Genomic DNA, 144,179 nt, shown 5'->3' on the forward strand with positions numbered 1-144,179 from the left:
CAGCTTCCATCACACAATTCCTAAGGAACTATGCCTTTGCCACAGTGTTCTCAAGCTCTAACCTATGCATCTGAATATTTCTCAAAACTTTCCTCTTAAAATTTGGCTCTCAAGTAGAAAAAAGAGAATGGAGCTTTGGATTTGAAATTACTTTATCTAATGTACCTTAAGAAAGCGAGACTTACGACATAAACATCATAGGCAGATGGAATATATTCTCTGAAATATGGAAGGAAAACTATGGGTGGAGTCTATTAGGCTTTATTTCTTCATATACTAAAAACTTTTGGATAACAACATAGGACTAGAAAAGCTTAGATAGATATCTAGAAAATTTTTTCAGAAAAATCCTCTTTTGAACATTATTAACTGAATGTGGTATTAACACTTTTATTTCCTTTTCATTCCTGCTGCATCAACTGCTACCCTCGGTGGAAAAACCCAAAGGGATGCCTTGCTTCTAGCTGACTATCAAGACTAATATAAACACATTACTAAAAAATAAAAAGACACATTAATAGATGCTGAGATATTGGTTGCATTACAGTTAAGCAAGAAAGTTTGGAATTAGAATGAAATCAATTTGAACTTGATATTTGTTACCCAAGACTGGGTAATTTATAAAGGAAAGAGGTTTAATTGACTCACAGTTCAGCATGTCTGAGGAGACCTGAGGAAACTTACGGTCATGGCAGAAGGAGAAGCAAACACGTCCTTCTTCATATTGGCAGCAGGAGAGAAAAGGAGAAATGCAGAGCAAAGGGAGAAGCCCCTTATAAAACCATAGATCTCGAGAGAACTCACTCACTATCACAAGAACAACATAGGGGAAACTATCACCTTGATTCAGTTATCTCTACCTGGTTTCACCCTTGACATGTGGGGATTACGGGAACTACAATTCAAGATGAGATTTGAGTAGGGACACATCAAAACCGTATCAGTTATCTACTTATTTATTCTAGAATTTCCACTAACTTATTTTGAACTAAGAGACTCAGACAAGCAATGGCTCACATGTTATCATTGTCCTATTATCCATGTATTCTGTAGACCACATCTGGAATTGACTCTTTTATGTAACATTAGCTACTCTTAAGAGCATGTAACTCTGGGATGGATGATTCACTAACTGTGATGAAAAAATAAAATGTTAACCCTCAGTTTTATTGAGTGGTGTGGTAAAATTCTGTTATTGCCTGTGCTCTTGAATTCTCTTCCTTTCTTTTGTTACTCTCCACACATTTGACTCCTTTAGTCTCCTGTGCGTATCTATCTCCTTTATTGTCCATCATTTTCACCCTAAATTAGGCACTTCTAACTTAAACTAGTCATACGTTTTTCTGCCTAAGTACTTTTTCTGTATTAGTTATCAAAAGTAGTGTAAAAAAATTACCCCAAAATGTGCTGCTTAAAACAGAAACATTTATTATTGCAACACTTCTGTATAGCAAGAATTAGGGAGTAGTCCATTGAGTGGTTCTAGGTCAGAGTTACTCATGAGATTGTAATCAATATTTCAGCCTGGAACCTTGTAATCTGAAGGCTTGGCTGGAGCTGGAAGATCCATTGCCATGCTCACTCGCATGGCTTTTTGCAAGAAGTCTCAGTTCCTCACTGGTTGTTTGTCAGTGGTCTTGATTCCTCACCATATGAGCTTCTCCATATGTCCCATAAGACATATACAATGCCCTTATAGCAGTACGAGAAAGAAAACATAGAGAAGCTGCATGCTTTGTATGACCTAGTCTCAGAATTGTCACTGACTGTAACTTTCTTTACTGTATTCTGTGTCAGAGGCAAGTTACTAAGTCAAAGCTCATACTTAGCTGGCATGGAATTAAGCTATACCTCTTGAAGGAAGTACTATCAAAGAATTTGTGGATATATTTTAAAACTACAAGAGCTTTCCACAGGGAACTAATTTTCTGCTAAAATAATGCTAATTATTTTTATAGTGGTCTCCCAGACTCATGGGTTAGCACGTAATCAGACCAGGTCAGTGACTTCCAACCACTGGACAACAATGGTCCATTCCAGAGTCCATCATTAAGATCTCTCTTCAACCCAAAAGATATACCCACTCTTATCTGTCTTAATGCTCTTACTGATACATTATGTTCTCACCCACCAATACTGACATTTGATGCACTCTGTGGTCCCCCAAATCCACATCCTTAATAGATTATCTATGCCTACAATATACGTCTAAATAATTTTCTTATCTTACTACTTCTTGCCAACCTCTGTGTATAAAAGTCCTGATACATCTCTGAGATCTAACTCAAATATTCCCACCTGTTAAGGTTTTCTGTATTAAGAATAGTTTGTCCCTCTTCCCCTGTACCCTCACATGCTCTTAGTCCACCTTTTACTTCAGCCATTGCCATGGTAACTAGCTTCACACAGATGGAACCTGATAGCACCTCCCTTAGCTGTACCAGCTGTCTTATACTTTCTGTCCAAGCTTTTTTGACACAGGACACGTGCAGGAACCAATTTGGTCACTTACTCATGTGCAACCTGAAAGTACAAAGGAGTTAATGCACCAGTAGGCAATGATTGATTAGTGAAAAAGAGTTCTTATTAAGTTCTGATTTATTTTGTCCTCAAACTGGCAGTTCTGGGGACAGTCTTCATGACTCCACAAAGTTCCAGGCAGAATCAAGCCAACTTGCCATCTGTAGTGATCATTTCAAGAATGTATTCTGGAATTGGCTTTCCCTCCTTCTCTGTTTCCCTCTGACTTGTCTGGCACTCCTCTTCCCTGAGAATATTTCTGAAAATAAACTACCTTGCCTATTAGAAATTATTGTCTCAGAATTTATTTCAAGGTGGAAACCTTGACTATGACATTCTCCCTGATGATCTCAATGGAAAGCAATCACTTCTTTCTTATCTATTATATACAGTAGGTATTTTATGTTATTCTTATTATGCCTCTTTGTACTTGGCCATTAACTTTTTTAAAGTAGAAATTGTGTGCTATTCATTTTTATAACCATGATATTATCACAATGAATTTCATATTATAGATTTTCAATGATTTTCTGTGTTCAAGCAATTCTCCTGCCTTGGCCTCCCTGCTAGCTGGGATTACAGGCTTGCACTACCAAACCCAGCAAATTTCTGTATTTGTAGTAGCGATGGTTTTTTGCCATTTTGGTTAGACTAGTCTTAAACTCCTCATCTCAAGTGATTCACTTACAAGGTGAGTCATCACCCACCCCCCATGCTTTTCTTCATTCTCCATTAGTCGAGTGATTTGCCTACTCAGTCCCAATGCAAGAATCTGAAACTACATAATTCTTTCCCAAACAGTCTGGCTCCAGAGTCTGGACTCATAACTTTTCACCACGCCCCATCCACTGGATGTACTCTTTTGCCTCATGAATTGTTTTCCTAAACTGCTGTCCACAGTGTCCCCAGTGTCTGCCAGGAAGTCACCACAGTTGCTGCTATTTTCTTCAGAAGTTTGTCTAGCTTCAGTTCATAGGGTTTTAAAAAAGCACATCTTCGTCTTACTTTTTAGTAATTTCAAATCAGGATCAATGGGGAAAAATAAATAAAAGAAGGAAAAAATTAAACTGTAGAAAATAATAAAAATTTTAAAAAGTTACACAAGACTAAAGTCTAATAACGGGTGTACTGTAGTTTATTTTGAAATATAACGCTTCTCTCTCCAATCCCTGCTTTCATTAACCACAAATCATAGGACAAAGTTACAGGTAAAATAAATGTTAGTCTTATTATATTTGGCCTGAATATTTGCATAGAATCAGCAAGAATAATTATTTGCTATGTAGGCTCTTTAAAAAAAATGGTTTTGCTGGAATTTTACTTAATATAAGAAATCTCAGATTAGACTTCAATGCCTTGAGCCCAGCCTGTGCCTGCGAATACCTACATTAATTGGGTGAATTCCTCACCTCTAAGTCTTAAAATGTCTTGGGAGTGTAGAGTGGTCAGAAAGTGATATTCTTCATTTACCAAAGGTCAGTAACCTGTACAGGGGTGTGCAGAAAAGGTATGAGTCCAGCCTTCCCAAGTGGCTTTTATTGGCTCTATAAATCAACTCAGATCCCACAAAGAAATCTGTTCATACCTGAAAGTATGCCATTGAAATCAAAGTCCTTCAGGGTACTATGAGGTCAATAAGAAAACAGATTCTTATTGAACTTATGCAAATAACTATACTGCAATAAACTATACTGCAAATAACTATACTGCAGATAGTTTTCAGACTTTGAAGAAATCAGGTGGAGAGAAATATTCTTCAGACTTGTGCATAGGACTTTAGTTTACCCAATTGTTAAAAGCTGTAAATAACTCAAAGACAAAGGGTTTTCTGGACTCTGAAATAAAAGAATTAGCAATATTTCAAACAAAGTCATAAAGCGATTATTTCAATCTTCCATTAGTTTTAGTCTATGTAATTAACTCCTGTTTTGCTTCATGTTTATGATCACATTAGCTCTCTATGGGAGTCTTGGAAGTTTTTCCTCTATTATCATGTCACAATCTCCAAAGTTATCAGAAACCTGCATTCGAGAGCACCTGTTAGAGTCCCATAGCTGATTATAAAAACATTTATTTGTAAAGATAAAAGTAAAACAACTGTGGATAACAAGAGTCTTAGAACAGTCTTGGTTAAAAACACAATTCACAAGGAAATTTGGTTACTTCTGGGGCATGCAACAATTTTACATAGTAATCATAATTACTACTAAACTACGTAATTGTCACATAATTACTAGGTTTTTAGTAGTAGTAGTAGACATTCTAATACGTCTTAGCATATTAGAATCACAGGAATTTCATGGGTTTGTGGAACACATACTAATAACAAATTTATATGAATATAATCCTAATAAGGTTGAATCCTATTATATATTTGACAATACTGTTAGCCTGAAGTTCAAAAGAGACATATTCAGCCTTGTTATAATAAAATGATTTTATTTGACAATGATTTTATTATATCAAACAAGCCAAATATGTCTCCTTTGGACTTCCAATGTACCTAATATCAAAAATTAATGAGGACCAAAGTTAAATTTTGCAATGTTTGACAAATATAAAAAGTATAAAACACTTGATATCACACAATAGAGTCACAGGTTATTGTAAAATAAGTCATTCATTTAGCCAAAGTGATAACTTGAAGATTTTTTAAAAAGGCAAAATTATTTTTTCTTTGAGAGAAGACTTAATTTCCCAAACAATAAAGCCCTAACAATAAAGACAGCATGAGGCCAATTAAATGTATCTCAAAATTTTATAAACAGAATCTATTAAATTTTAATTATCTTGGTAATAAGATATAATTTCCATAAATCTTTTTATAACCTTTATAATTATTTATTAAGGAGAGGGTTAATGCCCCCCAAAAACCTAGTTATTCTGACTCAAGGGCCCAAATGTTGGTTTTGCATCAGTGTGCCTTTGAAACTGAAAGTTAATTTATTTAATAACTGAACTAATTTTATGTCTCAAAATTGGCCCTTACAATCTCACATGCACCTATTCCATGACAGTTCCTGGGCCTTGAGGATTTGAATAATTTCAAATTCTGACCCTGTGTCTCACAAGCAGTTTATTTTGATTGGTATCTTGTATTGGGTCTAAAGATGAGGATTGAACTGCTGGCAGTGTTTAAGATTTACTAGGGTTTCTTGTCCTTTTTAAAGCCAAGAGACAAAGCCCTATAACTTAATGGCACAGGACTTTAAAAGCAAATACATAAAATTGTATGGATATAATAACTGTAATTAATTTTTAAATCTCAGATTTTTAAACAAATCAAAACTTCATAACAATGACATAGGAATTATTCTGATAAATGGTTAGGCCAGTTACCAAAAGGTAAAAGAAAGGACATGTAGGTATTACTGTTCTCCATGGGGAATCCATTTATTTAATCTGCAAATCAAAACTAAGCAAAAGAGTGTTTGAGTTAACATAGGAGGAATGTTTCCTGGGTCATAAGTGAAAATTTTCAGATTCATAGAACAATTTAAAACCAAGAGCACAGAATGTTATGTTGGAACAAAACATTTCCTTTAGACCTTTAGGATAAAACATTTTTAGCATCAGACCACAACAACAGTTAGAACCTAAGGAAGAAAGGAAAAAAATTACAGAAACTAAAAATGAGTTGAAGATGATAGTTATTATTTCAGGCCTTTTTAAAGGCAAGAGAAATCTGAAAACAGCAAGACATAATAAAAGTTAAACATTTCTTTAAAAAATATAATATCTTGTAATTTTTTGACGATAGGTTGCAACTGTGAGAGCAGAGCACCACATATAGAATTAGAGAAAATAACAAGATTGATTAATACTTCCATATATAATTCCACTGTGTGTTATGTTAATACTGAGAGCCCAGTGATTGGTTGACACATAGTAAGAGTTCAACAAACTTACGTTACTACCTAATCACAATTACCCTTATGATAACACAGGATTTTTTTTTAATTTGAAAGTTCAGAAAAGATTATAAATAACAGCTCCTGACTAGAGATGCACCAAAAAAGAGAAATTGATTGACCATTTGAGACAGCAATCAACAATAAAGAGACTAAAAAAAAGAGTGAAACAAGGGTTTTGAAGGAAAGGAGGCAGAATATTTCTGAATGCATTCTTTAAGTGTCTTTTATTTTCTTACCAAATATCAGTGCCTTGATCTCAGATCCAGAAAAAGCAGATTCAGTTTTGCTCAGGAACCCAACTATACTTTGCTAAATGTCAATGGAATGTTATTCAATGCACAGTCAAAAAGGCAACTTAACTTGACTGTGAGTATCAGTCTCTCCAGAACCTGGAGCTGACACTGGATGTCTTAGATGGTGCCAAGTCAAGGATTTACTGCAGGAACCAGGTAGGAAGCCTGTAACATGTTTTTGTTTCTGTTTTGCTTTTCAGCCCAAGTGATTTTCAAGTCAATTCTGGGTAAATCAAATTTTAAAAAGAGAAGGAAAATTCCCTTACACTATTAAGTAATGGTAATCAACCAGACAAATAACTAGCTAAAAGATTGACACTCCCAATTGTGTGGTCAATCAATTTTGGAAGTTATGTTTTATTTGTTAAGCCTTCCTTGGGTCAGTTTTACACGTTATGTCTGTAAACTAGAGTTGTACATTTTATTAAAACAAATTATCAAGCCCACACATTTTCCTTTAATTTCCATAAAACTCTAGGATAGTCTGTGAGGTTATCTTTAGGCTAAAGTGACTTGATCATATTTTAAAATTTGTTTTCAATAAACGTGTATTTTTGCACTGAACCTCAGCTCGATTTTTACATAACAGTCTATTGCATATGATTTACATGTTAATTATTATGTTATTATTCACTTTGCTATAATTAAAGTTAGCATTTTATTATAAAACACTATTACCTAAGTTTGATAGTATGACAGTAAATATTCCCTGAAGCTAATAACTTATATAATTTGCATTTTTTATATATATTGAAATAAAAATGTGTTTCTGTGTATTTTCTCCAAGTATGAGAATGGCAAGAAGTTTAGAATGTTTCATATTTTTGTTTTATTTTAACTTCTTAGTTTTAAGTTAAAGTTCACTCCGGTTTTATCATTATTGAACATTTTCATTAACAGCTGCTTTATCTTTACAAAAATTAGTTTGGGTCTTGTATATTTGAAGTAGCATTTTCTATATCAAAACCACCTTTATCATCTTATGATTTGTGCAGGCTCTGAATAATCCAACTAGCTCTGAGTAGTCTTCTTGTAATAGAAATAGAACTTTTCAAGTCCTAGAGGGAAGTCTGTCCGAGAAAAAATCTCTTGACTTCTGTAAAATTCAGTTCATGGTATAAAGGTTTTGATGAGATAATTTCTTGTCTTGTTTTATTTTAAAATTTAGATTCTTTAGTTTAATTAGATCCCATTTGTCAATTCTGAGAGTTAAAATTTCAATGTCAAAAAACCTGTGTCTAAATCCCAAATATATTATGATTAACTCTTTTAGGTGGACAATTAACCTTCCTGAGGTTAGATTTCTCATCTATGAAACAAGATATTGATGGTAGCAGCCGTGTGTCTGGAGTGGCACTGCCATCACACCAACTGCAGCAGGCAGGCATGGGGAGTGGCAACAGGAGTGGCTGCAGGAGCAGCAGTGGTGACAGTGAGACCCCTGTGCCCTGCATCCCCAAGGCAGGTGACTTCACCACCCCTAATCTCGCATGGTTGGGCAGGACCCAATCCCGGGCCCAGAGCCTCTGCCACTCTGAACCCTGGCCTGGCAGCACACCTCTCACCTGTTGTGTGCTGTGGGGTAAACATGGAGAGGAGGTGGGCATTCCCCAAAGCCTGGCTCTAAGAGCCAGTGCATTGCTCTTGGTAGGAAAGCCATGTGGTTGGACATGGAGAAGCAGGCAGACAGGACCTCAGTGAGGACCTGGAGCCCCCACCTTCAGCTAGCGGGAGGCACACCTGGGGCTGTGCACTCCATAGAGCTGGCAGGGGCCAGGGACAAGTGAGAGCCCTGTCCCTTTTAAGTTGGCAGGGTGGGAGCTCCCCAGGTGCAGTGGCGGCCTATGTGCCACCACTGTGGACCCAGGTATCTCTGCAGTCTCAGGGACCGAGGGAGGCCCCCTGCCCTACAGAGGCTCAGAGGTATCTGCTTTTACTGCCTGGCTTCTCCCTGCTGCTGGCGTCTGCTCTGATCCCAGAGCAAGTATGGGGCTGGGTGCTGTCACAGCCAGGCTGGCTGTGTGCATGTTTGGGGCAGTGTTGTCACACCAGCCCCCTGCCTCCTTAGCCTACTCCAGACTTTGGGCACCAATAGGCATGGGAGGGAGGCTGAGGTGGGAAGGACTGAGTACAGCCTGATGCTGGACTGCAGGCACCCTGGGTGAACAGCCTGGGTGCCATGAAGAGTGGCAGGAGGCAAACTCCTGCACAGAAGTGGGTGGGTCCTCAGTGAAGCCCTACCTTTAACCCAAGGAGGGCCTGAAGCCTTGGGGCAAGGTGGCCAGTCCCCTGGACTGGAATGGCAAAGTGTAGTGCTTTACCTGGTCCCACACATGGCCTCTCATGGACCACTCAGGACACTCTTCCTCCCTCTGAGGCCCATAAAGCCCTGGACTCAGCCCGACTTGAAGAAAAGGCAGAGAGACAATAGGGAGATGACTGGCCAACCAGCTGCAGAGGGGAGCTGCCCACCCCAGGTTCTCCTGTCTGCTGATAGCTGAGAAGACAACAGTACAACTAACTTCAGAGAGGAGCTACCCTCTCTGGTGAAAACTGAACATTTGTCAGGTAATCTGCCATCCCATAGTTGACCACTTGTCGGGAAACCTTGGCTATGGAGAGGAGCTGTCCACTGTGGGTCTCCTGTGACTGTTCTATTGCTCAGTAAAGCTCCTCTTTGTCTTGCTCAACCCCCACTTGTCTGTGTACCTCATTCTTCCTGGATGTTAGACAAGGACTCAGGACCTGTTGAATGGCAAGGCTAAGAGGGCTGTAACACAAACAAGGATGAAATATCTCCCTTGCTTGCTACATTGCAGGATAACATTGGAAACCAAAAACCAATCAATTTTTTTCCACAAAATGCTGCAGAAGTTCAGTCAAAATTTCAATCAACAGAAAGCATACAGGAATTGGTGAAAACATGGAGAGTGAAAGCTAAATAATATTCCATAATAAGAGTAAACTAATAATGCCTAAAACTGATAAAATTAGCAAGTGGCAATATTAGCATAGTACTTAAAGATATAGAATTAAATTCAAAGAGAATAAACTAAAAGATTTAAAAGTGGTTGTGTATAATGCAAAAGAAATTGGGTAGAAAGTGAATACAGTTTTTACATAAAACGATATATAGAACTATTTAATTCTTTAAATCATATGTATGTTTAACTTAAAATAAAACTCAGTTAAAAAAAAAAAAAAGGTGACAGTTACCAAAACGATTTGGAAGGATGAGGGGGAAATTTAGGGTGGAGGAATCCAAATGGGAAAGAAGAGGAAGAAAAAAAAAGGAAAGAAAGAGGAAGAAAAAGGGAAGAAGGAAAAAGACTAGGGCTATTATCTAGACAACTAATGTAATATCCTGCACCAAAGTTTGACCAACCAGCGTCCCGAGGTGGGAGCAGGGGATGAAAAACCAAACTTTTAAAGTTCTTGACCAGTTCTAGAAGTTATTTCAAATCTTTCTTTAACATGAAGAAATCAACAGTCAAAATGAGGAAGGTGAATTTCAGGATTAAGGAATGTTCACAGAAAATCCTGAAACAATACTTTATAATGTATTTTTATCAAAAACCTATTTGGCTTATGTTTATTTGAATTCATGGCCTCAACTTTCTGCTTAATTTTACCACCAGAATTCTGGCTGCAGTGACATGAATATGCTAATTAATATTTTTCTTTTTCGCCTGTTTTGGGATTTATAGAGAAGAAAGCCCCAAACAACTCTCTCATATCTATCTAAACCTCTGAAAGATCTGCAGGGGTGGTCCCTGAGGCTAGCACACATCTGTATTGGTGGGGCCACTGATTTACTCATTGTCATTCACAAAGCATTTTGATGAGGGAAGGGGATATGTTGAAGGTGTGAAGTCAGCAAGGACTGTGGCAGATCTGTCAGAGAAAACAGTACAGTAACTCAATGGCAAGAAGAGATGAAGGAGTGCATCAGTCCATTTTCACATTTCTGATAAAGACATACATGAGACTGTGCAATTTACAAAAGAAAGAGGTTTAATAGATTTACACTTCCATGTGGCTGGGGAAGCCTCACAATCATGGTGGTAGGAAAGGAGTAGCAAGTCACACCTTACATGGATTGCTGCAGGCCAAAAGAGAGATTGTGCAGGAAAATTCATGTATTTAAAACCAACAGATCTTATGGACTTATTCGCTATCATAAGAACAATGCAGTAAAGATCTGCCCCCATAATTCAATTGCCTTCCACCAGGTTCCTTCCATAACATATGGGAATTGTGGGAGTTACAATTCAAGATGAGATTTGGCTGGGAACACAGCCAAATCATTCTGCCCCTGGGCCCTCCCAAACTTCATGTCTTCACATTTCCAAACCAATCATGCCTTCCCAACAGTCCCCTAAACTCTTAATTCAGCATTAGCTCAAAAATCCACAGTCCAGTTCTTATCTGAGATAAGGCAAGACCCTTCTGCCTATGAGCCTGTAAAATTAAAAGCAAATTAGTTACTTCCTAGATATAATGGGGGTACAAGTATTGGATAAAACAGCCATTCCAAATGGGAGAAATTGGCCGAAACCAAGTGGCTACATGGCCCATGCACGTCTGAAATCCAGTGGGACAGTCAAATCTTAAAGCTCCAAAATGATCTCCTTTGACTCCATGTCTGACATCCAGGTCACACTGATGCAAGAGGTGGGTTCCCATGTTCTTGGGCAGCTCTGTCTTGTCTTTGCAGGGTATAGCCTACCTCCAAGCTGATTTCATGGGCTGATGTTGAGTGTATGTGGCTTTTCTAGGTGCACAGTGTAAGCTGTAGGTGTTTCTACCATTTTGCAGGCTGGATGGTGGTGTTCGTCTTCTCACAGTTCCAGTAGGCAGAACCCCAGCAGGGACTCTGTGTTGGGGCTCTGACCTCGCATTTCCCTTCTGCACTGCCCTAGCAGAGGTTATCCATGAAAACCCTGCTCATGTAGCAAAATTCTGCCTGGACATCCAGGCATTTCTAAGTGTCTTCTGAAATCTAGGTGGAAGTTCCCAAACTTCAATTCTTGACTTCTGTGCACCCACAGGCTCAACACCACATGGAAGCTGCCAAGGCTTGGGGCTTGCATTCTCTGAAGCCACAGCCTGAGCTTTTGGCCCCTTTTAGTCATAGCTTGCTCAGCTTGGATGTAGGGCACCAAATCCCTAGACTGCACACAGCACAGGGACCCTGGGCCTTACCCACGAAGCCATATTTTTCTCCTAGGCCTCCAGGCATGGGAGGGGCTGCCATGAAAGCCTCTGACATGCCCTGGAGACATTTTCCCTGTTGTCTTAGGGATTAATATTTGGCTCCTTGTTACTTATGCAAATTGTTGCAGCTGGCTTGAATTTCTACTCAGAAAATGGGATTTTCTTTTCTATTGAGTTGTCAGGCTACAAATTTCTGAACTTTTATGCTGTTTCTCCTTTAAAAACAGAATGCCTTTAACAGCACCCATGTCACGTCTTGAATGCTTTGTTGCTTAGAAATTTATTCTGCCAGGTACCCTAAGTCATCTCTCTCAAGTCCAAAGTTTTACAAATCTCTAGGACAGGGGCAAAATGCTCCCAGTCTCTTTGTTAAAACATAACAAGAATCACATTTGCTCCAGTTCCCAACAAGTTCCTCATCTCCATCTAAGACCACTTTAGCCAGGGCTTTGTTGTCTATATTGCTATCAGAAATTTGGGCAAAGCCATTCCGCAAGTCTCTAGGAAGTTCCAAATTTTCCTACATTTTCTTGTCTTCTTCTGAGCCCTCCAAATTGTTCCAACCCCTGCCTGTTTCCCAGTTCCAAATTTGCTCCACAGTTTTGGGTATCTACAGCAGGATCCCACTCTACTGTACCAATTTATCGTATTAGTCCATTTTTACACTGCTGATAAAAACATACCTGAGATTGGGCAATTTATGAAAGAAAGACATTTAATGGACTGACAGTTCCACATGGCTGGAAGGCTTCACAATCCTGGCAGAAGGCAAGGAGGAACAAATCATTCCTTACATGGATAACAGTAGGCAAAAAGAACCTATAGAGGGAAACTCCCATTTTTTAAAACCGTCAGATCTCATAAACTCATCCACTACAGAAAGACCCACTCCCATAATTCAGTCACTTCCCACTGGGTTCTTCCCATGACACATGTGACTTGTGGAAGTTACAATTCAAGAGGAGATTTGGGCAGGGACAGAGCCAAACCATATCAGGGAGAGACTCATTTTATGGTCTGACACCCTAACAGGAAGAATCTAGCTGTGCTCCTGAAAAAAAATCCAAATGTACAGAATGTCAAACCAATCATACGCTTTTTCTTTACTTGAAACAGCCCTGCGTTTGAGTTTTCCTGTGGTATTATCCAAAAAGAGTGAGGTCCTAGGCTCAGCTTAACACTTGCCAACCTTCCTTCAACACAGGGTTCCTGCTCATTGTATGAGATCTGCAGGGTGCAGTACCCACATCTGTGTTTACTGTGGCAATGCCCATTTTTCACATTTTAAGCCCAGTGTTTGGCCAGGCCCAGAAAACTTTGGAGGATTGTGGAGATTCTGCTATGTGAATAGGTTTGAGAGCAGTGGAAGAAGCAGGGGACGGCTATTCTAACATATTCTCTGAAAAAGGAAATCAGTATGCTTTCCGTGTTCTTTTCCTTACCACTGCTTTTTCATTGGTATGCAGGAGGCTAACTCTTCCTTCTTAAAACACCAATTTTTAATTGATGGCTTTTACCTCATATTTTTAGATGTAGACAGTCTGTTTAACTGTATAGTTTGGCCTTGATGGTTCTTCCTCTTCCGGCATTCCCTCCTTATTTCACAGAGGTGGAAGAGATAGTCACACTACAATGAAGGGTATTTCATCAACTGCAAGTGAGAGTTTGAGAAGCTGACAGTTGAGAAGCCATCCTGTGTTTCCATGGAAACTATTTGCAGTTATAAGAACAACTCTTAGTGCCAGATTTTAATCTCAAATGCACAAAGTACAGAACTGCACTTTCTAAATGTGGGAAGAGGAATGGGGTAATGGGAAAAATGCTAATTTGAAGCCATAGAGTAATTGGTCTTTGCAAATTTAAAGCCTAGTTCTAAAGTTATGTGTACTGTTTTATGTAAATAGTTTACAAATAGTGTGTGCAAGTTTGATTTTATCAGATGTCTAGGCATATTGAAAGTGAAATATGGCTGGCGCCATTGTTCAGGCCTGTAATGCCAGCACTTTGCTAGGCCAAGGTAAGCAGGTCACCTGAGGTCAGGAGTTCAGGACCAGCCTGACCAACATGGTGAAACCCCATCTCTACCAAAAATACAAAAAAGCTTAGTTGGGCGTAGTGGCACATGCCTGTAATCCCAACTACTTGGGAGGCTGAGGCAGGAGAATCGCTTGAACCTAGGAGGCGGAGGTTGCAGTGAGCAGATCCAGCCACTGCCCTCCAGCATGGGTGAAACAGTGAGACTTCCACTCAAAAAGAAAAAAAAAAAAAAAAAGAAAAAGAAATATGTTTCAATAAGAGACTCTCATCTTCATTTTTAGAGGGAACTCAAGAAAGCCACTTAAAGGTAAAAGCATTACAAAGGGCAATTTTGTGTTTATATTATGCACTGGGGAGCTGTGAAAGCATGGCATAGACTCATCTTTGTGGAAGCATAGCACCATTTCTGGGCACTAAGTGACAAACTGGTTGTGTGTTAAAAGCTTTCTATGAGGATACTAGGTATGTGTGAAGTATGTCAAACAAACGAAGACTCAGAAAAAGTGAGTAGGATTCTTTTGTAACATATAAATAATGGGAAATCAAATTAATGAAACAGAAAACCTTTGTGATATTCTCAAAAACATTCTTGGGTAATTTGGCACATTTAAAGAGTAAGTTAGAAGGAGGTAGGAGATATTGCCAGCTAGGGCAAAACAAAGTTCTTTAAACTGTGTTCAAAAATCATTTTAATGTTTTCTTGTCATCTGGAAACGATCATAACTAATTAGAGAATTACTGACTAGGCAATAAATTTTACAAAGTTTCCTATCGAATTATTTTTCCTCAGTGAAAGGCCTAGAGCATAAAAAGATCAACTGATGAGATTTTTTTTTCTTTTTCCTTCCAATCTCAATTTTTTTTCTAATTTTAGTTTTTCTCAGTAAATACTTTTTTTTTCCAACTTTTTGGTTCAGAGGGTACATATGCAAGTTTATTACATGGGTGGATTGTGTGTTGTGGGTGCTCAGTGTACAGATTATTTTGTCACCCAAGTAGTGAACACAGTGTCCCTTAGGTAGTTTTTCAATCCTTCCCTCCTTCCATCCTGCACCCTCAAGTAGACCTCAGTGTCTGTTGTTTCCTTTTTTGTGTCCATGTGAACTCAATATTTACCTCCCACTTTTAAGTGAGAACATGTGGTATATGGACTACATTAGTTTGTTAGTTTGCTTAGGATAATGGCCTCCAACTACATTCACCTTGCTGCAAAGGACATGATCCAATTTTTGTTATAACTGCATAGTATTCCATGGTATACATAAATTATATTTTCTTTATCTAGTCCACTGTTCATGGCCATCTAGGTTGATTTCATTTCCTTGTTATTGTGAATGCACATACACATGCATATGTCTTTATGGTAGAATGATTTATATTTCTTGGGGCATATGCCCAGTAATGGGATTGCTGGGTCAAATGATAGTTCTAAGTTCTTTGAGAAATCTCCAGACTACTTTCTACAATGGCTGAATTAATTTACATTCCCACTAGCAGTGTGTAAGTGTTCCCTTTACTCTGCAACCTCACCAGCAGCTGTTATTTTTTTACTTTAAAACAGTAGCTCTTCTGACTGGTGTTAAAGTGTATCTCATTGTGGTTTGGCATTGCAATTCTCTAACTATTAGTGATGTGGAGTACTTTTTCATATGTTTGATGGGACATATGTATGTCTTCTTTTGAGAAGTGCCTATTAATGTCTTTTGCCCATTTTGAATGGGATTTTTTTGCATGTTTGGTTGTTTATGTTCCTTATAGATTCTGGCTATTAGACCTTCATCAGATGCGTAGTTTGGAAATATTTTCTCCCATTCTGTAGGTTGTGTGTGTGTGTGTGTGTGTGAGTGTGCATGCACTGGGCAGATATCTTTACTTAGTACCAATTGTCAATTTTTTGTTTTTCTTGCAATTGCTGTTCAAGTCTTTGTCATGAATTCTTTGCCAGGTCTTATGTCCAGAATGGTATTTCCTTCCTTATCTTCCAAAATTTTTATAGTTTTAGATTTTATATGTAAGTGTTTAATCTGCCTTGAGTTGATTTTTGTATACAGTGAAAGGAATGAGTCTAGTTTTAATTCTCTTCATATAGCTAGCCAGTTATCCCAGCACCATTTATGGAATAGGAAGCCCTTTCCCCATTACTTGATATGGTTAACTTTGTTGAAGATCAGGTATTTGTAGTTGTGTGACTTTATTTCTGCATTCTCTAACATGTTCAATTGGTCTGTGTCTGTTTTTGTACCAGTAGCATGATGTTTTAATTTCTCTAGCCTTGTAGTATAGGTTGAAGTTGTATAGTGTGATTCCTCCAGGTTTGTTCTTTTCTGCTTTGGCTATTTGGGGCTCTTTTTTGGTGCTGTATACATTTTAAAATAGCTTTTTTTTTTCCCCTAATTCTGTGCAAAATGTATTTGGGTAGGTTGATAGAAATAGAGTAAATTGCTTTGGGCAGTATGGCCATTTTAACAATATTGATCCTTTCCATCCATGAATATGGAATGTTTTTCAATTTATTTGTGTCATCTTTGATTTCATTCAGCAGCATTTTGTAATTCTCTTTGTACAGATATTTTACCTCCCTGGTTAGCTGTATCCCTAGGTATTCTATTTTGGGGGGCCTTTGTAAATGGGACTGAAGTTTTATTGGGTTCTCAGCTTGAATATTATCAGCTTATAGAAGTGCTATTGATTTTTGTACATTGATTTTGTATCCTAAAACTTTGCCGAGGTTGTTGTTTATCAAATCTAGAAGCCTTTGGGCAGAGACTACAGAGTTTTCTAGGTACAGAAAACTAATGAGAATATTTTTAACAACCCTGTTATATAGTGATTTGACAGTTTGCTAAGTTATAAGAAGGGTTATTTTAAGTTTGCTAAGTTATAAGAGGGGTTATTTTAAGTTATTTTAAGTGGCCAAGGACAACGAGAATGGAGACAAAGTCTCCTAGCTTCCAGAAGAAAAAAAAGAAGAAACAAAAACAAAAACAAAACCAGAACTATCAGCAACGTGATGAGATCATTTAAATCACATAAACAGCTATAAATAAATTATGACACTTAGGTAATGCATCTTTTACACAGCAGCAAATTCTTCATCAAGCTATAGAAATTTTAAAGGAAACCTATTTTTTCTATAATTCACCAAATGATGGTAGTTTGGTATTTCCATTTTTATGATTTGCATCTATTCTCATGCTTCACCCACTCACTTGAAGTCGTCTGCATTGCAATACATCAGTGAGCAAACAAAGGACCCAGCAGGACATGGAGCTAATATGCCACAAGAGGTGACAAACTCTAAAAACATTGCTATATAACATGGCCTTTGGGGGGAAAAACCCCTCAAAGAAAATTGAAGTAATGTGAGGAAATAGAAACTAGACTACTACTTTACATTGTATACTTAAGGAGAAATCTTTAAGACGTTGGGGCAGAGACCTAAATGGAATAATGGAGCAGAGAGCTTTGTGATTTTTTTCAGGGACAATCATTCTGGGAAAGGGAAACATCAAGGAGAAAGGAAGCAGGAACCTGAAGAGCATACCTGCATAGGAATGTTCTAGGGTTAGCAAAGAGGTCTACATGGCTGCAGTGGAGTGAGGAAGGGGAGAATGAAGGGAAAATGGTCAGGACAGAAGCATAATTCCATTTCTAGGCACTAAGTGACAAACCAGCTATGTGTTAAAAACTCATTTGGACTTTATAAGCTAATGTAAATACTTTGAATATTTTTTCTAGTGTTGAGGGGAGTCATAGGATGGTTTTGAGAAATGAAATACCATAATGAAACTTAAGATTTGCAAAGGATTACACAACTGCTAAGAGCAAAGTTCGGATTTAGAACATATTCTAAAAGTAGAAGTGGAAGGTTCTGAACAAAGGAGTGGATAAGAACTGTGAAATAAAAAGGGGAATCGAGATTCATTCCAAGGATTTTGTCATGAGGGACAGAAAGTATGGTGATGCCACTTTTTGGGAAAGCAAATGTTTATGGGATGGGAAAAATTATGAGTTCAATTTTTTAAAATTAAATTTGACTTGTCTATTAAAAATCCAACTGCAGATTAGATGTATGAACCTGGAGATCAGAAGAAAAGTCAGGGCTACATATACAGTTTTGGATGTTATATGCATATCTATGATTGTTAAAGTCATGGAATTAGAAAAGACCATCTGGGAAAGGAACGTGGATGGTGAAGAGAAGATACACAAGAACAGAGTTCTGAAGCATTGCGAGCTCTGATGGTTAAGAAAGGCAGGAGGGACCAGACATGGTAGGGATTTAACTCCTATAATCCTAGCACTTTGGGAAGCCAAGGCAGAAGGATCACTTGAGCCCAAGAGTGTGGATGATGTCACCAAAACTAAGGGAAGAAAGTGCTTCACGGAGAAGGAAGGGATTAATTGTGTCCTGGCTATGAGTTTCAATAAGATGTAGACTGTGGATTACCTTTTGAATTTGTCAATTTGGAAGTCATCAGGGACCTTAACAGAGTCTTTTTAGTGGAATGGTAGGAAAATAAAAATTAACTGGATCCAAAAGAGACTGGCAGGAGAAATACATAAGAGAGTAAAATCATTATTCTGAGAAATTTGCTGTAAAAAGGAGCAGATGGATGTATCTGGAGGGAGATGAGGTCAAGAAAAAGTTTTGTATTTTTAGTAGAGACGGGGTTTCACCATGTTGACCAGGATGGTCTCGATCTCTTGACCTCGTAATCCACCCGCCTCGGCCTCCCAAATTAGCTGGGCATGGTGGTGCGTGCCTGTAATGGCTACTCAGGAGGCTGAGGCAGGAGAATTGCCTGAACCCAGGAGGCGGAGGTTGTGGTGAGCCGAGATCGCGCCATTGCACTCTGGCCTGGGTAACATGAGTGAAACTCCGTCTCAAAAAAAAAAAAAAAAAAAAAGTTTTGTTGTTGTTTTATGATGGCACTATTACATATGCTTCTACATGAATGAAAAATATTCCATAGGGAAAAAAATGTGATAGTGAGGATGATGGTGAGAGAAAAAATAATTATACAATCAAAGCCGTTAAGAAGCAGTGAGATAATGGGATCAAACATACAGTTCAAATCATGGTCTTAGGAACATGGAAAGTTCATGCACTATAAGAGAGAAAAACGCACTAACCCAATTCCATGATTCAGTTACCTCCCACTAGACCCTTCCATGACACATGGGGATTACATGAGCTACAATCCGAGATGAGATTTGGGTGGGGACACAGCCAAGCTATATGAGTTAGTATTTGAATAAAATGAATGACTATTTTGTAAGAGGAATATTTATAGGACAAAAAGTTAAAGAAGCTAGAGCACATAGAATAAAACTTTATTAACTGGTGTTAGATGTTACAAGATTTTTTTTTTTTTTGAGCAAATAAAAGAAACCTGAAGTTCTCTCAAAACTGACAGGTTTTTATAGGTATATTCATGCATCTTCGAAAACATTTGCCACTTTCCTTAAGGAATTTAGCATACTATTCTGTTAAAATAAGGCAGGGTGTGGTGGCTCACACCTGTAATCCAAGCACTTTGGGAGGCTGGGGCAGGAGGATCACTTGAACTCAGGAGTTTGAGAACAGCTAAGGCAACATAGTGAGACCCCCATCTCCACAAAAAGAAATTTTTAAAAAAGTATCCAGGTGTGGTGGCACATGCCTAATCCTAGCTACTTTACTCAGGAGGTTGAGACTGAAGGATAACTTGAGCCCTAGAGTTCAAAGCTGCAGTGAGCCATGATCATACTACTGCACTAATAAAAAACATTGCCTTAAAGTTTCTTAAAATTTTTCTTCTTTGCTTCACTAAGTTGCACTCCTAGAAACAATACCCACTAACCCATCAAAGCAGGTGTTGTCAGCATTACCTAGTTAAATATGTCAGCCACACTAGAGGAAATGCTTGATTCTCATAAGGAATTGTACACAATTGTTCATGCTCTTCAACAACTGCTCCAGTCGGGGATCAGAAGCACACATGTAGCAAACTGATCATTAAATGACAGTAATATTTCTCTTCTTAACTATGCAACATGTCTATTTTCTCATTTGGTCTTCAGCATTTTCTTCACCTTAATTAAACCAAAGTTAGATGGTTTCAGACCATTCAAATTATTCCTCTTATAAGATATTCCAATTGATAATAAAGATTGTGTGTACCAGTTTAATGAGTTATCAGAACAAAACGACAAACATTTTAAAATTACAAATTATAAAATTTGTTTTCTTGAAAATGGCATCCTATGGAATTCAGTGGATAACAGTTTAATTCTCAGGTATAAATTTGGACAAGTTTACTTACCTGCTTTCTCCCTCAGTTAACAAACTGGTAAGAAGTAATGTGATGTATTCCATGATGTATGTAACATACTTGAAACAGTGCCTGGCACACAGTAAGAATGGAATAATTTAATAAGGTTGTTCCTATGTTTGTCCATACATTCTTATTGAGACTTTAAAACTTAGGGGTGACTTCTCTGTATTACTTTGGCATTTCAAAAAGTATTGACTCTTCCTTATGCATCCACCATATCTACCTCTATTTTGAGACTTATAACACTATATAAGATTTTATTAATAAGGACTCTTCCAGTTCATGACACAAAATCAACTTAAATTAGCTTCATCAAAAAGGAAAAAATGATCAGCTAAAGGAATGGAGAAGCTAAAGGCAGACATAATCCAAGGCAGAATTTGAAGGTTCAAAATATGTCATCAAGCTGTCTCTTTGCCCACCTCTTGCTTTTGCTTTCCTCTGTATTGGTTTTGTTCAGAGAAGCTTTCCATGTGGCACAAAAATCTAACTGTTGAGTGCTACAAGCCTACATTGTTAAAGTTCATTGGGGCTTGGTTCACATGCCTAGCCCTGGACAGTCACTGTAGGAAAGTGAATAGATAATTTGCCAGTTTATATCATATGACCAACCTAAAGGTCCAGGGATTAATGACCCCACTGAGACCACATAGAGTGAGGAAGAGTGGTTCCTCAAATGCAAAGGAGAGAATTTTTTTTCATCAGAAAGTGTTAAAAAAAAAAAAAAACTTGGCAGAACAAACAATTAAAAAACAAAAACGAGATATCTTTCAAGAAAATTATTATTTTGCTTTAAAACTCTGAACTCCTTGGGAATGGAGAATTATGTTCATTTTATTTCCTCAACATAGAAAAGTAAGCACACTGTGTATGTTTATTAAATAAGGAGTGTAATCTTAAATAAAATAGAGTGTTAAAGAAAGCCTTGCTGGGAAAATAATATTAAGACCTGAAGAAAGTGGGGTCAATCGTGGTATATTAAGAAACTAACATTGGTTACCTCATACTTTATTCAGATTTCAGCAGTTCTTCCCTAATGTCCATTTACTGTTCCAGGATCCAGTTTTGGATATATTTCATTTACTTGTTATATCTTTTTAATCTCCTCTAATCTATGATAGTTTCTCTATCTTTCTTTGTTTCATAATCCTGCGCTTTATGGACTACTGGTCAGATATTTTGCAGCATGACCCTCAATTTGGGTTTGTCAGATGTTTTTTGCGTATGTCTAGACTGGGGTTATTTTCTTTGAAAGAATACCAGAGGGCACATGGTTTTTGAATTTGGAAGAAAACAGATTCTATTTGTGAACTATTTACCAGAAAAGAGAAGGGGTAAATTAATAAGGTAAGGAGTGAGAGAGGACCATTGTCATAGAGATGCCTTTGAGCAGACAGGAGGAAATAGGATTTAGAACCAAAAGAAAGATTGGTTTTGATAAAGAAAAGACAGTTTATTCACAGTGAAAAGAAGGGCTGCAGAACATAGAACAGACATAAGCAAGAGGGTACTTTGGTGGTAGAGACATATAGATATTATTTGATTGCATATTAAGTATCTAAGGCCCTGTAACAAATTATCACAAATTTAGTAGCTTGAAACAACATTTTATTATGTCAGTTTCTATGAGTCAGTATTTCAGGAATGACTAGGCTGCCTGCTCAGGGTCTCACACAGCTACAATTAAGGTGTCCACCAGCACTGAGGACTCCTGTAAACTCAGGGTACTCTTCCAAGCTGACATTTTTTTGTGGGGGGGAGGGGCAGAATTTCTTTCCTTGAAGTTGTAGACTCATGGGGGCTTGCTTCTTAAAGGCCAAGAGGAGAGTGCCTCTAATTTCTTCTGTCTCTAACCTCTAAATCTGTTTTATAAGGCTCATCTGACTAGGTCAGCCCATCCAGCAATATCTACCTGTTGATAAACGTAAACTGATTAAAGCTCTCAATTACATCCTCAAAAGCATCTATCTTTGCTGTATTCTGTTACAAGTAAATTACAGATTTTGTTCAAACTCAAAAGAAGGTAATTATATAAAGGATGGCTTGTTAGGTGCTATCTTCAATTGCTTGTATTTTCTCAGTTAAAATTATCAATTCTAAGTAAAGATAGAGGAGAAAGTATTGATGGTTTGAAGAAACAGGGAAATGAATGAAATATGTATAAGAATGAGTCTATTTTTGACTCTAAACAATGTCTTCAAAGTTTGCAGAGCTTCTCCATGTGGCTTCCTAGGATAATTGATTATCCAACCCAATTCTCATACTTAGGTCAATTACTAAATATTCTGGGTAGTGTTTTTAGGACTTGGTCTTAAACAGAAAGAATTGGTTTTTCTCTCCTTTTAAAGAATTATTTGTATATTAGGAATCATGATTAATGAATAAATGAGGTTAATATTCAACATATGGTTTTCTAAATTGTAATACTGACTGAAAAGCATGTCAATATTTACTTTTTAATAATATCTAGTGCATGTTCTGTTTTAATAGCAACGTTAATTTTAGCAAAACATTTAGTGGAAAGAGCACAGGGATTAAGCAAATAGGTTGGAAGCTATGAGTGTCTCAAACGTTATACTCTTAAAGTAAATGACTGATTGAAAGTTGGTTTAAATGGGTCACTTCCAGAATTTCAGCCACTAATATATTAAATCAACACAGTAGCTTTATTTATGTAAGCAATTCTTATTTTATGTTTTTGATTGTTCTTATATTACCTTTCTGAAATTGACTTTGTAAAAATAGCTCATTTGTTTAAAAAAAAACCCTAAGTATAACTACAATTTTATTATTAATGTTTTATTTAAAGAAAATAAAGGGAAATTATATATGCCAGTATAGTATTATTTGGCTATAACTATCAAATCATGGAACACATGGAATCTTCTTGCTGAATAAAATAGAATTGCAATTGATAAGCAATATTCATGAACAGAAACTTCTATATAGCACATTGTTTTGTATATGCAAAGCTTCATGTGATTTTTTTTTTTTTCCAATTCAGCATGCACTAAATTTGCACCTACTTTTGTCAAACATTGGAATATAAAGGCAGAGGAAAGACAGAGGTTGGATTCTCCTACCTGCAGCTCTCCCAGGCTGTTTCTGCAAGCTGGTATCACTATAGTTCTTGGGTCCTAGGTATGACCCTACTCCCAGGGCTCCACTAGGCATTGCCATTCTCTCTCACTTTTGTTCTCTTCCCAGTAGGAATAAACTAGTGGAAATGGCATTATCACTTTCTGTGGTGGCAGAGAAAAACCTCATGCTTCTGCGTAGCAGTGCCCTGGTAGGGGCTTTCTGTGATGGTCTGCTTCCACTCTTGTGACAAGTCCCTTCCTGGGCCCTCAGGCTGTCCAAGACATCCTTTGAAATCTAGGTGGAGGAAGCCATGCCACCACCACTTACATTCTATACATCTGCCATGGCTTATGGCTTGTACCTCTGGAGTGGCAGGTTGAGCTACACCCAGGACCACTTGAGCCATGACTAGAGCAGCCGAGGAAAATTGCATTTAAGTGTGGGGGGCAGAGATCCAAGATGGGAATACCATACACTGGGTAATTTATAAAGAAAAGAAGTTTATTAGTTTTAAGGCTCTGGAAGTTGGGATTTCCCAGCTCGAGGAACCACATCTGGTAAGGGCCGTCAGATGCCTCCCTCATCTGTACTGAAAGGCAGAAAGGCAGCAAAGCGAGAAAGGGACAGAAAGAGAAAGGCCAAACTCACCTTTATAATAAATCCACGCTTGCAATAATAAACCCACTCCCATGATAATGGCTTTAATCCATTGATGAAAGCAGAGCCCTCCTGACCTATTCACCTCTCAGCACTTTGGAATTAGGGATTGTTTCCAACACATGAGCATTGGGGCATACACTGAAATCACAGCACTGTTTTCTTTTATACTGATGACATTTAATATTCTTAAAATGAAACCAAAAATATGCCTGACCCTCAGGGGGCTTGTAGAAGAGACGAAGGTGCTCTGGTATGAAGCTTATCTCAATAGAATGTAGTAAATGCTGGAATAGAGGTGCCTAACATCTCTGAGAGTAGGGCGAGGGTTGAGTGTAGGGAAATATTTCTGGATGAGCTGAAGTAGAAGGACAATTTGTTATAGAAGAAGGACAATTTGCCCAGATTCATCTCTTTTCAGATGTGAGACATTGGCAAGTTACAACATATATTTTCCTAAACCATAAAACAAACAAAACTTAGAATGCTGAATGAGTATTGTATTAGATAAACCACACAACACCTAATTAGGTGTTTGACACACATTAGGTGCTTACTACAAACGTTTATCTCCTTTCTTCTATTGCCTTCTCTCCCACTCTTGTCCTGTTTCCAGTAGGAGTAAACTAGTGAGGAGCAATGGAAAAGAGACCACACACACAAAAGTGATCTTCATGAGGTCATTAAATGACAAGTTGTGTTGTTTATCTAGCTGAAGTAAAATATTAATGTAACAGACACCAGGAGATGAGATCGTGGTTGTGGACATAGAATAGTAACATTTTATATACCTTTTGAAGAAGTTTGTGTGTCATTCTGCAGGCAATGTGAAATCACTGAAAGATTTGTAGCAAGAGAATTACCTAGACTCTTACTCTGGATATTAATTTAAATTAAGCAATATCATAGATAAAAACAAATAAGTTTAACTATAATAAGCCAGGTGAATGATGATCATGTCCTGGATTTGGTCAGAGATAATGCAGATGGAGAATAGGGTAACACTTAATAAATATTTTTGGGAAAAAAGGAAGGTCATATTTAGTGCTATATGGGATTTAGGGCATGACAAAGTGTGATAAGGCAAAGAATGACCCCAGGTTTCTGGTTATGTGACATGAATGAGAATGTCATCTATTGATATACAGAACAGACAAGGAGGAGCGAAGAGAAGACATTCTACTCTAGTGGGAGCTAAATTGTTGGTCATGGTAAAAATATGCTTAATTTTAAAAGAAACCACCAAGCAGTTTTTGAAAGTGAGTGAAATGTTACCTGAAAGGCAAAGATTAAAGTAACAAAATCCAGGATGGATGACAAATGTGAATTTTATTATTTATTTATTTACTTATTTTGAGATGGAGTCTTGCTCTGCTGCCAGGCTGGAATGCAGGGGCTCCATCTCGGCTCACTGCAATCTCTGCCTCCCGGTTTCAAGCGATTCTCCAGCCTTAGCCTCCCAAGTAGCTGAGATTACAGGCACGCACCACCATACCCAGGTAATTTTTGTATTTTTAGCAGAGATAAGGTTTCCCCATGTTGGCCAGGATGATCTCGATGTCCTGACCTTGTGATCCACCTCCTCAGCCCCCCAAAGTGCTGGGATTACAGGCATGCGTCACTGTACCCGGCCGACAAATGTGAATTTAAGATTTGTAATTTTATATAATTTACTCCCTCCCTCCAAACAGTTTTATAGCTGTTTTAGAGAAATGCAAACTTTTTTTATTTCCAGTTTTGATGAGAATGATATGATTAACCTTAAAATGATGTTAATATTAAATAGCAATCTCAGCAGGCATCCAGTTCAATGACTTGATTTTAAAGATATGGAAACAGGGAAGATCAGTCATTAGGAAACATTTTTGCTTATTTTTTTTGATTTATGAGAAAGGAATAACTAATTAGACTCAAGGAATCAATAAATGTAAATCTACATGTACAAAAACGAAGTGCCTTAACAGTTAAAAACTGTCAGCACCATGGAAGCAGGAAGCTAGTGTCTGGCAGAAATCCGAGAAATATTTCATCAATGAATATTGAAAAAAATGCTTGAAGGTACATGGGCGTCTCACAGGTATGCATGCGTGCGCGTGCACGCGCGTACGCACACACACACACACACACGCACACACACACCTTTTCCAAAATAATTACTTTTAGTGAACTGTGCTTTGGTGTGATATCGTAATCACACACTGTAAAGATATTTATAGGAAATAATCTTATGAAATTTGGCTTTGTCCAAATGTGCTGATCAAGATAGTGTACACTATATTTACAGTATCTTCTTTATGAGAACCCTTAGAATTCCCCTTTAATACCAAGGCAGTTATACTTTCCTTGAGAAATTTATTTGTATCTTATACTATGAACATTGCATACTGTGTAGATGACTAGATGTCCTTTTCCATACTGGCTTTCAAAGTCTTAAATTTGTGACCACCAGTATAGCAATGCATGTTATAATATTGTTTTCATTTAATATTGTGCTCAATGTGGACTCAATAGGTATGTTCCTATTCTTGCTCTACTTTTGACTGAAACTATATTGTCATATGCTATGCAGTTAATAAATCACATCCTTTCCGAAACAAAGCAGATAAGAAAGAAAGGCAGGTAAGCTGGGAATGAGAAAGAAAGGTCGAATGGTGGGCAGGGAGGCAAAAGCAGGCAGCAAAAGGGCAAAAAGTAGATTGCAAAAGTGGAGGCTGAAACTAAACCCAGATACTAATAGTTTTCTTCTATTCACTTGGCAGGCATAAAAAAATGAATCCATAACTAATAAGCAACATAGAATAAATGCGTTCCAGGTCCTTCTCAGTGAATATAAATTAATTCAAATCAGCTACTTAAAAGCCAATTTAGAAAGAATAATAGAAAAGATTAGGTCGGAGATATTCATTTAGCTCACTTCTTTAGATGCTTTAATCTATGATTTTGCATCAGACAACAGCTGAATAAAACTATCCCCAAAACAGAGCCCCTCATGGATTCACTTTCACTGACTTGTCTTTTATTGTTATATGCTTAGAATTTATTAAAGACACCATACAATGACTCATCATAAGAAATTCCCTTATCAATGTCACTAAATGTTGAGGCCATTTTTCATAAGTTTTACATTCTTTGTATCACAGGTCACAAATTAGTGACTTATTAGTGATCCATTAGCTGATCCACCAGTGAACATTTAAAAATATTTTATAATATTTGACGAACATTTAAAAATATTTTATAACATTTGACCATATTATAATCAGAAAAATTTACAGAGACAAACAGGAAGATATACTTCCTCATTTTAGGGACCCATAGCAACAAAGGGCAATGTTGACAGGAGATGCTAAGCACTCCTTTTAGGTGAGAGTTGTCCACAGTCCCTGGGACTATCTAAGGTCTTAAACCTGATGAATTCACTTGCTTTTCTGGCAGGTTCCCATAGCTATTTGCATTTTTGACCCTAGGTATAATTTATACTTGAGAAATTTATGTTAAAATGTACTGAAAAGGTAAAGTTTGCCTCCAATGGAAAAGGAGGTGCTTCTTTTTTGGCAAGAACAGCCATAGAGCCTCTTGCACTACCTATCAGGAAGCTCAACTACAAACACGTACTCAACCATATATACCACCAGTACTATATATAGACATTCTCTTAAAAAAAAATTCATCCATCATTATTTATTAATTTTGTAATATTTACTTTTTGTAGAAAAATACTTCAAATGCTTTTTGCAAAGACAGTGCATATATTCTAATAACAAGGAAACTTTATGTAAACTCTTAAGAATAAATCAAGGAAAAAAATGAGAAAATAGTGTTGTATTACCAGTGTTGCATTATTTTACACATAATACTAATATGTAAAAAAAATAGAATTTGAGCTTAGGTACTGTTCATATGATTGTCACTATTTTTCTTATAAGATACCAAGAGCAATTTTTAATAATGTACTTTAAATATTACAGCAAAGCAAATTTTAAAGAATTTACCAAACAATCATAATTGCAGTTAATTTTTTACATAAAATCAGAGATTAGACTGTTTTATTTTAATATTAATGACTGAATATTCTGCCATGTGGCTAATATTTAAGTCTGGGTAATTAAAAATAATATACAGAATAGCAGCTTTCAATAAATATAAATTTAGTATATGCAAAAAATATTTTTGATCTAAACTTCCTTTTGATTTTAAACTTCATAAGGGAACTTTGTGAGGTTTTATAACTGATTTCTCTATAAGATTGTACGTAACACTTGCTAACTACTCTATTTGTACATTTTGAATTTCATAGATAAAAATTATTTCATTCACTAATTCATTCCTGCTTTACTGCAGTGGCTAGGACCTCCAATACAATGTTAGGTAGCATTCATAATGGGCAGTCTTGCTTGGTTCCCTGTCTCAAAGAGAAAAATTGCAAGGTTTACCACTAATTATAATACTTGCCGGTAGAGTTTTTGGTAGATATCCTTTTTCAGATTAAAAATGTTCCTCTGTTTCTAATTTGCCAAGTTAACATGAACAAATACAGAATTTTATCAATTCTTCACCACAACACTTTACCTTTAGTCTGTTGTTAATGTAATTAATGGCTTTTCTAATGTTAAAGCACTCCTTTAAATCTAGGATTGACATTGACTGGATCATGGCAGGCTTTCTTTACATGGTGGTATTTGGTTTGCTCATACTAGAATTTTGCTATCTGTGTGAATAAATGACATGGCTCTATGATTTTATTTTGGCTTCATGCTATACCAGCTGCATGAGGAATATTCCCTTATTATTTTGTTATGGCAGATGCATTCTTAATATCAGAGTACTTGTTAATAAATATGTTATTTGTTCAGTTTCTAATTTCAACATTTAATGGTTCTTTTCTCTGGTTAATGAAATTTTTATTTTCTGTATCTCCCAAGATAGAAATAACTTAAATAGCATTTTTTATCCTTTATACTGTTTTCATGTATATACAAATAAATGGACCATACTGCCACTTCTTGAAATTGTGTTCCCATTTGTTTTCTGACCTTAAAAAACAATTCATTTTTCAACAAAAAGAGTAATATTTCAAGAGGCTTTCTCTGGAAACACTTTTTAATGTACGTACAAACTATTTAATTCTATCTATTTATCTATCTATCTATAATTGGTATTTTCTTAATGTTTCAGTTCTACAAGATTAAGGGTTTAATTAATATATTTTCTAATCCCTAAGAGATGCATAGTATTTTAACAGAGTGGAAAAAGTAAATATCTTGCCTAATACACTCTTTTTTAAAAAAAATTGTTACATGCTACTCTTTTAAGTGACTGTGTCCAAACATAAAAATTTCTAAAGCTTACTACATGCATTTCAGCTGAATTTCTTCCAAACAGATTTCTTTTTCTTTTTTTTTTTTTTCATTTGTTATTTTCAAGGCAATTTCAGGGCAAAATTTGTATTACATTAGACTCATCAAATTAACACAACAATAAAGTGTTTTGATAATGGCTTTTGGTAAAACTTACTCAAAAGCACTTTTATACAAGAACATAATTGTAATCAACTATTTTAAATATAATGAGTAACTCATGATTTTCACTGTGCTGCTTACAATAAACTTTGTTCAGATTTTTAACCTATTCTTTTCAAAAAACAAATACACAAAAGCATGTAATACAATCATATACCATAAGTTGAATTGCAAGCAGTTTTATCTTACTACATAGAGCATCATTCTTTTCTTTCATATTGATATGGGTTTGGCTTCTAAAGATCTTTTTGACTTTATGGTTAAATTTATTGGTAATTTCATGTAATCTGAGAAGCCTAAAATTCACTACCTTTTAAATGAAATATAGAACATCCAATATAAAAGTGCCACTGTTTTAATTTCAACAAATTTTGGATATTTGACTATTTTTGTTCATTAGTCCTTATCCTTTGATAAGTAGTAATTATATAACAACTAAAAAAGGCTATCAACTTTGAAAAATGTTCCTCCCCTAATTGATAGTTGGAATATAATATTGCTACTAATAAGTTCTTTGATTTGACTAAGGATGTATGAGTCTCTACAAGGTAATTAAGCCAAAATAGTACCTAAATTCTCAAGGATAATAATCTGGCAACAATCCCATAATAACGTTTAGCGTTTATGTGGATATAAAACAACATAGTATAACATTTAATTTGGAGTACACTTTTTGAAAAGACAAACATTTTTAGTATAATTTTTAAATTTTATTATTTTAATATTTAAAATGTAATGCTTTGAGCCATAAAGCCTTTTTGCTTGTGGTTCATCAAGCTTTCATTTAGAAATTATAAACATTTGCAAAAATAACTGAAATTTTGCTTTTCTTCACTATGGGATGTAAAAGTGTAATTCAAAATTTAAACATAGATTTTTAAAGACTGTTTCTGTAAGCAATGTAGAGTTTAGCAGCAGCCATGTTTAAATTGGCTAACTGTGGCCAGTTTGAAAAAGTGCATGAACTTGGTAGGTTCTCTACTGGTTTGTTACTTTGCTGGTTTAGGAGAAGATTAATTTCCTAATGGATGTCAGAGCTAATATATGATTATACCCAAAGAAGAAAAAAAAAATAGAAAAACGGCTCCCAAATTAAAAAAAAATTATGTGTGCATGTTATGTGTGTATGTTTAACACAACTTTATAGATTTAAAAAGTATATACAGTTAAAGATACCACTTTGTAAGTGCTGCATATCTAAAAAGAAAATACATATAAAGAATGATGACTGGGTACTCCTTCTCATTTGTTAATTGGAAATCAAATAAGACATTTCATAAAGAGAAATGATAGACTTTAACATCTAAAATACAATGTATTTCATATATGTTTTTATTAGGTAAAATTTAACCATTCCATATAACAAAATAGTAATTTTTAATTAGTCTTAAAATCAAACAGAAAAAAAGTTAAACAACTCAAGTAAACATTAATAACAGCAGTTTTTGACAACATTAGTCCTTAAAAGAAACGGTAAAATATTTGGTTTCTATACAGTCAAAATAATTAGACTGATTAAACCATAAAAATTAATAACCTATAAAAGAATCCATTATGATTCATGCATTGTATAACTACACCAGTTTGTGTTTTAACAGTTATTTTACTATACTGAATTCAAACACATAGTTTTTTTGAATTCAATAAATTCTTTGCTCTTATTTACTTGTGATCATAGCAATTTAAACTGTTACAAATAAAAAGGTAAAGGCAGAGATAATGAATACTTAAGGAAGATTTTAAAAGCTTTCCTCTCTAAGAATTAACAGAATTATTAGAGATAATTCCTAATGCAGTTGGCTCACCATATTTGTGGGTTCTACATCCATGGCCAAGAAATTGCCTACTGAAAATATTTGAAAAAAAAAAAAAAAAAAAAAAAAAAAAAAAAAAAAAAAAAAAAAAAACAAAAAACAAAAAACAATGTCTGCACTGAAAATATACAGACCTTTTCTTCGTGTCATTGTTCACTAACCAATATAGTATAACAATTATTTACATAGCATTTATATCGTATTAAGTGTTGTAAGTACTCCAGAGATGATTTAATGTACACAGGAGGATGTGCATAGGTTATATGCAACTACTATACCAGTTTGTATCAGGGATTTGAGCAACTGCAGACTTTGGTATCTATAGGGGTAATTGGAATCCAATCCTCCATAGACACTGAGGGATGACTGTAATTATTTTATTAAAAATGGAGAAAAAACATATATTAATATAAACTGGTAAGTAATTATGAGATGAGATGCCATTCTTCCACTGAGAATAACTTTTTGCAATGAAGACAGGATCTGCTTTAGATTACTTTGAAATCTGTTACTGCTGGCTGGTTAAGGTAATGTGTTGAGGAATCACAACAAAGCTTAGAGGTGAAGCATGTTGTGTGGATTCGCCATGTCTATAATGGGAACAAGACAAAAAGTGGTGGTATCCGTGTTGAGAATTTGCTGACCTTGTTTTTATAGACTTTCCCTTAATCTCACAACTATTTCCAAAAATTTATTTTCTGTCGTGGTGGGTTCAAATACACAACATAAACAATGACAAAAATTTCTCTGTGGTAGATACTTCGCTAACAAAACTTTAATGAAATATGGTATATTATAAAAGAGTATTAGGTATGACACTTATAAATTATCCCTAAAATAATATATTCTAGTTAAATGGATATAAGAAAAAATCCACAGGTTACATCTATATAGTTATTACTATATAGGTGCTTGGTTATATCAAAATATCAGTATAGTGATTTATTATTTTATTTTCCCCTAGAAAATAATGATTACTACTGCTGTATTAATTTCCTAATGCCTGGTCATTCTCTGATAAATGACAAATTCATAAATTATAAACAAATTTAACATTAAATTGCCTCTCTTCAATAACATAATTTATTTCAAAACTGCTGTTTAAAAATAAAATTTTGTCTTCTGATGAGTTATTTTATAATAAATTTAGTGCTAATTTATGTTTCTGAATGGATGACTTAATACTCTGAAGATTTATAGGCATTAGTTTTTAGCATTATCCTATTGCTCCTCTTAACACCTAAGAAATAACATTTATGTAACACAATATACATTACTTTTTTTACTATAGTTATAAACATTAATTGTAAGAATAGAGTGCATTTTATTTAGTTTTTAAAGATATTTATCTTTAGTACACAAGTGATCAACTTGTCATAATGTGACAAGTTACTGATCACAAGTATTTTAACCTATAGGTATAAAAGTCTTAACATCTATAAAATGGGGATATTACTACATAAAAATTTGAAAGTATTAGCTTTTAAGTAAAATATTAGTTTCTTCATTATTATACAGTGTTAAACTTAATGTAAAGCCCAACTTCAGGACTTACCCTAGATATAAAATAATTTTCATTTCCATGTCTCTAAAATCTAAAATACTAAGTAAATTTTCCCTATTACTTTTGGTCAAAATAACTTAAAATATCAAAAGACAATCTAATGACAGTAATAACATTTTTATTTCCTAGAAAATATTTGGTCTCTGATTTAAAGACATGAATAATAGAATGGTAACAACTTAAAAATGGACAAGATATACTAAAAATGACATTTTGGGCATCATATCTACATAGTAATTGTGACACAATTGTTTACCTAATAACTGACAAGCAATCATTAGGTTTCATAAAGGGACTTTCCAAAGCTTCTAAAATACAGAATCTAGCACTGTAAAGCAGAAACACTAAACATGCCAAAAACCTAGCAAGCTATGGGTAACCACAAATCTGCAAGTGAATCATTGTGTTGTAGATAGCAGGCCTTCCTAATACAATTTGATCGTAGTAAGGCTTAATTTATATAATTAAATTTAAAAAAACTATTAATTTAAAGCCGTTTCAGGTTCACAGCAAAACTGAAAAGAACTTACAATGATTTTGTTATTCTTATGAATATCATCATTACTAAAGAGTTATCCAGAATCTGAATACTAACACAGTAAAAGTTGATTAAATTATTTTAAAAATACCAAATAAAACATGTACATTATCTTTCAGGGTTTTTTTTTTTCTTTAATAGATATCCCAAATATACACACAATCCTATTTCTTTGGGACTAGGATATAAATATAATTTAACTTGTGCTAAGTGCTTTGGGTAACACAAGCATTTATTCATTGTAAAATAAAAATTCAATTGTCATTAAATCAGAATTTTGATTTCAGTCAGAAATGCAGTAAATTATGCCATAAGGAATAATTTGCACAAATTTTGTCTCAGACATTTTCTCAATGTGGTATTGTGAAGGCTGGCAATATTATCTGTAAAGAATTTAAAAAATATTTTTTAAAGATAATAATGTATACTGATTTTGAGTTTTCTTTCCATAACTCAAAACAAAAGCTACTTTTAAAAATTAGGTGATCCTGATAACTATTAAACTTTAATCAATGCATTATGAAACAGGTAGCTGGTGATCTAATGCATAAGTTACTCTTTCCTTACTGTATTTTTCAGACCACTTGCGAGTCAGTTCTAGGTAAAGACCCGGTTTATGAGGACGGTAATCTAGGTACACTGTATTACTGGTTCTTTTGGGAACAGCTTTTTCAATCTGAGTTCCTTCATGCCACTCATTAAAAGAGGTGATAGAAATTAAACTGGGGCGTGCCTGAAGTGCTGCATTCAGAGCAATTTCATAATACTTCCCATTGATTCGGTTCCGAGTGTTTTGCGTGTTCCATGGACGGATGCTGGTATCTATGTATCCTGGGCCTACACTTGGGATAAATATCAAGTTGTATTTATCACAAAATAATTTTAGGCTAGCCCAATTTTGATGTGATGAGCCATAAGTGAAACCATTTGTGGCAAAATATGTGTAAATTCCATCGAAACCACTTTGAAGAATATCATGCTTATGTTTTTCTTCTACTAGAAGTGCAATAAACAATCCATCATAAGGAGAATTGCGAATACTCTGAGACCCTGAGGTGGTTAACAGATTGGCCCATTTTTCAGGCTTGGTGATATAGGAATCATAGATATAGAACATAGGAAGAGCATTGCCAGTCCTCGTCTTGTACCTGTAAAAGGCCGGATGATTTCCATATCTAGAATATAAGCATATATAAAAGTGAAATGAATATTCGCAACTAATTTGCCACATATAAATACTGTTTATGTACTGAAAATGAAGGAATCAGTACAGTTTGAGCACATTGCTCCATTTCTTGGGGGAATCAGTTATGTAAGTGTAATAATTAAAAATGTATTTTTAATTTTACACATTAGAAAATGAGATACTGGATGCATTATCAAACAAGTGATTATCACATACTGAAGTTTAGAAATAATGACTCATGCAGTAAAAAGCCTATTATTTTCTACATTAATACATAAATTGCCTTTTTATGTATCAGTAATGTTTTACTGTTGCTGACAAGTTTCTTTATAAGACTATGGCATCTGTCACAGACTATTAGCAGTAAATTTTTTTCAAAAAATGAAACCTGCATTAATAAATTATTTCCTTTTGATCAGACTAGATATAAATGAAAATATCAGCTCTAGGTCACTGCAATAAAAGCAGCAGTTTACTTTTAATAATCGGAACCTTTTTTCAAACAAGATAAAGCCCTATATTCCTATGGTTTAGAAAATAATGTCAACTTAGAATAACAAAATTACAGAAATCATACATAGCCTATAAACCTGTAAAATAGTGAAAATAGCAATCTTTCAAAAAGAAAGTGAATTGCAAGGAACTTTAGCAATGTTCCTTGAAATGATAGTGACATTTATTCACTAACAATTTAATTTTATTAAAAATGACAGATCATAAACATTCAAATCTCAAATATAATTTAATGCACTATTCTTAAAACAATAATTGTCACTGGATAACAAAACAATATTTATAAATATTGAAGAAACTCACTTGTCTATAATATACTTGACATTATTGTACATGTTTTGATCATCTCGATCGCTGTATGGTTCTATGTGAAAAGTAACCTAGAACAAACAAAAGAATCAATTAGGGGATAAATTATCTAAAATGTAAAAATAGAAGTATATTTCATATATTTAATAAAGTAACTGATATAATCACCTTAATTTAAGATGAATATTTATTGAATACAGAAACTACGAAATAATTTTTACTAATAAAATTTACTGCTAAATAACATGCTAAACATCTTATACTTATTATCTTGGTTAATCTTCACAACTCCCTAAGGTATTTCTGTTTTCTTAGTGAGGTAATCAAAGATAGGCAGAATCTTAAGACAGGTTTAGTAAGTTGCTCAGGGTCACCCAGTTTGCTGGAGGTAATACTGATAATCTGAATTGTGAGTTCAAATGCTTAACCACTGTGCAATGCTTCTTTTTATGTTTACTCCGTATAAAAATATGTATCTTAAATATTTAAATAACCTACATAAGATATATAGGAAATACTCTATATTCAGAAATATGTTTCTTTTAGGAAAAAGACCAAAAAAAACATGGTCCAGAACTATCTCGATTCTTTTCAGGTATGTGACCATTAAGCTTAAATTTAAATAAAGTCATTAGAAAATTTCTTTACATGATAAATTCTTCCATATCATTAAAACAACATTTTATAAAATAATCTACATTTAATTCTATTAAATAATTTATCATAAAATCATAAAATATCTACTAGTGTTATAAAGGGCAATAATTTTCATAATGCCTAGGTTATTGTTATGGTTTAGATATCCCTTAGACGTATATATATACACACACATATATACATAGATACATTATATATATATGTCGATATATAGACAGCAGTACCTACAAATACTTTTAAAATACTGTGCACAGACTAAAATCTTTTAACTTAAGGATGGCTATACATAAATGAAGACAAACTAATTATGGCAAGTAAAGCCTTTCTGTATGCCACTTCTAACTAGTAAGTTAAAAAATACAGAAGATACTTCTCTTGTGACAATCTATTACAGATTAATAAAACAAAGAACGAGGATGTTCACCTTTATTCCCAGTTTTACAGACTTACCAACATTAATTAAAAATCTTTATGGCAGTCTAAATAAATTTATTGATACTGTTTTAATTTCAGGTTTTGGCTGTATGAGGTATTTATGAAACCAGAGACTTCTTTTGTTTGTTTTTGAGACGGAGTCTTGCTCCATCACCTGGCTGGAGTGCAGTGGCATGATCTCGGCTCACTGTACCTCCACCTCCTGGGTTCAAGTGATTCTCCTGCCTCAGCATTCTGAGTAGGTGGGATTCCAGGTGCACATCATCACGTCCAGCTAATTTTTGTATTTTTAGTAGACGGGGTTTCACCATGTTGGCCAGGATGGTCTCAATCTCTTGACCTCATGATCTGTCTGCCTCAACCTCCCAAAGTGCTGAGATTACAGGCATGAGCCACCAGACCTGGCTGAAACTAGACTTCTATTGTGATATGAAGCTCCTCTATTTTCAATTACCTAATTAAAAAAAATGTATTTTACATTAATCAGTGCTACATGTTTTCACAGAATCAATTTTAAGGTTAAGTAGTATTTAATAAAAATATACTTTTCTACTTTAAACAAAATGAGATTGGAGTAATATTACAAAAAGAAGTTTGTCATAAAAAACTAAGGTCTAATTCATTTTCACAGAATATTGTTAGTATTGCTAGGGCAGAAACTGCTAGGGCAGTTAGATTTCTCAGTACTTTTGGTATTTGCTTTTTAAATTCAGTTGAAAGCAAACTGTCAAGTGTGTAGGTATTTTCATACTATTATATGATGTTACCTCGGGTAATTCTTCCTTCCAATACATCACTGTGTTTTCTAAATTTCCATTTTACACATAAAGGATACCATATTTAAGCAGTATCCAACTTGAATTATCTTATATCAAAATGAATTTGCTTTTACAGTTGCAAACAACAAATAGTATGCTATTTTTGTAAAGAGCAGATATATATATATATATATATATTTATATATTTGCAGTAAATGCAAAAAGCTATTACTGATAAATATAAAATATTTAAAAATTTCCCTAATGTATTTCTAATTTCTTAATTATAATAAAATTACTTTGCAGTTTTAATTAATGATGTGATCTAGTCTCCATCTCTCTCTTCCATTTGGAAAAACTGATTAGATCAATTCTAAAATAAATTTTAAAATGACAGAATACTATACATAAAATGAAATATCTGTTATCTTTAGATAATAAGAATACCAACATTTCCTCATCTCATGCTTTTAATTTTGATCTTTCCCATCTCTTCCCTACCCTGCATTTTAATAACCTTTAATAAATAAATTTTAATAAATAAACTTTCTTAAATGAAGATCTGGTTTTCTCCTTCTCAAACTCCATTCCCTACTTTTACCCCTGTACACCCCCCATTCCCTGCCACAACCAATATGAGGTAGTTCTTCCTACTCCTATGTGGTGCCATAATACCTCATACATTTCTCTTACTGAAATTTACTTGTATTTGTGTCTGACCTCCAGAAGATTACAAAATATTTTAGAGACAGAGTTAATACTTTATTATTATTAATACTGTAGGCATTTGGGACTGTATCTGGCACGTGGCAGGCACTAAATGAATGAATGCAAGCATAAATAAATGGGCTAATGATTTGCATGCAAAAATGAACAACAGTTAAACTCTTAGTCTGCCATTTATACTGTACTTAGGTAAGATTCACAAGTTTTTAGGTAAGATTTAGGTAAGATTCAAAGGTTTTGCCATGGATTCACAATATTCATTTAACAACAAGGAAAAAGAAAAAGGAGAGGCCATGACTAATATAACATGTTTCAAATGGAGGTGAAAATCATTTTCAAAAGAATCACAGACATATGCACATTTCACATGGTCGAAATCTGCAAAAGCCTGAAAAGCAGATAAAATGACTCTAGAGCCATATAGGAAGAAACAATGGATGCTGATAAACCTAATACAAGAAATGTGATTTCTGCATAAAGTAGAAAGAAAATGTGCTACTTTAAAATAACATACTAAATTTATTAAAATGCAAGAAGGCTATCAGGGCTAAGTTGGTTCTTTCCCCTAAAATACTGAGCAAAAAAAATCACCGAATCTGCCTAATTTTCTTTTACTTAGATGAATGATTTAATTTAGTCAAGTTTTGATTAGAAGATGACATGTAACAAACAACTCCACAAATCTCAGTGGCTCTAAAAGACAAACATAATCTATGAACTGGCTTATGATGTCTCTCAAATCAGCTCCACGTGTCTGTCATTCTGAGTCCTAGGCAGAAGGGAGCATGCTGTTCTCATAAAAGAATAGGAGCACAATCATGCAAGCACATAGTAAACATTACCTTTTCTCACACCTCACAGCAAAAGCAAGCCATAAGGCAAAACCAACAAGAATGTACTCTTTGCATGGAAGGGAAGGAAAAACAGAATATTTGCTAAACAATGACAAATATACCAAACATCTCTATCATGTCTCAATCAAAAAACTGTTCCATTGCTGTGTTCTTAATGGTGCAGGAGAGAAGAGACAGAGAAAGGGATCCAGCTCTGATTTTTTAAAAAAATATATTTTATTGCACTTTAGGTTCTGGGGTACATGTGAAGAACATGAAGGACTGTTGCATAGGTACATACATGGCAATTTGGTTTGCTGCCTCCATCCCCATCACCTATATCTGGCATTTCTTCCCATGTTATCCCTCCCCAACTCCCTACTCCCCTGCAGTCCCTTCCTTAGTCTCCCCCCAACAGACCCCAGTGTGGGATGCTCCCCTCCCTGTGTCCATGAGTTCTCATTGTTCAACACCCATCAATGAGTGAGAACATGCGGTGTTTGATTTTCTGTTCTTGTGTCAGTTTGCTGAGAATGATGGTTTCCAGGTTCACCCATGTCCCTACAAAGGACACAAACTCATGGTTTTAACAGCTGCATAGTATTCCATGGTGTGTATGTGCCATATTTTCCCTGTCCAGCCTATCACTGATGGGCATTTGGGTTGGTTCCAGGTCTTTGCTATTGTAAACAGTGCCGCAATGAACATACGTGTGCATGTGTCTTTGTGATGGAACGATTTATAATCCTTTGGATATATACTCAGTAATGGGATTGCTGGGTCAAATGGAATTTCTATTTCTAGGTCCTTGAGGAAGTGCCACACTGTCTTCCACAATGGTTGAACTAGTTTACACTCACACCAACAGTGTAAAAGTGTTCCTACTTCTCCACATCCTCTCCAGCGTCTGTTGTCTCCATATTTTTTAATGATTGCCATTCTAACTGGCGTGAGATGGTAACTCAATGTGGTTTTGATTTGCATTTCTCTAATGACCAATGATGATGAGCATTTTTTCATATGTTTGTTGGCCTCATATATGTCTTCTTTTGAAAACTGTCTGTTCATATCCTTCACCCACTTTTGAATGGGTTTGCTTGTTTTTTTCTTGTAAATCTGTTTTAGTTCTTTGTAGATTCTGGATATTAGCCGTTTGTTAGATGGGTAGATTGCAAAAATGTTTTCTCATTCTGTTAGTTGCCAGTTCACTCTAATAATTGTTTTTTTGCTTTGCAGAAGCTCTGGAGTTTACTTATGACCCTCTTCACAGACTGGAAAAAAACATCTTAAACTTCATATGGAACCAAAAAGAGCCCACATAGCCAAGTCAATTCTAAGCAAAAAGAACAAAACCAGAGGCATCATGTTACCTGACTTCAAACTATACTACAAGGCTACAGTAATCAAAATAGCATGGTACTCGTACAAAAACAGAGATATAGACCAATGGGAAAGAACAGAGGCCTTGGAGGCATCACCACACATCTACAACCATCTTGATCTTTGACAAACCTCACAAAAACAAGCAATGGGGAAAGGAATCCCTGTTTAATAAATGGTGGGAAAACTGGCTAGCCATGTGCAGAAAGCAGAAACTGGACCCCTTCCTGATACCTTACACTAAAAGTAACTCCAGATGGATTAAAGACTTAAACACAAGATCTAACACCATAAAATCCCTAGAAGAAAACCTAGGCAAAACCATTCATGACATAGGCACAGGCAAGGACTTAATGACTAAAACACCAAAAGCGATGGCAACAAAAGCTAAAATAGACAAATGGGATCTAATTAAAATCCAGCTCTGATTTTTATACTCTCTGCAAAACCAGCCTACTCAATGACAGTTATAAGTGCAACAGCCTTTTCTCTAGCAAACATGCAGAGAAGTATATTTTAAAAGTATTGCTTTGAAAAAATCATGATTAAAATTTTAGTTTCACTCACACTTCAAAAAAAAACCCTAGTCACATTTGCTAAAGATAATGAAAAATAACTAAAGCATGAATCATTTGCTCTTCTTGTAGGTTTGTTTAGAATTTAAAAGGCATTTACCTAAAATGACTCTTGGTTGAAGTTAACAAATCAAAATTACAATCACAAAATATTTAATGACTAATATGAGTAAAAACATTATGTAATCAAAATGAATGAGCTATATAACAAAAGCTTAACTGTGAGACACATACATTCCCTAAAAATACTCCATCCCTAAACTAAAAGGAATAAAAATAAAGAAAAATTATTTTTACCTCCAAAAGTAGAAAGAGCAAAAATAAAAAAAAACAAAAAACAAAAAACAAAAACTAATTAAAGGAGAAACACATCAATAAAGATTAAAGGAGAATGAATACATTAAAACCCTTAGAATATTTTTAGAATAAAATTAACAAATGGAAGGGTTTTTTGGGGGAGGGCAGTAATCTAATTAATATTAATCAACATGTTGGAAAAAGGGAAGAGTATTTCCACGCTTTGAAGATTAGACAGAAAAAAGAGATGTTACTAATGAACATTTTACACCTAAAGATTTAGACATGGTCAGTTATATGCATTGGAGGCTCCAATTTGTCAGCACACAACCTATAACTTCATTAATCTTTTCCTATCATATTGCCTCAGCATATTAAGTAATACTAGTAAGGTACTGTCATTTGTTAAACAAATCAAAATTTCCTTATATTAGCAAGAAGAAGGAAAGTTTGCCATTCTTTAAAAAAAAATGGAATTTACTACATTTTATTGAATTAGGAAAAATACCTGTTCCACAACAACAGAAATCATAGACAAATCCAATAATAAAACTATCTTATGACTTCATTGTCATTGTACGAATGAAGGGGATAAGCCAAGAAGGTCAAGGAACTAATATAAGACTTCAGTGCTACTCAGTTGGAACAAGCTCTAGTCTCATGATTCCAGGTCTATTCTTTGTCTATATATAGCTCCTCACCAGACATGAGGCCAAGAAACTGTTCTAAAATTTTTTGAAAACATTGGTCTATGATGTTCCAAGTTTTTCTGATCATTAGATATAAACTCGGTAGCACAGAGAGATCAAGTATGTTCGTAATATTAAATAGGCAATTAGTGGTTGAGCTCATCACACTCTCCTTCTACACAGACACTTTAAACAGGAGAAAAAGCCAACCAATCCTCGTATATCATAACATTTTCACTTTCTCTTTAAAAACTTCCTGAAAGCACTAAATAATAGCCAGTTTCTTGAGTTCCCATCTCCCAGGATTTTGGCAGGGCCCTGACAGAAGAGCAGTCCTGGACTTCTTTTGTGGAAGATAAATCAATCACTTACTCAATCTTAGACTGGGTGCCAGAACCTGGAGGCTTGCCTATTTTCAGATTTCAAATGCCAATAAGAACTCACTGAAAGGTACCAAGGGACGTGGTAGGTGACAGCTCTTGGCCAGTTAGCTAATTTGAGAGATGCTGTCTTAACAGTTTCAGGATAGTAAATTAGAAAGAAGAGGCAGCTTTACGGTCAAGAATAAAAAAATGCTTGCCTATTTAGCTCTTTCTCACTCCCTAGAGTTCCATTTCTATTCTCCAGTAACTACTCAGTTTCTAGATTGCAAAAGGAAAATTAATATAAAACTAATGTTTAATATTTTTTATTTGAAATGCAACATTTCAACATATCTTACAGGGCTCAATTACCAGTATTGGACAAACCAGACTATCCTCCATTAGAATATAACTGCAAGAAGTTACAGAGCAAATAAAAAGCTTCAGCAAATTTTATGAGTGGTAGCAATCTTGAGATCAGGGTAAACGGTCGCCAGTTAAAAGACACTAAATCACTTTTTTTTTTTTTTTTTTTTGAGATAGATTCTCACTTTGTTGCCCAGACTGGAGTGCAGTGGCACAATCTCAGCTCATTGCAACTTCTGCTTCCCAGGTTCAAGTGATTCTCAAGCCTCAGCCTTTCAAGAAGTAGCTGGGACTACAGGTGTGCACTGTTATGCCCAGCTAATTTTTGTATTTTAGTTGAAATAGGGTTTCAACATGTTGGCCAGGCTGGTCTCGAACTCCTGGCATCAAGAGATCCACCCACCTTTGGCCTACCAAAGTGCTGGGATTACAGGCGTGAGCTACTGTGCCCAACCTCACATTTTCATTAAGATTTGCAAACACAATTCATTGAACAAGAAGAATAAACTCTAAGAAACATGAGCAAGCAGAGAGTAAGAGTTACCTGATGTCCAAGGACACAGAATATAGAGGATAATACCAAAACAAAAAAAATAAAATAAAGCAGTTTCATGAGGACAAGATAATGAATAAATATTATTTCTACACCTGATTTTTTGAATTACATATTATATTTCCATATTAAGTGCCAGGACTCTATCCATCTCTTTCCCCATACTGAGGCTAATGTTATACTCTTTAATTTCCACCAATTTATAGTGTATATTGTTATCTGGGAAGACAAATTTTCCCTTCATTTTTTAAAAATTCTACTTTTAGAATTTTAAATTCTTACTTGATTCTAACATATTTATAAACTTTGGAATTAGTCTGTTAAATTCTGTGTTTAAAATCTCATTAGAATTTCTAACTACAACTGCATTAAATTTATAAATGTTATTAAAAGAAATAGAAATGTTTGCAAGATTGACTCCTTCTGCAATTTGAATCTTCTCATCAAAGTCACAGAATGTCATATATGCAGGTCTTTCATATCTTTTGATAAAATGCTAAAGATTTCTTTGCATACATACTTGATGTTATTTTCAATGTACTCTTTGCTGTTTTGTGCTGTAATATAGAAATCTTACTGAATTGTACATAGTTTCATTCCAGGCACCTTACAAACTCATTATTTCTAATAGTTTTTAGACAATTTTCAGGGGTTTTGTAGGTATTTGCCATTTGCAAAGAAAACAAAATCATTTTATTTAGAACGATTTCTTTTTGCATTTTTTAGTTAAACTGCTTTTAGAATCTCCTTAACAGTACTAAATCATAATATTGTGCTGATCTTGGTTGAATGAGCATGACACTACTTTTTCTCCATCAGATATACTGTTTGAAATAAGATACTAAGAAACACCCTTTATCAAACTAAATAAATTTGGTTACTAAGGACTTTATTAACAATGAATTTTTATTTACTAAAATTTCCAGTATCTGTTAAGATGATCATGTTTTACTTTCTTTAAATAACCAGTGAAGTTTTATTTACTTAGTGCTTACTCTGTGCCAGACAGGAATCTATGTTTTATATCTATTATCTCATATATGCTTTATAAGCACTCTGTATGTAAGGAAGGTTTTCTTGCTATTTCCATTTTAGAAATGAAGAAACTGAGACATGAGTCATTTATATAGCTACAAAGTGGTTGAGCCAGATTGAATGTAGGCCTGAATTTAGATTCAGATTTCATATGCCTAGAACCATTCTTAAATCCTTGCTAATAAACACTTCTTATCAAAATCTCCTTTAAGAATTTTCAATCTATCTTTACTGGTGAGATCAGTCTATAAGTTTCTTTCTTGTTCTATCCTTTTTTAAATAAAAATTGTGCTACTGTAGAATGAATTCAGAATTCTTCTGTGGTTGCGATTCTTTAGGATGGTCTCCCTGATATCCACCTCCTAGTATTCACAACTTTGCAGTTCCCTCCCACATTGTGCCAATGGGACAGAAATGATAACATGTCACTGCAAAGATTTATGTCAACAAACAAACAAACAAACAAACAAAAACAATTCTGCAGCCCCCATATTAGATTCTCTCTCAGATCAATTTTACTCTAGTGAAGGCAGAGGCCCACACGTAGAAGTACAGAGTCTCCCAGTACATCTACTGCAAGGAACTGAGGCCTGTCAACCATCACTGAGAAAGTTGCTAGTGGATCCTCCAGTTTCAGAAGACTGCTGCTCCAGCTAATAGCTTGCCTATAACCTCCTTGAGAGACTCTGAACCAGACATTCCCAACTAAGCCCCACTTCCAGATGCTTGACCCTTAGAAATTGTGTGAGGTAACAAATGTTTATTGTTTTAAGCTACCAAGTTTTGGAATAATTTGTTATGCAACAATAGATAATGAGTATAGTTGACACTGTATTTCAATTATCATAAAAATCAACTATTCTGAATACAACTGATAGGTAAACCTGGTACTTTGGGGAAGACATTTGTTCAATCACCTTTAATATATTTTTTCTAGGATAGTCAATTTAGATTCTTTAAATTTCTTTCTGGTTATAATTTTTGTGAATTTATTAGAATTAATGTTGCTATCTAATACATGACCAATTTTTAAAAAGTATTTTTGGATATTAAAAACAGTGCTTATTTACTTGCTATTTAGTAGAAAATTTTCCTTTGTAGTGCTATTTAATTCCTTTTAACCATCACTCCTGTTTGTTTCCATGATTCATTTATGAAAGAAATAAAATCTTAGACTATGGGAAATGTTCCCTCATTTGTCACACACCTTAATATCTGCATCAAATATGCTTGATTTTCCACTATCTTCTGTATTCTATATGTACACAGGTGTGTATTTGTATGTTTGTGCATTTTAAATAAGGTTTAAATGAAAATTGGATTTTGAAAAATATTTGACTAAGTTTATTTTTTAACTACTTTATAAATATGTAAAGTTATATGGCAATACTACTAGATTTTAGTAGATGTTTGGCATCTCAGACATTTAGACACATAAATCTTCACTACTGTATTATCTTCACAAAAGAACCTTTCAATTTCTCTTTTCTACAATAAAATAAAAAATATAAAAACATGATTAGAAACACAGTAAAGAATCTAAAATATAATTAAGATTGAAATTCCTATTAATTATAGAAATTTTCTGTATGAAATATAGTATTTAAAAGATTCTAAGTCCTTATCATTTTTAATTAAAATAACTATTTCAAAAACTGTTATTACAATCCTCTTGTCCAAAAGAATTAACTTATGTATAGCGTGAAAATAAAATAAAATACCTTCAGGTTATATTTATGAGCTTTATCCAAAACAGTGGGTACCAAGTCGTCAGTAGGTTCTCCATTTTCATCATTTGCATTAGGTGGGTACCAAGAGAGGGCTAGTACACCTAATAGAAAAGACCAAAAACAAAGGGAAAAGACAGGAACATGAATGCAGACATTCTTAAAAGGGCATAGTAAGTACCAAATAGTTAACAATAAAAGAACATATTTACACAAGGTGGTTTTGTTAAGTTCCTTCAGAATACACGGAGTAATTTGATTTCTTTGTCAATATTTAAGACCTCTTTAGGTCATAAAAAGGCATTAATATGCTTTTGTAAAAGTTAACAGACTTTATTTTAGAGTAAGTTTTAAGTTTACATAAAAATAGCAACGTATGGAGTTCTCATGCAGTCTTCTTCCTACCTGCCCCCACCCTCCACATGGTTTTCCCTATTACTAACATCTTTCATTGGTGTGGTATATATGCTACAATTGATGACCCAATGTTGAAAGATTTTTATTAACTGAAGTCCATAGTTTACATTATGGTTCACGCTTTGTGTTGTATGGTTCTACAGGTTTTGACAATTCCATTATACCATATGCCCTCCATTACAATAGCAGACAAACTAGCTTTACATGCTCTATAAACCCACTGTGAAATACTGATTCAGCCCTGTTCCCTCTCCCCCTCACCCCTAGCAATAACTGAGCTTTTTACTGCCTATAATTTTGCCTTTTCCAGAATGTCATGTAGTTGCAATCATAAAGTATGTAGCTTTTCAGAACTGGCTTCATTTATTTAGCAACTTGTATTTTAGATTCCTTCATATCTTTTTATAACTTGACAGTTCATTTCTTACTGCTGCATAATATGCCACTGTATGTATATTTATACATTCACCTAATGAAGGACATCTTGGTTGCTTCTGATTTTTGGCAATTATGATTAAAACTGCTATAAACATTTTGTATGCTGTTTTTGTGTAGATCAATATCTTTTAACAGAAGATTTGAACATAATAAAATAATTACTGCTCCTCTCTGTAGTGCCTGCCTACTTATTTTTAAACTGATATATTACATGTTAGAAACATAAATTACATGGAAATCACAAACTAGAGACAGAATATTTAAGATCAATTAATTCAAAGCCTTGTTATATATATAAAGAAATGGACAGTCATTAGAAAGATGGCACTGATTTCTAGATAAATCAATAGACTCTTTAAGGTAGGGAAATAAATAACAATGGTACCAAAAGGAAGCATGTGGAAATCAAGAAACTGAAGGAAAGAAACTGCCAGAAAACTACATTTTAAGACCTAAGTTTTGTGCTAGCCATGCCATGTACAAATAAGTACCATCTAGGGCAACAAAATCAAAGTTAACAGAAAAATAATGCCTATGTCCCCAATCTACTCTGAAAAGAAGTATGGCAACTAGAACAAAAGATGGAAAAAACAACCTATTACACATGAGGCTTCAGGGAAACTCTGGCTAGCCAGAGGGAGGCAGAGCCTAGAGGGGAATGCTGGTGAGAAAAATGTCTGGAGACAATTAATCCAACATTTTATAAGCAATCACTTACACTCTTGTAAGATTACTAGCCCAGCTTATAAGAAGAATATCACCAATGAAAATAAGAAAGACAACAAAAGTTGTATCAACATGAGACCAGCAAAAAATTGTTTTATGTGAAAAAGAAAAAAATTATAAAAAATAAATATTAAACAACAGAAAGATTATGCCATGAATCACATGAAAATTATAAGCAATGTATTCTTCCATAAAAGTAAAAATAAAATAAGACTCTTGTTTCTAATAATAGTGGACTAGTTTAAAATAACAGTTGTTCTAATAGTAGACCAAGCACTCTCCATGAAAATAAGCATTATTATTACATAAAACATGGGGAGAAAATGTCTTAAAGTCAAAGAGCTGAAAAGTATAACAAACTTCCTGGCCAAATTGAAGGAAAAATGTGAACCCAGAACGATAAGTGAGCAAGGATCTGTTTCCCCCAAGCAAAATTAACAGAAGTAAACCAACTCTCAAAACAGTGAATTAAATTGCAGGTTCACAATGCTTGTACAGTCCTCTAGCTTTAAACCTAATTTAAGGTAATCCAGAAATGGTATTCCAAACAGTCACCAGGCAAAAGCAAAAGAAAATCCTTTCTGCACAAAGGCATCTTCTTCTTGGGCCTCAAATTATTTACAAAAAGTATTTTTTTAAAAAACAATAATTAGTATATAATCAAAGATAAGGAAGAACACAAAGAAATACACCATGCACAAGAATCAGCAGAAACAAGACAACAGAAACAACCTGTGAAAACTTTAGATATTGCCATTACACATACTTTTAAAAATTATCTTCATGGTTTAAAAAGAAAAGATAAACAGCACTTACCTTGGAAAATTCAGAAAATTGTTATTTTTGTCCTTTTCCTAATTCATCTACTATTTTTCATTTCTTTTTGTGAGAGGCAGGGCAGTATAGTAGATATGCAGGGGCTTCAAACATGTATTTAAATATCTCACCACTTTTCAGCTACATGAACTAAGGGCAAGTTAACTTCTTGCTTCTGTGGCCTCACCATCAAAACACAGATAATTCTTACCTTTCATGATATATTTTAGGTATACAAATAAAATCCATTTAAGAGACTATAGTATTCAATAAATATTGGTCCAACTACAATGTTCTGTTTTTTTCTCACATTTTTCCCTCCCTCTTCAACCATACCCCTGTGCTAGTATGCACAAACACATGTACACACACGATCTTTTGCAATTTTTTTTTTTTCCTTTTTTGAGATGGTATTCTTGCTCAGTCACCAGGCTGAAGTTCAGTGGTGTGATCTTGGCTCACTGCAACCTTTGCCTCCCAGGTTCAAACAATTCTCCTGCCTCAGCTCCCCAGTAGCTGGGATTACATGAGTGTACCACCACGCCCAGCTAATGTTTGTATTTTTAGCAGAGACAGGGTTTCACCATGTTGGCCAGGATGGTCTCAATGATCCACCCACCTGATCTCATAATCCGCCCACCTCGGCCTCATAAAGTGCTGGGATTACAGGCATGAGCCACTGTGCCATTAGATCTTTTGCAACTTAATACTATGATCTCCATTGCACCATTTCTTTACTCTTTCCTCCGGCTTGATTACATTCTAGTCTTATGCTATCCAAAATAATGCCCAGATCTACCATATAAATTAAAATTTAAAAGAATTTAGTTTTCTTGAAGAAACAACTAGCTACATTTCAAGTGTTCAATAGCCACATATGACCATGTATCTACTGTATTCGACAGCACACATATAGAACATTTTCATCATCACAGAAAATTCTACTGGACAGCACTGCCAGATTATTCTAATTCTCCTAATAAACTAACCACCTCATTCTTGGTCTAGTAATTTCTCTTCCCCTTTTACCCTCTTTGCAAGTATTCTCTATGGCTTGGGAGGAATGTTCTTTCTTCTCTCTTACAATGTTATGTTTCAGCTTCTCTATTGCATCAATTATGACTTCCAGGTATCTAATTCTATCCCTATACTGTGATCCATAGTTCAATTAATCATTATACAGTGATCTACAGCACTGAATAAATACTAGCGTAGGAATCATGGCAGTGATTGTCTTATGTCTGAGGAGTGTTGGCAATTTACAATGGCCATGAATCCTTGATACAGTAACCAGAGAAGTATCTACAAAATAAGCCAACTGAGTATCACTTATAAGTAAGATCTACTACTCTGTATTTGTGTCATCTTAATTACTTAGCAAATTCTAGGATGCTCTTTGAAGTCCAATCATAAAATATCAGGAAACTAATTACAAACAATCATGTCATGTTGCTCACGTCATCCTTCCATATGCCTTATTACAGGACCTTCAATATAACTGATAGTCAAATTTTTGTTGTTGTTAGTAAAGTGATACATTCAAGTAACAGTTAAGCATATAGGGTAAAAAAAATCAGATAGGCCTAGAGAATTGAGTCCTTATTCTGTTACTTGATAGATATATATCTTTAGATAAATTATTTTACTTAAGCTTCCACATCTGTAAAATGAAGGATACGTTCACTTGATAATCCAAAGGTTTGTTTTAAAAAGCACAAATGAGAGAATGCATCACACGAAGTAAAAACACCTAAAAAGTGATTACAAATAACATTTAATAACAAGGAGACAGTATAATTATAGATAAACTTGGATACCTCGAGCCCCTAAAAATGTGTTATATGTTCATAGGAAACTTAGTGCCTCTTTTAAACATCTCAAACACTCTTTCAAACTAAAACTTTAGGAGAAAAAAAGGCAAGATCATTTTCAGACATAAATACAACTATCACTGTCCTACTCAGGTGACACACCTTTAAAAACCATTAAAAGGTACAGAAAAAAGCAAGAAAAAACAATTTACTGCCAAGAGACAAAGCAATCAATAGAACCAGACTCACATATGAGACAGATGTTGGAATCATCAGAGAGAGAATTTACAATAATTGTAATAAATATCTTAAAGGATCTAATGGGAAAAGTGCCTAACACACAATTTTGGTAAGAAAGTTCAGAAGAGACGTGGGAACTATAAGAACAAACAGAAATAGATCAATGGAACAGAACAGAGGCCTCGGAGGAAATGCCACACCTCTACAACCATCTGATCTTTGACAAACCTCACAAAAACAAGCGATGGGGAAAGGAATCCCTGTTTAATAAATGATGTTGAGAAAACTGGTTAGCCATGTGCAGAAAGCTGAAACTGGACCCCTTCCTAACACCTTATACAAATTAACTACAGATGGATTAAAGATTTGAACATAAGACCCAAAACCATAAAAACTCTAGAAGAAAATCTAGGCAATACCATTCAGGACATAGGCATAGGCAAGGACTTCATGACTAAAACACAAAAAGCAATGGCAACAAAAGCCAAAATAGACAAATGGGACCTAATTAAACTCCAGAGCTTCTGCACAGCGAAAGAAACTATCATTAGAGTGAACCGGCAACCAACAGAATGGGAAAAATTTTTTGCAATCTACCCATATGTCAAAGGGCTAATATCCAGAATCTACAAAGAACTAAAACAAATTTACAATAAAAAAACAACCCCATCAAAAAGTGGGAAAAGGGTATGAACAAACACTTTTCAAAAGAAGACATTTATGAGGCAAAGAAACATGAAAAAATGCTCATAATCACCAGTCATTAGAGAAATGCAAATCAAAACCACACTGAGATACCAGTTCGAATGGCGATCATTTGTGACTGGCTTATTTTGCTTAACATCATCAAGTTTCATTCATGTTGTAGTATGAGTCACGATTTCTTTCCTTTTAAAGGCTCAATAATATTCTATCATATAATATATATCAAATTTTTCTTTATCCATTCATTCATCCATGAACACTTAATTGGCTGCCAACTCTTGATATTGTGAGTAATACCGATATAAACTTGAGTGTAAAAATATCTCCTTGAGCTCCTGATTTAAATTATTTGGGGTATATATCTAGAATTAGAAGTACTGAATCACATGGTAATTCTATTAATATGAATGTTTTATACTGTTATTAGTGGAATTTTCTCTGCATCATATTTTGTAATTGGTCTTTGGTGGCATAAAGAAAAATATATTAAACTTTGTATATTTCCTATGTTTTTTTATCAGTGGTTCTCAAGCTTGGATGCATATTAAAGGCATCTGGGAGCTTTAAAAAAAATTTTTTTTAAGAAAAGGAGAAATACTTAATGTAGATGACACAGGGATGGATGCAGTAAGCCACCACGGCATTCATATACCTATGTAACAATCCTGCACGATCTGCACATTTACCCCAGAACTTAAAGTATAATCATAATAATAAAAAGAAATAGAGAAAGAAAAACTTTAAAATGAAGAAAACAAACAAAAAAAGGAACAAATAAAACAGGCTGGGTGCGGTGGCTCACACCTGTAATCTCAGCACTTTGGGAGGCTGAGGTGGGTAGATCATGAGGTCAGGAGTTCAAGATCAGCCTGGCCAAGATGGTAAAATGACATCTCAACTAAAAATACGAAAATTAGCCAGGTGTGGTGGTGGGCACCTGAAATCCTAGATACTTGGTAAGCTGAGGCAGATAATTGCTTGCACCCAGAAGGAGCCACTGTACTCCAGCCTGACAGGGTAAGACCCAGTCTCAATAAAACAGCAACAAAAAAGAACAAATAAAACAGAAATGCCAGGGATGAAAAACTATTTAAAAAGATGAATTAGTGCCTTTAATAAGCTCACTGACAGAGCGGAGGAGATAATCAGGAAACTTCAAGACAAGTCAAAAGAAATTACCTTACCCAAATTACCATAATGAGAAAAACGACTGGGGAAAAGAATAGAACAATGTATCTAGTAGTTGTGAAATAAATATCAAAGTTCTACTACACATGGAAACCCAGAAGAGGTAGAAGTTTCACCTGAAAAAAATAATCGGGCCGGGCGCTGTGGCTCAGACCTGTAATCCCAGCACTTTGGGAGGCCGAGGCAGATGGATCATAAGGTCAGGGGCTCGAGACCATCCTGGCCAACATGGTGAAACCCTGTCTCTACTAAAAGCACAAAAACTAGTTGGGAGTGGTGATGCGCACCTGTAGTCCCAGCTACTTGGGAGGCTGAGGCAGGAGAATAGCTTGAACCCAGGAGGCAGAGGTTGCAGTGAGCCGAGATCGCACCACTGCACTCCAGCCTGGCGACAGAGCAAGACTCCTTCTCAAAAAAAGAAAAAAATAATCACTAAGAGTTTTGCAAAATTAATGAAAGACACAAAGCAACAGATTAAAAAATTCAGAGAATACCAAGAAGGATAAATACCAAAGGCAACAGGAATAACAACTAACCATATCATTTTCAGACTACTAAAAATCAAAATATAAAAAAAGAAAAAACGAAAAAAATTAAATGCAGTCAGAAAACAACAACAACAAACATATCCATACAGGAAAATGAGGATATAATAAGATTCTTTTAAATTACAGCACACTAATCATCAGAAACCATGAAAGACAGAAGACAGAAGAAAAAGAAGAAAAAAAGAAATGGAGTAAATTTTCAAAATTTCAATAGAAAACAATTCCCAAAAACCTGCCCATTTAGAATTCCACAGCAGATGAAACATCTTTCAAAATAAAGAATACAAACAAAATTTGAAAGTATTCATTGCAAGGAGACCAGTAAAACAAGAAAAGTTAAAAGAAATTTTTAAGAGAGAAAGAATATGATACCAGACATTCACTTAGATCTACATTAAAATATAGAGGGGAAAACTGGAAATGAAATCAATGTAAAAAACATTCTTACTTTCAATAACCATAAAAAACAACTGATTATCAAAAGCAGTGATCAGCAAACTATGACCCACTGGCCAAATCTTGCCTTTTGCAGGCCAATTCATCTATATGTTCGTTTATCTATTGATTATGGCCATTTCACACGATAAGGAGAGAGCCGAGTGTGGTATGCAAAGAGAGTGAGGGACTCACAAAATCAAAAATATGTATTCGGTGGTCCTTTATAGAAAGTGCTTTCCAACCTCTGGTCTACAGCAATGAGAGTAAAATATCATGTCTTATCTGACAGAATTATGACAATAGCAAAGTATGGAAGGGACACACTGGGAATATCAGTGATGAAGACCTTACATTATACATGAAGCATGTATCATTTGCGAGTAGAAAGTGATTATATAAAGATATATTTGGAGAATTCTGAGTTAATGACAAAAAAGAAAAAAGTTATAAATGATAAGTAAATACTGCAGACTAAATGTTAACATAAAAATTGTTCAACTAGTGGAAAAGAAAACAGAAAAAAAAAAAAGGAAACAAAGAATAAAACATGAAGCTGTCAACAAGATGGTAGATTTAATCAATCCAACCATATTAATAATCATATTAGGTACAAATAGTATAATGGCACCAAGTTAAAATATAATTTCATGTTGTATTAAATAAAGGAGAACCCAACCATATGCAATGTACAAGAAAACCACTTCAAAGACATAGATAAAATAAAAGAATGAAAAAAGATATACCTAGCAAACACTGATCAAGGAAAATTAGACAATTATATTAATGTCAAAGCAGACTTAAGAACAAATAAAATTACCAGAAATAAATGGGAATATTATATAGTAAGAAAGTATTCAATTATCCACAAATCATAACAATCCTAAATGTTTAATGCACGTAACAAAAGATCTTTGCAACATATGAAGAAAAAACTGACAGATCTGAAGAGAGACATAGACATATTCACAAATTTGTTTGGACTCTTCAACATTCCTTTATCAGTAGACAGTAAACAAGTAGACAGAAAATCTTCAAGGATAGAGAAGGCCTTAGCATGCTAGGAAGAACCTGAACCAATTCAAACGTATAAAGTACTTCATTCAACAACAGCAGAGTATACACGCTTTTCTAGGGAAAATCAATGAAACCAAAGGCTGGGCATCTATAGCAATATGAAAGCTTTATGGAATATCACCACTCCACAGTCACAAATGTAAACTTTAAACTTAATGCAAATAGTTATTATAAAAGGAAAATTTATGATAACATATTTGACGTTATTAAGTACATTTAAACATTATGCATCTAATTCATCTCACTGTAACTTCTTTTATGTACACATTTTTTTAAGGCAGAAAATTCAGCAATAAGAATTGTATCCTTACTAAAACAAATATTTCATACTTTCAGGAAATATTCTAATGTTTACAACCATCTGGTGTTTGTGAAACAAGAATTAAGAAAACAAAGGAAGAACTTGCTCATCTTTATGTCCCCAGAATCTAGCACAAACTTGGAAGATCATGGAAACTCAAACCGTATTTAGTGCTAAACTGAAAGAAAGGGAAGGTAATTTTAAAGTCATAGAGTACACTATGTTTTGCTAAATGTAGCAGTCCTCTATTTTGCCATAACAAATTAATACAAATTTAGTTGCTTAAAACAATGTAAATTTATTATCTTACAGTTTTGCATTTCAGAAGTGATGATATGTGTCTTAATATGCCAAGATCAAGGCCAGGTGTTGGACTGGATACCATCCCTTTCTGGAGGCTCTAGGAAAGAATCCCTTTTTTTGACATTCAAGCTTGTAGAGGCTACCACATTCTTTGGCTCACAAACTTCTTGTTCTGTCTTCAAAGACAGCAACAATGAGTCAAGTCTCTCATTGCATCTCTTTGACTCTCTCTTCCCTCTTCTATTTTTAAGGACTTATGTGACTAGATCATCTGTACCCAAATAATAAAGGATAATACCATCTCAAGGTCAGATGATTAGCAACTTTTTGCACCTGCAACCCTAATTCTCTTTTGCCACATAATATATTCACAGATTGTGGGAATTAGGATGTGGACACCTTGGAGGCCATTTTCTGACTAGTCTACTGAGGTTTTAGAAAACTGTATAAAATAAGAAGGTATTCATCTGGTATTTTTAGATTTGTAATATAGCAATACGACAGAATACATGATACGCAATATTTTACTTAAAAGACTTGAAAAGGATACAAATCTATCACATGCTATTATAATGTATCTGATACATTATAATGATAATCGGATTTTAAACATAACATCACTAGTTTATCATTCTTTTCAATGAAGGGTTGAGCCATTAGGATTTATGCACATCACATTTCTAATTGTAAAAGCAGAAAATCAACCAACTTGTACTCTGTGATACAACAGTATAGTTACTTCATACAATAATTCAATTTAAGATAAAAAGGAGGCCATTTATATCAAAGGAAAAATATGAATGTTAAATATGTAGTCAAAGCATAGTCAACCAAATAACAACTTAAATAGCCTTTATTTGCTAACTTCTTCAATTCAAAGAATGCCAGAGTCAGCATGCCAGCTCCCTGGATTAAAGTAGGGTTCTCAATTAGTATTCCAACAAATTATTTTTTGCCTGCTAACAATGAGTATAATTCAATATTTAACTCGTTAAGAAAGTATTTATTTATAAATTGATTATGTCACTTTTATTATCAAGGTTTCTTTTTAATTTTGTCTAGGAGAAAAATCATTAAAAAGTAAAATATTTCTATCAGTAGTGAAGCTGTCAACATTTAAAATCAAAATGACTGTATTATTGTAAATGTTTAGAATTAATGTTCATAAATATGATATAATGGTAAAATATTACACAGGGGAAAAGGTCTTTATAAATATGAGATCAGAACAAACATATTAACTGAAAATTTTCTTGACTACAAACTATCCCAAACATAGTATAACAGAAATATTATTTATATATAAAATTTATATTTACTATAAATATGATTTATATATGTTTATATATTATAAATAGGTATTCATATAATAGTTATATTTATATTGGAGGGGAAAAAACCCTCATTGTATACTATTCAATTTGCAAATGAAAATTAAAACTTTAAACCACAACGATTTTCTCTGTCAATCTAGCATAGTTTTTTAGCCATATCAAGGCAGTCTTGAAATAATAATAAAGATTTAAATGTTACACAAATATTTTGTTAAAAACAGAAAAATATCATTTGGAAAGATTCTTCCAAATAGAAAATAGAGACAGACACACACATACATACTGACCACATAGAAGTCAATGTTATCTTAACCGCCCAAGCCTATTTTATGTCATAACACAGATAGAACATAGAAACTAAAGTTCTTAGTATACTAGAAAGTTAAATTTTATAACTCCTGGAAAAAAGTTAGTCCATACAAGGAAAACAAGATATCTTGCACATATGTGATATAGATTTACAGAATTCTACAGTGTTCTGTTTACCAAAGATTCTTGTGTTTCTCTATATATATAGCAGCTCTAAAGTGAATTTATGCCTTTATGTAGAGCTAGAAAAATTCAGAACACCCAATTTCTTCTTCTAGCTCTACTGGTAGGGGCACTAACAAGATAAATAAAGCAGAAACTGGAAGGTTTTACAAAGAGTATATATTAACAAACAAGAATTTTGAGGCACCAACTTATGTTTTTTCTATAATTCACCTGTGAGACAATATAACTCTATCTAAATATATATATATATATATAATTGGAGTGCCAGAAGGAAAGGGAAGAAGGGAAAGGTTAGAAGAGGTGGGAACAACAATAAGAATCAGTTAAGTTACAGGGGTATATTGTAAAAAGCTACACAGTTATAAAATAAATAAAATGAATGAATAAACATAAGCCAGAAGAAAATATAAAATTGAATAATACACATATATAATGTAAGAGAAGGAAGAAAGAGGAAAAAAAGAAACATAGGTGGAACGGAAAATAAACAGAAAAATAGCAGATTTAAAATCATATCATTATTACATTAAACACAAATGAAAATAGACATTAAGAAAGAAGAGACTGTAGGAATAATTTTAAACAGAAAAGCAACACCAAATTATGTGCTACGTGCCTAAAATTTGAAACAGCCCCGATATCTAACAACGGGTGAATGTAAAAGCAAATTTGTCAAAATCATATAATAGAATACTACTCATTAATAAAAACGACAAAGCTATTGATAGTTAAGTACATTTCAAAATATTGTGCTGAGCAAAAGACAGATCCATTTCTGGATCTCATAGAAATCAGATCTGACAGAGGTCAGACCCAGCTGGTATGTATACGATTTTCAGCAGTGGGGTAGAAGGTGGGCCTGAATAAAGGAATCATGATGAAACTTTTTGGGCTACAGAAATATTTTACTTCTTGATTGGGGTGATATTCATACAGGTATATACCTTTGAGAAACATCAATGAGCTATAAACTTAAAGTGAGAAATTCACTGTATTTAATGTACATCATAATTCAATAAAATTGAGAAAGTGAATTAAATTAAAAATCAACAATATAGCCAGAAATGGTCCAAAATTTAAAAATTAAACAATATACAGTAAGGCATTAAGGACAGTGTTAAAAGGTGGTTGCCTGGATGTTTAAGGTAATATATATAGTTTAATTTGGAGGTTTGAGCTTAACACTACAATTAATAATAATTTGAAAACTGATTAGCAATTTAAAGTTACACAAAAAAATTTATATGCATATATACAGACATACACACACACACACACATACACACACACACACAATTACCAATTGAAGCTGAGCGCATTTGCCTCATATGAGTTTCTATGACAGAAGGATCCCGAGAGCTGTAAATTCCCAATTCAGGATAAAAGCTGGAGCCAATGTCATCTGGAGGGTTGTGTCTCCCTTGCGGATAATGCTTGGCTATTCTAGGGTCCCAGTGCTCCAACACTGGATGATTCCAATGTATATATTTACCGTCAAATTGTGGATTTCCATACCAACTATAATAAAATACATGTAGATAGTAATTCAGAGGTGGTAGTTCTTCCAAGTTAAGTTCAGGGGCTTTGGAAGGCTTCATAGTGATTTCAACACTTTTTAAATTCTTGCTATTTGTTTCACTGTTGATTTTGTCACTCTTTTGGAAGTCAAAATTTTTCCCCAAATGAATAGTTCGTTGATGAAGTTCTGGAAGAAGATCAAGTCCAAAAGGAGCTCCAAATGTAGCTGTATTTGGTCTCAGCATTTTTAAACCCATCATCAGAGAGAAAATAAATAGAATAAAAAATGCCAAAATGATGCAAGTCCTTCTCCGAAACTTTGCCATGATGACATACTTTAAACTCCAAAATAGTGTTTTGCTGCAATTTATTGAAAAAAGATAATTAGTGTTATCAACAATATTTTCTAATATATTCAACATTAAAAGTAAAATCCATAAATTTTATTATGTTGAATAATTAAAACAGATTTCATAATATATTGGTAAAATTAAGGAAGTACAGTGTGATATTAATTATATCATCATATATCAATGTCTACAAAAAGAGTCTATGGCTAGAATAAATGACAACATTCATTTGGATATATCACTATGTGTATGCCAACTACATTTAGTCAGACGAACCCTTAGGAAATTGTATTTAAGATATTAAAATATGGTTTTCATTACTTGAACAGATTACATGTCTACTGAATGTAGAAAGGGAATATTTTATGTATATTAACTAAAATTTTCTTTTAAAAAATCATTTTTTTTTTTTTTTTATTGTAGAGGCGGGGTCTCTCTATGTTGACCAGGCTGGTCTTGAAGTCTTGGGCTCAAGGGGTCCTCCTGTCTCAGCCTCTCACATTACTGGGATTACAGGTATGAGTCACTACATCCCTGGCCTGAACTAAAATTTTCTAAATCTAAGTGTAAAATTTACAAATCACAGTTAATAAAAAGAATATACTTATGAGTGTATAAAAATCCCAGATGTTAAACAGATTTTCCAAAATTATTTTAACTAGGATAACAATTTCATAAAAGGGAAAATTACTCATTTTAAATAACATTTTGAAGTAAAATAGAATCAGACAAAATTTTTTAAATGACAGTAGGGAAAAAAGAAAACCATCAGTTAGATATTCCCAATTTTTTAAACAAAATTCATTAGGCTGGGGATGGTGGCTCATGCCTGTAATCCTAGCACTTTGGGAGGCCCCAGCCCTATTTTTTTTTTTTTTTAATTAGCTGAGCATGGTGGTATGTGCCTGTGTTACCCAGCTACTCATGAGGCTGAGAGGGAAGGATTTCTTCAATCTAGGAGGTCAAGGCTGCAGTAAGCCATGACTGTGCCACTGCACTGCAGCCTGGGTGATAGAGCAAGAAAACATCTCAAAACATAAAAAATTAATTTATGACTCTGAAAATCTTACTGAACAGAGATTACAAACAGTAACTTATAACTTCTAAAATGGTATTATATGTGTTTTTGTTTTAGTAAGTATGTTTATGGACACATATTAGTGCAGTGCTTCTTGGCTGATTAAGAAAAGGCATTATTGGTGTACATATATATATATGTAAGTATATTATATAAGTACATATACATCTTATGAATGAAATATTCAAAGATTTTATATACAAATTTCTTATTAGAAAGGTATTTGGCACAATGCTGACATTAACTGATTTATAAAATATGAGTTTCTATGATATATCATGTGCTGTTACTCTAGAGAATTAAGTTAAAACATACCTCTAATAAAAAAGTCAGACAAGCAAAACTTCCTACAAACTGCTGCTTCTATTATATGTGTATTTCAGAAACACTAACCAAGCATATGTCTTTTACAGTTAAAATTGTAAGAATTATTTTTAAGGTCAATCTTGTTTAATTATGAATAGTGAATAATATAAATATAAATAATAATATAAAGGATAGTATAAAAGACATGTCTAATTTAAAACATATAAACATTCAAAAAGAAATCTGCCAGCTTAAAAGCTCCTTTCCACTTCTTGCATTCCCACTGAATCACCAGTCCCGCTCTTCTCCCTGCCTAAGGGCAACTGCTTGACTTTCGTGTTTACCATTATGCCTCATCTTTCTTTCTAGTTTTCCCACCACACAAGCATATCTAACTAAAGTTAATTGTGTTTTGTCTGTTTCAAACTTTAAGTAAATATGGTGTGCATATATATATATATATAAATATACACACACACAATTATGAACACGTATGTATATGTATTACGTATACACACAATATGTATACTGTGCATATATATCAATGCATGTAGGCACATATACATGTGTATATGTACACATGCACATACATATGTATTTACATATTAAGCATTTTGTTATATATGGATACACATGTCATACATATATTTACATATAATATAAATATCTATGATTATATATACATAATTACATGTATTTAAAATTTATAAAACTCTTAAGAAACAATATTGATTACTAAACCTTTTCTGACACTTTACCTCATATCCTAACTCTTCCCCATCCCTGCACTCTAACACATCAGTTCCCTTCCTCTCTAATAAAAAGCTATGTAAATGAACTTTTAGTAAAGGAATAGGTAGACAGGTCTGGAGATTTTTTTTTTAATAACTATATACATATTGGCAAAATGTTCCTCCAGAAGATATCTAATTAATTAAAAATGGGGACATAACAACAGTGGAAAAGCTACCAAAATACCAATTTATAGTGATCAAAACTGACTTTATTAGTTAATTTTGGGCAAATAAGTATGACCATTAGTCTCCAGAGAAGTTGTACTGAGAAAAACACAGAATCACTGCTATGGTATTCCTGTTAAAAATTAATCCAGAACTAATCATGAGGAAGCATCAGACAATATATTAAAAGAGGATACACACACACATACACACACATAAATACACACACATTCATACATACATGCACACCACATACATACACTATATATATGCTTACATACAATGCAACATATAATAGGTAAGGGTGTGTGTGTGTATAATGGTAAGCAAAGGTAGTAAAATATTACCATTTGGTGAGTGTGCAGGAAAAATATAAAGAAAATATTTGTGCTATTTATCCCAGCAGTAAATTGAAGGATATGAGCTGTTACATACCTCCTTATTTCTGGAAAGCGCCAAATCATAAAGTCTTTCAGACCCTGCACTGCATGACTCTAGGAAATGAAATTCTACATTTGAGTTGTGGCAGTCCTGTTGCACTGATACAAAATAGTGATACAACCATTTTGGCACGCAACTTTAATTTGTTTCCTGAAATTTTCAAATTATTGACATCACAATAAATACTTCCCTTTTCTTAAAGAAAGGGAGATTTTTGATGAGATATGTAGCAAAAATAGTATTTTGGATGTAATATCATATCAACTATATTAAAGATACACACAGAAGGAAATAAACATAAAATTAAAAAAAATAGTTACGTCTGGGTGAGACAGTGATATTTTCTTACTCTGTTGTCTAAAACTAGAACATAATACTTCATAAGGAAGAAGTTTAGGTAGGTATTCTATAAGCAAAAAATCAATGGTAATCAATGTCGCAAGAGTTACAGAGAAAGGAGAAACAACTAACAGATTTAGAAATGAATAAGGCATTGATTTTTGAAATGTTGACTTCAGCTGTATGGTGAGATGCATGAAAGATCAAGATATATAATAAAAAGAATATTGGTCTTGAAATCTGAAGATGTAAATTCAAATCAGTCATGCTGACTTAGTTGTGTGATCCCGGAAGGTCACTTAGCCTTTTCTTAAAAAAGAGGATATTTGTTTTGCCTAACGACAAAACTGTTCTGTGAATCATGCAAGACAAATTGAAAGAGTAATGTTTTAATTAAACAGTAAATACTAATGAATTTATAAATAAATGAAAAGTGAAGAAACACAGGAAACAATGGAAACTTTAAACATTTTCTTAGGTTCATTTTCTGGATCTACACATGAATACAAAGCACAAAATGTCCATTTATGGAAGCTGTTTTTTTTCTCTCTCTCTCTTACCTATAAATGTAATTTCTTAAGCTGATCCCTCTATCTTCTCATTTTACATTACTTCATTGATTCAGTTAAAATGTGTGTTTACCACATTATTATAGATGACACACAAGCTCAATTTTGCGAGAGGATCTACTGGCTCTGGCTTATCCTCTGTATCCAAATTAAGCCATCTCAACCTAAATAAACACAGACGGACACGGAGATTAAAAATATGATCTCTATAGGTCAAATGACTGAGTCCAAATTCCAGGTGTGCCATTTTTTAGTTATCTGACCTACAAAACTGACCTAATCTTTCTGAGTTCCTTTCCTCACCTATAAAATGAGTTATAACTTCACTCATATTTTGTGAGGATGAAATTAGTTAATATTGTAAAACTCTCAGAAACATGTGGCTTGCTAAATAAATGTGAGCAATTGTCTAGGATGATGATTAAATATGGTTGTCTGGCAAGCAATTAAAATGTAACACATTTTATTCTAAGTGCCTATTTTCTCTATATGACCAACTATTGAAATACCAGTCACCTTCAAGTCAAAGTTGAAATGCTGCCTCTTCTTGATACCTCTTGATTCCACAGTGAAAAGTACTTACTCCTCATATATGTTATTGTTAAGAGTATTTACTTTTTAAATTGTCATTTCTTATGGGTTATATCATGCTATGCATTTATATCCCCTACTAGATTGCTCCTAACAAGTTTCAGAAATGGAGTCTTTATCTTCCCATTCTAGTACAGTATAACATCTCTTCCACATAGTGTTCATTAAATGTTCAGCTGAAAAAAGTGAATTTCTGGCTCTTTGGTGTTTGATTGGTTTTTGGGCAGTATATATATATGTGTATGTGTATATATGTATATATTTTTGTGTGAGTATACACACACATATATATAGAGAGAGAAAGATTACTGAGAGTAAACACACTTGATAAGTTTACAGTGTATACTGAACATATTATATAGAATCATAAAGATCCAATAATTTTAAAAATCCAATTTAATAGAAAAAATCATCCATCTTCAACACTGCAAAACCACAATGACCCTTGAGATCCCTGAAATATCTGATATTGCAGGAAAGGGGTAGAGGAACTAATTTAGCTTCAAAAAAAGAAAAGTTTTATAAGTCACTATAAGGAAAAAATTGCAAGTTAATTGCAGATGTATGTTTCCAAAACAGGAACCTACTCAAAGTATTGGCTACTGAAAACCTGTTTTCTCCTCAAAAGCCTTTTTACATTACTCATACACAACAGGTTCTTTTGAAGCTATAGCTTGTATTTTGTGAGTTTTGTGCATTTAATCCTTTGAAATCCTGATCTGAAGTTTAGTGAATTTTAATAAAAAATTATTGGACATATCCGGCTAGCTACGAGACTCCAAGAGATTCAGAGGCAGGGTGGTATGAGTTAGTACTTCAAAAATTATTTGCTGTTATCATGTAACTCAGAAAAGCCAAAAATACTTCCCCTTTTAATTACTATTAACTAAATTAAATCACACAAGCTTCTGGTGCCTTTTTTTTTTAATTTCTTCTAAATTTATTCTATATGAAGCCACCAGAGATAAACAGAACCCAATACTAGAAGACACATCTGTAACTTTCAAAATCAGTTTCTGTACCAAGGCTTCCTTGCCCAGATTAGTTTTACTATAAATACTTGTACCCTCTGGTTAACAGAAATTCAGTTAGATATAGTTTCATCTTCCATTCTAATCTTCACAACAACCTATGAAGTAGAATTTTTAATCCCATTATACAGATGACAAAACTGAGCAGCTGGTAACTTTTTCAAAATCTCTGGGCCGGCAAATGGCCAAGCAACCAAGCTGAGGTTAATCACTTAGCAAAGAGCAGATCAAGTCTGGCTCAAGAACTCAAGTTCTTGGCCTGATACTATTCTACTTTCCTTTAAGGTATTAGACAAGTCAAATTTAAAGGATACATCACGGTTATTTTTGTGACATAAGATGAAAGCTGCTGCTATATGGTTTTTTCAATTAAAGATTATGTACTTAATAAACAGTGATTGTTACCTACTTCATAAACTGTAGCCCAATCGTAATCTAAAGGCAGCTTATTCTATTTTTCTGATCATACATTCACTATTTATCACACGAATAACAGCAACAGCTTTGGAAATGGTATTTTAATTGCTTTGTTTTACTGCTTGTTTGTTTTAGAGGGTGTTTTTCCGCATTGAGCCTGAAAGTCCACAAATTCACAGCACTCTGGTTTTTTCAGGTGGGATACAAAGATGTGTTGTCATGAAAGTGATTTGCAAACAGTGTGACACAGTAACACCAATATCTGTTTTACTTTATATATATTTTTCAAACTACTGCCTGAATACTTTAAGGCGAAGAGCCTATTCCAGTCCCATTTTTCTTATTTTCAAGTTCATAATCAACAGTATCCCTCACCCCTTGTTTTTTTTTTTTTTTTTTTGAGACGGAGTTTCGCTCTTGTTGCCCAGGCTGGAGTGCAATGGCGCGATCTCGGCTCACTGCAACCTCCGCCTCCTGGGTTCAGGCAATTCTCCTCCCTCAGCCTCCTGAGTCGCTGGGATTACAGGCACGCGCCACCATGCCCAGCTAATTATTTGTATTTTTAGTAGAGATGGAGTTTCACCATGTTGACCAGGATGGTCCCGATTTCTTGACCTTGTGATCCACCCGCCTTGGCCTCCCAAAGTGCTGGGATTACAGGCGTGAGCCACCGCGCCCGGCCCCCTTGTTGTTTTATAGCACTTCCACCCTTCCCCTGACACTTATCCGTTGGGTCTTGCAACAATAAAACGAAATAGTTATAACTGACTGTACTTCAAGTTGCTTCTTTGGAAAAAGGAACAAAAAAAACCACTAATCCAGCACTGTTGCATACCGAGACTTTACTAGTAAAGGGTAAGAGTCTAAGATGACAGTGCCAAACACGTTAACAGATGAACGGAAAAAGCATCTCCAGCGGCCTCGCCATCCAACAGTCTCCTCCCGATGCCCAGAGGCGCTGAGACAGGCGCCAGCTACCTTTCCTCTGCACCCTCAGCCCAGCAGGCCTCCGTCCTTCCACTCTCTCGGTCTGCTCAAGGCCCCGAGGCAGTCTGCGGGCACAAGGAGAAGGTGCTGAAAAAGGATTCCATCCGTCCCGAAATTTCCAACTTGCCGGGGAGACAAGGAAAAACCGAGGCGACAGGAGGTTCCGTCCCAAAGAGGAGGCAGCAAGGGGGCCGGTGGGATGGGTGATAAAGCAGTGTAAAAAGCAGTAAAACTAAAGAACGCAGACTAACACAAGGGTAAGAGTGACAGCGTTGGCTCATCTGAGGTCTCTAGGCTCGCCGCGCGGCGCCTGCAGCTGCCTGCCAGAGGGACGCCGGGTCAAAGGGCACTAGCAGGAAAGCAGCCACCAGATTGGCTGCCGGGAGAGCGCGCAGGCGCCTGCGGTGGACCTCGTGCCTGCCACAACCGCCTCCGCGGGGCCTAATCCTGCAGCTACTCACCTGGGTCGGGGAATTGGCTTCCTGCAGGGATTCGGCCAGCGGAGAGGTTAAGACTCAGAACACCGAGCCGACCGCAGCCTCGCGGCGAGCCCAGCCAGCCCCGCCTCCCGAAGGCGCGCGCAGGGCGTTCCGGGACCCCCTCCGGGGCGGGACGGGCGGGGGCGGGGCCACGGGGCGGGCGGGGCTCGGCGTCTCCCGGCGCCTCCCGTTGCGCGTCTGGGACGCCGAGGGCGGGAGGAGCGCGGATGAAAGACAGAATTGCGTTTGAGGCGTTCTGAGTACGGAAAGACGTGAATTGGAGTTAAACTGCGCTCCCGTCCTATTTCTGCAAGTAGAACTTACTGCCCTTAAAAAAGGTCTGTTGGGAGGCTCTAAGTTACAGAGGACGTATTTTTGTTTGTTTTTATGTGAAGCGTTCAAAAGTTGCTTTTAACCGAGTACACTGGTTTTCAAATTTTTTAAGATGAGGAACTGTTTTGATTCTAAGAATAGAAATTTACTTGGAAACCCAAGGTAGGCACATGCAGATGGCGTTTTTTATTTGAATGTATTCTGTAAAATTACATCAGTACTGAAATACTAGAAATAATTGAGGAGAAGTCAGATGTGAAGAGCAAGAACTTTTGAAATAGGATTACAACTGAAGGTTTCCATCTTACATTAGTTTCAGAAAACAAGAAAATACTATATTTTGTTTGGTTCCAATAGTAACAGGAAATCCTTATTCGAGCTAGAACATGCTGATGTGAACAGTTTTGTAAGAGCTCTCCTTAAAAGTTCCCTGGAATTTTTACACCAATTTTAATTAGGAAGTATACATATGAGTATATCTCATGTGTATATCTTAAAGAAGAAAAATGAAAACTGCCCAGGGACCTACTACAGAGCTTAAGAAAACACACAAAAAACCTGTTTTTGAAGCCTTCTAGAAAGGCCTCTCTAAAAACATCTTCTTTTTTCCCTTCACCATTATGCTGAATTTTATGTTACTCATTCCCTTGCATTTCTGAAAATAGTTATATATGTACAATTCCGTAAAAATACAATTTTCCTGGTTTTATATGTGAATCATTGTTTCCCTTTTTTTTCACTATCCTTTTAGGTTTTGAGAGGTTTTGTGATTCGTCTATATGCAAGTCCATTTCCCATTAACTAGACTGGTACATCATTATCCTTAACATGTGCTATTGTCAGAGTTTTAAGATTTTGCTGGCAAGAGCATCTGATTGCTCTTTTAATTTGCGTTTTTCCCTTTGCTAAAAGCCTGTTCTTAATTTTGTCTCCTTTTTTATTGCTTGCTTTTGAAAATTTGTATTTATTTTTTTCTAGTTTAATTCTCTCTTGTAAATTACATATGTTATGAATGCCTTCTCTTAGTTTATGGACTGTCTTTCCAGTTTTTATGATGTTTCTTGATGGTCAAAAGCTTTATACTTCAGTATACAGCTTTTTGAATTTAATAATGTTTTACATCATAATTTTATGCTTTTTGCTTTCTTGCTTGCAAGATTCTTCCCAACATAAGATGATAAACTGTTCTCTTTCTTCTGCAAGTTTAAAAGTTCAATTGTAAAAATTTTAGACACAGAAAAGGACAAATAATAACGTAATAAACACTCATGCACTCAGCTCTATGTATTGCAACATTTTGCGACCCCTCCTCCTAATGGTTCTTCTCTAAAATTACCTTAACTATACTTGGCTCCTCACTCTTTCATTTAAATTTTAGGATGAGCCAGCAAAGATCCATTAAAATAATTGGATTTTAATTGGGCATTATATGGAACTTGAAAATTGAATTTAGAGATTATTTTAGTGAAATGTCTTCTTATCTATGAACATGGTATTGTTATTTTATTCAGGTACTTTATGTGCTATTATGCTTTGTAATTTATTGACTATATTTCATTGTATTCCCTCCTAGTTTTATTACTAAAATGTCAGATTTCTCTCTTTAAACTATGTTTTCTAATTGTTTAGAAATACTGTATTAAGAGAGCATCAATTTCTATATGTCGGTACCATCTCCAGAAGTTTTGCTGAATTTTTTTGATTGTTTGCTTTATTTCCTTGTTACATCTTTGGATGCCCTACATAGGTAATCATACTACTTGTGAATAAGAAGAATTCTTTCTTTCTTTTTCTCTTTTCAAACTACTTATTCAGTTTTTTCTTTTATTTTTTAAGAGCTCATCCAATACAATGTTTAATGGAGGTAGTAATGGCATTCTTGTCCCATTTCTCACGTTACTGCAATACTGCTAAAGTTTTATAAGGAAGTACGATGTTTGCTGTGGGTTTTTGGTAAATACGTTACCAAGATTATTACGTGTTCTGTTTTCAGTTCATAACTTTTGTTGTTTGCTTTTTTTAACCATGAGTGACAGTATAATTTATTAAATGCTTTTTCTGCATCTACTGAGATAATCATTGTTTCCTATTCTAATATATTTATGGGAATGATTAATACATTTTCTGATGTTGAAGGAGAGGGAGAGAATTTTATTTTATATATGTTAATGGATGCTCACTTGCTTAAAAACTGGGTACTTTATGATTGCCAGTGTAAATAAATTAGGACAAGTAGATTCTCGTTGCATCACCCTCTGTATATGTCAGAGTCATTGCACAATGGTGTTTATAAACTGGATTAGAACTGCTAGTGCCTCATCTAGTAACTCTTACTGCTTACCTGTCCCCTGCTATTGTCAGAGAATGTTGAGATGGCAGTAATAGAAATAATGTTGTTAATATTCTCTTTTTTCCACATCACTTTTTTTCACAAAATGTTTTTATGTAGATTATGTTTTTTTTTTTTTCCTCAACATCACTGGAAAGTAAAGAAACAATGTTTTATTGTAATTATCACATAGGTAATGTTTTTACATTCTGAATCTTGATTTTATTTTCAAATATGGGATGGCCTTAGTAACTGCCACATCCAATTTTTTATCTCTCATATATACATATATTTTTAATTAGTTCAATAATTTTCTGAATGTAAACAATGTAGAATTTAGTAAATTAATAAGTACTGATGGGAAAGGTCCCCAAGATAAATGATCAAGGGATTAGTATGTTAATACTTACAGGAGAAGTTCATATTAATATAAATTTTAAATATATATGTGCATGTATGATATATAAAAACATCTGAAAGGATATATGCATTGTTACCTATAGTGATATAAGGGAAGGAGAATGAAGGAACATTTTCTTTTTACTCTCTGTAGTGCTATTTTTTTTTAATATAAGCCCATATTTATGTATTTTTAATTAAAAATACAGCACCGGAAGAATATGCCATTCATCTAATAGATGGTTTCTTGGAAAGAAAAAGGGCTGCATATAAATTCATTTGTATAGTAAATAGACATTTTAAATGTGTTGCATCAGGGGTAATCAGTCACTGAGAGTCCAAAGACAAAAATGATCCAAAGAAGGAAGAATAGATAAAAAAAAATCCATGATTCTTTTTTCTTTTTTGTCAAATTCTTGTCAGGAAGGATTCTAACACAAACTAATGGTAGACTTTAGTTTCTCCTAATTAGCATTTATTAAAATCATAGTCCCCATCCCCTAAAATCTTTGAGGTTAATCCTATCTTGCTGCTAGAAAACCAGCAGCCATTTATCTTACCTTTTAGGATCAGCATGAAGAGTCTTCTTTGTGTTTCTGAGACTTAGGCCAACAGTTATACCTTCAAACATCTTTTTCTTGCCTCTATTTTAGTGGGCCCTATTGTTTGTCTCCTGATTATTTCATGTCTAATTTTCCTCTGTCCTATAAGTTTCCCCTGTCCTATAGCATTTCCTAGCCATATGCCATTTTGTACCTTTCCTCATTACTCCTCTCATCTAAGATGAGAAATCAATTTCTGTCCTTATACTCTCTACTTAAATTAAGCAGAGTTATTTTTTATAAGCAATAGAAATTGAATCTGGCAAACCTAAAAACAGACTGCAAAAAGTTATAGAGTTTAGCATGAAGATGAAGGCTAGTATATTAGGTAATGGCAATGGATAGGAACCAAGAGGGGCTAGGAAATTGGGAACACAGCCTCATATAACAGTACAGATTAGGGCACTGCTGCTTTCAGGGCTTCGCTGAACTCAATGCTGCTGAAACCACTGTGAGTGACTTCTCAACTCTGCCTGTGTTATCTGCCTCATTACTTCAAGGTTCAAATTCTGGATTGAGATCATTGGATTAACTTACCCTAGGCTGTATGTCTGTTTCTCCATAGTCTCCTTGAAGTAGAGCCCAGAAATTTTGGCTTTTTTAATGGGAAATTGGGCACAAAACACACAATATGTTATTTTTCCAAAACCTGAAGGATTTTTAGATTCTAAGAAGTAACAAAATAAAGTAAAATAAATTCCCAAACAATAGTCCAATTTCACTGTCCATATAAAGTCTACTTTCTCCCTTGTTATTCTATATTTACTGATTGTTTTATTCTTTTAATCCTTGTTACATTTATAAGAAGTGAAATGAAACAACAATAATTTATTTATTAACTAAATTGTTCTGTTCTTTTTTATCTTATCTTGCATCTATGAATGTGTAACTAGGGTATCCCTTGATGCAGTTTGGGATGCAAAGAATGTAACCCCAAGAAGTGCCATGAGTAAAACACAAGCTTCCACCAGTTTATAGCAGCAGATAATTCAGAGAGCCAAACTTTCATTGTTCCTCCTAAGGCTGTGATCCTTTCACTATACCTACCAGCATCCTGATAGCAAGGAATCCATTCTAACTCTATCCCACATAAATTCACGAACTGTGATCAGACCAAAGAAAAAACTTGCCTTGGCTGGTCAGGATTAAAATTCACTGGCCTCAGAGTGGTCACAGGTTTTAGGGTGACTTCTGAATCGACTGGATAAGGCTTTTATAAGAATTGATCTATATAACCCAGAATTAAACTCAGTGCTGGTAGTTTCTAACTAAACAGGCTAAGCCCCTTTGGTGAAAGTTTTTCTCATTCTCTCATCTGGGTACTTTCCCAGGTCAGGGCCCTGAGTGACAGAGATGGGAGACGGTTCTATCTTCCCAAATAAAGAAGGCAGAAAGTTCACCTCAGGTTGATTGGTGCTGTTAGATGCTAATTTACTAGATATGGGGCATTTCTCCTGAAGGAAACCCTATCCCGAAGGAAGCCCTGTTCTACACACAGGTGTAGTAGCAGCTAAGGGAGTTGCTTGTCTTTAGTGGAAACCAGAGCAAGAAGGAAGATGTAGCACTTCCTGAGTTGGAAAATGACTCCATGGTTTGATATAGGGCCTCTCAGTGTGTTGGAAGAAGTCCCATGTATTACGATTTAGTATTAGCATCATACCACTATCAGCCACTCCCCAAATGTTGCATCACTCAAACTCCAGGTTTTACAGAGAATTTCCTGAGGTATTCAGTTTGGGTTTCTTCCTTCCTAGGATTCCGTGGGTTCTTTAACCAAATCAACCTAATCTTTCTCCTGCCATGAAAAAGAAGGAGTTTGCAAAAGTCAGTAAAAGAAAAAAAAAAAATGTCTTGTTCTTTCTCAAAATGGATGAGCTCACTTGTGTTCTATTTATATAAGAGAGACCATAGTAATTCTTCTCAACAGTATCAGCTACAGGGTGATTTTCTGTGCCTGCTTATTATAAGAAGTAGCTGACAATTTCTCTTGTTAAGGGAGAAAAAGAAAAAGTGTACATTTACTCTGTGACAAACACTTTTCTGTTACAGAACCCAATTAAATAGGCCTGTGTTGTGCACATCTTTGGTACTCCCTGTAACGTCAGGTTCCATGAATGTAGTTCAAGAGATTATCTAGTTCAGAACTAGGGTTTGAACTGCCAACACATAGTAGGTGCTTATATTAGGATGCAAATAATTCCCAAAGATATATAGAGGTCCTAATCCTCTGAACCAATTAATGATAATTCAAATGGCAAAAGGGACTTTGCAGATGTGAGGAAGGATCTTGAGATGAGAGTTACCTGGATGGGCCCTAAATATAATCACAATTGTCTTTATAACAGGGAGGCAAAGCGAGATTTGACAAAGAAGAAGGCAGTGGGACTACTTAAACAATATGCTGACTTTGAAGATTAGACTAGGGGCCAAAAGTAAAGGAATGCAAGTGTTTCATTCAAGCTCTAGAAGCCAGAAAAGGCAAGAAAAACCTTCAGAAGGGTGAGTAACCGTGATAATACCTCAGTTTCAGCCCAGCGAAACAGACCTCACACTTTGGACCTCCTGAAGCCTAGGAGAATAAATGTATGCTTTTTAAGCTACCACGTTTGTGGTAATTTTTTCTAGCAGCCGCAGGAAACTAATACAGTTTCCAACATATATGTGTTGAATAAAAGAATCAATAAACAGTAGGGATTCAGTAAATATTATATTAATTATAAGATACCCAGATTGGTTCTGTGAATGTGAGAGAAACATCATTCTTTAAATATATCTGCAGAGTAAAAGTTGATTGCATTAATATAAACTGAACTCTTATTTACCAATTTTTATTCTGGTTGTTTAGGTTAATTTTGGTTTGTTGAGAAGGGCAAATATGTTAGTTTCGTAATAATTGGTTTTATTTGATTATGCATTTATTCACAATCTTGAGGGGTGCCTACTTTCAGAATACATACATTCATGGCAAATCTCTACCTCCTAGGAGTTTGCCATCTGCCATAAATTACAGAAATATACACTGTGTGATTTATATTGATTACCTACTTACCACTGTCTGGGTTACTTTAATTATTTTTGTACATGTCTATATCTCAAAAGAGTTTTTGCACCTGCAAGGAAGTCTTTTCTGCATCCATCTATTTTACAGCATCTAGCACAGTATTTTCCACATCGTAAGGCTTCAGAAATATTTAATTGAATGTATCTAGTGGCCAGAAATTCATGCTTTATTGACTGAATAAGGAATGAAGGAAACACAGTGTAAGAGTGTGTGTGTGTTTGTGTGTGTGTGTGTGTGTGTGTGTGTGTGTGTTTATACATATGTATAATAATTTGGTAGTAACATCTTCCTGTTCTTGCTTCTTTCAAAATAAATTCCCTGAGTATGATGTCTACTCATCTTTTAAAGTAAAAATATGCAACAATAAAAGCAAAGCTTATCAAGTTACCATTTATAATTTTACAGCAAAGATTTTTATATATAAATATAGGTATATATCTATATAAACTATTTGTATATGTGTAGTTATATAATCTATATGTATTAATATATGATTTTATATATGTATTCATATGTAATTTTATATATATATAAATTTATGTGTATTCTATATATGTCCTGTCTCTAATATGATTCATAGAAATAGATAATGTGCTCCCAAAAATATGTGCTAAAAGTACATACATACAAATTTCATGCATACTTTTGCTCTGCCTTTATGAGTATAGAATTTGTTACGAGATACAACATATCTTTATTCCACAACATTGACTTTTTTATAATTTATATAACTTGATCAGGAAAAGTATAGGAATGAAGATCAAAAGAATGTGAAAGTACTGACTATAAAAATATTTTTCAAGTGAATGTCAACGATATTATTTCATTAAAAACACAAGATAAGGAAATTTAATTCTGGGTTTATTTACCAAGGAACAAAATTATTGGTTTCTCTTAATTTTTTCTCCTTCAATTGTGATTTCCTTCTCCATATGTTTAAGCTCCCCAGATAACTCTCATCTTCCTACTTGTCCCTGTGGCGTCCGGACCTGAGATTCATTTTCCCTCAAGCTCCTACTGTGGACAGCTCAGTGGTATTCCCTACCTATACTAACCTGTATCTCCAAAAACACTTACTGCCCAGCGGTACCTGGCTTAGGCTATATATTAACTTCCTGTCTAATTACTGCAGTCTTACATCTGCTGGAACTTTGTTGGCTTTATGGCAACTCATAGAATTTCAGATTATTAAGAGACATTAAATTTGAGCTGAACAGTGTTTGTTTTACTTAGTAGAACAATCCCTTCTACAACACTCCGAACAGGTAGTAGCTATATATTTATCAGCCAAGAATAGGTGACCGATTCACACAAAGGACAAATTACTGCAAAGGTTTTATCAAAATAAGTCTAAATTAGTTTCCCTGTTCCTTCCATGCAGGTTCTCTAGCTCTCTTTATGGAGCTGTACAAAATACTATAATACCTTTTCTGAAACAACAAAAGCCCTACAAACAAATGAATATGTTTCTACTCGTCTTTCAAAACATTTTTGACCCCTTCAAAAATTCTCTGCAACTTTGCAAAACATCTTGCTAATATCTTTAAGTGTGACAGCCAGAATAGAATAAAGAAATGAGTTGCAAGTACAGAATACAATCTATTTGAGAAAATATTCTCAATGCAACCTGATATACCCAGTCAGGAGGAAAGAAGAGACACTGATTCTTCATATCAACTCTAAATTTCAAGGGAAAGCTTCTGGTGAACGCAATCCCAGGTGAACTAACTAATGTGGCTATTCAATCTCTCTCCCACACAAAGAAATGCTAAATCAGGTGTAATTTAAAAATATTTGGTTTTAATGTGTAACAAAGGTGAGAGAGAGAGAGAGAGAGAGAAAGAAAGAAAGAAAAAAATTCTAAATGTCAAGAACAAGTAGAGAATTTGAAGCCAGTTGCTTGGTGTAGAAGATGTGGATGAAAGACTCCTTCCTAATTTCTGAAGCTGTAACATTCACCCAAGGAAATGAGGCAACTTATTCTTGTATCGTAAGAATCTTTTTTAAAAACTTGACAGAAATACAAAGAGAATTTGCAGATTAATAATCATATTGAGATTTGTAACATGCTTCTACCAGAAATAATTGGTAAAGTATAAAAATATTAGAATATAGATTATTTCAACGGAGCACTTAAGGGAATTTATTTATTGTACATACATAGCATCCTGTACCTGAAAATTAATTCACTTTATTTGAAGAAAACATTAATATGTACGAAACCTTAGCACATTCTTGGCCACAAAGAAATTGTTTCAGGAAATACCAAATAATAACATATAAACTGTATTCTTTGACAAATATTCAATGAAATTAAAAAACAGTAGCAAAACAGTAGCAATTCATCAGGTATGGAAATTAAATGGCACAGATCAATGATTCATGGATTGAAAAAGAACTGAAAGTAGAGATTATATTTAGAATAAAATTATTTTAAAAGGGCTTCATGTTAAAATATGAACATTAATATAAACCCAAAAAGTCAAAGAAAGGGAAAAATAGTGATAACAGAAGAAAGTAATAAAATAGAAAATAAAGATACCAGAGTCAAAAAAAAAAAATCTGTTAAATAGACTTCCAACAGAAATGAGGAAGGGCAAGAAGAGAAAGGAACAAATAATATCAGGAATGGAAAAGGAGTGTTAAAAGTACCATAAACTTTTAAAACGTCATTAGAGAATGCTAAGAATAACTTACTGCCAGAACATTTGAAAACTTATATAATTTTTTAAATGTATAAATGATAAATGCACACTCAATAGGAAACCTGGCCAGGTGCAGTGGCTCACGCCTGTAATCCTAACAATTTAGGAGGCCAAGGCAGGTAAATCATGAGATCAGGAGTTTGAGACCAGCCTGGCCAACCCCTTCTCTACTAAAAACAAAAAAAAATTAGCTTTGTTTGGTGGTGGGTGTTTGTAATCCCAGCTACTTGGGAGGCTGAGGCAGGAGAATCACTTGAACCTGGGAGGCGGAGGTTGCAGTGAGCTGAGGTGGTGCCACTGCACTCCAGCCTGGGTGACACTTGAGACTCCATATCAAAAAAGAAGGAGAAGGAGAAAAATAATAGGAAACCTGAAGACTTGAAGAGACAAATAAATATTAAAGAATGGGTCATTAATCAAACATATACTCACACTAATCAAAATAATAATAATAGCATCAACTGCAGAGGCAATAATATAATAATAGCAAGAACCCATTAGGCATACAAAGTTTTACAAGTGGTAACTAAAAAATATTCAGGGAAACAAAATAACCTTATATCTCAGGCAAATAGGTCTATATTTTACCTTAGTGGTGGATACATACCTTTTATAGTTTTAGCAAATTTAAAATATTTTGTAATTTAAAAACTAAAGGAAGATCTAGGAGGAATTTAGGAACACTTGATAAGCAAGAATAATTTTAAGTATATTCTCCCTGAATGACTTTTCTAAGTCAGACTTGATTGGAAACTTAACCTTAATTTAGTGCATATTAACTATTAGGTGTTCATAAATTATCCCAAGACACCTCTCTGTTTTCATTTAGGTCGCTTAGAAACTAGTACTCTTAGAACGTACAGTGGAAAGGGTGATCATGGTAGCAACAGACTGAGGAGTGAATTTACACTTGAGACAAGTGTTAGTAACTTCATCTACTGTGGTACAGGAAGTGTCCAGTTGAACTGCAGAGTTAGCTGCCTAGTCAGTTGAGTTTAAGCACAATCTTTGAGACCGAGGAGTATGGACCTTTTTATTAAAATTGTCGTTAAATGTTTTCTGAAGTTATAACTTTTATATGGCCAATTCATCTAAGACTAAGAAAATCTGCTAGAACAAGAGGACATTCTTATAAAATCCTGTGTGGATCTCTAATGTGTCTCATTAGAATACATGTGAGAGCCATAAAAAGAAGAAATAATGGTACTCAATAAGTGTAAAAGTAATTTTGAGTCCTGGAAAGGGCAAAGGCCATGACATTAAGATGACTGATAATATCCAGTTGTAGCCAGAATATGGGATATGTATACTCTCACATTTTATTGGTAGGAGTATTAATTGGTAGAACCTTCTTGAAGGGAAATTTGGCTGCACTACTCTTTGACTGTTCTATTTAGCTATTTTTTCTACAAAACTATACCACTAATGAGAAAAAACTGCACACTGAGTTTTCTTTGTAAATGATATGAAAAGGTGTCCATGTATAACTTTTAAAAAGAATGAATTTGCAAAATTATGTAGGTAGTTGTATAAAGACATTTATGTCTGTATCAATTTTATATGGTTGGCATAATAAATTACCACAAGTTAAAGTGGTTTAAGCCACATGAATTTGTTATCTCACAGTTCTGTAGTCAGAATTCAGACACGGGTCTCTGTGCTAAAATCACGACTTCCTTGCTTACTGGAAGTTCTTGGGGATATTGTTTCCTTGCTTATTCAATTTTTTTGGCAGAATTCAGTTGTATAACTGAGGTCTATGTTTTCTTGCTGGCTATAAATTGAAGGCAGTTTCCAGTTCCTAAAGGTCTCCATATTATCTGGCTCATGGCCCTCTGCCTCCATTGTCAAAACCAGCAGTGGCAGATCCAGTTCTTCTCATATCACATTTATCCAACCCACTCATCTGCTTTCCTATTTCGTGTTTAAGGATATCAGATTATATTGTGTCCAACTGAATAATCCAGGATAACCACCCCATCTCAAAATCTTTAATGTTAATTGCATGTGCAGATGTCCTTTGTCACATAAAATAACATAGTCTCAGGTTTTGGGCAATAGGGTGTGTATGTCTTTGGGAGCCCATTATTCTACCTACCCCAGTATCTGTATGTACATTTAGTATAAGTTATATTATATAAATATATATTATATATATAATACGTTATATAAATATAACTATAAGTTATATAAATATAATATAACTACATATAAATATGCAGGCATATACACATATGTTTACATACAGGGATAAAGAGAGAGAGACCATCAAGAACAAAAAACAAATGTGCGTGCGCATGTGTGTGTGTGTGTGTGTGTGTGTGTGTGTGTGTGTGTAATAAATTTTTAGAAATAAACATACCAAACACTTTAACAGTGTTTCTTATAGAAAGTGCGTTTTCAGTTTTTATGTATACGTTTAAGAATGGTTTGTATTTGTACAACAAGCACACATTAATATTGTACTTTAAAAGGTAAAAAAACATTGATTGATCAATTAGGCTCAGGCACTCAATCAAATTCACTTGCTGTGTTTTCTGGTATAAACACCTAGGGAAAGAAACAGTCTCTGAGTAAAATATATATTCCATGAATTATTCATCAAAATAAATGGCAGACTTCACTGTAGGTATCATGCTCTAAATCGAAGAAATTAACCTTGAAAGTTGTGATTGGCTGAATTGCTGCATGTCTAAATAGAGTGGCAATTCTCAGTACATAATAATCATAACAGTACTTACTACTACTAACTCCTGTGACCATAGTAAAGATATAAAAAGTTTGTTTTCTATTTTATCACTTTCTAAAACATTTTCAATTACACTACTTTCATAAATTCTGAAAACATTCTTGAATATTCAGTAGGCAGCATAGAAAATTGTCACTTTTTGGAAGAAAAAATATTTAGAGGACCTGGATAATACTTGCTCAAGGTCCAACAGGCCAAAATTGTGCAGAACCAAAATATGTACTTAGATGTTCTGTTTTAGGAAATATGTACAATATAAAAATAAATAAGATTTCTTCCCTCATGATATTAACAGTCTATGAAAGGGGATAAGACATGCATATGGATAGCTACACTCAAAGCAAAAAGTCTTAAGTGTTATTAAAAAGGGTTCCGACAAAGTGTTGTAAGAGTTCAGAGAAAGTAGACTGCTTAGGTATGAAATTACTGGGGGGGCGGTTACTCAATTAAGCACTATTTATACTGGGTATTAAATAATAGCTAACTATGGTATGATTTTCCATAAACAGGAATGGAGTAGGAGTGTGAGAGTATCAATGCAGGATTGAACAGGAGTGGCTCTTTTAGAGCCACTTTTAGAGGCAAAGAGAAGCCAGAGAGAACCAAGAGTCATTGTGCAATTAGAATGAGCAGCAGAAGACAAATGAGAAAAAAGAATCAAAGATGACTGTATTTTTCATCCTAGATACATAGACTCACAGAGTTGCTGGCAAAGCATAGGAAATATTTTCTCACCTTTTCTGACTTCTCAAACCTACTGTACACTTGTTACTGCCCCCAACACTCCTCAGGAATTGCTTTTCACAAGGTCTCCAGTGATTTTCTTGTGCTAAATGCAGTAAATACATTTCAGTTTATACCATATTTGATATCTTGGCTATATTCAGCTCTATACTCAGCTCCATCCATCTTGAACACTTTCTTCCTCAAGTTGCCTTGACCTCACATTCTCCAATTTGACATTAGGCATCCATGTAAAGTGCTTACTGCACTCAATCCTCTGTGTACACCCACATGTTCTAAACATGTTATATTGTTGTAATATTATTTCTCCTACTTTTCTTGGATCCTACAATTCCTCCGTAGACTTCTTTTCTGTGTTCTAGACCTTAAATAGACTGTCTTCTGTCTGGGCGCTCTCTCATATTATACATACTGACTATTGGAAGTCTCTTCATTTTCATGACCTCAATAAATATCAGCGTCTTGAGGATTACTAAAGCAAAATACCAGTTCAAATATTTCTCCTAACCTTCAGACCATTAACTTTCTATTAAACATATATGCTTATAAATACCACAGGATATTTATAAGCATGTTGCATATACCATGCTGCATACTCACATATAATATGTTCAAGACTGAACTCAAGTTTTCCTCTTTAACCTGGTCCATATCTCAGTGGAAAGTATTCCTCCCTAACCTTGTTCTCTTCTTCTGGTCTATATCTCAGTGGAAAGTGTCCTTATACATCTCAATGATCAAGTCATAATTTTTGGCCTCTGTTTCCTCCTCAGGCCTTAAACAGAGAAATTACCAAATTTTTCAAAATATGTATTACTTTAACCTTTCTCTATTTCTAATATCCCCACTCCAATGAAATATTTTATTATCTTTCATCTAAGGCCTCTCATTTTGATTGATCTTTCACCTGCCTTTACCTTGTGATACAACCGCCACACTGCAGTCAGAATGATCTTTCTAAATTTCAATTGATCATGTGATTCCTGTCCTTATAATCTTCCAATACTTCCCCTGTCTCTCAGGATAAAGTCCAAATTCTAAAACACAACATAAAGAACGCTTATGGATTTGGCTAGTGATTACCCTTTCACTCTCAAAACTCACTACTCCATACTCCCTTCACGTTAGTTCTTTTTCTAGACTTGCTTGTGTGCCATGTTTGTTCTTATATCCACACTACTGTTCTCTCCTTCTCACCTTTGCATGGCTAATTACTATTCAAGCTTTAGTGCTCAATTTAGACATTGCTCCTTTTAAAAGTTTTTCTGACACCCAAGGTAAGATTAGGTTTCCCATTTTGTTCTTTCGTCCAATCCCAAACTCATTATATCTTGGCCTTATTATATTGCATCATGTTTGTATTCTTATATGCATGTGTGTCTCTTAATTGTGTGCAAATTTCCTCAGGAGCATTACCTAATCTACCTCTTTCACTGATTACCCCCAGCAAAAGGACCTGCTGCAAAGGAGGTATTTGCTAAATACAACAATGAATAAGTGAACCAATGAACATCTGAATGAACAGTTAGAGACATTTGGGAAGGTAGATGATGATGATCTCAATATTGGGCATATTGCTTTGACTAAAGTCATTACCAGAATATTCAAGCAGGAGCAGGAAATCATCTGCATGGGTAAACCAGAGCTTACGGAAAGTACAAAAGTAGAGAGTGTTATCTGAGAGTCATCCACAAAGTAGATATAGTTGAAGCCATAAGACTAGATGAAATTGGCTATAGAAAATATAGGTTAAAAAAGAAAATGGGAAATGATGAAACATTTGGAAATACTTATATCAGTTTTTAGGTGAAAGCACATTACACCTGAAATCAAGTGAGTAAAAACTCGAGCCCAAAAAACAAAGGACTCCAAGCAGTTAAAAATTAGTAAGAATTAATGTGTGGGAAGGAGAAGCTGTTGACAATGACTTCCAGAAAAGTAAATGTATTAAACATGGGTATAACTAAACACTTTGGCTACCTAGTGCTCTTAATTACCTGGTAATTAAATGCTAAAATGTCTAAAAGAACCTGAAAATAGTGAGCCTACGTGGTGTAGGAACCATGGCTAATCAGTTTACTTTGAACTTGAAGTAATTTACTTCAGAACAAATCAAGGAAAGATGCATTGCTTTTTCCTAAGAGTAGTATGACATTAAAGAAAGCAAATACAGGAAATTCTGGCACTTCATAATTTTCAGTAGGGAGGAATGAAGGCAATGGCAAACACAGCATCGAGCAAGCCAGACCCTTGCTTTCTATGATAAGCAGCTTTTGTAATTATCTGCACTGGTAGACATACAAGAAAGTAAGCTACTCAAAAAGAAAATCAGCATATGGTAATTTTTCTCTGATCTATTGATTCTTCCTAATAGCTTGGGCACTGATCTTGAAAAGGTAATTGGATACCATGATATTCCTAGACTGAAGGCTGGGCCCAATGGAAAAGGAGACACAGAGAACTGGTCCCTAGAACAGCAACCTTATAAATGGTAGAGAGGAAATCATACACAGATTAAATTGTTCCACTAGATCTGCTCATGCCCTACCTTCCTTTTGATTCTTTTTAGAATGCTCTATTATTAAAACTTACACTAATTGCCTTCCAGTTTAAAACTTTAAAGAAATGTTCCAAAAAATATATTTGGAGTATTGTGTGTGTGTGTGTGTGTGTGTGTGTGTGTGTGTGTGTGTGTGAAATATAGTTCAGGTGTGCAATGAAGACATCAAAAAGGTATTCTCCCATGTGCTATTTGGGCACATACAAGGCCATAAATGACCTCTTTTCATTCAAGAAGGAGAAACAAAGATGAAAATACAAAATGAATTGATTTTTCTAATAATAGTAGTAGAACACAACTCTAAAGATTGTTACCAAAAAAAAAAAAAAACCTTCCTTGAGAAACAAACAAAAATTTTTTTAAATGTCCCTGTCTTATGCTGTCAAAAAAGTTCACAAGGACTCTTGCAGCAAAAGATATAAGATGAAGTGATGAACAAAATACTAAGTTCAAATTCCACACACACTCTTTAATATTACTTAATTTTATGCAATTTGGGCTGAAGATGTGTATTGTAGTGAGACTTCATTCCCCACCTCCTGTCAAAGCAAAAAGACTATGGATATCAGACTGAATGAGTGGCTAGACAGGAAACTGCCCATAGGAATATACTTTGTTATGCTTCTCTGGTCTGGTGGTTGGCTAACAGTAGGGGCTTTTATAATATAAAGGGACATGTAAAACTTGGATATAAGGATGCACCAAAATTGCTTAGACCAAAATCCGTAAATGAAGACCTACTGGTAAAAAGGTACAAGTACAGAGAAAATAGGCAGTCATGCAACAAAGAAAATATCAGCATCATGCTATTATTATTATCATTTTTGTCTCTTCACCAATGTGGCAAATTTTCCATAATATGGGAGAATAATTCATATTGCAAGTTCTTGCAACAACTGGTAAATGTAGTATCTAATGAAGTACTTTAAAAAATAAAAATTTTGTTGCTTGATAGACTGAAATAGTAGGTCATACTCTCCTTAGGCAGCTAAACAACTAAGCAGATGATAAAACACTATACTTTTCTAGCCCCTTCAACTGAGTTCTACGTGAATGATAAAATGAAGCACAATACATAGAAGACATAGAAGAATTCTACAATATTCTTATAGCACATAAGTTATTTTCTTTTTTTTTTAAATATATTTTACTGCATTTTAAGGTACATGTGAAGAACATGCAGGATTGTTGCATAGGTACATATGTGGCAATGTGGTTTGCTGCCTTCCTCCCCATCACCTATATCTGGCATTTCTCCCCATGTTATCCCTCCCCAACCTTCCACCTCCCGCTGTCTCTTCCCTACTTACCCCTACAGACCTCAGTGTGCAATGCTCCCCTCCCTGTGTCCATGTGTTCCCATTGTTCAATACCCACCTATGAGTGAGAACATGCAGTGTTTGATTTTCTGTTCTTGTGTCAGTTTGCTGAGAATGATGGCTTCCAGGTTCATCCATGTCCTAACAAAGGGCATGAACTCATCATTTTTTATGGCTGCATAGTATTCTATGGTGTATATGTGCCACATTTTCCCTGTCCAGTCTATCATATGGGCATTTGGGTTGGTTCCAAGTCTTTCCTATTATAAACAGTGCCTCAATGAACATTCGTGTGCATGTGCCCTTATAATAGAACAATTTATAATCCTTTGGATATATACCCAGTAATAAGATTGCTGGGTCAAATGGAATTTCTATTTCTAGGTCCTTGAGGAAGCACCACACTGTCTTCCACAATGGCTGAACTAATTTACACTCCCACCAACAGTGTACTAGTGTTCATATTTCTTCACATCCTCTCCGGCATCTGTTGTCTCTAGATTTTTTAATGATCACCATTCTAACTGGCATGAGATGGTATCTCAATGTAGTTTTGATTTGTATTTCTCTAATGACCAGTGATGATGAGCATTTTTTCATGTGTTTGTTGGCCTCATATATGTCTTCTTTTGTAAAGTCTCTGTTCATATCCTTTGCCCACTTTTGAATGGGCTTGTTTGTTTTTTTCTTGTAAATCTGTTTTAGTTCCTTATAGATTCTGGATATTAGCCATTTGTCAGATGGGTAGATTGCAAAAATGTTTTCCCATTCTGTTGGTTGCTAGTTCATTCTAATGATTATTTCTTTTGCTCTGCAGAAGCTCTGGAGTTTAATTAGGTCCCATTTTTCTATTTTGGCTTTTGTTGCCATTGCTTTGGGTGTTTTAGTCATGAAGTCCTTGCCTATGCCTATGTCCTGAACGGTTTTGCCTAGATTTTCTTCTAGAGTTTTTATGGTGTTAGGTCTTATGTTTAAGTCTTTAATCCATCTAGAGTTAATTTTAGTGTAAAGTGTCAGGAAGGGGTCCAGTTTCTGCTTTCTGCACATGGCTAGCCAGTTTTCCTAACACCATTTATTAAACAGGGAATCCTTTCCCCATTGCTTGTCTTTGTGAGTTTTGTCAAAGATCAGATGGTTGTAGATGTGTGGCGTTGCCTCCAAGGCCTCTGTTCTGTTCCATTGGTCTATATCTCTGTTTCTGTACCAGCACCATACTGTTTTTATTACTGTAGCTTTGTAGTATAGTTTGAAGTCAGGTAGTGTGATGTCTGCAGCTTTGTTCATTTTGCTTAGAATTAATGACTTGGCTATGTGGCCTCTCTTTTGGAAGTTATTTTCTTTGAAAATTGAAAATGATATCCTCTCTGAGCTGACAAAATAGAAAAAAATCCTTTCCCTTGGACTAATCAAGACTTTCACTTAACTGCACTCTCCTTTCACTCTCCAGTTTTGTCTTGCTGTTTTTCATTGATGGGAACCAACTGGAAATCAGAATACAAGGCACTCAACTAATTCAGTTCGAGAGGACCTTTTCCTGTGGCACAGGGCAAGGTGGGGAAAATTGATCTTGAGAAACAAACAGCATGGCGACCAGTCATAAAATTTATACACAAAATTAATGGATTGTATTTTCCTTGAAGAGGTTAAATCTAAAAAAACAAAATAAGAATATGCAGGATCTATATGAAGAAAGCTATACTCTACCAAGATACTTGAAAAAATACACAGATATATGAAGGCTTATGCCTTGATTTTAGGTGTAAAAAGTTAATGTTTAAAGACATCCATTTATCCACCTTGGTAAACATAGTCATTATTTTTGAAATCAAAGCCTCAAGAGCTCTCTTTCACAACTTGAAAAATTAAAATCATGTTAGAAAATTAAATAGTCAGAAAATAGTAGAAAAATTAGAAAAATGAGTAGAATCATAGAGCTACAATAATTAAAATAGTATGATTTGGGGGAAAGATCAGTAAGTTAGATCAGTTTAATTGCATTGAAAAGCAAGAAATTGATTCTTAAATTTCTATGGGTACATGAAAACTGTGGCATTTCTAATCACAGGGGAACTTATAGATGATAAGATAAAATATTTTAGGTCTATTTTAGGTCAAATGTTAAGATATGACCTCGATAAACAAAAATGTAAATACATTAAATATTTATATATAAAATCAAACAATCATGAATATATAAATAAAATTGGATAAGTGTTTCTATAAATCAGATGTGGAACTATATGGTAATTTTATAATAAATCAATTACAAAATATAGCAGATTCATTTTAAGTGGGTGAAAGCCATTTTCACCCACCCGTTTTTTTTTAATGGGTGAAATCCACTCATAAATGGTAGCCAGAAATCAAAGTCAGAAGGATAACATGTATTTAAAAAGCTAAGGGGTTAGTTTTATGAGTGTCCAACCTACAGATTCACACAGGACAATAGTTGATAATGGCCCCATACTTGGTTTGATATTCTGCTGTCACAGTCTTGAATGCCTTAACAATTTTGGAACAAAGAGCCCTGGATTTTCATTTTGCACTCAGTCCTGCAAGTTATGTAGCTGTCCTAGTGAAGCTTCCCATATACTCAGTGAAATATAAATTAAAACCTGATTTTTAAAAATCGTTTTCAGGTTGAAAACAATAAAATAAAAGCCCTTATGATATTATATAGCATCAGAAATTAGAAGAAACACTCATACATCATTAGTTCAACCATTTGCAAATAATCAAGAATAATATATCAAAATTTAAAGTGAATACTTTTGATTGAGCATGTTTTCTACAGGAATAGATCTATAGGAACTAATTGAAACCATACATAAAAATAAGGATATTTATCACAGTATTGCTAATAATAACAAAAATATGTAAACCAATGTAAATGTTCATAAAAATTGGTTATATGTTGGAGAATACATTTCTGTAGTTTCATGTTATGCTTCAACCTGAAATGTGATATAAATATACATATAAACACATACATTTGAAATGTAAAAATGTACAGTATAGCGATATGGAAAGACACCCATGATTCATTGTTAAGTGGAAAGCAGACTATGTAACAGCAAGGATAGGGAAATGCTATAGGTAGCTGTACAAAACTTTTTATATATAGGTATAAAAATGTGTGAAAAGATAAACAAAGATATTATTATTTGATATTACAGGACCTTTATTTTCCTGTTACAATTTTAGATAGTCTTCCTTTTAACAATGGGCTTTTATTTCTATTAAAATAGAAAAATCAACTTGAACTAATAAGAATTGAGTCATTTATGGCTGTGATCATTTAAATAAATAATTTCAAAAAATAATTATAATTTTGTGTAAAACAAGGCAATGAATACAAACAGTTTTGAAAGAAAGTTAAATAACATTAAAAAGTTATGTTGTTTCAAACATGTCAATTATAGAGCCAAAAATTTGGGGTTATAAGAATAAGCATACTGGTTTCCTCATCTTAAAAATCAGCAATTAAGCATATACTGCTTCAACCCTGACATAGATAGTTAGAAGAATATAGATTTCATTTGTTTTTGCAAAGCATAAAGGTAATCAAATTAATAAAGATTTTGAGAGGCATAGAAAATTATTTCAGATGGCACATGATTATGAGTTAGAAACATGAGGTAGTATGTCTTGAACTGGAGTGAAGAACAGTACTTAATGTGAAAAATAATTATTTATATGGATTCAAATTTAATTAAAAAGAAAGGAAACCATACCACGCTTAATGAACCACAGAGAATTTTAGTCTTTCATCTAAAATGAGAAAACACAGAATGTAGCTGCAGCCAGATGATGTATTATACTCATCGAGTTAATTATCTATGTTGATTAAAATAAATACATAATCTCCCATAAATTGCTTCCTGATATTCCTTTAAGTTGTTTTACTTGAAAGAGATTTAAAAATGGAGAAATATGGCAGACAGCTAAAATAAATGCAGAACCACCTGCAGGTTGAGTCTCAGAAGTCTGATGAGTAGAAATACTTCAGTCAAGTGTCTTATGCAACACATGACATTTCTATCATCATTTTTAACTGGAAAAAAGCTTCTTGGAGGTAAGCTAGTACTATATGGTAATAAGTTGAAAGGTAACATAATACAGATTTTATCTGTATATTTGAACTGTTGAAATGTACTTTAAAAATTATTGCATATTTAGTCATCTTGCCAAAGTCACTTGAAGTATATTGTTATTTTTTGCACTCTCTGAAAACATTTTTACCTATGTAATCAAAGTGGCAGAATAAGAAAAATTATATAAAAATTCAAAAGTTGAACCCATTTTGTTTGTATTCATTATCTTGACAGCCAGATAAAATAAAATAATTAAAGAACTTATGCCTTTCAGAACATTAACTAACAGTTTCTGACAGTTTCAGTTATTTAAGATAAGTTCTGGATATCTGTACAGCATAGTGACCATAAGTAGGAATACTATTTTATTGTTAAAATTTACTAAGATAGTAGTGCTTATGTTAATTCTTTCTAACACACATACACACAAATTAAAAAAATAAATAAGGAGTGGGAAGAAACTTTGGGGAGTGATGGATATTTATAGCCTTGAAGATGGTGATGGTTCATGGATATATGCTTACTTCCAGACATATCAAGTTGTATATGCCAAATACATATAGCTTTTTACATGTCAATCATATGTAAATAAAGTGGTTTAAAACAGAAATAAATTCACATTAATTGTAAATGATTATAAGTTATCAAAAGTAATACTAAATTAATGAATGGTAATTTATGAAAAACATTTTTTAATTGAAGCTGACCCTATGCATAGGTGGAAGTTTTAGTGACAAAATTTGTTGATGCTTGTGACAACTTTGGGCAATAAGTGACCAGATGAAAAAACAAAACTATTTTTTATTTTCTTCAACGGGTTTTCTATAGATCATAAGCATAAGGGGTAGCTGTTGTGTTTTTTTGAAAATTACGATATTCATACTGAATAGGCAAAAACTAGAAGCATTCCCCTTGAAAACACACACAAGAAAAGGATGAACTCTCTCACCACTCTTATTCAACATAGTATTGGATGTTCTGGCCAGTGCAATGAGGCAAGAGAAAGAAAGAAAGCGTTTTCAAATAGGAGGAGAAGTCAAATTTTGTTTGCACATGACTTGATCCTGTATCTAAAAAACCCCATTATCTCAGCCCAAAAGCTTCTTAAGGTGATAAGCAACTTCAGCAAAGTCTCAGGATACAAAATCCATGTCCAAAAATTGCTAGCATTCCTGTATACCAACAACAGTCAAGCAGAGAAACAACTCATTATTAAACTCTCATTCACCACAGCCACAAAAAGAGTAAAATACCTAGGAATACAGCTAACAAGGCAAGTGAAGGACCTCTTCAATGAAAACTACAAACCACTGCTCAAAGAAATCGGAGATGAAACAAATGGGAAAACATTCTATGCTCGTTGATAGGAAGAATCAATATCGTGAAAATGGCCATATTGCCCAAAGCAACTTATAGATTTAATGCTGTTCCTTTAAACTACCATAAATATTCTTCACAGAATTAGGAAAAAAAAAAAACTATTTTGAAATTCACATAGAACCAGAAAGGTGCCAGAATAGCCAAACAATCCTAAGGAAAAAGAAGAAAGCTGAAGGTATCATGCTACCCAATTTCAAACTATCCACAAGGCTACAGTACCCAAAACAGCATAGTGATAAGAACATACACATAGACCGATAGAACAGAATAGAGAATCCAGAAATAAAACCACAAACCTACAACTATTTGATCTTTGAGAAGCCTGACAAAAACAAGCATTGGGGAAAGTATTCCCTATTTAATAAATGGTGCTGGGAGAACTGGCTAACCCTGTGCAGAAAATTGAAACTGGAACCCTTCCTTATATCGTATACAAAAATAAACTCAGGATGAATTCATGACTTAAATGTAAGACCCAAAACTATAAAAACCCTAGAAGAAAACCTAGGCAATACTGTTCAGGACATAGGCATGGTCAAATTTTTTATGACAAAGATACCAAAGGCAATTGCAATAAAAGCAAAAGCTGACAAATGGAATCTAATTAAACTGAAGAAATTCTGCACTGCAAAATAAACTATCATCAGAGTGAACAGACAACCTAAAGAATGAGAGAAAATAGCTGTAATCTATTCATGTAACAAAGGTCTAACATTCAACATCTGCAAGGAACTTAAACAAATCTACAAGAAAACAATAGACAACCCTGTTGAAGAGTGGGCAAAGTACATGAACAGACATTGCTTAAAAGAAGACATATGGTCAACAAACATGAAAAAGGTTCAACATAATGCATCATTAGAGAACTGCAAATCAAAACTACAATGAGATATTATCTTACGCCAGTCAGAATGACTATTATTAGCTGGGAGTGGTGGCTCACGCCTGTAATCTCAGCACTTTGGGAGGCTGAGGTGGGTGGATCATTAGGTCAGAAGTTTGAGACCAGACTGATTAACATGGTGAAACCCCATCTCTACTAAAAATGAAAAAAAAAGAGCTGGGCATGGTGGCACGCACCTGTAATCCCAGCTACTTGGGAGGCTGAGACAGGGATATTGTTTGAACCAGAGAGGTGGAGGTTGTAGTGAGCCGAGATCATGCCATTGCACTCCAGCCTGGGTAACAGAGCTAGACTCTGTCTCAAAACAAGGAAAAAAAAAGAATGACTATTATCAAAAAGTCAAAAAGCAACAGATGCTGCCAAAGTTGTGGAGAAAAAGGAACACTTCTACACTGTTGGTGGGAGTGTAAACTAGTTCAACCATTGTGGAGGACAGTGTGGCAATTTCTCAAAGACCTAGAGGCAGAAATACCATTTGACCCAACAATCCCATTACGTACTAGGTATACACCCAAAGGAATATAAATTATTCTGTTTTAAGTATACATGCAGACATACATTCATTGCAGCACTATTCACAACAGCAATGACATGGAATCAACCTAAATGCCCATCAATGATAGACTGAATAAATAAAATGTGGTATGTGTATACCATGGAATACTATGCAGCCATAAAAATGAGCAAGATCATGTTCTTTGCAGGGACATAAATGGACTTGGAAGCCATTACCTCAGCAAACTATCACTGGAACAGAAAACCAAATACCACATGTTCTCATTTATAAGTGGGAGCTGAATGATGAGAACACATGGATGCATTGTGGACATACTGGGGCCTGTTGGAGGGTTGTGGGTAGAAGGAGGAAGAGCATCAGGAAGAATAGCTAATGGATGCTGAGCTTAATACCTAGGTGATTGGATGATCTGTGCAGCAAGCCACCATGGCACGCATTTACCTATGTAACAAACCTGCACATCCTGCACATGTACCCTGAACTTAAAATAAAAGTTGGTAAAAGAGTTCAGATATTTAGGCCCTGATTCAAACTGATCAAATCTAAATTTCTGGGGTAAGACCTAGGAATCTGATTTTTTGCCCAAACCTTACCAAATCCTTCAAATAGTCTTGTACATTAACCTCTGTGAAATGCTGCTTATAGGGTCATAGGCAAGAATCAACAGGAGGGGAAAAAGGAAAGTCACAGAGGAGTAAACAAGGGTCATTACTTGGTTCTTTGAGAGCAGCTGACTTCAGATGTGTCATAGGCCATTCTGCATTAAGTCTAGATTATTTGAAGACAACATGACGAGAGATAAATGGAGAGTTGGGTGCACAGAATGGGGTGAGGATGGAGGGTGCAGGAACCTGCTTTATTGGCAGTTTTGTAGACAACGCTTAGGATGGAAAGTTAAAAATTTTCATTTATATTCTTAACTGCTACATAAATTTTGAATAAAAATTAAATTTATTTCACTATTAGCTCTAAAGGAATAAAAAATAAAGGTTGCACCCTTCCAGCTTTAGATAAATATTAATATGAACAATTAAGAAATGTTTCAAAGACCTTCGGCATATCTTCAGAAATGAGACTCTTCAGAGGCCTACAACTTGTCATTATATTGTTCCCTTTCACTAAACTATATTCTACGCCCTCTCCCTTTTTTTGTATGTGAAGAAAATAGCAATAGGTTTCCTTACAAACACTATTTTCACAGAATACCTAATATTGTCACTAGACATATAATTTATTAATAAGAAATATTTAGTATTATGGGTAAAATGCTAATATTTCCATGTCGTGTTCACCCCCATTTTTCTTCATTGAGCAAATATGTTTGAGTCTCTGCTCATTCAAGATACTGGTAGGCCCTAGTCAAGAAGTGATGTGCTAAACAGATGCTTTCATGAAGCTTGCAGTATAATATCAGACACAAACATGAAACAAATATTCAAACAAATACTTTTTCAAAATATTAATGCTGCCAACAAAAAGTATAGGGTGCTCTCAGAGAATCTGAGGTTTTAGGGCAAGCTTTACCTAGCTAGTTTTAACTAGCTAAAGGTGGCATCTGAAAGTCCCCCTAATACCAGACAACAGGCTTTGAATTTCAAGGCAAGACTGCATTTCCTCTCTTTGTCACGGGCATGGGTAAACCCAGAGGATCTAAAGTATTGGGAAGGTAACCAAGAGAGGGAATTGAATCCACAGAGGGAAAGGCAGGTGCCCAGTCTTCAGAGCTTCATGTGAGAATGAAGGCAGGACAAATTTTCAAAACAATAACAAGACCAGTGGCACAGATGACAAAGCTGTATAAGAAGCTTAGGATAGATAAAACTATCTAGGTAAAGCTTGCCCTATAACCTACAGGGCTGTGGGTGGGGAACCTACAGTGTCAGAGGTTGGGGTAGGTACAACTATCTAGGTAAAGCTTGCCCTAGCACCTACAGGGCTGTGGGTGGGGGTTAGGTAACCCCAACTGTTAGAGAACAGGGAGCAGAGGATAGCCAGACACTTAACAAGTGAAAAATAGTGAAAGAGAAACTTCAATTAATGGGTGATACTGACACTTTGCCTCTTGAGGAATAATAAAGGTGTAAACCTAAAAATCATTAGTCTGCATTGTTGTGCCACAGAGTTTCTTGCCTCAATGCCCAATGTCTGTACTAACTGTTGTACCAGAGCAAGCATAGAAAGTCAACACCAAGACAAAAGTATGCCAAATTGCAGGGTCTTTATTGCCAGCGGCCATGGAGGACTCACGTCTCTCCAACTCATGGCCCCAAAAGGAGGGTTTCAAGACCTTTTATGCCCGTACAACACCTCCTGGGCGGCGGTGAGGGTGAGGGGCTTCGGACATTCCTTAAAGCACCGCCTGGGTGAGGGTGAGGGCGAGGGGCTTCGGACATTCCGATTGTTACTTAATTCACAGAAGTCAAGATAAGTGTTAGTTTATACATTTTCTGGTTAGGAAATTACAGACCTTAATTACTTATTACAAGTCACAGGGGTGAAGATGGCATGGTTTTGGACTCCTTGCCTGTCACATTAGGGTTACAGAGAGCAGTTTCAACAGAAAGCCGAGGTATGGTTGAGCTATGCAGTTTTATGGGGCTTTTACCACGTCACATAACCACAACACTAACCCTTTAATGCTCTAATATTGTGAAAGGAGCTGTTTTCTAAAATATCTAAGACCACCATATCCTCCAATTTCTCTCATCTGTAGCTCTTTCTATTCATTTAAGAAATAAAATAAAAAGTTATATTATTCATGCCAAAGACAGACATGGAAGGCAACTGGTGCTCTCTGCTGAGGCATGTGGCAGCAGCATTGGAAGATACTGTGATTGAAAGAGCTGCAAAGCCCTATATTCTGAATGCTGCCATTTCCTTCTCATTGTATCTGAAAAGCCAAAGAATATTTCCAATCATTGAAGTATAAATTATAATTTTCAAAAAACAACTAGATAGCCAGAAAAGATAAATGTCTTCTGTACATAGAAAATTCTGATAGAGGCTCTGCACATCCATAAACTCTCTGGCTCAGAATCCATGTGAGGGGAGGTTGTAGTAGTCAGATGGCCTGTAATTTCACCCACAATGGTTATGGAAAAATACCTTGTTTGGATGTGTATTTTCCTCATCGGGATAAGCAGATATATAAAAGATATGTGAGTATATTGACAAATGCAACATAAAAGAAATATAGAGCATTTAAGCTGCAAGGACATACTTTGGAAAAGGTTTATTATCAGAAATTTAAAGCACATTTTTTAAAGCATCTGCTTGTGTCCTTAGTACAAATTTTAAAAATATGGTCTCTGGTGCAAAAGATGAAAATACTAGATGAAATATCAACAGATTGACAAAAGTAGGATATTAATTGAGAGGAGGAAGGTAAAAATTGAAATGACAGATATAATAGCAAGATCTCTCTGTGAGGAAAAATATTACTGAAAGATGTACATATATCCAGCTAAGAGATTAATTCACATAAAAGACTAAAGAATGCTCACCGTTAGGCATTATAAATGGTGAAACCGAATAAATTGAATTAAATATTCTAAATAGATTTTAAAACAAAGTATAAAGGAAATTCGTAAAATAGAATATATGACATCTAAAAATAACCATAATAATTCAGATTTCAAATTCCTGATTATAAAAACCTCCTTTCACACAACTGAGGGATGAAAGAAAGCTAAAGGAAGTAAAGTAAAATAATACTAACATTCAGAATTCTATTAGGTGGTGTCAAAGCATTATTTGGTTTGTGAAACTGATTATTGGGATTTATTTTTAACTTTTTTTTTTTTTTTTGAGACAGCGTCTTGATCTGTTGCCAGGCTCCAGGCTGGAGTGCAGTGGCGCAATCTTGGCTCACTGTAATCTCCGCCTCCTGGGTTCAAGCAATTCTCCTGCCTCAGCCTCCCTAGTGCTGGGATTACAGGAGCACACAACCATGCCCAGCTAATTTTTGTATTTTTTAATAGAGATGGGGTTTCACCATATTGGCCAAGATGGTCTCAATCACTTGACCTCGTGATCTGCCTATCTCAGCCTCCCAAAGTGCTGGGATTACAGGTGTGAGCCACTGCACCCAGCCTTTTAAACTTTTATGTATCTGTAAAATTTTAAAATAAGATGTATGTTATATGAAGCATTAGCAATAAAGGTGAGAACATTGTATTCCATAAGGATCCAGATGAGAAAAAGACAGTAAAGAAGCATTTTTTTAAAGTTAAAATTGAAATGGCAAATGAACAAAGTTTTCAGATATAACAACTTAAAAGTTTTGATATTGAACGGGTTTAACTGTTCTATTAAAGATCAGTCCAGTTATATGCGATTTCCAAGAGATGTACCTAAGGGAATATGACCTAGAGAGGTAAAAAAAGAAAGAAAAATAGGAAAAGAGACTGGCACAAATACATCATCTAAAGGCAAACAAAAGAAAGATCATAACATTAAAATCAGCAACATCAGATTTTGAGGCAAATAAATCATCATAAAATAAAAAAAGACTTCAATTTTATATTGAAAAATGACATTCACAATAAAAATATTAGAATCATAAACCTTTATATGATAAATAACGTAGCTACAATATATTTAAAGTAAAATCTATGCTATAACATTTTTCAAAGTAAAGTTAGAAAAGAAAAAACTTGTAGCTTGGAAGAAACATCTGCCTGGCTTTGAATACTCACATAAGAAAAAAAGTTAAAAAAAAGAAAAAGACAATATAGTATTCTAATTTATAAATTACTTAATAAAGAGACCAAGTATATTCCAAATAAAAAGAATATACACTTTATTTTAAAAGCCAGTGGATCTTTTGAAAAACTAGTCATCTAATAGGCCAGAAAAATGTTGTTAGTTACAAAAAGAAAAGCTGAAGTTGTGCATGCTATGTAAATTAAGTCACAACACAAAATAGTCATTAATAGCAAAAGTTAAAAATTAATTGAAAATAATTCATGCCTCATTAACACAGATCAAAGGGGATTACAGATTGTTTACAAAGCAATACAAATGACAATACTTCATTAAATATTTGGTGGAAGCTTTATGTTCATAAACTGGCTGGCTCAAAATCAGAGAAGTGGGATATACTAGCAATAGATAGTGAATAAGACAAGGGCAATGCATCTATAATGTTTCCAACCAAATACTATGTGTGGATATACTTTTTCTCATAGAGATTAAACAGATTTGTTAAAAATGAAAATGTGCATGAATACAGTAAATACAGCACCCACTCTATAGCCAAATCATGTGCAGATAGTTAGTTTTTAAATGCTTTCAATACAAGACAAGAAATAAGAAAAGAAATACATAAAAATAAAACTTTAACATATAAATTAATCATTCAAACAACCTAGTCAGTGTAAAATGTAGGTTTCATTATTGTTGAGGTATTGTGAGGCCAATAAATCAGGAGACAATTGCCGTTGTATAGACAGTTTGTTCCCAAGATGAGGGGGTATGCCATGCCACTCAGGGCCACTTTGGGAAGCACCAGGTTCAGTCAGGAGGCAGAGGGAGTTGAGGGGTGGCGGACAGCATGAGCAAGAGCCTTTATGGTGGTTTCTGCAGCAAAGTAAACAGGTTTAGAATTGGCTTGTTTGAATAATCCCAGTAGACTCTGGGGTATAGGAGCTGTCCCTAGTTGTCTAGTACTTGACTCTGGAGTGATTAGGGCAGGAGATAGTGGCCCTGAGTGTGAGAGCCTCCTAGAGGAGGTTGTAGGGTGTGAAAGCTCTGCATTGTTGGTTTGCACTTGATCCTCACACTCCTGGGCTAGTCATTTACTACGTAGGAGATGACTAGTTTGGAAGGGATGGGCTTTCCAGGATCAGCAAAACCCTAAGATGTCAAAGCATCAGAATTGCAGAAAACAGAAAGGCATGACTTAATACACCGTTGAACCCAGTAGGTGGTTGAAAGCAGGGTTCCCCCTGTGTCGGAGACCCATCTGGCTGTGTTTCTTTATCTCCCTTCCATAATTATGGCAGATGCTGTGACACACTGATACATTCCTAGTTAGGAATAATATCCTCCCTGCTATAAGTGCTGTCAGTAGACAAGTCTCCACTGAAGAGTTTCCTAGTCCTCATCACTCTTCCTAGGTGGGCCTCCATCCAGTGATTAAGCTGTGTAGGACAGGGTTTCTTAATCTTGGCACTATTGACATTTTGAACTGGATAATTTTGTTGTGGTGAGGGACTATCCTGTTCATTGTAGGATGTTTAACAGCATCCCTGACCCCCACCCGCTATATATAGCTAGCACCCACTGCAGTTATGACAAAATGTCTCCAAACACTGCTGAATGTTTTCTGGGGGGCAAAATCACCTATGGCTGAGAATTAATGATGTAATTGACCCTGCATATATGCACTGACATGTAAATACTTTCAGATCTATATTCCAGCCCAGATCTCCTACCTAAGCATCAACACTCTATAACTAACTGCCTATTGTCCATGACCTTTTATCAAAAGACCTTACATATTTTGTGCTTAGGAATGTGGATTTTAGAAGTGGCTGCTTATGGCTGGGCACGGTGTCTCACGCCTGTAATCCCAGCACTTTGGGAGGCCGAGGCGGGTGGATCACGAGGTCAAGAGCTCGAGACCATCCTGGTCAACATGGTGAAACCCCGTCTCTACTAAAAATAGAAAACATTAGCTGGGCATGGTGGCTCGTGCCTGTAATCTCAGCTACTCAGGAGGCTGAGGCAGGAGAATAGCTTGAACCCAGGAGGCGGAGGTTGTGGTGAGCCAAGATTGTGCCATTGCACTCCAATGGGATCTGTTCCTTAGGTTTGTGAGAATCAAATTAATGCATGTAGAAACTTCAGAACAATTCTTGGCATACTGTTAGTTTTCAATAATGCTAGCTGTTATTTAGTCAAGGGGTGTCTTGCCAGTACCAAATGTGATATGTTCAAGTCCATCTGAATTCCTCATCTGTCAACCTTGGTCATTTTTCTGTGTTTAGTATTTCATTAAGTGATATCACCAATCACTTATTCAAGCCAGGTGCTTAATCAGTGTTACTATTGATTTTTCCATCTCCTTCAGCAACTGCCTTAATCACAAAATTGTATTGAATCTGTATTCTTAGAATTTGTTAATTTTCTTAATCTCAATTGTCGCTGTATTCGTTACAACATGCTTCTCATTGCAGGAAGTATTGAAGAAATTGAGAACATGGACTCTGGAGACACAGCAACTCTAGAATTAGATTTAAAGTACAATTCTACCAGCAGCATGATATTGAGTAAATGACATTTTCTCTATATAGTATTGTTTGTTTAAAATAAACAAAACAAAACTGATAATGCTTACCTTAAAGAAATGCAAAGAATATTATGAGGACACTGTGTTACCCTAACTTGAAATAAAATAAATAGCCATCAATAAGAGACTGAATTAAATAAATTGTGACAGTTTTATAAAATAGAATACTGCATAGTAATGAAAAGCAAATGGCTATTGCACTATCTTAGAGAATGTTGAGCAAAGAAAAAAAAAACAAAAATAATTAGGTAGTATTTATTGAAAATTTGAAATAGGAAAACCTTAACTGTATTGTTTAGCAATGCATACTTAGTGATAAAACTAAAACAACATGTAGTTGTGATTATTATAAAAGTTAAAGACGTGCACAGGACTAAGGAATATTGAGGAGTCTTAGTTGGGGAAGTAACAACCTGGAGGCTTTTGAGGTCATGACAATGTTCAGTTTCTCAATCTGGGGGATGGATTGATTTTATATATATATATATATACACACACACACATATATATATATATATACACACACACACACACATATATTATATTTTACTGTATTTAATATTTTGTGCACCTTTCTGTTTGTTTTGTGTTTCACAAATTAGAAATGGTTAGGATTGTGGTAAATCAAAACTACATATAAATACAGAAATTTTAAAAAGGTGACTAACACATGACATTTAACCACATACATACATACATACATACATACATATGTATAAAGCTTTTGCAAAGAAAGAGTTACTATTAGGCCTGCATATCAAGACTGCTTCAGAAAGATCTTAGGTTTTCATAGGACTGTTTCCATGGAAACAGTAGATTTAACACAAATGAGGAATGTTTTGACTGGCTCATTTGTTTTGCAGAACGCAACGTCTGCCTCAGGTTAGAAGGGCTGTGAGTTGTCATGCACATGGGCATTGAGCCTGTGTGATAACTATGGTATAAAAAGTTGGTGGGAAATAGAGGCTGTAGCTTCCATGTTTCAAGGTTGCACACACATCTTGGCAATAATCTGTGGCAGCCATGCATACATATGTGTATGAGGATGTAAAAGAAACCTTTTTTAAAAAAATTACATTTCTGTACTTGGGTAGCTACTGAGATGAGGTGATGATGAGATGAAGATGCTACACCTGCTTTATGTATTGCCTATTTCCTTCTATAATGCTAAGTAAATAGTATTATATTAATGCTTGCCTGTGTCTTCTGACTCAGCTTTCTAGCTGAAGACAAAATGCTACACAGTGGTGTCAGAAGTAGCCTTGGCTTTCAGGCCTTTGAGTCAAATCATTGTGATGCAGGAAGTAGGACAGGATAGGGTTGGTGAGCAGATTCTGATGAACATTTGATGCCTGGATGATTGAGTTACACAGATTTATCTCTTAGGAAACTGTTAAAATGGATAGACAAAGAAAGGCAAGAGGAGTGGGCAGTTAAAGATATAAGAAAAGGGTGAATCAGATACAGCTGTCATTAGATGGCTGTTAAGACACAGGATGAAAAGATAAGACATTTATTGAATTCTCTGAAAAGATATACTGGTTTATTATCACCAGTTGGGAAGGGGAACATTTGCTCCATATCTGCCAGCTGTCTTCCTTAGTGAATCCCATGAAATTGCTCCCTTTAAGCCAATCTGTATGAATTTAACCCAGATTAGTCAATCCTTTCTCTGGGAATAATCTGGCCTAGGGCCACTAGAAGCATTTCACAAATGGTAAAGAACAAATTGTCCTGACCTGTTTTCACTAGTAAAAGAGGCATAAAGCCTCAAAGGATTGTTTGCATTCTGGAGGACACAAATGCCATATTTGGAAACCCCCTCGGCCCCAATATGCAAAGAGACTACGAAAAAAAAAGGATTTGAATGAGATCCAGAGAAGAAGGCAAGCCAAGCTGTCCCTTTTGTATTATATTTTATAAACCTGACATTATCAGTAGTTTTAGAAAAGTCCACTACTAAAAATCCAGTGATGCTGTTGAGGGACAGTAACAAAAGTTGTTGAACCAGCGTGATAAATAAATGCCATTGGTAGAGGCAATGGAATTAACAAGTTAACTAATAAAGATTAACTTGAAGGCCAGGATATTTTGTCCTACCCCACAGAGCAGTTCAAAGACTATGTGCTTTGGTTAAAGTAGAATATCCTCGGGTTGGTGAACAAAACTTTTTGAGACAATTGAATATTGGTACATAATGTACTATAATATATGTGGGGAGCAAAAATATAATATTAAGAAGCCAAAGAGTAAGCTAAGGGCTGGGCAGGGAAGGAGGTACTGTGAGAGAAGACACCAAAGCCCTAGTAGAGCTCCAGAGAGGAACATGATAAGGAAATAGTGGAAATAGATAAGAATAGTGGTGCTGTTCTCTTTACTTGAATGAATAACTGGAAAGGATATGAAGCAAAAATGGAAGGTCTTGCCCTTCTTACTGGTCTATAGCTGAATGCTAGTGATCTGCCCTTTGCCAGATTTTTATCAGATCTGCTAAGTGGAAAGCTTTACAATTGCCCTTTTCTGTGATAAATACTAAACTGCATCATTTTCCAGGAAAGCAACAGGAAACCTCAGTCTTGATTAAAGAGGTCATGGAAGCAGTTGTGCTCAACCCCATCAATTCTCTTCATGTTAGGCATGTCTACCTTGTGAGAAAATACAGAATTAAGAAAAACAATTTTCCCCCAAAGTCTCTGTTATGCCAGGCATGATTCAAAACTACCAGAAAGTTTGGCAGGGAATGTGCTTTGATAAGCATGGAGTCTGGAAAAAATGTCAAGTATCATTTGTATCTGCATGATAGATATTTCACCACATGTATTTTACTATCTTCCTTTAAGGTTACACACATTCTCCAGAATTTAGCTACTGCACTATAAGACAAGATTTGAGTCTCTTTATTTCTGAAAGCCCATTCATTCATGAAGTTGATGATATGATACTTTCCTTCTCAGGAAGTAAGCTGAAAATGGAGGGAAGGAAGATTTACAAACTGTAGCTGCAATAGGACTAGACAAGGGATGCCTGAATAATGTGGTTAAGATTCAGGACCCATATTAGTCAGTCTTTTCCCTGGGAATAATCTGGCCATTAGAAGCATTTCACACACCATAGAGAACAAATTGTCCTGAGCCATTTTTACTGGCAAGAGAGGTACAAACCCGCAAAGGGTTGTTTGGATTCTAGGACACATATGCCATATTTGGAAATCCTGTTGGCCACAATATATAAAGTGACTAGAAAAAGCAGTGGATTTGAATGAGATCCAGAGCAGAGGTAGGTCAAGCTGTCTTTTTGGAATTTTATAATCCTGATATAACTAGTGGTTTTAGGGAAGTCCACTACTAAAACACACAGACTTGAGTCCCTAGCCAAAGCCTTAGAATGCTACTTAAAGGTGATTGCAGGAGTTCTGGACTAAAACATTCCTCTTATTATATCTGAAAACAGCCTATTTGTGATACAGGTATTAGCCTGTTTTTTGGCTCTAGTAAGAAACAGCCCTTATACTCAAAGAGCATCAGATTACATTGCATTACCTATGATGACTTGAGGCTTGAGTTATCTACAATGTCATGGGTGATATAAAAAAGATACTTCAATAAAAAGGGAGTTGTACAACAAGTTCCCTAATAAAATAGAAATGATATATGGTATGGTTTGGCTGTATCCCCACCCAAATCACATCTTGAATTGTGGTTCCCATTGTTTCCACATAATTTCCCATAATTTCAACATATCATGGGAGGGACCCAGTGGCAGGTAATTGACTTAGTGAGGTAAATAGTTTACTCCATGCTATTCTCATTGTAGTAAGTTTTTATGAGATCTGATGGTTTTATAAGGGGCTTCCTCCTTCACTTGGCTCTCATTCTTCTCCTTCCTGCCACCATGATTTTAAGTTTCTTGATACCTTGCCAGCCATGCTGAACTGTGAGTCAATTAAACCTCTTTTCTTTATAAATTAGACAGTCTTGGGTATGTCTTCATTAGCAGTGTGAGAATGGAATAATACATTATATTTGGAAACATGCTAAAGAGATAGACTCTGAGGAAATGCACTGTATCCATGAGCAGGTAACATCTCTGCCTCTGCAATGACAATCCTGAAAAGCTACCCACCCTTATTGCCAAAGGCTCTGAACACTGCTGAGACAAAATATCTGACTTACTTGCTAATGAGAGTTCTTGTACTGAATGATGGGACTCTCCATGGAAGGCTTCAGCTAACTGCCAATGTACTATAAAAATCTGAGCTGAAGAGGCAATGATAAGCATACACAGTGGCCTGAATAGAAGTCAGTGTATGTTGTATGTTAATAGTTCAAGAAGAACTTGATTCTTGGCCTCAGGGTTATCTCTAAATATGTAAAGCCCTTGAGCCTTCCCCAGGACTGTGTTGCATGGGCAGGTAGGCAAATGCTTCCTTGATACATAGATACACAAGATTATCTTGATGTGCAGAGATGCAATTGTGGAAGTCTCTTTGAAAACTCCTAGGGAGAAGTACATTTTTAGATGACTAGAAAGAAAACCCAGTAGTGTCTTAGGGAAGCACTGGAAAGTCAAAGTAAATGCCCCGGTCTCCCAAAGGGGAAAATCAGTTGAGTGTATGAGACGAGCTGTGACAGTGGTGCTCAAGCCATGTCACAGCAGTTGGAAGCAATTGGCATAGACCAGTGCCATCCAGAAAAGCCATTACTATTGTGACAGGCTGTCCTGAATGCTATCAAGAAGAAAAAGAAAAGTCAAAAAATGGCAGAGAATTCCCTGAGGTCAATGGCAAGCGCATCACTGGCAGATAGATTATACGTACAGACCCGGTTCTTGCTCCTGGAGTATTCCAGTGGGTCTTTCTGGGGATAGACAAGTGTTTTGAGTCCCCTCCCTATACTTCATGGAGAATGCATTTCACCGTAGCCAAGTTTCCAGAATGAGACCAAAGGAACCGTATGTAATGGACATATACTCCTACCAGCCACATCAGAGTGGGTTAATTAAAAATTGGAATGGTGAACTAAAACATTCGTTTTAAATGACAGAAGATGCTAAGGAAGTAAAGCATAAGAAGGGCTGGCTAGGAAGGTTATAAGGGAGTGTGTGCTTCACCCAAACATGGGGAGCATTGATGGAGGAACAACCTTAAGAAAGGTTTTTGTGTACTGGGAATAAAGGGTTGGGAAATGATGCTGTGACATAAATCTTTTTCTTTTATACCTAACAAACCTTTCCTTTTGTGTTATCAGATCAAGTGGATTAGACGAGCATTGCATTTGCCCTTCGTCCAACTAAAGTATATTACTTAATACATTGTATTTCTTTGCACTTGGATATATGTTTTCCTAAGGACATGTTGTAGATATTTTGCCCAGTGTGACCTAGATAGGACTGACCCTAAGTACTGCTTTATTACCTAGTGTTAGAGGAGGACCTGTTATCTTTTACCTCTGCAAACCTATCATCTATTTATAAGAATGGGATTTGGTGAGGCTTTATTTTTATCTGGAGGGAAAAGTCATTTGGGATATTATCCTGTGCAAAACCTCTAGGAGAGGGCCTGTTTGCTCATCCAAGAAGTGCTCTCTGCTATGCTTTATTTCTATTGTGCTTAAAGGAAAATGCCTGAGTGCTTTGGAAATCCAAGCTAGACAGATGCACTATAAAAATGCTAAGGACCACCTGAACTATAGCAGGATGTCACTGGGACAAGTGATTCTGACAATATATGTACCATGAATTTAAAAGGAGCCACCATTTCTGGTGATGCAGTTAGTGGCCATCAAAAGACGAACACTGTGTCTTCTTTATAGGGTAAGTTGGTTGTGCTCTATTTTTGTATGTGGGAACCAGTGTCAAAAAAATCCTGCTTCTTCATAGCAGAGGTATGATTAGGCCCCTAGGCCAGAAAGAATTTTGAATTTACTGAATACTCTAGTGACTATTCCTGTCATTGAAAATGTATGGCATATGGGTAAGAGATAGTTCTGTTGGGAAGGATGAGGAAATTACACTGTAATAAAAATAAGTGTTTGGTGTGCTAAGTTTTACTTTAAAACCTTAGCTGCTGCTATCTGCTGTAATGTTAACAAGTAGTTTGTGTGCTAAGCATAACTTTAATCTCTCATTTACTGCTATTTGGTATAATAAAGTATTTTATAGCCTCATATATGGAACTTAAAGGAAATAAAATGTATAATGATCGTGACCCCCTAGGATGAAAAGATATTTCGAGAAACTGCTTTGAAATCTCCACTTGATGACAACCCCATAGAAACTAATTGTCCTTAGAGAAACTAAACACACTTCTAAATGTCCCTAAAAACTTTTAAAAGGTATGTGTGATACTGAGTGAGAGGGAAACTGTAATTCACTAATAAGGTATCAAAAGACCTGTTTAGTTATCAAAAGACTTGTTTAGTATGTTGGTTAAGATGAACACATTTTGGGAAGAAGTTACCTATACTCTATTAATGGTACAAATTTGGTGGTCACAAGTGTACTAGTTTGTTTTTTCCTATGTACAAAATGTTAGAGAGGTGCCTATCAGAAAAAATATCATGGAACATTTAAGGAGTATGTTTTGTGAAAATATTGACTTGAGGTCATGGAGGTGAAACTGTGAGTAAGAATTTAACATTGGCCTTACCTGATGTGGGCTTCTCAGAGAATGACTTCAGTTTCCCATGGCACTCTTGTGTTGGGAGGAATGAAGCAACAAAAATGAGAAATGATATTTCTGGATATTGAGTGAAGTCAGCTCTGAGTTAGGAGAACTGCAAGCTGGCATGCAGTTTTGGGCCTATAGACTTGAACATCATAAAGGATTACTTGGAAAACACAGCCTGTCGCTTCTACCCGTCAAGGTGATCCACACGCATCTTGACTCTCATCCATGAAAGCCAAATATCTATATAGTGAGACAGACAACTGTGTACTTGGAAGTTGCTGAACAAGAAAAACATAAGTTGAAGATGCTCTAGTTGCTATAGTTTCTGCCTTGTATTCTGTCAAAACAATAAATAAATGTAGCAATAGATTAAAGCTGATCTGTGTCTTAGGAGTCTGCTTGCCACCTTGAACCTGGAACTGTAGCTGTGGTTCTTTGATATTTATTTTCCCCCAAAACAGAAAATAACTTAACACTTAAAAAATGTCTCCATTTAGTTTTACAGAGTCTCGCTCTGTTGTCCAGGCTGGAGGCTGGAGTGCAGAGGTGCTATCTTGGCTCACTGCAACCTCAGCCTGCCAGGTTGAAGCAACAGCCTCCCTAGTAGCTGGGACTATAGGTGCATGCCACCGTGCCTGGCTAATTTTTTGTATTTTTACTAGGGACAGGGTTTTACCATACTGACCAGGCTGATCTCGAACTTCTGACCTCATGATCTGCTGCCTAGGCCTCCCAAAGTGCTGGGATTGCAGGTGTGAGCCACTGAACTCAGACTATAACAATAATTTTTATAAAGAGCTTTTGTTCTTTATAATAACTTTTTCTATTCCTAACAAATGCTATGCCAAAAATAGTTATTTAAAATTGTATGAGCTAATATATGAAAAATTATCTTTTTACTAATATATCCAAAGTATTCACTTACTGCCACAGAGTAAGATTCATTAAGTGGTAGTAATTTTTAAAAAGCCTCTCAAATATATCTATGGTTGAAAACCTCCAAATATTTCTCCGCTTTGTAGCTAAAGTAAACATCACTAAATTTTATCAATGCTCTCAAGAAAATATCCATTCATTATATGACCAGTCTTATATCCTCTCTTGTAGTTGTTACTCATAATCTCTGTATACCTATCTGTTAATTAGTAGATAAACAGATATTTAAAAATACTTGTGTTTCCAAATTTGGATTTCCTCTTTTCCCTTGTTCTTTGTCATGTTTTCTCCTTTCTTTATGATCACCCACTTTCACCTTAAACCTTCCCTTGAGAGACCAACATTCAAATTCAGGAAATGCAGAGAACCTCTGCAAGATACTACATAAGAAGAAACTGCTCAAAAAATGAAACAAATGAACGGAAAGACATTCCATGCTTATAGGTAGGAGTAATCAATATTGTTAAAATGATCATAGACCAAGGCAATTTACAGATTCAATGCTATTCCTATCAAACTACCAATGACATTTTTCACAGAATTAGAAAATAAAATATTTTAAAGTTTATATGAAACCAAAAAAGAGCCTGAATAGCCAAGAAGATTCTCAACAAAATGAACAAAGTGGGGGTGTCATGTTAACCTGGCTTCAAACTCTACTACAGGGCTGCAGTAACTAATACAGCATGGTACTGGTACAAAAACAGACACATAGACCAATGAAACAGAATAGAGCCCAGAAATAGGACTACACACCTACAACCATCTGATTTTTGACAAAGCTGACAAATCAATCAATGCAGAAATGACCTGCCCTTCAGTAAGTAAATGTTGCTGGGATAGATGGCTAGCCATTTGTGAAGATTAAAACTGGACTCCCACCTTATATCACACAAAAATAAGTCAAGATGGATTAAAGGCTTAAATGTAAAACCTAAAACTATAAAACCTCTGAAAGGTAATCTAGGAAATGCCATTCTGGACATAGAACTTGCCAAGGATTTCAAAACAAAGACACCAAAAGCATTTGCAACAAAACTAAAAATTGACAAATGGGAGCCTGTTAAACCAAAGACCTCCTGCACAGCAAAAGAAACTATCAACAGAGTAAACAGACAACCTACAGAATGGGAAAAATATTTACAAACTATGCATCCAACAAAGATCTAATACACAGCATCTATAAGGAACTTAAACAAATTTAAAAGCAAAAAACAATCCTATAAAAACATAGTCAAAGAACCTAAGCAGACACTTTTCAAAAGAAGACATGCATGTGGCCCAGAAGCATATTCAAAAAATACTCAAAATCACTAATCGTCAGAGAAATACAAATCCAAACCATGAGATACCATCTCACACCACTCAGAATGGCTACTATTAAAAAGTCAAAAAATAAAAGATACTGCTGGAGTTGAGGAGAAAAGGGAATGCTTATTCACTGCTGGTGGGAGTGTACATTAATTCAGCCATTGTGGAAAGCAATGTGGTATTTTCTCAAATAAATTCAAAGAGAATTACTATTCGATTCAGCAATGCCATTATTGGGTATGTACCCAAAGGAATATAAATTGTTCTACCATAGAGACCTATGCACTCATATATTCATTGCAGCACTATTCACAATAGTAAAGCCATGGAATCAACCTAAATGTCCATCAGTAGTACACACCATGAAATACAGTGCAGCCATACAAAGGAATGAGACCATAATCTTTGCACTAACATGGATGGAACTGGAAGTCATTATGTAGAATGGAAACTAATGTAGAAATGGGAAACCAGACGTAGAAATGGAAAACCAAATGCAGAAATGGAAAATCAAATATATCATTTGTTCTAATTTATAAGTCAGAACTAAATAACAAGACCACATAAACACAAAGAAAGAAACAACAGACACTGGGATCTAATTATGGTGGAGGATGGGAGGATGGAGAGGATCAGAATAAATATCTATCAGGTAGTATGCTTATTACTTATGTGACAAAATAATCTGTGTATCAAACTCCCATGACACACAGCTTACCTATATAACAAATCTGGACTTGTAGCCCTGAGCCTAAAATAAAAATAAAAGAAAAACTTTTCCCACCCTTTATCACCTCAGTTTTAAAGATATACTTTGTTATAAGTATTTAAGTTTTATCATGGGAAGAATAAAAGTTAAAAAAAAATTTCCCCACCCTTGATCACCTCAGTTTTAAAGATATAATTTGTTATAATTATTTACGCTTTATCACAGAAGAAGAAGGTCTTCCAAAGACCTTCTGTTTTTGTTTGACCTAACTTTATCGTGCAATCTTCCAACCATTTGATTTATTTTCAAATGTTTCTTTTAAGCACTTTGATATAATCAAGTACCCAGCTGGTGGGCACAAGGATTCCGGTGACCTGTCTAGTATGTCAGTGTCCACATGTTAACATTTGAAGTTAAACATCAATGTTTTATGACTTTATTAATGTCAACCTTTACCGGAGGACCATATAGATCTAAAAGAATTGATAAACCCAAGTTTCTTTCATTCCCAAACTTAAGGACTATGCCATGAGCACCAAAGTGTGTCTAGTGAAGCTGTCTTTTTAATGTTACCTCCCTCTCACTGCTCTACTCAGGCTTGTGATATTTATTAACATGTCTCCATAATTACAATATTTTTCTTACAATGAAATTAATAACAATTTTATTCAATTAATCTACGTTAAAGTAAGCTTTACAAATAGGTACACATAAAATGCTTAAAATAAATAATTAAGAATAAACACAAAATTTAGTTATTTCTCCCACATGGAAGAGATATAAAGTTGTTAAGACTATGGACTCTGGAATCATAAAATCTGGCTTGTGTCTCAGATCCACCTTCGTATTAATGTGACCTGGAACACTTCAATTTATGTTGCAGTTTCTTTATGTGTAAATTGGGAACACTGATAATGGCATTTTCATCACGGGGTGGGTGTAGGGAATAAGTAAAATCATGCATGTCAAATGTTGAGAAGACTGCCTGGCTCATAGGAATAAATTTTAATCTAATAAATATTAACCGTAACATATTTCGAGCTCTCTTTTAATATAGGACTTGGGTTGCTGAGGTCATAAAATGATCTTATAAATAAGGACTTCAGTAGCAAGGGAAGCTTTGGGGTGTGGCTAACCAGGAATTTTGGTTAAATGTGAAGATACTGTGTGAGTCATGTGTGCTACTTGGTTTCCATTAGTCTGATTGGTCTAAATCACTGGCTTTCAATTAGTAGAATATTGACTTTCTTTGCAAAGAAAGTGAAAGGTGTAGTGTGATGCCAACCTAGTATTTTAAACACACTGTATTACTGGAACATGCAAAAATGTTGCTCCCTGCCAGATTGCTGCTCTGTGTCAGACTTTAAATGGCTTTACTCAAATAGCCAAACAGTGAATACAATGTGACTAAATGAAGATCTTAAGTAAATGTGAATATAACTTACTAATTTCAAGAGTCTTTCCAAAAACCTCTAGCATATTAAAGGAAAAACACTTTTTTTGTTATTCTTTTGATTTTCATCATCTACTAGACATCTCATAATGTGTCCAAAATGGCAAATCTCTAATATATTCTCCCATTGCTGCTAGAATGAGCATCCCTAAATACATATTTGTCCATTTTATTCCCCTGCTTAAAATTCTTCTGACTTTCCCTGTTTTTAAAAAGCCATCCAGGCCATGATTTCCAGGCTTTCTTGCTTCTTGGAGTCCATTCTTCAAAGCGCTTCTCAGCCAAAATAAATATTGAGCAGTTTTATTTATTAAGTAGTTAGGTTCCAACAACTTAACAGGTGTCATGTTTATGGTGTTTCACAGATACTGCTGTGTTTCCTTCTGAAATTTAATGTATCCCATGGTATTCTTGAGTGTTTTCTCTGGCATCCTGAGTTGCCTCGGTACACAGTTCTGGAACTGTGGCATTATGGTTTATCTGTTCCTCCATCATCTGTTTGCATTTGCTCATATTAAAAATCTACCTCCCCTCTCTTTAAGTCTTGGTCCAAAGCAAAAATTCTGTTTCCCCATACACAATTCTCAGATTCACTGGAGAATTTTATTCATCTATGATTTTTCTCATTCCATCTCCTCTGCCTGACCTACCATTTCCTGTTCCTGTCCACCTTAAGAACATCTACCTCGTCAGCAAAGCTTATGTCTAATATCACCTCCTTTATTAATATTTACTTCCCTTTATCTCTGCCAGGTAGAGTGACTTCTTTATGTTTGCATTATGTTATGTACAGACTTCTATCATAGCAGCTAATTATTTTATTTGAATTATTTCTTTACGGTTTTTTTTTTTTTTCTCATCTAGACTGTAGGCCCCTTATCAAGAAGTAAAATCACACCTAACCTGTCTTTATGTTTCTAGTATTTTACAGAGAGCCTGGTGTTTTAAAAACTATCTGACCGGCCGGGCGCGGTGGCTCAAGCCTGTAATCCTAGCACTTTGGGAGGCCGAGGCGGGTGGATCACGAGGTCAAGAGATTGAGACCATCCTGGTCAACATGGTGAAACCCCGTCTCTACTAAAAATACAAAAAATTAGCTGGGCATGGTGGCGCGTGCCTGTAATCCCAGCTACTCAGGAGGCTGAGGCAGGAGAATTGCCTGAACCCGGGAGGCGGAGGTTGCGGTGAGCCGAGATCGCGCCATTGCACTCCAGCCTGGGTAACATGAGCGAAACTCCGTCTCAAAAAAAAAAAAAAAAAAAAAAAAAAACTATCTGACCAATGAAAAATGGAATTTCTGCTATTCAGTGCTGCTAGTCAGGATCCGCTAGGACAGTTTAGAAAGAGGCGATTTATAGCTATGATTTCAAGTTTCAGGGTTTTCATGAAGAACTTTTAAGGATTGTTTATAATTAATGAATTCAGTATTTTAACTGTAACTTCCTACAATATTATAAACTTCATTTCCTCACCAGTAGGTATTGGTCTTCTTTAAAACATGAATTTTCCTATCAAAACTTGTTTCATCTTAAATAAAAAGTTTCTCTCTTCTCAGGCTGAAATTTTACAACTTATAAAAAAAAACCTTGTAAACTTTGGGAAGGTTTTGTTCAATATTCATTTTACCATTTGCAAATTTAAAAAAATTTACTGATCATACAGGTGAGCAATATATTAATATATATGTGATAAAATTAATTAGTATGTATTAATTTCTTAATATGAACAAAGTTCTTACAAATATTAAATACCTAAAAATTTTTTTTAAAGTGCATTGCTCTAGAAAAGAAAATGTCTTGGCTATGTCCCAGTGAAGCACTTGACTCTTACAGATATGGGCAAGAAATGAGATCAAACTTCCCTTCCAGCGTTATAACTATTCTACTGAGATATAATAGCTTCTTTTGTTTCCATAGGGATACTGGATTTTCTCAATGATTTTTTCCAATTTAGCAGCTAATTCAATTGCCATTATACAGCTTCTTCTGCCCAAGACTCTTGAGAGTGTTTGTCTCCTGAAGCTACTGACCCTTACTGCATCACAGAGTATGAATTACTAACAATTCATCACATATTTAATATCATCAGTGCTTTCATCTCGTGTACCTTAAAAATACTTTTTTTCAGTAATGTGAAAAACACCCTTGTGAGATAGAGATGTTTTCCCGTATTGTATTTATTTCAGAAATGAATGAGTGCTGGCCCAGAGATACAATTAAGGTCACAGAAGCCACTGGTACTCTAAGGCATGATTCCCAAACTGGCAACTTCAACAACCTTGTTTTAAACATTCAGTGATATGAGTTATATTATATGTGTTTGAAGGGAAAAAAATGGTAGAGAATAAAGACTTCTTCTCCTATCAGAAAATTGTTATTTACTTTTTTTTTAAATCGAAGCTTTATTCCAACACTTTATGGGCATTAGAAGGAGGGAAATGATATTTGACAACCATCGTATTTGTGCTGATCACTGTATTAGATGTTTTACAATTATATCTTGTTAGATTTAGCCAAAGGTTGTGTCAGATGGCTATCTTTGTTTTTATTTTACAAGACAGAAGAAGGTTACCGTCTACTGAAGGTCACACAGCTATTATGTGGCAGATTTGAGTCAGGGTGATCTCTGAAGCCCATACTTTCCCTAACTAAAAATATTTCCTTCTGCATGTTGCTCTATATAAGAATTGAGGAGTGTGTAAAATTATGTGATATATCTAATTTTAAGAAAATGACATACTAAAACCTAAAACTACAATTATTAATCCTAAAATTAAAAAAAATAAATTTAACTAAAATGCTTAATATGACCCACCTTACAGTTTACCTAAACTGACTTAATGTTCCTCTCAGCTTGACTAAACTTTAGACAGGCTTCTTTGACTATAGGCCTCCATCTCCTCTTTTGTTAGAGCATTTCCACCTAGATATTTTTTCTCTGCCAATTTTAAATGTATGTAAATATCCTCAGCCTCTTGCAATTTTACAACCTAAGAGTGTCTTTCCCGAGGGCCTGGGAACCAGCCCTTTGAAATGTAATCATCAAGGAAGAGAGTGCTTCTATCTCTCAGTATCTGTGGGAGGGAGAAGCCTATCTTCTGTGGACACATATTAGCAAACACAGATGGCCTAAGCCCAGAGAAAACCATCTGCAAACTCAAGAATAACTCAATGTACTCAACACATTTCATTTATCAACTACCCCATTAATATCTTCCAGAACTTTTTTGCTAGGTCACCCCAGAGCTTAAAAACCCTCCAGATCTTTGTCTTGGTATGGTGGATCGGGGTATCGAGAATTGCTCTGTGCTCTCTCCCTTATTGCTGTCAATAATATCAGAATAAAATTGACTTCTGTCTGCTAATCTTGTCTACCGCAACTTTTTTTCTTTTATACAGTAATGCCATTTTCAGAAATGTATTCGAGAAATATGCCTGTGATGAAAGCTCATATTAAATAACACTGAATTATATTTTGCATTTCTTTATGGCTAGTAAATATACTTGTAAACAAATTGTATTTATTTTTATTTTCATGAAAATGGTATTTGATAGGTTTAAATAAAATAATGTTTAAGTACTATTGTTTATGTTTTTTCTACTGCCATTTTAAGAACCTTACATTTAGTCACAGCAGCATTTTCTTTTTGGCTATTTTTATGCTTTGCTGATTTGAATGAATTGATATTAGATTGAAATCCATATGTAAATCTGTGCATTGTGTATCTATGACCATTCCTTTATACTGATGAAAATTATTTGAAGTTATTAGAGTTCTAATGTGCTGAATTCAATATAAACTAAAAATTAAAATATTCTAATATAGACCCCAATTTTTGTATCTTAGTGAAGAGACTTTTTAGGTCCAAATAAAAATGTAATAAAGAATGAAAAGATTTTTTGAAGGCTTATTATCACATTTTGAAAAACAATATTTGTGAGAATACACTTGCTTTTCATCAATGTTGAATTCATTTTGCAGACTAAGATACATTATTATAGTATCATAATAGTATAATACTTTACATTATAAAATATAAATTAAATTAACATTAAACTCCAAATAAAATATAATTTTCAGTAAAAATCTTTATATCAATATTCTCCAGCCTCTCTTTTAATAAAACTATCCAGATTCTGTTAATTATACTAAAATCACAATGTGATAGAGTATGGTTATAATTTCAAAATTTGGATTCTTTTTTTAATTTTTATTCCTTTTTGCATATAAAAATACTTCTCTCTCCTTCATTCCTTCTATCAATCATTTCCAAGGTTGCTACTATTTTGGGTTCTCACAGGTGTCAAAAGTAACTCTAGAGATTGATCATGTGCCTTTGAGATGGAGGCAGTGTTCACACTAGTTGTGGTCTGAAGGCTGTTATTAGAATATACTCTCTTCCATGAAATGTTCTACCCAACTGTTGGGATGTCTTTGAAAAGAAATTCAATAATCTCATTTCCTCCTGAATGCTCTCCAATAATTTCCCATCTATCTCAAAATTGAAGCCAAATACTAACCCAAGACCCCACTTGATCTAACTCTTAGCTACCTCCTCCACCTTGCATTAGTTTGCTAGGGTTACCATAAAAAATTACTGCAGACAGAGTAGCATAAGCAACATAACCTTACCACAGGTCTAGAGTCTGAAAGTATGGGATCAAAATGTCAACAGGGTTATTTTTTCTAAAGCCTCTCCTTGGCTTGTAGATTGCTGTCTTTTTCCTGTACCTTTTTGTGCCCAAATCTCCTCCTATGAGGACACCAGTTGCATTGTATTATGACCCACTCTAATGACCTCATTTTAACTTAATTACTTTAAAAAATCCTATTGCCAAAAACAATCACATTCGGAGAGAGTAGGAGTTAGGACTTCAACAAATGCATTTTGAGGGTCACGATTAGCTCAAAACGCATCATGTTCCCTAAACTCTCTCTGCTTGGATCACTATTTTCTGGTTTTACTGGAGTTCTTGTTACTGAAAAATGCCACCTCAAGGTTTTTGCTGTTTCTTGTCTTGCCTGGAATGGTATTTCCTAGTTCTTTGCTAACTTAAACTTTCACTTCATTCAGAGATACTATATCCTCTCTGAAGTAATGCTCCTCACTTGAACATAAACTCTCTGTTACCCCTAATTTCTCAAGATTTCTTCACACCACCTGACAGACTGTTGTATACGTGTTAGTCTTTTAGTTGTCTGTCTACCATGCTCCCACACCTTAGAATATAAGATCTGTTTTATACTGTCTGCTATGTTTACTGCTAGTGTGTTTTGTGTCTTTTAAGTGGTCTTAATATGCTGTTGCTGATAGAATGAATTTCTTCTAGATGTGAATGAAATTGAGTAGGGCTAAAAGATCACCTAAGAATGCAGACACAGAAAGGGTGAGTCCTGCATGGTCTGGATGAAGAACATTCAAACAAAGTCTTATGGTGATGAGGTTGGATTTACCTAAACAATCATCTAGAGAACCATGAAATCAACCTACTGTGACTTTTTTTTTTTTTTTTTTTTTTTTTTTTTTTTTGAGACGGAGTTTCACTCATGTTACCCAGGCTGGAGTGCAATGGCGCGATCTCGGCTCACCGCAACCTCCGCCTGCTGGGTTCAGGCAATTCTCCTGCCTCAGCCTCCTGAGTAGTTGGGATTACAGGCACGCACCACCATGCCCAGCTAATTTTTTGTATTTTTAGTAGAGACGGGGTTTCACCATGTTGACCAGGATGGTCTCGATCTCTTGACCTCGTGATCCACCCGCCTCTGCCTCCCAAAGTGCTGGGATTACAGGCTTGAGCCACCGCGCCCGGCCCCTACTGTGACTTTTTTTTAGCATTCTAGAGGCCCCAATCTTTCTTTAGTGAGAACCACCATTCCAAGGACACTGGATATTCTTCTGATTGTAAAATCATTTTGCTATAGGCAAAACACACATCTATGTAATTGTTAAGTTCTAAGTCAGACTATAAGTAATTACCCAATTTTCTTATTTTAACAAAGATTCAGAATGTATCTGTTTAACCAAAAACAGTTATACCATAAAATCTTTTAAAAATGGACCCTTTTGTTTGTTTCATCCTGTGATTGATTTGATGGCCAGAAGTTATAAAGTACAGCTAAATTTGGGAGCCAAGTTATTAATAATTAAAGACTGATTTATCTTTGACAAAGAGTCAAAGATGGACTTATTTAATTACTATGAAATCCAGGGTTTTATGCAGTTATTTCACAAAACTTAGGATATTTAATGACAGATTTAAATAAGTGAAATCATTTCCTTACTAAAATACTTATCTTAGTTCAGCATATTTTCTGCCAGCTCTTTTTAAGTGAGTTTGAAAACTTGGGAGTCTCATGTGGACTATGATTCATATTTTTAAATCGTGAAATATATTTACTTCGTTTCAGAATGCAATTTCCTAAGATAAGAAGTTGGATTCCTTCTAATTAAGGAATGTAATTGCTGACTGATAAAATTATAAGTTCACAGATAAAAGATTCAGGATATATTTAATAAAACAGAAGAATAATAAAAACATAATAGGAACCTAGCTTAGTTGAAGCAGATTATTCTAAATATGCTGTGAGTTTCATAGAAAGGTTATGTATGCAGTAAAATACCTCAGAACATGAAACAGTTTGGAGCCTTTTTGATATATCAGAGAAAAATTTTCTGAGGAGCATGTGATATAGATCAGTTATGACAGTTAAAAAGTCCCCATTAAAAATATTTTTAAAGTATATCATATTTTAATATGATAAAGCTATTTGAGTAGAATTTAAATACAAAACATTTTATGTAAATATAGCCCACGTGTATCCACAGTAATGTTCTTTGACTTCAAATGAAAGACCAACATATGAAAAAAACTAGTTTTGATTTAGAGCAGACATCTTGTCAGTAGTTGATTTTAAAGATAGCTTTTCATGAGTAAAATTAGTACTTTTAGTGCAGCAGTGACTTTTTTCCCAAGGCCAAGATTCTGTTTACAGAGTTCCATGACTGATTCCTAAGATTTTGTTCTCTTGTCATGATAGATAGATAGATAGATAATTTTTAAAAAATTTTATTTTATTTCTTTTTAGATGGAGTCTTGCTCTGTCACCCAGGCTGGATGGAGTGCAGCAGCACAATCTTGGCTCACTGCAACTTCTGCCTCCCGAGTTCAAGCAATTCTCCTGCCTCGGCTTCCTGAGTATCTGGGATTACAGGTATGCACCACCACACATGGCTAAATTTTGTATTTTAGTAGAGATGGGATTTCACCATGTTGGTCAGGCTGGTCTTGAACTTCTGACCTCGTTATCAGCCCACCTTGGCCTCCCAAAGTGCTAAAATTACAGATGTGAGCTACTGTGCGTGGCCCAAGCTTTATTGAGATATGATTCACACATTATACAATTTCAAGTGTATAAGCCAAAGGATTTTATGTTCATAGATATACATAACCATCACCACAGACAATTTTAAAACTTTTTCATCACCTCAAAAAGAAATTGCTTTGATTTTGTTTATGATACCTCAGCCTTTCTCCTACAGTTGTCCTAAAGTGTGGATGAAGAAAGAACCTTTACAGCTTGGTAAATTCTTTACTCCAGTTACTTACCTCCTCCTCAATCCGAGACAAAGTGTGTTTATAGTTGAAACAAAAGCAAAAACAAATAACCCTATGTCATAACTGCAGTACAACAAATGACAAATAGTCTGGATATATGAGCAATTTGAGAACCACTGTATTCACATTCACTTCCAGAACACATGGGTCTCAGCATCTATGTAAATGTGAAATATCTTGTGTTTTCTCTCTGGGAAGGGACTAAATTGTGTTGAATTCTATCCCTCTTGAATATAAAGAAATATTGAGTCATTTTCATAACAATTCATCGAATCTTTGTGTGAAATCCAAATTACCGTGCCACTAAAACAATATTCCTTTTCTATCTTTCACGTAACTTTAGCCTTGTCTTCCAAGCCCTCATCATTTCTTTTTCCATCATAAAATGAATTACAAGCGATTTCCACAGAATTAGTTGTTCTTCAGATATAACTGTATTTTAATGGCCTATGGGTAAAATTTTTAAATAAACGTCCCTCTTGGGTACTTCTAATTTACGTGAGTATAAAATATCCCAAGAAGGCTTAAAGCCTCCTATGTTAAAGAATCTTTTAAATATTCTTGAGCATATAACATTTTATTCAAACAATATATATTAGCATACAATGGAACACAGTTTGGAAAAAATACTGTGTGATTATTCTCCTGTTTCTTGACTTCTAGATTGTTTAGGAGGAATGAATTTTTTGTATAGAATGTTCTTATGCTTTGGGTTATATTATAAGGATAGATTTCTTATGACTGAAGTAATAGATCAAAATCATACATACTTTTAGACGTTTTGTGTAGGAGTTGCTCAATTTCTTCTCAAAAATATCTCCTGGTTATAATGTATTTCAGAGTGTTTCCTCTCTTGCATATTTGTTTACATTTCTATCATCATATTTTAAATCTTTGTTAACATGAGTGGAGAAATGGCGTATTTTATTTCATTTAAATTTATTTTATGAAATGTTTGAAGAAAACTCATATATAACTCATATATTTTATTAGCCCTAACATTTATACTTCTATATACATTTATTCAACTTGAAAACTATTTTTTTCTATGAAACCTCTTGTTTTAGTTAAAATAGTTATCATTTATTTTTGCTCTTTGCAACCAAAGAAGAATATTAGTATCAAGTTTGGACAGAGTTCTCAATTAAACATTTTTGAACCTTTAAAAATAACTTTAAAATTTATTAGGAAGACTCAAAAGATGTGTAGAATATTTTAATGTAGCATAACTAAAAATTAATATTTTTAGGCCACAGTAAAATTTAAACAGATGTTATAATAGTTTTCAAGTTGAATAAAAATATATGAATTTCAGATTTTGATTTTGGAAGAACTAGTCAAAAATATGAAAAGGATTAAAATGTTTGATCAAAACAGAGTCACAAGTCACTGTAATATTACGTAATATTTAACTAGAGTAATAATCTGAATACTTTAAAAGCAATGCAGTAATGTACATGGATTACAAATCTTAATCCTTCAAAAGCTAAGTTTTCCTAAGTAATCCAAAACCCAAGAAAGACAACTCAGGAATTATCTTGATAAAATATAGTATTTTTGTTTAGGCCAGTTACTAGAAAGTAAAGAAAAACCTTATGCAGTCATTGTTTCCATTTACAGAAAGCTAATTTAGGTAACCTGAAAGTCAAAACTGTTGATAAAGGTACTTGAATTATACTAGATACAGGAAGAATGTGTCTAAGGTTATGAGAGTACACGATATTATAGAGGAATGTAAACAAGAAAACGAATATCTTGAGCAGGGAAATACGCAGCTCTTAATAACAGCATGGGATGTTTTCTGGTTATGTGGAACAATTTTGACACATTAAAGAACAGCCAAGTGTATAGAATCTAATTATACTGGAGGAAAGCATTGCTTTTCTAGATCTTTAAAATAAGCATTTCAGCATCAGGCCACTAACACAAGAGTTAGAAATGGAAAAATAAGTTACAAGAGTTGAGGGAAAAAAAAAAAAAAAAGGTGAAAGAGAGAGTTTTCGCCCCAACCAAAGGAAAAAAAATAGTGTTTTAAGGGGAGAAAGAATAGAATGCCATTCTGTTGTGTATGCCCGTGATTATTTATAACCTGCAAATCACGTGCACTGAGATACAGCAAAAGTTGAACTTCTGAGCTATAAATCTGAGAAATTTCAAAAGGAAAACTTTACCTCAAGAAATGAAATTATCATTTTTAAAAGGCATTTTAAATTTGAAACTAGAAAAATTAAATACATCTCAACAAGAAATGTGAGAGAAATAGAAACTGTCTGTCTGTAGATTAGAATATGGCATTGCAGAAATAGATTTTAAAATACAAAATCAAAAACTGTTGGCAAATTTATTAAGAGCAGATCAATATTTCAAGAAAACCTTGCTTTTAGTATATAAGACTAGGCCCTGGTCCTGTAACAGTACATCCTTGCCACCAATGTTTAATATTTAGCAAACACATACATAATTTCTTTTTAATTTCAGCTTATTGAAGTACACATAAAACTTCCTTTATAATGCTCATCCTTTACAAATTCTCTTTGACTTGTTTAGACCTTTTATATTTTCTTAACCCACAAGTCATTCATTAAAAAAAAAATCGTTTTAATTATTAATTTTATCTTAGGACAAAAATTTACTACATAAGATTATTTCTCATACAAAATTATTTTTTCTTAAATGTATATTTTGGTTAGTAGAGCTAAATATATTTTTATCTTGTTTGTACATGACCAATACATTTAATTAAGTTCTATTTGTTAATTTAACATAATTTTAAGATTTTAAATTACATAAAAGCTTAATATATAATCATTTATTTCATTTACAATTACCCATTTTATTTAGCTTTCTAACAATTACACCTAGATTACTTATGAAAATTGAGTATTTACACAGAGCTAATCATTATTATAAGTTACTCTTTTATAAACAAATGTTACAACCTATTAATATCAAGTGTTTACCTAAGTAAAAATTTTAAAGTTAAATGCATAGGTATATTGTTAGTAACTCAGAAAATACAACTGTTTTTATTAAATCAGCAATATCAAATTAATTGTTTTTATCAAAGAACTGCATAAACAAAGACCATTGTCTTTTAATGTGAGTTTATAACTTCATGACCTTAAAACATCTAGCAGAGGCAAATACAAAATGGTTTGACCAGTAAAGACAGGTAAAAATGTACATGCACCAGTATAAAAACATTTCTAATTTTATCAGCAATCTTAAAAACAGTTAATTTATCAAAGATGTATTTAGGCCGGGCACAGTGGCTCACTCCTGTAATCCCAGCACTTTGGGAGGCCGAGGCGGGCTGATCACGAGGTCAAGAGATCGAGACCATTCTCACCATGATGAAACCCCATCTCTACTAAAAATACAAAAATTAGCTGGGTGTGGTGGCACACACATGTAGTCCCAGCTACTCGGGAGGCTGAGGTGGAAGAATCGCTTGAACCCAGGAGGCGGAGGTTGCAGTGAACCGAGATTGCGCCACTGCAGCACTCCAGAGCAAGACTCCGTCTCAAAAAAAAAGAAAGATGTATTTAACTTATATAAGCAAAAAAATAAAAAAAAATACATTTGAATTAATTACTGTACATTTGACATGAGCACTTATTTATTTAAATGTATTCCTTAAAAGATTTCTGGCTGAATGCCAGATTTTATCATGTAGTCACAACATACAACATAATACATGTTCATGTGGATAAATATATTAAACACATATATATATACATATAAATGAAGATCTTATAGCTTTTACTTTAGACTTTTAGTTATGAGATACTAAAACATATAAACTCATTGGTTTATAAAAGACAGTAGGATCCAAATTATTTTTCTGACAAAATGAGATAAGGTTAACATTTAAGATTTTAAAAACTAGGTACAGTAATCGGACAAAGAATAGTTAACTTAGAAAATGTGACTGCATGCCAAGAAGATAAGAGGTACTCTAACAAGGTCTGAATGGTATTTTCTTAGTCTCATGTCTTTGTCCTTGAAGATAAGAATGATGCCGTTTCTTTTAATATATGGAGGGTATCTTTCTCATGGAAATATTTTCTTTTGCTTTTAAGAAACAGCATAAACGTCAAATAATTTTTTTATATCTGCTGGTTTTCAATTGTTTTTACTTAAATAGTCTATGCCAAAATAGCTTAAGAATTTTGGAAACAGAGGGTTTAGCTTAAGAAGGATAAAGAGAAGGAACTGTAGGAAGAGGAAGGGGACATCTCCAGAGAGGAAGCCAATACTATCTCACCTAGCTTTGAGACAGTATTTAGTAGCAAGGTAAATTTTGAGTCCTGAATCTTGTTGGTTTGTTTTTTCTTTTCCTTTTTTTTTTTTTTTTTTTTTTTTTTTTAAGTCTCAGTGTATCGAGATGTTAGTCTTATTTGGAGTGTATGAATTTTTAGCCATGGCCTCCTTTTAGTATAGTTTTAAGAACGTCGGACTGTTTGAATGAACATGTTACCAACGAGTCACAAAAAATATTTTGGCATGTCTTTGCACTTTGAAAGTCCAATTAGAAATAAATTTATCAAAGTGATTTAGTTTAATTTCAAATAAACAAAAGCCAATTGAATGCAAATGCTGATTATGCAAAAATTAAATAAACACAAACATGGATGGAAAACAAAGTACATACTAAGAAAGATAATAAGCTACCTTCTTCAACCCAAGTAAAAAAAAGTCCTTTCACTGACACCCAACCCAAAGGGAAAAATCCCTTCAGGCAGACCTGAAGCTGAGGTACGCCACAAGGAAAAGAGTCATCCCCATCAGGAGATCTCTCAACCAAAGAGTAAAATACCTCTCTCAAACATGAAAGGTAATACACCTCCCTAACCAAATCCCACCCCCGAAAAAAAAAATGGAAACAGAACTCAAAAAAAATGGGGAGTCTTGTCTAAGAGAGATTCACCAGGGGGGAAAAAGGCAACTCAGGAAAACAGGAAGGGATCAAGGGGCCAAATATAGGTACCTCATTCTATAGTTCTTCACAGTGATTCCTCCAGAGGTGATTCAGCTTTGGAACTGTACTTCTGACACCAAATATGTTTAAGTCAAATAAAATATAATTTTTTTTTTTGAGTCAGAGTTTCGCTCTTGTCCCCCAGGATGGAGTGCAATGGTGCGATTTCGGCTCACTGCAAACTCCACCTCCCGGGTTCAAGTGATTCTCCTGCTTCAGCCTCCCTAGTAGCTAGGATTACAGGTGTGGGCCACCACATTCAGCTAATTTTGTATTGTTAGTAGAGATGGGGTTTCACTATGTTGGCCAGGCTGGTCTCGAACTCCTGACCTCAGGTGATCCACCTGAGGTGCTGGGATTAGAGGATTGAGTCACTGCACCCTGCTGAGACAAATTTTTTAATTTAAAATGTTCTGTCTGGGAAGCAAGAATTGTAATTTGGGGAATACACATAGATTAGGTGGTCTTCAGCTTGTCTGAGGAACAAAGAGAAGGTTAGCGGGATTATGGAAAAAAGAAGTATTGCATATTGTCTTGAAAGTTAATTGGCACCAGTTAAGTTTTGAGGAGCTGGCAAGCTTGTATTGATGAGTTATAACAGTGTGTAAAACTAGTCTTAAGAGTCACAGCAGGCTGGATGCCGTGGCTCATGCCTGTAATCCCAGCACTTTGGGAGGCTGAGGCAGATAGATCATCTGAGGTCAGGAGTTCGAGACCAGCCTGGCCAACATGGTGTAATCTCATTTCTTCTAGAAATACAAAAACCAACCAGGTGTGGTGGTGGGTGCCTGTAATTCCAGCTGCTCAGGAGGCTGAGGCAGGAGAATCGATTGAATCAGGAAGGGGAAGGTTGCAGTGAACTTAGATTCTGCCATTGCACTCCAGCCTGTGCAACAAGAGTGAAACTCCGTCCGCTCGATCGACTTCCCTTCAAAAAAAAAAAAAAAAAAAAAAAAAAAGTCACCACAGATTGTTCCAGTAACTGTTAGATAAAACTGGTTTCAATTACAACAGGCAGCTTCAGCAGCTGGGTTTGTGGAAAATGTAATTCAAGGAGTAGGTGCTATGTGCCCCAAGTGTTTTATTCCCCTGGCCTCGTTGATGTCATTGGCGGCCACTGTGGGGACACCAGCTGTAGCAGGGGAGGCACAGCCAGTGCTGTGCACTCCACAGAGCCAGTGAGGGCTGACAATAGGTGATCCCAGCTGGAGCGCCAAGCCCTATGGAGTTGGTGGGGCAGAAGCCTGCAGTCCTGGGCATCTCTGCACGCTGGGATCCCAAGAAGCCCGCTTCTTCCACAGGCTCAGAAGTTCCTGCTCCTGCTTCCCGCCTCTCCCTGCTCCCTGGCACCCTACCTGGTGCAGAGCAAAATTGTGCCTGAGCCCAGGCACTGCAGCAACCCAGCCAGGTGTGTGCCTGCTCAGGGCAGCACTGACACGCTGGCCCCCTGGTGCCTTCGCTCCCTCCAGATTTTGGGTGCCAACAAGAGTGGGAAGGAAGTGGGGGAGCCGAAGGTCAGGGCAGCTGAAGGCAGCTTACCACAGACCTACAGGTGCCCCACAGCACAGAGACCTTGAGCGTCAGGAACCTCATGTAAATGGTGACAGGAGGCAGACAGGTTCCTAGGCAGGAAGGGGTGGGTCCCCAGTGAAACCCCACCTTCAAGCCAAGGATGGCCTGAAGCCTGGGTCTGCCAATTCCACGTGAAGTCCAGGACCCAGAGTGAGAACTTCCTTGATGCCTTTTGGCCAATGGGATGGTGCTTTAATCAGGCACACCCATGACGGCCCATGGACCAATCAGCATGCAATTCCACTAAATCCCGGGACTCAAAACACTCTTCGGAATGCCCTGCCATGACCTGCCCATGGAAAGGAGCTACCCACTTAGGGTCTCCTGAGAGTTGTTCTGTCACTCAGTAAAGCTCCTCTCTGCCTTGCTCACCCCCAGTTGTCCATGTAACCTCATTCTTCCAGGATGCAGGACAAGAACTCAGGACCCACCAAACAGCCAGAGCAAAAGGAGCTGTAACTACATTCCTAGCCAGCTCATCAAGCTGCAGATGGTGACACACTCCTGGACTGCAGAGTAAAGAGTAGTGACCCGCCTAGGGGTCCAGACCTTGGGATTCCCCTAGCCAGAGATGCTGTAACACTATAGGCCTCCTGCTGTCTGGGCTGGGCAGCCACCGCCCCACATGACAGGAAGCAGTAGTGGGGCTGGGGCAGCCTAGGGTGGTGGAGTTGAAAGAGCTGTAACACAAATGGCCTGCAACATGCTCCGCACCCCCCTCTCACCATACTGTGGGCTATAAGAAGAGAAGAGCTGCAGCCCTACTGGGGGCCCAGACTTCAGGACTCGTAAGTCTGGGCTGTGACAAGCTGAAACACCCTCTTGGGGGCTCTGCGGTTCCTAGCATCTCAAGGCTTTCAGGCGCCACCATGTTTCCCAGCGCCAGCAGCAGAAGCTACTTGTGGTATGCCTGGTTCAGCTAAGGCCTCCCACACAGCCAGTGCCTATGTCTGCTCCTGGAGCTGCTCATCCAGCCCAGCTGATGCACCTTGCTGTGCCCAGTGGCCAGACCCTGGACTTGCTGGCTCACACACCCCTTGCCACTCAGCTTTTCTTTTAGTTTGCATTTCAATGACCAGCTTTTGTCTATTTTTAAGATTATTATATTTTTAGATATATGTTTCTCAAGAGACGTCATTGTATTGTGCTCTTTTAAAATCCAAATCCTATTTCTTTTTTAATAGAGACATTTAAAAGCATTTACATTCACTTTTGTAATGTTATCCTTGGCTTACTTTTTGCTCACTTAATTGTCATATTTTCTCTAATGTTGCCTTCTTATTTTTGTTGTTGTTTTTGTTATTTGTTTTTCTCTTTTGCTGGTGGACCAGGATTTATTATCTATTGAAACAATTTGGTAGTTCAAAATTTCTAGTTTTGTTTATCCTGACTCATTTTTAGAAACATTTTTATGCTTACCTAATTATTACACTAAAATCTGTGGACTCATTTTACCTATACTTTATAGAAAAAAATAATTTTACATTTAATCCACTTAAAATGAGGTTAAAATGAGGTTTAATGAAACCTTTTTCATATAACTACTTTTGGGTTTCTTTTTTTAAATTTTAAATTTTTAAAATTTGGGTTTCTAATTTTACATTACGTTGTGTATATATATTTTTCAAATTTAATCATTTCTATATTAATGAAGGCAGTTTAAGTGATTTTTTAAAGTGTTTACACTAGGAACATAGTTACTATGTATACTGCTATGATAGTTGGGGGGCTTTTCTAATCACTATTTGCAGGCTATGTTTTCTCTTTAATATACATGTGATTTTATTGTGTGAATAACACTTTAATCAATCAAGTTATTCTAGTGTAGAAGCTTTCCAATAGTGGCTTCTCCTTCCATCAGCTAAAATACATTCCTAGTGCTATGTCAGGGAGTGAGGCCATTGCTCTGAGTGTTGGCTGCCTCTCTGAGAAACATCATCAACATTTGACTCAGTAACTGCATCATGTCTTTCCCATGATGGTGATTGGGAGTACATCAGATTCTCTATCATAGCAGTCCCCAACCTTTTTGCCCCCAGGGACTGGTTTTGTGGAAGAAAATTTTTTCACGAACCCAGGTGTGGTGGGAAAGGATGATTTAGGGATGATTCCAGTACATTACATTTATTGTGAACTTTATTTTTATTATTATTACATAATCACATAATTATACAATGCACCATAATGTGGAATCAGTGGGAGCCCTGAGCTCATTTTCCTGCAACTAGACAGTCTCATTTGGAGGTGTTAGAAGACGGTGACAGATTATCAAACATCAGATTTTCATAAAGAGCAAGCAACCTAGATCCCTTATTTGTGCAGTTCACAATAGGGTTCATGCTTCTATGAAAAACTAATGCTGCTGTTTATATGACAAGAGGCAGGGCTCAGGTGGTAATGCAGGTGACGGGGAGAGGCTGTAAATACAGATGAAGTAATGTAAGTGATGGGAAGCTGCTGTAAATGAAGATAGGCTTTGCTCACCAGTCTGCCACTTGCCTCCTGCTATGTGGCCCAGTTCCTTAGAGTCTGCAGACAGGTACTGATCCATGGCCCTGGGGTTGGGGATACCTGCTCTAGCAGACAGGTGAGTCTGAAGAAATGTAGTTACCATTCTCTAGTATTTGCATATACACGTCATGTTTTGAAATTAGTGAGGAGAAAGGAGTAGATGGGGTTAGAGGACATAGCTGGAGGAGGCAGGCAAAATAAATGAATGAATGAAAAGACTAGCTGGAGGGATTTGTTTACAATATGCACATTGATTTTTTTTTTTTTTTAAATAGGGATGTTCTCTTTCCCCTCCCACAGGAATCTTAAGTTTTTGAATCAGCCTGCCCCCCAGTATAACTTTTTTGTTTAGGATTGTCTTGTTTAGCTTCCTGGATTGTGGCAACTATGATTTTTTTGCCTGCCTTTTTGATGCCTTGTCAGTTGCCTTTTCAGCTGCCAGAGAAGCCTGTTTCTGTTTTTCGTGGTCTCCATTGTCAAAAACCTTTTGAGCTATTTCCAGGAGTTGGGAAATGTTCATTCCAATGAATCCCTCAAGTTTTTGTAACTTTCTCTGATTATCAGGAACTGCCTGGGCCACAGATGCCAAATTAATAGCATGGGTATTTTTAGGAGCCACTGGATCAAATGGGGTGTAAATTCCATAGGCCTCCTGGAGGCGTTTCAAAAACATTCCAGGTGACTCATTGGGCCCCTGGACAACTTCAGTTGTCTTAGACAGATTCATGGGTTTTCGAGTGGCTCCTTTAATACCTGCAAGGAGAGACCAGTGGAAATCTTTCAAAGCTCTACTCCCCCCTGAGGTATCTGGGTCCTAGTCAGGCCGAGCAGAAAGAAAAACTTCCTCTAGGAGGTCTCCGGCTCACTCCTCCGGCATACTGGCTGAACCAAGGAAAAACTTTCTGGCCTCCCTTCAAATAGGGTCCCTTTCCTCCATGTAAAAAAAGGGTCAGGAGAAGCTGTTGACAATCATCCCAGGTGGGCTGGTGAGTCCGGAGTATGGTCTCAACCAGTGAGGTTAGGACCTGAGGTTTCTCTGAGAAAGGTGATTTCTGAGCCTTTCATTTGTACAAGTCAGAAGTAGAAAAGGGAACATAGACTAGTTACTGCCAAGTGGGGGTGGTGCCTCTCTTAAGAGAAGAAGTGGGGCAGCCACCTCTGCCTCCGGTTCAAAGCCAGGAGGTGACTGGTGGGGAGGGAGCTGGGGGTTGGGGCAAAGGAGAGGTCCGGCTCAGATCAATGGGGTGAGTGTTTTGGATCCACCAGGGATCTGTGAAACCGTCACACCCATCACTGGGGCATGGACCATGGTAATCCAATTGCCAGCAACTGTTATGATGCCAAAAACCCCAGAGGGGGTTGATCCATATGGAACTCCCCATAACAACACCTAATTTGTTTTTCACAGAAAAGGCAGGACTGAGACAGCCAGCCCAAATGGCTGATGAGAGATTTTACTTCCTGAGATAGGAAGTCTGTACTGATGACCTTGAAGAAGTTTTCGCCCAAACATCTTGAGCAAAAAGGACGATGGGACATACAAATTTAAATGTTAGAGACAAACAGGACAACAGACATGAGACATGCAAACTCAAATGTTATGCACAAAACAGGACAGCTGACATTGGGGTAGATAAGATAAATTATTATGGCAGTTTTTCAAGAACAAGCAAGAGAAAGGGGGTCTCATATTGCGATCACCCAGATGCTGCCTGTCTGTGCCCCTTGCGGGGACTTAGGTGCCTCTTGGCATAAACAGGTTGGTATAAACCCCCGACTAGGATTGGGCATAGCCCAATGCTATCTTTAAGACGTATGAGGTTGCCACAGAACCGCAGGTTACAGCCTACTTGGACTCTGTAGCTTTCGCCATGGAGCCACAGACTGGATCCTTAGACGCAAGCCTCTAAGGTTCCCATGCACTCACACATGCACACACACACACACACACACACACACACACACACTCAGAGGTTATGACAGTTTTTGCACTTTTTGTAAACCAGTCAGGATCCCAGAGAAATTTCCTTTCCCTCAGAAATTTCTCAAACCAGTCAGAAATTAGAATACAGAGAAATTTCTCAAATAAGTCAGAAATCAGAATGCAGGAGTCAATCCTGGTGTCTCCGGCAAAAGAATGACTGATTGACTCTTTAATGAATGACCCTTGCTAGGGTGTGCCTCCAGAAATAACCTGGTCAGGACTGACTTACCTTCTCTGTGGAGCAGGACTGATGACTCGGAAGAATAATTTGGTGGGGCGTGCTGGGGGTCTCCTCCGGAAAGGGGTGGCCTATGGGGCCCTGGAACGTCTCAGGTGGCACCTCCCCTATAGTTCGCCTCCACCTGGGGGAGCCCAGATCGAGTCTGGTCCATGTCCAGTTGGGTAATAAATCTAGCTGGGGCCACCAAATGTTGTAACTGAGCGAGTTGTTAGGAAAGCAACACACTCTGAAATCTGATTGTGAGTCCTCTATTGCCAGTGACCGAGAGTCAGCTCACACATCTGTTGGCCCCAAGGAAGGGGATTGATTCCTTTTTATACCTTGCTTAAGAAAGGTAAGGGGGAGCCTAGCTGAAGCAGAATTTTACAGAAGCAGAACAAGCAAGTTAGGCTAGGAGGCTGGTAACTAGGAGGCAGGTGGCTCCCATGATTGTTGATTAACTAAGGAGAGTATTCACAAGCAGTTCCCATGATTGCTGGTTACCAAGTCGGCATTCACAATAGCGAGTGGGATTGTCAAGCAGGATATGGTTCCAATGGTTATGTTTCTATAGCTCTAAGTACACATGACCCAGTACAAGAACATGACCCAGATATACACTCAAAGGAGAAATGGCGGGAGGGGTGAGGCAGAGGTTAAGAGAGTCTGTATGACTCTCAGCAAAATGGAGTCTGTCTGGCTAACACAGGGTAGGTTAGCACATTAAATCCATCCTGCAGATATATTTTAATTGGTCCATATAAGGGTTTATTTTTAATGGTAAAATAAACCTAACAAAATAAGGTTACCATTATGATAATTTTATGTATACTCTTCAGTGGCATTAAGTATGTTCATATTGCTGTGCAACCACATTACTATCTAACTCCAGAACCTTCTCATCATCCCAAATTAAAATTTACTCATTAAATAATAATTTCCCATCTGTCTCCTCAGACCCCGGTAACCACTATCTGCTTTTTGTCTCTATGAATTTGACTACTCTAGGTACCTTGCATGAGTGGAATCCTGAAATATTTGTTCTTTTGTGCTTTGCTTATTTCCCTTCGAATAATGGTTTCACAAGGTTCATACATGTTGTGGTATATATCAGAACTTCTTTCTGTTTTAATGCTGAGTAATATTCCATTGTATGTGTATGTCATATTTTGTATATTTATTCATCTGTTCATGGATATTTGGGTTGTTGCTACCTTTTGGTTATTTTGTGAGTAATTCTGTTCTGAACATTGGTCTGCAAATGTCTCTTCAAGTCTCTGCCTCTGCTTTCAGTTCTTCTGAGTATGTACCTACAGGCAAAATTACTAGATCAATGATAGTTCTATGTTTAATTTGGAGGAGAATCTACAAACTGTTTTCCACAGTGGTTGCACACTTTTACATTTTTTTCCCAGCAATGTATGAGGATTCCAATTTTTTTCCTTTTGGAAATGGAATTTCTCTCTTGTAGCCCAGATTGGAGTGCAATGGTGTGATGTCAGCTCACTGCAACCTCCAGCTCTTGGGTTTAAGCAATTCTCCTGCTTCAGCCTCCCAAGTAGCTGTAATTACAGGTGCCCATCACCATGCCCAGGTAATTTTTGTATTTTTAGTAGAGATGGGGTTTCATCATGTTAGCCAGGCTGGTCTTGAACTCCTGACCATAGGTGATCCACCCACCTCCACCTGCCAAAGTGCTGGGATTACAGGCATAAGCCACCATGCCCTGCCCACTGTGGTTTTAATTTGCATTTCTATGTAGTGTTTTGAGATATTTTGAAAAGGTAGTCAATATTGAAATACCTAGAGATTTTACATGGAAACCTTGAATTCCAGCTTTCTTGAAAAACTAGAACGTGTGATAATATATATTTCTACTTTCAGCCATGAACAGAGAAGTGGTAGCCCTTGTTAGAAGGACACGTATTCTCAAACCAGAGAATACGTGTCCTTCTAAAAATTTCCATTTTGCCCCAAGCCACCCTATATGGCCCATTCATTTATGTTATTTGCATACCCACATAAATAGTAATTGTGCAGTCTTTGTCATTTAGTCATCCCAGACAACATTTGTTTTCATCTGGGATTAGTCCATAAATATTCTGATATTTAGTTGCTGTGGGGTGATATTTAGTTGCTATGCTGTGACAATAATTGGCACAGGTCATAAAAAGTAACTTAGCATGCTGAGTGAAATTACAATATTTCAGTTGTTATTGCCATTTTAGATCAATAAACAGAAAGTTTGTGGGCAGATTTTGACTCAGAATGTGTCTTAAATTCAAATTATCCCTAGGAGTGTTGCTATTTTGAGTGTTTAAAAAATCTAATTAAATTTAAAAAACACTTGGAAATTGCCTATTTTGCACAAGAGGTTTCTGTAAAAAACACGAAAAAGTAAATAGCTATTTTAATGGGAAAAACATACACCCGTGAAGTCTATTTTTCTTTTCTTTGACTGCAACAAGGCAGGTTAGTCTGGGGTCTATTGACAGCCACAAAAAACCAGTACCTCCACAGTGTCTGCTTGAATTCATTGAAACTTTTCCTTTCTGTTAAGGAAAGGAGAGAGATGAGATAATAATAGCAGTGATATGATGCATTCTGTTTCCCTGCATGGCCTGTTTTGAGCCCATTCAGAATGAGGAATTAAAGCAGATATGTGTAGAGTAATTTTGGGAAAGTTGAAATTGCATTGGGAAAAAGGAAAACATGTGTTGCACAGACTTAGGGATAGTATTTTTTGCTTCTCTGTTCAGAAAACAACAATGCAGCCGTAAGCTTAAAAACATTTGTTAATGTTTGGTGATAGCCACCTTTGCATGAATATTATTGATTTTTTCTGAGGAGCACCACCCATGTTGAGGCTTCTTCGAATAGCTTAGTGGGAAGACGAATTGGTTAGGCAGAAGACAGAGCAGGAGAACAAGATTAGAGCAGAGGCTGTGCAGTAACTATAGTTGAAAGAGTGATGTGTTGATCCATCATATGAAAAGCCTATCTGGGAACAGTCAAAAAAAATAAGGACACTTTGGAGGGTTCTAATCTTCAAGAATATATTCTGAAGACTCTTGCCATTATTTTGAAAAGAAAGAAATCTACAAAGTTACTTGGAATTATTGGGTTACTAATTTGTATCAGTTAAAATGCGATCTGTTGCACATAACAAACAAGATTCTTTTTTTCAGTGGGATTGAAACAGTGAGAAAAATGGTATATTACATAACAGAAATCCAGAGCAAATACAGTGTTAAGGCATAGTTCACATTTCTGCAATCATTTTTATTTTGCCTTTCTCCCAGGGTGGCTATGCTAAGTCTGGTGGTGGGGAACATGCAGCCATTCCAGGTACCATATTTAGCTGTGTTTCTGAGAAAAAAATAAGGGAAAATATTGGCAGAGGCCCTCACAGAGTTGTCTTTGAATGTCATTGGCCAGAATTAGGTGAAATACCCAACTGTGAGAACACAGTGATTGAGGAAATGAGAGTTTTGAGCTTTGGATATATCAGAATACCCTTCTGGGGTAAGGAGCAGAGGTCACCTTCCCATTAGTCACATGGCATACAGAATTAACTTGAACAGAGAAAAGGAATTCAAATGTAAACAGATGAAATAGAAGTTACTAAGACAATTAGCAGTGTCCATATTTCTTTAATTTTTCTCTCTACCACTCCCATTATTTCTATATATTATTATTTTGGGTTTGTATTAGCTTTTGTAAGCTGTCTTTATTGCTATTTAGTATTAAAAATTATGGTGAGAATAGGCCTGCCAAAGTAAATAAAGGGGAATTTCTGAATGAGAGAGAGTTTGGGAGGTAGAAAAGAGTTACATGACCTTGCTGTAATGATTTAATTATTTATACAATTTTGCTGTAGAATACTGCTTTAGATATTGGACTGGATGTAGCTGAGAATAGAAATCTATAATTATTTCATTCTTTATTTTTTCAGTTCAATGCTTTCATATGAATAGCACTAATAATCTGTCAAGAACAGATCATATGTCAACTACCTTTCCTTTGTATAACTCCTAACATGTTAAGTTCAATATAAATTCATATTTATAGTCAATCTTATTTATGAGAGCATTATTTTTCTAAAAATTTACCTTAAACATATTTGTACATGTACAATGTGTTTACATTTTTTATGTTCTTAATTATTAAGAGAGTAAGTCTACACTCATTAAAAAGTTTACAAAAGAATTACAAACAACAATTTCTAAAATAGTTGGCTTTCCTTTTATGCAAATAGAATTAGAAAATATATAAGGTGATAATTTTTAACTTTCACAATTTATTCCAATAACTGAGATATCTACAAAGTGACATTGTTTAATTATACGTGTTTCCAGAGGAAACAGATTTTGAGATAAGTGTTGTGATCTCAAAACATATGTGTCAGGCCAGGATTTGTGTTAAAGAAGATGTGACAGAAAGGCCTACTAATAGGTTCCATGCAAATATCAAGGCAAAGAAAATTGATTTTTCCCATTAGAAGGAATGCGAGAAAATTTGTTTGCTGCGTTATAGGAAGTTTGGTTCTTGAGATCATGGTAAGGGAAACCTTAAAGAAACATTGCATTGAAAGCCTCAGAAACCACTGAGTGGCCACTTACATTTGCTTGGTAATAGCAGTTGTTTGGGGGAAAATACACAATACAATTATTCTATTAACTGTAATCTGCTATAAAATTTTTTGCAGAAAGCAATAAGTATCTATGTTAATTTATAGTATTGGGGTAAGAGCAAAGATATGCAATTTATTGCTAGTTCATATTATGGATGATGCCTTAATTTCTTTCTTTTTTTTTTTTTTTTTGAGACAGAGTCTTGCTCTGTCAGCAGGCTGGAGTGCAGTGGCGCGATCTCAGCTCACTGCAACCTCTGCCTCCCAGGTTTAGGCAATTCTCCTGCCTCAGCCTCCCAAGTAGCTGAGACTACAGGTGTGCACCATCACACCCAGCTAATTTTTGTATTTTTAGTTGGCCAGGATGATCTCAATCTCTTGACCTCATGATCTACCTGCCTCGGCCTCCCAAAGTGCCGGAATTACAGGCATAAGCCACTGCATCCAGCACGCACAATGCCTAAATGTCAAGGGAGCTTGATTGAACTTCATTGCAGTACTTGAAAAAAAAATTTTCTGTAAATTATTCAAATTATACAGTTTAATGTTTTTAATTAGCTATGCTTCATTGATTTCTAAGATGATTTAAATCAGGGATGCACATTTTTATAACTTTATTTTTATATTAATCATATTTCTAATTAGCTTGCAGTCCCATATAATTTCTTGATAACATGATAGACTCCTTGAAAATCCTTAAGATACATTTAACTAAATTTTCATCACAACTGACAAGCTGAAATTTTACCTGATAATGATATTTTTAAAGTACCTGAAAATATACTAATTATTTTTTCTCAAAAAGATTTAAAGTGGTCATTAATTACTGCACTTGATATTTTATCTCTTGTCATTTCTAGTTATTCTGTTAAGATGGTAAATACACAGCTATGATGCTGTCCATTTATAGTGAGCCACTAAGTTCGCAATACTTGATTTGAAATTTGAATGCCAGGTGGCAAAACCCTAATTAGAAATATATGTAGAACCTGCAACTCATTTAAAAGTTCAATAGATTTAAATTGTGCTTATCTATAAATATGTGATCTTTATGAGAAGTTTTACATAGAAGTGCAAGTAGCCTATAAGTGCCTTTACATTTTCCATGATAATGTGGATGCTGCTATAAAATTGAAAATATACTGTGGTAATTTTTATCCAATTTGTAGTTCTTTGCTTTTAACATTGGTAACACACTGATGCACATGAATCTCTCTCGCTCATTTGATTAAAACATCACCATATCTAGGTCCAAAACTGCTTATTTCAAATGTATGTCCTATCATTTTATAATAAAGTTATTTTTTACACCTAAAGGTATAGAAAAAACTTTAAAATGCTTTTGTTACTCATAACCAACTTCAAGCATTTTAAATCTATTTATTATAAAACAAAACTTTCTCACTCACTAGATGACAAGTACTCTTCTACATGAGTGATAATAAGACACAAATCTTACAATGAAGTTTGCTTATAGAAGAAGTACATGTTCTCTTGTGCTTTCTTAATATTCTCAATGCTTTAACCAATAATTTTCTTCTCTAGTCTTATGAAAATTATTTTTGTAAATAATTTTTGCGTTTGAAAGTTGCAAGAAATGCAACAGTCCCTGTGGTAAATTTCAATGGATATGGTATTTTGCAATTCATTACAACAAAGAGTGGAACCTATTTTCCCACCCATTGAATCTTGATTAGCCTTTGGGACTTGGATTGACCCATAGAATAAGGGGGAAGTAACAATTACCTGAATTCTGGAACTTAGGGTATGTGAGATCTTACAGCTTCTGCATTTGCCCTTGTGAAATATGATGCCATGTAAAAATGCTAGTTGGGTTTACTGGGGGATAGAGGGACACATAGAGGTGTATAAGACAGCACCAACTGTCAGACAAATGAGTGAGATCATCCTACCCCATCCAGTCCAAATAGAGCCATCAGATGACTGCAACCATTTAGGGTCATCCTAGTTGAGACCAATATGACAACTAGCTACCTAAGCCCAGATCAAGTCGTTATCCTGAAGACTCTCTAGCAAATAAATGGATGTTCTAATTCACCAGGTTTTAATGTGGCTTACACTTTAGCAACAGGTAACTGAAACTGACACATACTCTTGCTTTAAAGTAGACTCATTAGTCTCCACTGCCTCCATGAATCAGAATTTGTTCAAAGTTCTTCTGTTCCTGCCTTATGACATACCTATCAAAATTGTCAGCAATTCCTTTTCCAATATGTACACTATTTCTATTCTCATGTGTAGACATTTTTTCATCCTTATGAAGAAAGTGCCCAATTTTCCCACTAAGCCTCATAAGGAAACCTAGAAAAAAACAGACGTTAGAAAAAGAGAAGTAAATACATAGTATGTGTGCCACAAATTCCTCTCCAGCACGTAAAACTGACATCACTATTTTAGCGTTTTTTTTCCTCATGCAGTAATTACATCACTTCAGAATAACAATTGATCTAAACTGGCACATAAGATACATTTTCTTATATCTATCCATTCTATTAGTGTGGCTTCTGCCACACTGGGACTATTCTAAATTCTTAGTTGAATCTTTCATCATTGCGATGTAAATTATCTTGGTTATGTAAAACTATTGCAGTTTTAACCTCATAAGTCTTATTTTAGGACAGCATTATATTTAATGCATTTTCCCTGTTCTGTCATGTTTCTAAATTTCATTTTGCCTTGACAGTGTTTGAGAAAAAAGTATCTCTTTTGCTTAATCCTTGATTTTGGTATACCATGATTAGACCAAGAATTTCAGAGTTAACATAAAAAGCTGAGGATACTAAATATGAAATCTGTGTTTCATAAATGCTCCTCAGAAATTATTAAATTGTCTTTTAAAATATTTGATTTTTCTTTTTACTTTATTCCTTTGAAAATGTGGTAAAACTGATAAAAATATGTACCTACCATAAAGTAAAAATGCCTGTGAATAAAACCTAAATGTAAAATATAATTGATAAGAAGCACGCTCAATAATCTGAGAAGTCCATTTGGAACATTAGTCATCTCCAGTCACATTCCGAAATCTCACAGTTATTTCAATGGCAGTTTAGTTAAGTGAGCTAGAATATTATTTGTCTTTCTTTTTTGCTTGTGCTTTTGAGCTCATATCCAAAAAAAATATTTCTCAAACTAACTTCAACAAGCTATTTCCTTGTTTTCTTCCAGTAGTTTTGTAGCTTTAGATGTTATATTTAAGTCTGTATCCCATTTTGAGTTGATTTATTTATAAGGTATGAGATAAGGGTGCAATGCCATTCTTCTGCCTGTGGATATTTAGTTTTTCTAGCACCATTTATTGCAGAAACTATCCTTTCTCATTGTGTATGTTCTTGTTACCTTTGTCAAAAAATTAATTGAGCAAAAATACATGAGTTTATGAGGTTTTTTTTTTTTTTTTCCTAGAATCTCATCCTACTTCATTGGTCAATGTGTCTGTTTTTATACCAGTACTATACTGTTTTGATTTAAGTAGCTTTATAATATATTTTGAAATAAAGAAGTGTGATGCCTCCAACTTTGTTCCTCTTGCTCAAGATTGTTTTGGCTATTTAGCATCTTTTGTACTTCCACATAAATTCCAATATATATATATACATACACACACACCTATATATAATACATATATATTATATATAATTATGTATTAAATATATAATATATATGTATTATATATAGTATATATAATTATATACATATTATATATATGTATTATATATATACACCTATAATATAATATAGGTATATATGCCTATATATACCTATAATATTTTATATATGTGTTATATATATATGTGTGTGTGTGTATATATATATATATACCTATACTTCTTTAGGATGATTATTCTGAATTCTTTTTCAGTCATTTTATAGATGTCTGTTTGTTTAGGGTTTATTATTAGAGCTGTATTAGATTCTTTAGATGGTGTCATATGTTCCAGATTCTTCTTACATTTTTCGTACTTGTATTGGTGTCATCATATTTCAGAAAATGGCCAAATATTCCAGCCTTTGCAAGTCTTATTTGGCAGTGATAGACCTTTATTATTTCGTCTAGCCTGGGATTCTGAATAGGCCAGCTGGTAGTAACCATGGGTAGACAGACCTTAATGTTAGGTTATTTGGTAGAGCAGGGATACTGATCGTGCCCTGAAGTTCAGTGGAGCTGCTGGTTGTGCTTTGTGTTACAATGATACCACTGGCTGGATTCTATAGTCAGGTGGAGCCACTTGGTTGAGCTTTGTGATCACCTCTATTTGGGCATGTTTGCAGGCTGCATTCCCTGGCTGGGCAGTACTGTTGTTCAGAATTTGTTGTTGGGCAAGACTGTAAGCTGGACTTTGAGGATGGGCAAAGGTCTTTGGGAGATTCTGACTTGGCCACTTGGAATGGTTGGGTCCAGATTCTCCACTCTTCATATATTTGTAAATATGCACATTTCTCCAGCCAAAGGAAGTCTTATACAGAACCTCAAAATTTGTGTAGTCACCACCTGACAACTGGCGTGAGTGGGGCCACCAGATGTTCTCCTCCACAGATAGTCATAGATGTATACTTGTCTTCCAGACTAGGGAAGTATTAAGTAAAACCACCAAAGCTGGCTGGAGAAGCTGGCTGCACACTCTAGCCTGGCATCTTTTTTGATACTGCTTCTTGCAGAGTGATGCTATTGGCTGGGCTCTTTGGTCAGGTTCTTTCATTGGCCATAATTCAGAGCCACTACCAAGATAATCCAATCTGGACACTTTCTCTCACCCTCCTTACATTTTCTATGTCTTGTAGTTCATTGTGTGAATTTTGTTGTTGTATAGGACAGTAGAGACTGAAGTAAATTACACTTATGCATTGAAATAGGGATCCCTCTTCTGCTCAGCTTTTATTGTGGTAATCGAGTCAATCTAGTTAGTTGTTAATTTTGGTTAGGTTTTGCTGTACCATATCTTCACATTCTTCTTAGTTAACGTTGTGTTTAGGTTGTGATTTGGATTCCTAGAGAGTTTTCTCACTGTCCATGTTCCAACCTAAGCTTTAGTCTGTCCCTGTGATATTGGACTTTGTTGCATTTGCTCCTCCCTTGGAGACAAACTGTTGGCACTTGTTATTCTCTGCTTGCTGCCTTTGTAGTGAAGAGTGAAGAACATTCTCCTTTGTCCTTGTGCATTCTCAGCCTTTGGCTGGCTATGTGTACCTCTGTTTTGATGGTGAACTTTTTCTATTATCTTTCCCTCTCCATTGTAGAAAATAGTTAATAATCTGGGTACAGAACATTTTCCTGATCCTCACTCAGAGTTTGTTTCTTTATTTGATTTTTTTCCTGTGTTAGACCTTTATTATTTGGTTATTATTACTCTAACTACAGTAGCTCTTTACCTGTGTCCAGAGGGTGACAGGGTTTGCTGGCTTTATTCCAGAGGATTGAGTCTTTTGTTCTATATGAGAGAAGATTACAGCTAAGTCTTCCAGCCCTTTCTGAAGCACTAAAAGTCTTTAGAATTCTGCATTGACCTCAATCTTCTTTGTGTAAAAACTGTGAGGTCCATGGAGTAGAACATACACATAGGTTCAAATTCTCCTTATGTCACAGGCTTTGGGGGTTTACACTCTCATTTGGCCTACACTTGACTGAATAATTTGGCAGCCTTATCTTTCTCTTGTCCTCTGCCCCAGATAAGCCATTCTTGTTGCTCATGGAGACAGCTGGCTTTCCTTAGACTTCAGGCTGGTTGATGATGGCTCTGTGACTTAAGCTATCAGATTTAGCAAAAGGTACAATTTGTTATTTTTTCTTATTTTATAAAAAGAATAACATTTTTTTTTCAATTTTCTATGTTTTAAACAAGCTAAAAGACCTCTTAAATAAAATCTGCATATAATTTGAAGATCAAGCTGAAAATATTTGTCATTGTATTGGATGAAAATTTGAAGACAGATATGAGCCAAGAATGTACAAATATTTTCTAATTGTTGCCAATGAGTCCATTATCAGATTAAGTATATTTTATATTTTAGCATAGAAAAAGAATTGTGAAGATGGTTGTGTGAGAGGAAGGATAGAAAGTTTAAAATGTAGATGATAATGGTGGATGAAAAACAAAATACACTAAACTCTCCAGAACTGAAACACCTAAGTTATAATATCATTTCATTTTTGCAGTGTATTTAGAAGGATTTATAGTGACAGATAAATAGTTAATGTTTTGATTTAAATGACAAGGCAAGACAAAAGTGTAAAAGACATCAAGGAAGGTAGGCATGCACATGGAGAATTGATGTAACTCTGAATAATCAACATTGGTCACAGTAGCTGGAATAGACAAATTTTGTTAGACAATATAAGAGATGCTCCTAGAAAAATACAATAAGAAAAATTGTGGAAGACACCAAGAGCTTTAAGAGCACGTTAAGCCTTTTTCTGTAGGTAATGTGAAGTCATTTAAAGCTCATGATCAGAGCAATGTCTAATGTTTACAAAGGTCACAGGAGCATGATGCTTGAAGGAAGAGGTTTAGTTAAGCGGAAAATGTAATAAAATATTAAATGAAAGTTTTATCTGAGGCTTATTGCTAAATGGGGTGATAGGCGACATGCAAATATTTATAAAGCAAGTTACCAAGAAACAGCTAAAAGAGCTTTTCATCTTTTAGCTTCTGGGGGAACACATAAAAGCCCATGCTATTATTTATAATCAAACACTTTCCACGTTTTAAAATGTATAATGATTATCTTATTCTGATTATTCAATAAATGGACTAAATTAGGGTACATAGAAAATTGTTGTAAATTATATGAACACTGAAATATACCATGCAGTGTAAACATTTTAACAGGTGGATCCTAAAATAAACAAGAAATAACAAAGAAGAGAACAATAAATCAAACTGAAAGTTAAACAAAATAATAACAATAGACTTTTGGATAACTAAGAGTTATTGTATGGTAATATGGCATTTTAAATCTTGCAGAAATGAAGAATTATATAATAACAGTTGCATATTTATAAAAAAGTAATATATTACATTAAAAATTCTCAATTAAAAATCAAATAAAACAAGAAAAAAGCTATAAAATTTTTAAATTATTTATATTTTTCATTGTTATGGACATGAAATGATGATTATTATATCAGTGAAAGCCAATGAATAAAATGTTAGCTTCAAAAAAAACAAGGCTTTGTTTGCCTTTTCCAATAAACTATTACCTATATCTAGATCAGTTCTTGACATATACTAAAGGCTTAGCATATGTTTCTTTAATGTTAGAGGGATGTTGAAGAAACCACAAAAGACTGCGAGATTTAAGCATATTAAAACAAAAGGCTATCAATCAAATTGTGTATGATATACAACAAATCATATAATAAAAAATTAAAGGCCAAATTAAAAAAGAAAAACAGTTTAATGAGTTGATATTATAATTGAAAAGCACATTAAACCATTAAGAAATAACCGCCACCACATTAAAATAAAATATGATAGACTATGAACAAACTCTTTAATAAAGAGAAAAACTTATTGACAAAAACAATTAAAAAGAAATACTTGTATAATATTGGTATTCAATGGTACAACTCTGAAAAACAAATTTTTACTTAGTCAAACATTTAAAAATTATTATTCTTAATTCTAATGAAGCTATATAGGAAAATTAATATAATTTCAAAATTTGCAGTCACAAGTATAAGATATAGGGACATCAGGACAATGTGTGTTAATTGTCTTATAATTTTTAACATTATATACTATAATTTAACTTTTAATAGTTTATAACAACCAGTTTTTATATAACTAGCCATAGGAAAATGTTTACTTTGATAGTAGTTAAAATCGTGAAGTATCACAGTCAGTGTAAGAAACATTCAAATAAAGACTTGGTTAAATAAATAATGATACATCTGTGTGAAGAAAACCTGCAGCAAATGTATGTTGGTGTAGACAATAATTTGATTACATGGTTCACACTCAGCAAGCCTGTTAGATATTCATAAATAGAATATAATCTTATTTTGCTTACATAACCCATGTGTTTCAAATAATCTCAAGAAACTAATATATTTCTTTTTTGATTTTCATAGATACTGGATTTATGCTTAGTCTAAGTTTTTCTTATGTTATCTTGACAGAATAATCTAAAAATGAATGATATTACAAACGAAAATTGGATAAGCACAATCACAATAAAATACTTTAAATACCATTTTCAATATTTCATAGACAAAGCAAGGAAAAATAATGCTATAAAATGTTTAAGTGATGCTATTAATTAATAATCCTCATTAACACTGATTGAATAGTGCTCATTAACATTGAGCTAATAGACAAAACCTGACAACAAAAGATTCACGCATTACTTTTTTGCTTTCCATGTAAATAAGTTCTGCTCTTTTCTGTATTGTTCATTTTGTCAGTTTCTTGAGTTTATTTTGATATATATCCTCAATTCCTAATTTGCATGTTTCCTTAGTTTCAAATTTTTTTCTTGTTAAAAAATGGGATTTGTTTCCTACTGGTGAATAATGAACTGATTTAACTACCTTGGAAAATAATTTTCCATATTGAATACTGTTTTAGCTGCACATATTTAAGACTCATCACTTCCGCTTAATCCTAGGAATATACTCCAGGGAATCTTATGCATGTGTGCAAGGGTATATGCTCAAGTATGTTTATTGTAATTTTGTTTATAATAGTGAAGAGTAAGACAAAAAAAAAAGATCATAAAAAAGAAAATGGCTAAATATATTGTATAATTATCACATATTTAAAACCTGCATAGCAGTAAAAATTAATCACCTAGATTGTCATATGTAGTTCATAAACATAGATAAAGAATAAACAAAATGTTAGGTGAAAAAAGAACATTGCTGAGAGATGTACAGTATGATAGGTTGTTATGTGATTTCTATACATATATACAACTATGTATAATACATACATACCAAATATATGTCCTATATTTAATATATTACCTGTATATGTATGCCAGTGTTGGTATGGAAATACCTGTACAGTAAAACTATTAAAAGTTGCTTTGGGTTGATATATGCAAAATTTAGGATGGTTGTCATTTCTAAGTAAGAAATGAAGGAAAGGGACTGGGAACACTAACAATGAGGATTTAACAAAAATCTGTAATGGTGTTTTATTTTTATTTTAAATGATAATAGTTTAAGATACAAAAATGTTATTAACCAAATTGTATGGTAGAAACATGAATGTTTGCTGTATAATTCTATGTATTTAGACTTAAAATATTCCATAATTTTTAAAAATAAGTAACAAGGGATCACTGAACATTCTCTTATCCTCTCCTATTCTCCTTTTCCTTTTTGCAGCAACCTACTATGTACCCTTGGGGTCACTTCCGTTTCTTATTATTGTGTCATCTCTCCTAAGTCAGACTGAAAACCCTCTGAGTTCAGGAACAATGTTAAAGAATTTCTTTATCCTAATTGAAGTCATAAAAAGTTTTTAGGAAACATAAAAATATTGCATTCTTAGTAGTCATTTTTTGTATTGTCCAACTTCTTTTTTAAAATTTTTTTATTTTTATTTTTATTTTTCCCCCATTTATTTATTTTATTGCATTTTAGGTTTTGGGGTACATGTGAAGAACATGCAAGATTGTTGCATAGGTACACACCACCACGTGTGTATTGTCCAACTTCTAAATCATTCCTCCTTAGATAGCAGACAAAAATAAACAATTTTATAAAGATATCACAATAGTAAAGAACAGAGATAGATGAAAATATTTATTTTTGAGCCAAATATATTTTGCATATAATTAGTACACAGTGTTTTTAGAATTGATTTTGTTTGTTTGTTTTTAAATAGAGACAGAGGCTGTGCTATATCACCTAGGCTGGTTTCAAACTCCTGGGTTCCAGCAATCCTCTTGCCCCAGACTCCTGACATGCTGGGACTACAGGCACAATCTTCACTTGTGGATGTGTAGGATAGATGCCAAACACCTGTACAAAAGTGTAAAACTTAGTCTCTGTTGCAAATATTTCTGTATATTTTGCTAAAGTATAGATACAATAAATGCCTATAAATATGAAATTCATTTAAAAACCAAAAACTAGGTCATTCTCTTTGGGACACTGGGAGACTTCTTAAGTAGATCTCATAGTAAGAATTAAAAAAAAAACTACAAGCTGAAGCCATAATGAGAAGGCCATTAACAGTTTCCTGAGGATAAGAAACATTTTGGGAAACCTAAACCATATAGAATAGAAACTTTGTATCAAAGACCGTGAAACAGTTTCTCTTTCTTTATTTGTATTCTTTAATATTGTTTCCTCCTCTAGTCAGAGAACCTCAGATAAACTTTGTTTCCATATTAAAGAGAACATTTCTACTGATTTAAACTAGTCACCATTCCTCTGGGTATTGACTTTTACTTCTCTTTGCCTACAAATTTATTGTTTGCACATCAAAGAATTTTCTGATAATACCTTTTGTTATATTCCTTTTAGAATTATTAAACAAAATTCTTTTTCACTTTGCCTCGCTTTAATCACTTTTCTCTCTCTCAGTTCTGAGCTTTATCCTCTCCTGCTTGGGACTTTTCAGAGGCTTAATGGTTGTAAATCAAATGATATTAGCTGTTCAGGAATAAAAGTGTAAACAAGCTTTGAATCTTAAGGGAATTGTGATTTTTTTCTTTATTAGCAATAGATTTTTTTTTCCAATGTTATGCCTTGAAATTTGTCTAATTGAGATTTGTAAGGTAACTTTTAAAATGTATTTCACCAATAGAAAAGTACCTTGACTGTAATGCTTGTCTGAGGTGTAAGCTTTATTTCTAAACCTCAAAAATGGAATTTTAAAAAATTCGGAAGCCTATATTTTTCTTTCAATAATTTAAGAAAATATGTATTTTAGAGGATCATTTATGCTGAACAGAATGTCAATGTAAATTCTAATACACCAACTTTAACTTACTTGAAAAATATCCTTGAAACAATTGATTATTATCAGATTATTATTTACTGAAAAATATCAGAAGTTTTAAAAAATTCATTATTTGAGAAAAAAAGTCCTGTCATCTGTGATAGCTGTGAAATTCAACACAGTTTACAATGACTTTTAATTCAGAGAATTTTATATTTAACAGTTGTATCTGAGTGAAAATGCAAAATGATACTTACAATAAGACTTTCAGAAATAAATAATTTGTAGGTACACATTAGGATATTTTCACTGTAACTGAAAACTCTAAAGCAATTTGGCTTAAATGATTTTTTTAAAATAAAATATAAATCCAAAGGTAAACTCCAAGGGTGATATGAATTTATTTTGAAAATCTCAAAAATCTGGGTTTTCATACCCACTCAGTCAACATTAACTTCGCCCTGGCCCATGTTCCCATGCTTGCAAGAGATGTTCTGTTTACATTTACAATGGAGAAGGTAGAGAAACCTCTTGTAAATAATTGTAAAATAATAATTCTCTTCAGTCTAATTAGGTTGGCTTAGATCCCATGCCCAAACTTGAGCCAGAAACTATCACCAGAGTTAATACATTAGTGTAAATACATTACTGTAAAGTTAATGAAACTTTAGGCCAGAGCTTGTATGAACTTTTACGAAGATCAGGAGAGTGTTCCTTAAAAATGTGCTCACATGTTGATATTTTATTTATTTCTTTTTGGTGAAATTTGTAATGTGTCGTTTTTAACTTCAATTAGTTAAGATCTATGTGTCTTTGAACTCTGACTTGCCCTTTCTCACGCTATACTTCATTGCAGATGATGTTCAAGTAGCTTTGAATATTTTGGGATATCTTGGGATATCTTGCTAAGGAGAATTTTGTTTGGAGTTCTCTTAGTTTGGGATAATGGGGCATATTTATGTGGTTTGTTGTCAGCTTCCTCTTTAGTTGATACATTGAACTTTTTGCTAGACTTCTTCTGACTTACCACCCATTTTGCATAGATTAAATTATGGTATTAACATGTTTTAACATGTTTGGCACTGGAAAGTTGTGATTAATAATTGGAAAAAAAAGATTCAAAATATAAACATAAACTAGTATATGCAATATTCTTTCACTATAAGATGAGTAAAATTCTTAGCTGAGGAGTCAGTTCTCATCTATAACTTACTAAAATGGAAGACTGTCCTTATTTAGAATACATGTCATATCATAGAATATACAAGTATTATTGAATTATATATTTTTCCCTTTTTAATGGGAATTATATGAAACAGAATTTATTAGAATTCTTCCATTTGTAGAGCACAGGCCTGTAGCAGAAGCAAAAGCAAGTGGTTAGTAATAATAAAAACTTATTTTGAATTTACATTTACTGGATAAAAATTGAAGTTTTTTTTTAATTCGCTATAAAACCATAAGAAGTGGTGATCAAGAGCTATGCATTTTGCAAAGAAGGGACAATGGGTCAGGCATAGTGACTCATGCCTGTAATCTCAGCACTTTAGGAGCCTGAGGCAAGAGTATCACTTGAGCCCAGGAGTTTGAGACAAACCTGGGCCACATAGAGAGACCCTGTCTCTATAGAATTTTTTCAAAATTAGCCAGGCATAACAGTGTATGCCTATAGTTCCAGCTACTGGAGAGGCTGAGGCAGAAGCATTGCTTGTACCCAAGATGTTGAGGCTGCAGAGAGAACTCTACAGTGAACTCCAGCCTGAGAAACAGTAACCCTGTCTAAAAAACAACAACTAAAAAAAAAAAAAAAAAGAAAGAGAAAAGAAAAGAAAAGTAGACAAAATTTATTGTAGAAATGAACTTCTTGTAGTTCATTAAAGTTATATTATTTTTCTAAATTCTATTT

The 144,179-nt window shown here is 35.0% G+C and overlaps 1 protein-coding gene and 3 long non-coding RNA genes across 6 annotated transcripts in view; 2 read left to right on the plus strand and 2 right to left on the minus strand.

Annotated features, from left to right (window-relative positions):
* Positions 1–10,722: 10,722 nt before the first annotated feature.
* LOC116549571 lies at positions 10,723–25,753 on the plus strand. Its single transcript, XR_004267940.1, has 3 exons — positions 10,723–10,850; positions 23,274–23,279; positions 25,739–25,753. It is a non-coding gene; the product is annotated as an uncharacterized LOC116549571 (long non-coding RNA).
* A 5,699-nt stretch (positions 25,754–31,452) lies between these two features.
* On the minus strand, positions 31,453–65,893 carry MANEA (mannosidase endo-alpha). 3 transcript variants are annotated; one of them, XM_032275226.1, is made up of 5 exons: positions 65,757–65,893; positions 58,202–58,587; positions 45,870–45,979; positions 35,477–35,553; positions 31,453–34,649 (listed from the first exon to the last, which is right to left on the minus strand). In XM_032275226.1, exons 2-5 carry the CDS (start codon positions 58,551–58,553, stop codon positions 33,992–33,994), a joined length of 1,197 nt encoding a protein of 398 aa, XP_032131117.1. In that variant the 5' UTR covers positions 58,554–58,587; positions 65,757–65,893; the 3' UTR covers positions 31,453–33,991. The 3 variants fall into 3 exon arrangements, with proteins under 3 accessions (XP_032131117.1, XP_032131115.1, XP_032131116.1); XM_032275224.1 differs by having other exon boundaries at positions 58,010–58,587; XM_032275225.1 differs by lacking the exon at positions 65,757–65,893 and adding an exon at positions 62,261–63,104 and having other exon boundaries at positions 58,010–58,587.
* A 22-nt stretch (positions 65,894–65,915) lies between these two features.
* Positions 65,916–87,275, plus strand: LOC116549572. Its single transcript, XR_004267941.1, has 2 exons — positions 65,916–66,269; positions 84,023–87,275. It is a non-coding gene; the product is annotated as an uncharacterized LOC116549572 (long non-coding RNA).
* A 53,412-nt stretch (positions 87,276–140,687) lies between these two features.
* The window catches only part of LOC116549573, a 20,406-nt gene continuing 16,914 nt past the window's right edge, over positions 140,688–144,179 (minus strand). The window contains exons 2-3 of the long non-coding RNA XR_004267942.1: positions 141,901–141,904; positions 140,688–140,699 (exon numbers count right to left, since the gene is read on the minus strand). This is a non-coding gene — a long non-coding RNA (uncharacterized LOC116549573). The remainder of the gene's footprint in view (positions 140,700–141,900; positions 141,905–144,179) is intronic.

Source organism: Sapajus apella, unplaced genomic scaffold (assembly GCF_009761245.1).
Source record: "Sapajus apella isolate SASKATOON/1434 unplaced genomic scaffold, GSC_monkey_1.0 scaffold6, whole genome shotgun sequence".
Taxonomy (NCBI): Eukaryota; Metazoa; Chordata; class Mammalia; order Primates; family Cebidae; genus Sapajus; species Sapajus apella.

Bases quoted from the DNA above. Each gene is read 5' to 3' on its own strand.
- MANEA (XM_032275224.1), bottom strand. From the start codon at position 58,553: ATGGCAAAGTTTCGGAGAAGGACTTGCATCATTTTGGCATTTTTTATT. The intron at 45,980-58,009 runs GTAATTGTGTGT...CTTTTCTATTAG, and splicing joins AATGCGCTCAGCTTCAATTG to GTGTACTAGCCCTCTCTTGG. The intron at 34,650-35,476 runs GTGAGTTTCTTC...CTTATATTCTAG, and splicing joins GTCAAGTATATTATAGACAA to ATATGGAAATCATCCGGCCT.